The 144,179-nt window shown below is 44.4% G+C and overlaps 1 protein-coding gene across 1 annotated transcript; it reads right to left on the bottom strand.

The window, feature by feature from the left end:
- Positions 1–29,490: 29,490 nt before the first annotated feature.
- BRINP1 (BMP/retinoic acid inducible neural specific 1) lies at positions 29,491–116,868 on the bottom strand. The gene is made up of 8 exons (XM_075170419.1): positions 116,349–116,868; positions 88,537–88,804; positions 56,419–56,609; positions 51,056–51,225; positions 49,639–49,744; positions 42,728–42,964; positions 37,144–37,366; positions 29,491–30,726 (listed from the first exon to the last, which is right to left on the bottom strand). Exons 2-8 carry the CDS (start codon positions 88,752–88,754, stop codon positions 29,586–29,588), a joined length of 2,286 nt encoding a protein of 761 aa, XP_075026520.1. The 5' UTR covers positions 88,755–88,804; positions 116,349–116,868; the 3' UTR covers positions 29,491–29,585.
- Positions 116,869–144,179: the final 27,311 nt, after the last annotated feature.

Here is a 144,179-nt window from a genome sequence, read left to right as displayed (position 1 = left end):
AAACAATTTATGTGATGCTGATATTTTTCAGCTGATTTTTTTTTATTTTGGTAGAAACCAAATACTTCTTTGCAAATATTTTTATTGAAAATCCCTAGCAATTTCCCACAATTCAATGAAATCAGTTCGATTCCTCAAATGGTCTAAAATCCATGAAAACCAGCATCCTGAATCTGTGTCCAAGGGAAATATGTATACATTTTGTTATGTTTGGATCTTCCTTGCTTGTGTCCCTGTGCCCCCTCTGATTTCTGCTGTTCCCACAGGTGATTGAGCACTATTATAATTTTGGGTGCTCCCCATTTGAGTGTCCTGGCTGCTTGTGGCATCCTGTAGACAGTGACCTGGAGGAGTGCAGGAAAATGGGAGAAGAGGAAGGATGTCTTCTGAGGAGCATCATTTCAGATCCGTGCCAAACTTTTGTGACCACCCAGCCTTAAAATGGCATTTGTCTCCCATTTCCCTATCCCCGGACAACTATTAAGAGCAGTCATATTCATTGCTAGCAGGTTGTCACTCATCTTTCCAGCCTATATATACTGATATACCTGTGACAAACACAGGAGATCTTCAGATGCAGCTGCAGATCCTGGACCATTTGAGATGTTTCCAACAGGCTCCTTTTATTATGTCTACAACCTTACTTTGCTACCAAAAGCCAACCAACCATGAAACAGCTGGTTCAGCCACATGGAATTGAACACATCTCAATCTCTTTATTTTCCCCTGTGGTTGTATTTCAGACTGAGTTTTGATGAGCCTTAGGGATATGTGCCCTTGTATGATCCAAAGTTAATAAAATAACAATAAGATCCTGAAAGTCCTAATAGGATAATATATGGTGAGAAAAAGGTACTGGGGAAAAAAAAGAAGCAAGAGACAATATGAAGAAAAGGTGAGGGGGAAAAGGGAAAAAAAGAAAGAAGAAAAGGAGGAGGAGCAAAAAGGAAAAAAATTAATGCAAAAAAAAAATAGGGGAAAGGATAAAAGGAAAAAGTGCAGATGAAGGAGACAACATGGAGAAGATGAATGGGTGGGCTGAAGGAAGGCAAAGGAAGGGGAAAGCTGAGTAAGGAGTGATGAAAGAACTCCAAAGTGATCGGTTTTGCAGGTGCATCTCAGCAGGTTGCCTCTGATCGGCTCTCTCAGGGACACAGCATGTTACCTGGACTAATTTATAAAGGAAATGAAAAGGAAATGGACTTGTTATAATGAACACCATTAATTCACCTCTTCAGACTTCACTGTTTGAACAGAGAGTATCAAACTACTCAATTGTCATTTGTCTATTCCATTCTTCTCTGTTGCCTGTTGGAAATGACTGGTGAGCACATACGCCCCCGAATGGCTGCACAGCCACTAATTAGCATATATATTGTTTGTCCTGGTACAAATTTATAGCAAACAGCAATATTTTACACTCCAGTAAAGTTAATAAATGAGGCTTTAGGCTATAAAAATTTCATGTTCTTTTGTGCAAAGGTCAATTATAAATAGTTAAGCACATATTCATCCAAAAGCTCTGGGCTTCAACACTGGAAGAATAAAATATATTTTGGTCAGTCTGTTTGCCAGCTGGACAAATGCCTCATACAGCCTCTGAGACACCTCTCCAAAAGACCGCTCAGTTGTAGAGTGCTCTTGGCTGTGAGATGACTGATGCCCCATTTTAGCTTAGAGGAGGAAGATGCTCTCAAGTGTTGGAGGTACAATAGGATCGCACTGGGCCAGGCTAGGGGAGACTTTAAAGATTGGAGCTGTCTTCTCTGAGAAGGAGTTCTGGGGTTAGAAAATCAGATGCATTCACTCAACAAGTCCAACAATGCTACAAAGGACAAAAACATAGGAAGAAGCTAAAACTAAGGAATACGAAAGCCCTTCCTCATTTTCAAAATAGAAGGAAATCTGGGTTTAAAGATATCTTTTATTTGCATTATGGGAACATGTAGGAGCCACATTGTGCTCAACACTATAAATATATGAAAGAGAGGTGACCTATGTTTTAAAGGGCATCATTTGCATATGAGTGATGGAAGGAGATGGTTGGCAGTTATACGCATTATTACTAATACTTTTCCTTTCTAATATAGTTGCAACAGTAAGACTATATGCTATTATATGAGGTCACGTGAACATATGAAGATAGGCATACCTCCTCAAGACTGAGACCTTGTAAGGTAGGGGATCAATGATATATAGATACATCATCTTTCTAGTGCAGGGGGAGAGGAAAAGCATTGATCTTTCCTGCAACAGCCTTCTTGAGAATGGAAGCATTAAATCATAGAATTTTTTTGAGGGAAGCTGGTCTGTGACAATGTGACAAGGTAATTCAGTCGGAGAACATTGGCGATTACAGGATAGACTAGACTGAATATAGGATGCAGGAGGCTAGTTACTGGAAAGAGACACTGTGAGCAAGAGCATCTGAAGACTTGACACTGCAGGAGGTTGGGAACGGAGAAGGCTGGAGCCCAGCATGGAGGAAGCAGTGTTAAACAGTCGTCCAGCATTTGTCATCAGTATTAACCTGGTAACCAGGCAACTGAGAGATAGGTAAGAAGCTCACTGCATCATCCAGAGTGAAGGGATGTGTTTGGAAGGGATGAGAAAGGGCTTAAGAGCTCTGTGATTCGTGGCATCAGCAACCCATCATCAGGGGCTGTCAGGTTGGCAACTCAGGGGACAGACACAGACTTCATAGGGTAGATCAAGGGTGAAGCAGGAAAGCATGGAAATGAAGGGAAGAAATCAGCACAGATGGGGGCTGCACTGAAGATCCTAAACTTCAATTTTTGCCATCGCTGGCTCTGAGCAATTCCTGCAGTTGTCCCAAATGCAGTTTTTCACTTTGGTTTTATGCTTTCCCTCTCCCTCTCCAGGGTTGTGCATCCAGTGTGTCTCTGTGGAGCTTCATTCTCAACTACGGATCATATTCAGGCACACATGTCATCCCTCCACTGCCCAGAGACCGTCAGACACCACCAACTCCAACAAAGGGAAGAGGAGCCACTGAACTATAGTGAACTTCCCCACAGCAGCAGGTGGGGATGGAGGAAGAAAGTTATTGAAATAGACCGTTGACATCCTGAGATTGGCACGTCTGCAGATAGGAGTGAGGAGACCCCCAAGGTGGAGTGATTTCATACAGGGAATACTTTGAAGTTCCTATACAAGAAGGAGAAGTTTGGCAGGGAACAGAAAGCTGTGTAGAGGATAGATAAAATCAGGAATGCTTGGCACATGGAGAGATGCAGAAAGGTTTTGGGACAAAGGAAGGGGTATGGAGAAGAGGTAGGAGGAAGGGGGAGGTACATCATGCCACTGGAAGGGTGGTTAACGCTCTGCATGCATCCAGAAAGGAGAACTCAGCAGTCAAAGCTTGACTTTCCCACTCGCCCTGCTTGTTGCTGGGAGAACTAGGAAGCTGGCCATGTGAACAGAGGGTGTGCAGAGTTACCAGTTCTCAGCTCTCTGTGAGGAGGAGCAGTGAGGAGGCACCCTAGACACCACAAACTTCTGTAGTGGGCTCAACGGTAAAGTTGACTGAAGCTAAACTATTTCCATCATAATAGCCTGTGAGTTCATTTCCCCGCATTTCCACCGGATCCATTTTTTCTGCTTGACATTAAGGGAGCTCTGCAGCAGCAGGCAATCCAGCAGCGAGCAGTAACAGGATTGGAAAGGAGAAGCAGTCACCCAAGGTCAGCAGAAGCCTTTGGCTCCTAGTGCCAGGGTGGCTCAGCAAAGGTCACCACAGATGGGCAGAGACCTCTGTTTTGCAAAAGACTGGTTAGCATATGAGAGAGGCCAGGCCTGAGCTGGGCCAGTCAGGGGGGTTTCAGAGGTGCATCTGGCACCCAGAAAGAGATGCTGACGTCTGCACTTGGTCAGGAGACAAAACTCAGCAAAGAAGACAATCCAGCTGTGACTGTCATGTTGGCTTTGCTTCATTTACAGCACCTGTTAATTACACAAGGTTCGTGTTGGGAACAGCTGGCAAAGTCCCTCCTTCTGTCCTGCTTCTGCATGAGCTGGTTTGGTTGTGTTGTTCTCAGGATTTCAGTCCCAGGTCCTGGAGGAATTTATCGGATCATTTGTCTCAAAGGTGGCCCAAATCAGACCCAGGAGGTTCTTGTCTTTGTGTGTCCAGGCACCAGTTCTCATTCTGGTTCTAGTTAGGTAACTTCCCAATTTTAAATTGAGAAATTTTCACAATTTCTTTTCATCTCAAACCATAAAGGTTGACAAAAGAGGTGGGGAGGAGGGGAAAAAGCATCTCTTCTGCTTGGATATTTTCAGGGCCCCTGTATTCTTCAAATTGCAGGGACTCCTAGAGCCAAATAATTTCAGATCTCGCTGCTGTAAACCTAGATCCTCCATATTGTACATAGGTGAGGATTTTTGCCTTTTAAACTTGTGGAATTACTAGAGTCAGAATGGAAAAAGCTTCTGAAGTTTAAGATACGGAACTTCTGTTAGTCCCTCAAATTCAAGGGAGATTATATTTGTTAGGCAGTGGTATATTTGTGACTGGAGAGCTCACTTTCAGAAAATGTTTACACAGATGATTTCAGATACAACTCCTGGGATTTTAAAGCATTTAAATAAAGCTTTAAATAAAGACTTTGAATACAGCCTGGATCTCATCGTATAAGAGCGAAGACTTGCATTCACCCATCTATGAACAAAATCTGGTCTGAAGGTCCTGTGCACAAGCAAAAATGACAAGTCTTGTGACAGCACACCACCTTCACAAGGGAAGTTAGCAGAGGTCCTGCCAACCTGGAGTTCAAACAAAGTGAGCAGAAATATGTCTGCAACAATCCAGGCAAAATGGGTATCGTAACATCTTGCATTAAGATGAGATTTGGATGAGGGTGGCCACTGGTTGAGAAGAAAACAGCCACAGGAGTGTCCTTTTGTGAGACAAAGCCACTTTCCGTGGTCCCCAGTTTCAGCTGATGTGTCTTTTAAACTTGCCACTGATGGTGTGGGTCAAACCCCTCTCCTGGTATCGCAGAAATCACCTGGTTTCCAAAATACTGAGTGCTGGACACTGTAGCAAGGGCAGATAAGAGAGGCATCAGCCCTGCTACCCTGAAGGCAGGAGGAGATGTTAGAGGAGGGCACACCTGTACTAGAGCACACCCAACTCTGCTGCTGCTATTTCCACCTTGGAAGTGGGGCTGCAGGTCCACGCAGGGTGCTGGAAGGAGCCTGAGGAGTGTGAGAGAGGGTGTCCTGTGATCCACATCATCTCCTGTAGCTCTAGCTGCAGTGATCTGAGGGGTTGATAGATACAAGTTAGTTGTCCACTCTCTCACCTGGATATATTAACCCCCCAGGAGTTCAAAAACTCATATAGATTCAGAAATTTGGAAGCTCAGGCTGGTCTCATCAAAGCTTTCAATGTTATTATCTCTACTAGTCAGAGGTAGATTCCAAACACCCTCAGGAATTCACCTTTAATAAACAGTTGTGGGGCGAGGGGGTGGATAGCATCCAGCAAGGCCCCTGTTATTATATTTTCCCCTTGTTCAGTACCGCTCTCACTCAAATATTCTGAGCCGTAGGGGGCTGCTGGTCGTGATGGGGATCTTATTGCAATTCATTTCTCATCCAAATTAAAATCAGCGCATTCAGTTCACCTTGCTGTGCTGACTGAGTGCTTTTGCTGGAGCAGAGTAAGGCCAGTGGTCCTTGGCAGTGACAAAGATGGGAGGTGGACACTGGAGACTCGCCACCTGAGAAGATAAACGATCACTGAGCTATTGCAAAATTAAAGCTAGCCCAAATTACCCCCTCCTGTTTCCACTGAAGTCAATAGTCAAGCTTGGAAAGCAGCAAGATTGCCTTCAGACCACAGCCTTGTGAGGATGTGATGCAGCAAGTGTCATCTACATCTGGAGAAGGCTGAAGCAGAAAAAAATACTAGTCCTATAACAATATGCAATAGGTACAGGCACCTGAATGCCACAGCTAGGCTGGGCCCCGAGATGTTGGTCAAACCACTTCTCTCCTGGCAACAACCATCCTCTGAGACTTGGGTCTGCTCCAGGTCTCCCCTCAGGCTCTGCTGTCCCCCTCTCCAGCGTGCTGTACGAGAAGCAATAACCACATCCAGATGTCTGCCACAGCCACAGGTCCCTTTTAGCATATGACAGTGGCAGCTTAAGGCAGTTTCCTTGTTGTAGCAGGGTTTGGCATCTCCAAGCAAGGCGAGGAGATGCGGGTGGAAGCCAGGCTGATAAAGCCCTGATCTGAGTCATTTGAGTGACTTGCAGAATTCATTTGACTAAATAGCTGAAGGGGATTGAGTAGTTGTTCTTGGGCTTATTCCCAAATCTTCTATTGCCATCAGTAACAGAGGAACACGGCCTCGGCATCTTCGGTGGGAAAGAGTCAGTAGTGCGGCTCATCTTCGCTGCTGTTCAGAAATCTAAATTACAAATGCTTCCCTTTGAAATCTCCTTTCACTTGGGAGTAGAGGCATGGGCTCCAGGGTTTATTTTATGTTTTACTGTTTTATTCCCATTCTTCCTTTCTTGTCTTCAAAAGGTGCTTCTCACAATGCAGAGGGAGGATCTATTTCTTAGTTTAAGAGGGAAAAAAGTAAATGTGGAACAATGCTTGACAAAATAAGCCTATAAGGGAAAATCTTCCAGCAGTTTTGCTTTTTATTGCAAGTTATTATATACACCCCCTGCTCTGACATTATTTTATAATCTAAAATACTGCCACGCAATAAAAAAATTTAAATACAAATATATTATTACCTCTTTGCCTGGCTTAATGGTGGACACCTTGGGTAGGTTTACCCGCAAGGTATAAGCAGCTGGTGTCCCTGTTGCCTTCGACAGCTGCTCTTGCCCCCTGCTCTGACGCTGTCGCCTCATTTCTGTATGCTGCAGCACCTATTTACTTGGCCAAGAGCCGGGACCCTCCCAACTGAGGGAGGAATTTGAGCCTATGAAGCTACTTATTGTCATATATATACAACCTCTGACATCAATTTCATTTCTTATTTTTGTTGACCCATTTCGCTCTTCTGAAGTCAATTTTCAAAGCCTGTTAGGGGCAGGTGTGCTCCCATGTCCTTGTTAAATGGCCACACTCTTCAGAGATCCCAAAGAACACAACCGAGCAGCATCACTTTACGTCCAGGGCTCAAACTCCTGGCGTCGGCTGCTGCACACCTCTTCCCTGGAGCTCCAGCCTTGGAGACAGACAGAGAAAAGCTGTGAGAGCAGAGAGGAGGGAGAAGGACTGGAACAGACTCAAGAAAAGGGAATGAAAATAAGACAATAGCAGGAGAATGTGATTTGCCATGACAGATCAAGATGGAAAAAAGTAAGACAGCAGAACAGGAGGATAAGATGGTGTTAACATAAAAAGGGCAGTGGGGGGAGATGAGGTGGAAGAGCAAAGGTTTGTGGGAAGAAAGGAGAAAAGAAAGAAGAGAAAAAGAAAGAAAATAGTTGAAAAATGAGTCTGAGGAAGACAAAGAAAGAAGGAAAATTATAGCAGAAAGAGTTTGTACTTATTCCTTCTGGAGCTGCTGGGTCCAGTTTGTGGATAAGCATTCTGGGACCGTGTTTTAGAGGCTTTTCTCACTCCATACATGAATGTCAACCCTTTGGGCTGTCCCTGTTGATGGTGGCCTGGTAAGAGGACACTGCAACAAGAACAGAGTGGTCCCCGCCAAAGAGATGCATTTCTTCCAAGGATGGGCTCCTCTTTCCCAGGGCAAGCCAGGAGATTGCTCTGAGCATGCAGGAGAGTCATCTTAGGCTTTTCTACACTGTCAATAACACTCCTGCCTCAGTTTTCATGTACTAGCTTGCGGTAGCTATTTTTATGTTACAGACATTGTGTATGTATATCACAAATAAAACAAAAATGTAGTTGATGAGGCAGCAGGGATGGAGGGAGAGTCTTTATAAATTTTTAGCTAAATTCGCCATTATTACCCTATTACTGAGGCAAAACTCTCTTAGGAAGCTTCTGAGGGAAGCACATCAACCTATTTCACTGTCTTTTAGCAGAATTGGGTCTGTGGGTACAGCCGTTCTTGGGCCTGAGAGCCCAAAGCCAGCTAGGGCTGGGCGGAGACTACAGCCTTCTCCTGCTTCCTCACTTGAAATCACTGCCTGCCACCCCTGGAAACTGCTGAAATATGCTCTCCACACCTCCTCTGAGCTCCCCCCTGTCAGAAGCCTCTTTGGGTTTCCAATGTAACTCCTCCAGGGACAGTGTGCCTGGAAGGAAGGAACATAAGCTTACTAAATGAGTCTCTTAATCACTGTTGTTTTAGTCCTAAAAAACCCAGCCAAAACAATGGTGTATTTTCTGCAGACAAATGGAAGTCCAGAAGTGAATTCTCCCTTCATCTGATCACATCCCTCCTGAGAAGTCTTGCTTGGTGAGCTGATTATAGTTTTTTTTTATAAAGCATATTTCCTTTGATATTTTTCATATTCAGCAAGGTGAAAATGCTAGTCGAATATGGTTTATTTCTGTCCTGAGAGAAAAATAATGCGTATACCATGCTTTGAAACCTCCTTGACTAAACATACCCACAGCGTGCTCAGGAGGATCCAAGCCCAGAACATGTCCTGATACACCAGGCTATAACCTGCTACCAGTTTGGACCAAGACTGAGAGGGCTTTTGCCTGTCACCAGTGGTGGGTGCAGACTGAGACTGAAGAGCAGTAGAGACTCACGTTTCCAGTTCACTACTGGTGCAGCCATACTCATGATGGCATTAGTGTTGCCCCTAGCTCCCAGTTGGTCAAAATTATGGTGGACCCAATATGAAGTATCACAGTTAGATGAACCTGAACGGATAAAGTCCAGTCTACTCTCCATGTTAAGCTATCATAACACATTCAGGGTCCAGGGGGCAGAAGTAACCCAATCTTTCTACTCACTATGAAGCTCACAGGATTTAATTATGTTCAGGTTTGGCCTCGTGATCCTATGCACCCCTTCTGAGTGAACTTAGATTTATTGTGGTTCTCCTGGGATTGTGGACAAACAACTGGTATAGATATTTTCTCCTTGCTTAGTTGTCCAGGGGTGAGTCTCACCATGAGGAAATAGGTCTGCCTAGGAGAAAGTGATCTTTGAAGAAAAGGCTGAAATGAAATAACAGAAACTCAGCAGCTGCGGTGACATTACCTGCATGCCGCGCATGAGAAGGAAAGGTATGGACTGAAAGCTGATCCCTACCTTTCATCCATGCAGTGTGCTTCCTACATCTGGGGAAGGTTATCCCAGATCTGTGATAATGCCGAGAACTCCCGCCATCCTCTGCTTCCTCCCCCAGCTGGATTAAAATTGTACATTCAGAAAGCAAGCCGACATGGATTCTGTTTAATAAATTCTGTTTGAAAGCTGGAAGGAGGTTTGCAGCCAGCAGAGGAGGGAAGCTCTGGAACAGCCTTCAGCAGGAGGAGTGGGTGGCGAGCAGCAGCCTGACTAGTTTTATGATGAAGCTTGATCAGTCTACGAGTGGGATTATGTGGTGCGGTTGCCTGAGATAGCAGGGGACTGGATACAATGACCTTTGAGATCTCTTTCCATCGTGTGTTCTTCAACTGCAATGAAGTCACGGGATATAATAGACATAGTTCAATATTTTTCATGGAAACTACTTTAATTTACACCAGCTGAGAATCTGCCCTAATGTGGCCAAAGTCAAGGCTGGCAACCTTTAATCCTTGTAATATGTGATAACACTTCAGTCTTCTCTGCCCACACCTGGCTTCCTGATAATGCCAATGATGTCTTTATTCTGCAATGTCTTTTTCTATGGCAAAGATGTTAGCAATGGCCTATCTGGTGACCACATTCAAATATATATTTTTCCTTTTGTCTGGCAATAAAAGATACCTCGAAAGAGCAAGGATGATGGTGAGAGTGTCAGGTGGGGTCACAAGGCACAGGCGTTCCACAAAAGAGAACAAAATAACAATGAGAAAATACCTCAAAACACTTTCCAGAAATAACAGCCTAATTAATACAGCTTTTGTTTGCTTAGTGGCTGAACCTCCTTTTCCTATGCTTGGGAATGACTACTGGGGAATATTAGAGGGAACTCAACTTTGTTTCTAAGCTTTACCCCTAACAACCTGCTTTGATAGAGAAATGTGTGTGAAAGCAGGGGGACAGATACACAGCATGTGAACTCTGAGTTGTGTCAGAACTAGCCAGTGCAACATGAACATGGGATACAGAGTACTAACAATGTACTGCCTTTTTTTTATATATAAATATCTCTCTCTCTCTCTCACAGAGAGACAGTGTGCCCCCAATCAAAGTGCTAGATGGACTACAAACACAGAATAAAAAATGAAACCTGCAGAAGCTTACAATTCAAGTAAGTTACGACACAGAAAAATAATTCCAGGAAAAAATATTTGGCAAATAAATCCAAAGAATTAATGATCTCAGTAGTAGGAGGATAACTCACAGAAAGGCAAAATGAGTCTAATAAATTAGAAAGAAGCAAAATTAGCCTAATAAACCTTTGGCTAGAAGTTAATCATTGCAGTGCACAGGTACAATGTAACTTCCCTCTGGGTGACCCCGAGCATGGAGAATGACTCAGTGTGGATGTACTGGTCTGGACATGTCAGAGTTGGGGAGGAAAGTGGGAAGCGAGGGTCTGTTCCACTCCTTTATGAAACTCTCGCAACCCATTGCTCATCAGATAACAGATGTCTCAGTGTGTACCCAGTCCATTCCTGATAGGAGACAAACACCGGGTTTGTAGATCTAGCTGTTAAGCTTTGTGAGACTTCCAGCTTTCCAGGGCTTTTTTCCCAGTTTCTGTGGTCAGCCAAAATGGCATCTGTCGTGCTCTCTAGTGTTTCTTTAGAGTTATTCAGAGATCTGCTGTGCATGCAGATCTCTGGACTCATCCTTATGCATTTGAGGATACCAAAAGAAGCATCTACTTTTATAACCCCATAAAATAAATTTGTCCAAGCTGCACAGGAAAGCAAGCCCAGTTGCACATTTTTTGGATGAAATGACCCTACAGGCAACAAAGTTCATGGTTTCTCTTAGTGCCCCATATTACTGAGAAGCACCTCTACGTTTGACATGGGAATGGCATCGAGAGGTCCCTCCATCTGCCCCTGTGAAGGGGCAGATTAGAATAGGGAACATGCCGGGTCAGGACTCGCAGCCCCAAACTATAGCCGCGGAGTAGGGAATGATGTCCCCAGACAGTCTTGCTCTTGCCAGCACGCACAATAGTGTTTTCTGTGCATCCCCACTGCTAGTGAGGAAAGACTTGAAGTGCTGTCTAAAACTCCACTTTTAAGAAACCTCAGCAGCTGCCCAAGGACACTAGTTCGCTTAATTGCTGTATCAGTACATTCAAAGATACTCGCTATCTCACTATCGGCCCTAGCGAAACATGTATTATCCATTTGTCCTTGAAACCAGCCATCCCCTTGCGAAGTGATTGAAGGAGTCTTGTGCCGGATGAACCGTGCACATCTTTTTTTCTCCTGCTCCCCCCAAAAGATATCATCCCCCCTGCCTTCCTACTAGTCACGACAGAGCTTCTTCCTTGCAATTTATTATGTTTGCACTCATTTGTTCTCCTTCAGTCAGTCTTTGAGACACTGCATCCAGTGACCTCTGGCAAAGGAATGGGAATAGCACACGCTTTTATCCTGGCGCTAGGCAGCAGCAGTGACAAATTGGTTTACTTTTCTGTCTGACACTGGGGGTTGTGAGTAGGGAAAGGGGGTTTTATTAGCCTGGACGTACTTATGCATCTGAAAGATGCTTTGTAATTTCTTCTCTCTGATGTTATTTATAATATATATTTGGGCTTGTCTATTATCTGGGAATGCAGAAAGTTTTGCCCGAATGGATGGAACCTTCTGGTGGGAAATAAACTTGTTATCACGATATGCTGGGATTTTTTTTTTTTTTAAACAGCTAAATATACATGTTCTGTTGTGTATGGATGTATTCAGCTATGCTAGGAAAAGGAACAGCAGACGCATCCACAACCACACTTTCCAGCACGAAAATATCCAGCCGTTTACCAGTGGAAAGAGATTAGGAGGTGTGCACAGCCACAAACACTTCTCAAAGCCTGTGGGAACATTTTGGAAGGAAAGTACTTTTCCCACTTCGCTCCTCCTAAACTGAGCAGAAATAGCCCAGCAGATGGGGGACTCTGGGTGATTCTTGAAAGTGCAAAGTGATAATAGCGATGATTTTGGTTTCACTATTTTGTGTTCTGTTAGCACCCCTCCTGCCCCGCAGCGCACGTACCCCCATGGGCACATCCACCTTTGGGGGTGCCCAGCAGAATGGCACAGGAACTAAGGCAATGGAGATAACTTGTGGGGAATTCAAAATGCTGACCCCTTTTGCAAAGCCCGTAAGACCTCCTGATGAAAAGCAGTCTCTAGCAGGTGGATATTGTTGCCTTTATTATAGTCCTCATTGATTTAAAAATCAAGGAGAGGTTATAACACTTGAGGACTTTTCCGTAAGAGCATAACCATTTCTAAAAGGACACTTGTATATTCGACTATCCGTCTTCCATTCTGGCTGTGCTAGTTGCTGTTGTTCTGAGGGTGGTTCGTGCAACATACTGTTCATTTCAGTTTAGTGCACTATCAGATTTCACTGTTCCCATGTTGCTGCTATGTCCTGACCTCAAAGGGACGATCTCAATGCAGCCTCCTCAGAAAACTGCATTTGTGTTCCCTCCTCCACTTTCTTTTTTTGTGGCTGATGTTATCTTGTGTTATCTTAATTACATGCTTTAAGGATGCCTGCTGCACAGATCATTGATGGAGTTTGATGTTTGTTAATATCACGTTGCATGATGAAAATCTGGTACATTAAGACCTTGGTGTCTTTCCAAATTATTCTGAAGATATAAAAAATTTAATAAGCAACCCACTTTAACTAATACAGACTAATAGGTTGAGAAGGGAGGGGGTGAGTTTGGGAAGATGTTTATTTGAAGGGTTGTAAGTAAAATGATTTAAAGAGCCCTTGATCAGGATTTGCTATTCAAGGTCAGGATTTAGTGTCAAAATTAGGGTTAGTACTGGTGGGAACAGTAGATGTCAATTTGTGGTCAAATCAAGTCAACCTTCACACTTGTATTTAATTTTTCCCCAACCAGCAATTTGTCTTTAAATGTGAACACTTAGCTAAATCAGGTGCAGATGGTTGTTTTTATCAAATGAATGCTGTTTTATCACTTTAAAAGCTTTTGTTTTTAGTCAAGTGAAGGAAGTGGGCAGCACTCCCTTGTTTTTGAAAGAAGAAGAGCATATGCTTTTTAATTTGAAATGTAGCACTAATAGCATTATCCCCAGGGGGATAGACTGTGCTATTGTGGATTGTGGATAATGCATTTATGCTCAAATATCCTTTATTCCCTCCTGAGTGAAAGAATTTAACAGCATATTGTATTACCATGCCATGGAGAATATAGTTTACTCTAAGAGTGAATTTTTTTACCGTATCAACTCTGGTTTTGTTTTTGTTTTGTTAATTTTTAGGGAAATTCTTGATGAATTTGCAATGTTCTTATAACACTGTGTTGAAAAAAACCTCTCAACCTACCACGAACAATGAAAAAATACTGTTGAGGGGAGATCTGAAGATAATGTAGACAAGAGCCAGAGATAGTTTCAAAAATAGCTTTACTGACACATCCTTTTTTTGCATTTCTCAGTCTCTGCTCTCTTCTCACCAGAAGCTGGTGCTCATGCTGCAATGGTGCCAAGCTGGGGATGCAGCGAAATGGAGAGAAGCAGGCCTGAGACAAGCAAACTCAGTCCATTTGTGACTTTCTGTAGCAAACTCCTTTCCCCAGGGCTGTAAGACAAATGGTTTAATAACCCAGAATGCTGTGCTCTTTGCTTCAGCAAAGTTGACTCTCTGCATTCAGCCTTATTCACAGGTATCTCCAACAACCTCCTGGGAAAATGCTGAACAAACGGAGATCACGGCTTGGAGGCCCGGGGCTGGCCTTGCATTGTTTGCTTTTTATTGTAAGGCTTATCTTGCTGTGTCATATGGTTAAAAACTGGAGCCTTGCCTCCAAGATAGCAGTGGGAAGGCAAGAAATGCTTGTGCGCATTTGTCTTCGGGTCAGTTTTATAAATGAATGTACTGATGCAGCCCTCAACAAAAATGCAAGGGGGAAACTATGAGCAAGAGAGAGCAAGAACAAGTCCTAACTTCTTTCCCATCATGTGATTTTCTGGAAATGAAAAGTTTGAACGCTGCTCTCATGCTTTCTCGACAGAGAACTGGCTGTGCTCCAATAATCGTGTGAAGTGCTGGACTGGGTACTTCTACTCCGAGACAGCGAGCATGGCCATAGCTAGCCTAGCTGGAGGTACATTTGGAAAATGAAACCAGGTCTGGTACTCAGTTCCCATCTGCCCCAGGATCTTGGGATATCCTGGTAGTGTCAGGGACAGTAAGTGAAGCCTGTTAGAGATATTGAAGTAGAATCAGGTGACTAAGGATGAGAAGTTCAACGGAAAGAAGGCACCACAGTCCAAGGGGTGGAATCCAAGTCGGGTGGCAAAGGAGAGGGAAGAGGTTTTTGAAATCAAGCTGGACTCTGAGTGCTCACCCACTACTTAGTAGCAGGAAACACAAAAAGAATTCCTGTTGTCTCCCGGGAGAATTCAGCTGAAGCCACAGCTTGAACCTGAGCTGACTCACTGATGGGCAGCAATTATTTCAGACCCGTTTAGGACAAGACAGGAGGTCCATCCTGCAGCTCCACTTGCAGGATCATGGAGCAACAGTGGTTTGGTGTTCATCACAGTGCTTTATTGTGAAGCATGGTAATATCTGTGTCTTCTTCAACAAAGCGAGGATTACTCTTATCCAGTTTTAGCCATGTAAAAGTTTAGATGTCTAAGCCAGAGATCTAGCCCTCCTCTACAGGCTGTGAAGAGAAAGGGAGGCATCTCCAGAGAATGAGTCACTTCTTCCTATGTACAGTGTCTAAAGTGGGTGGGATGACTCATCCTCCAAAGGTAACAGTCTCTCTTTCTGTGGATTAAATGACTAGTTTCAACTGAAAGCCTAACTTTTTGGTGGCAGAAATTAGCCATCTTCATTGTTACCCGCATTTGCCTCAAGTTATTTTCAAAATTCAGAGAAAGTTAAGAAGGTTTACTTCTCAGAAGATGGTCCCTTCAAAGGACCATTTTGTGCTTTCTTCTGGGATCTGCACATCTTTGTCCTTCAAAAATGGTGCTGAAATGGTTTGCTCAAGTTTCATGGAGTCAGAGAAACTAAAGCCCATTGGAAACATAAAGAGAAGTCACTTGACCCATCCCCAATCCACAGGCAGAAAGCTGCAGTTAAGTTTTGTTGTCCTTAATGTTTCCTCCTTTCAACAATATCTTCCAAGAGTCAGAAAGAAAATTTCAGTTGTCTTCAATGGGCTTTCATCCAAGCCTGTGGAGAGAGCAATAGAGAAAATTCAGTTGCAGTGGCAAATCAACAGAGGGGAAAGGTAATGACATGAGAGAGCTAAAAGACGTAATGGTGGCAGCGGGGAGAGAAGGAAACAAAGAGAGGTGCTTTAAAGATTGAGCAGTGGAGGAACACGGAGGCAATGCTCAGTGGAGAGGAGGTCTGGGCAGGGGGAGAGGGACAAACTGATATGCCTCTCTCCAACGCTGCAGCATCACTTCCATTTGAAAATGCCTAACTGCTCTTCAGTTTAATCATTGCTGCACTTTTGGGTATAAGATGAATAATTAAGCCTGGGAGTAGAATACAGCAAGTGTTAATAGGGCAGAAGGTACTGCGAAGTCCTTATAAAAAGCTGTGCTTGCAGCACACGCTGCAATCTGCGTCCCCAATCATGAAGTGAGGAGCATGAAAGTACTAAATTTAATGAAGTGCATCTGTATCCATTCTGCTGGACATTTTTTCCCCTGCATTTGATACTACTGCTTGCTAAATAATACCCCACCTCTAGCAAAGGATGAACAATGTAATTCTAAATCGGCCTTCCAAATCAAACCAGGACAGACATCCCGCACATCCCTTCCTTCCATGCCTACACCTGCGGACTCCCGCAAGCAGAGTCTTCTCCCTTATGTAAGTTAATGTTTAAAGAAAATACCTGGTGGCTTAAAGAGACGATTCAGTCTGAAGTGGCAGTGTTATGGAGTTCATCCTCTTTGATGAGTTCAAGATTGCTTCCTGTTGCTGTCAGAAGACCAAAAATGAAGAAATAAATGCCCACTTCAAACCATGAGAGGCAATAATTAAACAATGTCCGAGAAGACACTGGGCCAGCTGCACTGCCCAGGCACCTTGCAGTGCTGGCTCATGCACACAGCAAGAGAAGGCACAGCAAGGAAAAGCTGAAACCGCAATAAGATGCAGCCGTTAATCCATGTACGATGCAAGTTATTGCGGTTTGCTGCTCTGTCTACTGTTTTCCCCTCAATCTGAAGTGTCTCTCTTTCCCTGAGCACACTTCTTCCTCAGACTGTGGACCACCAGGACAACAAAGCAGTAGCTGAAAGGAGAGCAGTTCATATTTGAATCACCCAAAACGTATGCAGGGACAGTGTGCGAGGCGTGCTGTTCAGTCCTGTGAGAGATCAGACTGAGTGTCACAATAAACAGCAAATGCAAAGCTCCTCTTTTAAGGCTTCAGTTTTTGCATCACCCAATTAAACAGAGTTATATAAACTAATCAAATTAGGCTGGGAAGGAAGAAAGACCGATTGTTATTTCTAAATACTTGGGAGATGTTTGGGAATGGGAGGTCGTAAAGGTAAAGAGGGAGGTCAATAAATAGAAAGGAGGAAATTATTTTTAACCGTTGCAGATAAGGTATTTTTAGAGCAATCACCTGAAAGCTCCCTGAACTACACAGAACGATAAGCACTGCTCAACACAGCAGCAGTAATGGGAGCTGAGCTGCAGCCTGGCTCAGACCCATGTTCTCTTGCTTCTTTCATGTGAGTTTTCAGTGTAATTTTTTTTTTTCTTTTCCTTTTTCCCCCACCTCCTGTCCTTTCTGCTATCACTGAGGGTACCTCAGAGAGTCTGGCTCTCGTATGGACATTTGAGGAGGTTTTCAGTTGTTGCTAAAAGTGGGTATTTTTCCCCCTCTTTGGTTTGTTTTTCATCCTTTTCTTTTTGACCGGTCTCCTCTCACCTCCACACTAAGTGGAAGAGATGAAGAGCCAAGCCTCCACAGGCAAGCGTGTGTGAAAAGAAACCAGAGGCTGACTTCCAAAAGGGCTGGAGGACCTTGGCGCCAGGTGATACACCTCTGGCTGAAGCATCATCGAGGGATGCCAGGGGTGCTGGGGGCAAGGGTGCTGCCGGAGGAGCATTGCCCCCATCCATCAGTCCTATGCAACGCATCTCCACGCTGGAGGCAGCAGACACAGGCAGAGCTGCGGGGGGAGTCCGTGTGTGTGCGTCTGTGGTGGGAGAGAGGGACATCGCTGGATTTTTAATTTTACTTTTGGCCCTTTTTGTACACTATCCCACACAGTTTCACCAATTATCTATATCACACTTTGTCAGCAAGGAGACAGGATCAGCACCTTCATTTTTCATAGTCTGGACACTGGTCCGGGCAAATCTAGGTGAAGGAAAACACCTTTGAATCAGGATAAACTTAGAACAGGCCTCCCACAAACATTCCCCACTAATGCTGCAGACAAAAGCATGGGATGCACTGACCATACTGTGTAGAAAACATTTTTTTGATCTCTACTCTTCTTAGAAGGGGCCAGATCTTCAAGGTGATTCAGCATAAATCAGGCTGTGCCATAATGTGGAAGCTGTGAATTTAAAACAAATGTTTTCAAAGGTGAGGGAAGATGTCTGAGTGTCTTCCTCAATCTGAATTAGTATTTTTCCCTCCTGGATGCCAAGCTTTTGAATGTGTCAGTATGTTGATATGTTGCCACAATCTGGGGAAAACAACTGTTTTGGAGCCATCTTGTCTGCTATCTTAAGTTGATCGTCTTACTGCATCTTCCTGGCCACTCCACTGAAAATGATGGTGCCTCTGTCTTCACGGTGTTCCAGAGCAAGGACAACGAGAAGGGATTTTTCTTTCTTCCAAGGATCAAAGCAAAACATAGAAGAGCCAAATGATAAATATTTGACTTTGAAACATGAAAAAGAAGAGGAAGAGCGGCAACAAGGGAATAAATCTCTTGGGATGTCCTGCAGTCTGAAAGTACATTTTGTATTGCTAAGATGTGGATGCAGTGTGTAAAGATGTGGGTTTTACAAGAAAATAGAATCAGCCAGGAGACCTCTGGGAAATCACAGAATGTGTGTACGCTTTATGGTTTGTATAAAATTAAATGATCTTTTTTTCTTAGAGATATTGATCCTTGTTCTTTTATTATTATTATTATTATTATTTATTTTTTCCACTCTTATTTCATTGTCCATATCCCTGTTTTTCAGGTCCCTTGTTTGAATTGGTCCTATTTATTTGAAACATGTTGATAACTCTCATCTCTTCTCTCTTTTGCTCTCAATAATTATAGGTCTCCTAGGAAAGCTGGCCTTCAGTAGAAATTTTATAAAGGTTTTGAAAGATTTTATTAGAAAAGATTTGGATCCTGCACAATTATCATCAGTTCTGAAAGGTGCTTTGCCCACCTCCTCCAGTGGAAGTGCTATTGATCATCTCACAAAAGGCAGGCATGTACTTACAGAAAGAAAAGTTGAGGTCTGGTTGCCTTTTCAACATCAGTGATGAAATTGCATCTAATGTTCACCTCAGTCACCTTAACTCCACTGGTCTGCACTAATTAAGGCGGAGCAAGCCGTGCCGCTTAATAAAGAACACTGTAATTCAGCTTGTGCTGGCCAGTGATTGCAACAAGAGGAAAAACCCAATAACTGATTCAAAAGATGAGCTTTGATTAACAGAAATATCTGGGGCTTTTGTTCACTGATTGTACAGCACACACTGTAAAACCCTGCCACTATCAATGGCTTAGATGTAAGACTCAAAATACCTTCTCTCCCTTTTCAGTTGGGCTCTAACTTGTAAAGTCGTGCTTTAAAATATTGCAGATGATCATCATAATTCTGCCTTCTATTTTGCAAAACCACTGTTCTACTTGGCCGTATGTGCCACCGTCTTGCTCCAAGGTCCTATACCCAGGGCAATCGCATCCCACACAATAGCTGACTTCTTTTGGAGCAATCACCTTGTTCTCTAAGTTAACACTAGTGTAATTTACAGAATATTTTGCTCCTGGGTCTATTTTAGATACCCATATGTATACCAAGTTTGGTTCTTTATGCAGGACAGTTCTTCACCACTATCAGAACAGACTTTACTCCTTCACATCACTACCAGCCATCTTCAAGACATGTCCTGCAGTAAGCAACATGTCCTCTGTGCCGTGCTAGCAGGGCTGCAACACAACTCCTTTGCTACCTCCACCACTTTGAGGTGAAAATATACACACAAAATAATTTCCTGGGGCAGTGGGAAGCCCCCCCCACAAGGGCAAGAGCCAATTTGGGTGCTGTGTGATGTCTTGCCATCATGGCTGATTCCCTCTACAGAGCATTAGCCATGGAAGGTGTGATGGACACCAACTTTTGCAGACTGGCCTGAAGATCAGGGTGGGGGTTGTAAGCACATGGAGCAAACCCACGGGCTTCTGACACCCCAACCCTCTCTGGATCAGCACATTATACAGCTGTGTAGGCAGGAGACAGAGCAATCAGGGATCACTCCGTCCTCCAAGGCCTCTCAGGAGCAGTAAGAAAGGTGTACATGTACTCAGAGAGGCCAACTTTTCACACCACATTAGCCCAGATGTGGTGAACTTCACCTCTCATAACCAGCTCTGCTGATAGAGCTGTCCAATTTTTTTTTCCCCAGCTGAACAGTTTTCTCTCACAGAAATGCAAATTCAGCAAAATATAATTTTTGTTGACATTTTTAATGGGAAATTATTGAAACACTTCATTTCCATTTTAGCATTTGGCCAGTTCTGTCTCATCTGGCATGAAGTAATCAAAATCCAGCAGAGAAGCCCTTGCCTCTTTCAATCATTTACCAGAGTTCCCCTTCAAGAAGGTTGTCCTGAGGTTCCTGAGCTGAAATATGATGGGGTGTTGCCTTTCACCCTAAACTTTGAGAATGGCACTTTCCGTTTACCTTTAGAACTTTCCTCCTCAGAATGAAAATATGGTTCCAGAAAGCTGCATTTCTAGGGAGGAAAGGTGTCTTGCACCAGCTGAATCATAGAAAGGATGGTTTGACTCAAGGCTTTTAAAGAATTAACAGTTGCCACAACAGGACTCCCTCTTAAGCAGCCAAGGCGGTGCAGAGAGGAGTTGGTACAGGGAGCCCTGCGTGGTTTAGGCTTTTTATAGTGACAGATTTCTTTGCATAATGCATTTTGGGTGAAGCTTCAGGTTTATTTTGTACTTACCTGATGTCAGAAAAGTATATATTAAGTCTTCAAAAAAAAAAAAAAAAGGAAGGTTTTTTAATCAGCTTATTACAGCTTTCATGTATAATAAAGCAGTTATATGGCAGTAACCTGGAATCCTACAGGAGTTTGTTGTAAAGAGACAGATTCAGGTCAGAGCTGTTAATGAACAGCCAGATTGACGTGTGATGCATAATGATGGAAGAAATGGCATTAGTGTTTTACAGGAGAGTGCAGAAAGGTAGGATATGCCGTTAGAACAACTGGGTACCCTGGAGTTTAATACCTTACCTCTGGCCAACACCTGATATTTCAGAGAAATTAGAGCTATTCTACAACTGGTGAATAAAGTAGTCACACGGTAGGCATGTGGTTTTGGCTCCTTATCTCCCTTCTCCCTGGCAACAAACCCTAAATTTCCCAGTTGACACTTGCTGCTGTAGGTACAGACTTTGAAGACCACTGACATGGGCTGGGTATGACCAGAGCAGTGATGCAAGAGACCCATTTTTTTTCTTCCTTTGTTTCTGCCACTGACTAACTATGTGACCACAGGCAACTCTTTCAACATCTACTTCTGCCTTCTTTCTTGTTTTAAACAAATACTTTTTGGAGCACGAGTTTCTCTGTCCGTGTCATCTAGTTGGCTTTTATTCTATTTCTTCTTCTAAATTTGCTGGTCTTTATTTTCATTAACTGGATTCTATAATAAATGCACAAGTAATGCTGACTTGAAGGAAATGCTGCTCACCCTATAAAGAATATCAGAGAGGTAAAAAACCACTTTGAAAATGGGAAAATATGCAGAGTGGCAAAAGCAATGGCTCCTGTTCAACACTTCCTGGGAAGAGAGGGCAGCAAAAAACCACCCTAAAAACCAGATGAAGGACTGGTCCACCTTTATGGGACTGACCCTTGAAAACCCACTGGGAACTTCAGCTGGTGCCACATGCATCTTCCTCTTAATTAGTGCTCTTCTGGGAAGCTTCTTGAAACCAGATCTGCTTTTTCTAATGTCTCAGTAAAATGCCAGCTACTTTGGGGTCTTGGTGCATGACTGAGGTCCCCCGGTGCTACATCAGAGATATTAATTCTCATTAAGAAGTGATGCAGTGGGTGTTCATCTGGACACGCGTTGTGCACTTCACTGGCTGCTCCGGATGCAATGTAAGTGTTCGTCTTGGTCTAAAAGGCTCTGTGAATGCTCCACCACAGCGGCCTAGGCTTACTGAACCCAACCCAGCCACTGAGATTAAAAAAGTAATTCAAGCTAGCAAGTTGTTTTTTGATCTTGGGACTCCTGGGCCTTTACAGCCCTGAGATCTGGGATTCCTCCAGAGCTCAACACACGTTACCAGTTATTGAGAACTCTGAATTCGAGCCAAAAAATATATGGGCATGATCTTAACTTATAGTTTTGAACAGTCCCTTTGACTTTCATGCATCTGCCCGCACACATGCAGGCACTCAGTATTGCAATCTGTCATGCTCAGCACCTTGCAGGACTGAGCCCTTCACTAATCCTTCTAAACCCAAGTCTATTGACTTTCAAAGCAACCCACAAGGGTTTCTTATCTGCATTTCCTGAACAAGCTGCTTGCTTAGGCTGAGCCTTTTTGCATTAGTCTTCAACCAGAGTTGATTTTGAGCAATAAACATGATTAGATTTTCATATCAAGAGAGACTGAAACTATGGAGATAGTTCCCAAGTATCCTGGAGTAAGTCAGGAGTGAACTCCCTTCATTGAGTAGCTTGTAAAAACACAAAAAGATCAGAATTAGTGCCTAAATTCAACTCAGCCAACATCCAGGTTTTGCTTTCTCATCCTGCAATGAATCTTAACAGAACCCTGAGTCTAAATGTCTTAGGGAAGTTTGAAAATCAGATCGCAGTAGTTAGATGCATGACATTTGTATAACATGATCCTGTCATCACATTGCAGAACAAGATTCAGTCCTAAACTACACCACAGCCCAACTCAGAGGGAGATGCTGCATGCTGTCAAGAACCTGCCCCAGGAAACAGACTGAAATAAGGATTTTAGAATAGAAATTTTCTATTATGGGCTTCTCTTTGCACCAAAACCAGGCAAAGGCAGTTCTTTCAGGCTTGACCTAAGCATTTGGGATGTCACAAGTCTGAAACAAAATCCACATCGTGGTAGCACATCATTATTCGTCTTTCGCAAGGTCACTATCAATGCATGTGAGTGGGACCCTGTTCAAGGAGATCTGTGAGCATCTTGGAAAATCATCCCAGTTGAACTTCGTTTTCATATTTAGAGAAATCTTTTTTCTAGACAACATAACTGACAGTATTAAAAACAGGGGTAGCTCAGATACTCAAAAAATAGTGTCCATCCCACATGTTTCAATCAGAAAATCTTGACTTTAAATTTCTCTTTTTTAGACCTCCTTTAAAATTTCAGTCAAAACAATTCAGTTAGACATTTTCTACTGGAAGCTGTTGTGTTGTTAAAAACTAAGCCATTTCACAGCAATTTATCATTACTGACAAAAGCATCCCTAATAAACAGAATGGGTCGCTGTGCTTTTCCCATTTCATTTTGCTTCTTTGTTCAGTTCAATTTGGTTGACTTTTTCAGTGGCATTAAAATATTATTTTAAGCTGCACTTACATGATGTGTGTTACATCTAATATCTAATGGGCTGCTTTTGTTCATTACTGAGCCAAAACTGAAAAGAGGAGATGATGAGAGACAGGATGTGTTTGGGGAGTGAAAGGAGTCCTCCCTGAGTGGTGAGGTCAGTAATCCAATTTCTTTTGTGCCTGCCTATATCTGTTCAGGGTCACTTAACCAGATCTTGCTCCTCCACAGGTTCTACTGCCGTGATTATTTTTTCTAGCAATACCTTTTGTAGTTCTCCTGGGGAGGGACCCATGGCCTGTTTTTTCTAGGTCTCTACACAAGGTCAAATTTCCTTCTTGTCTGAAAAGCAAGTACTGGAGGCCAACATGAACCACCCAGTGATTGCACTGCTGTACAGATAAACACTGAAGATGGGGACACAAGATGGTGTACTGGGGCTGTTCCTGTAGAGGTCTTTAATAGCACTGAACGCCATCACGATGTTTAGCTAGCTACAAGCCATCTCACGTGTCCTGCTAAGCTTAATCCAGCTCAGACTAGAAAGATACTCCTGTTGTGAGACCACTCTCACCACGGTCTCTGGTGGTGTATTTGTCGGTATTTATCTGAGAAGCCGCAGAGTTGGTAGGCTGGGGACTACCACTGCTCACCTGCTTCATGTGGTCAGGATTCATGTGGACACTCTTGTATGTGAGAAGGTTTGTTTTGCCTATCCAAAGGGCATAGACTGGTACCATTTTTCATTGAACAATGTATTTGTACAAAGAACACACCTTTTGTCAGTTGAAAATTCAGGAGGAAGGACTGAAATTTCCAACAAGGTTTTTATATAGCTTTTTAGTCCTCACTGTTTTCCATATTTATTTAATTTGCAGAAGAATAATAATCCTGATGACATTAAGAGAAGGCAGTTTTAGATTATGGAAAAAAAGACTACTGGAAGAAGTCGCAAAGAAAATGTGAGGGGGTGTTAATTGATATGTGGATTAGAAAACGTACCTTGGACAAGAAGGTGTATAATCTGACTGGGTGCAGCAGGTCTAGTGTATCATTTTAAACTTTCCAGGGGAGAAAGAGCATGGAAATGTCTCCCTCATGACCCCTTCTGCCTTTCCCCTAACACACACCAATGACCACCCTCCTCTGTCTCTCCTTTCAGACAAGAAACTGCAGCACCTAATCCTTGTGCCATCTTTTCCTTTCAACGAGCACCAGGGTAGATTCATCAAGGAAAGTGCTTTAGCTGGAGACAGGAGCACACCGTTTGGATTGCCACTCAGCATTTCTCCTTCAGCGCCGGGAGCTGAGCAGCCAGGCTGGGGATCTTGCTACACCCTGGCGCAGGGGATGCCATCTGCCGAATGTCCTCCCGGGTGGTGTTTGAGCAAGTGGGCTAAAAAGAACATCCTGTACACGGCAGCTGAAGTCCATCACAGCTGTCACAGGAACATATGCACACAGCCTGGGCTGGAGGTGGATTCTGGCTCTGGAGGGAGGCTGGGCAAGTGGCCAATAAGCCTCTCTTACTTGCCCATGTTTCCCTTTGGGGAAAGGGATTCCTGGCTTAGCATGGCCGGAGATGGCTCTGGGGAGCAGGACGGCACCAGGGAGCATTGGCATTCATTCATCCCAGGTGCAGCCCATCCAAGAAGATGCTGACTCCATTAATTGAGTTTGCCAGGGCCTTGTGGCCAGTCTTGATTTCTTTGAGGTCACTGGCATAAGTCCTATCGGCTCAAAAAGCAGCAGATCTCTTGTGTTCTTTTATGCAAGAGCAAATAGGCTTCCTGGGAAGGGGGGAATAAGAAGGGAAATTGTCTCCATCTTTTGTTTACTTCCCTGCCTTCTGCCCTTGTCACCCCCTCCCCCTTACTTGTCCACCCACTTCTCATGCCTCCAAGGGGACATTTCTGCTCCAGGACGTGGTTGTTCTTGGAGCTGTGGAGGGGTCACTGGGTCTGACTGGGATGTCACTGGGGCTGTGCCCTTTGCCTCTGAGGAGGGCAAAGCTGCTGAGGTCCAGATTCTTCCTGATGATTTCATGTGATAGCTAATTAATGGCCTCCCCACGTTTCCATGGCAACTCCATGCTGTGCTCTTAGCCCTGATCCAAATGGGCATTCTGTACACTTCTGAAGCCATAGCATCAGCATATTAATAAGACTTGCTGACGTCCTTTGCTTTCTGCCACATCGGCTGGTGAGTCTAAATTTGAATAACTTAAAAAAAGCACATTTCTTAGTAAGCTCCCAGTGCATTTTCTCATGTGACTTGAAGCAATTGATCCCAGAAGTCTTCTGCGTTTGAAGGGAAGAAGCAGTAGATTCTGCTCTACCTGCTGCTTTTTGCCATGCTTTGCCTTTGGGACACCTGGCATCTAGCTTTTCTTTTTTTCTCTGGATTATTTGAAAGCTCCAGCTTTCATGCAGTCCCTAATTTAATTGCAGCAAGGGGCAAGTATCTGCCATGATGTGGCAGGACCATCTCTGTATTAGCTGAGCTGGACAATCTTATGGATTGCTCCCTAACTCCTTCTTGTACAGAAGAAGGAAGCTGAGTTTCATTCTTGTACAGTCCGAGAATGGTTACTCATATTTCAAAGTATGAATGTCCCTTTTATCATTAAACTCTATAACAATACCTACTGATAGGTTTCACAGTTTAGTGGATCTGGTTTTATGGGTGAAAGGATTCTCTGGGCCCCACCTAAGTCTCCTCTATTAATTACCTTCCATTCTAGTCATTGTCTTGTAAAACATCTTTTTCTGACCAAGCAGAGGACTTGGGCATAATTTCCTCAGAAGCCCATTAACACCACTGTAGCACTGGTGTGGCATCTCTAGAGGGATCTGAACTACTTTCTCTTATCGAGACAGAGGTATGCCAGATGTCTCCACATCTCCTATTGCCTGCAGAAAAAAATACCCTAAAACAAACCTGTGGGATCTGGTTCTGGATCTGGCTGTCACAGGCTGTCCCTATACTTAGGAAAGGGTTTATGGGACCGAGCAGTGGAAGCAGAGCATGTGCCCTGTTTGTGGCAGACATTTCTTTTCTAGCATCAAAAGCAGTATGTAGCATGGTCCAGGCCACATTTGATTGGGTTGTTTGGTTTTGTTTTCCCTTTTTCTCTCTGACATAAACTTTGAGCCCAAAATGGTGGCTGAGCTGCCAAATAGCTTCATTTTCCCCTATCCTGAACGACAAGGGAATTTATTCTTGACATTTTGGCTTCTTTCCATCACAAAATTTCATCTAGCTATGTTGCAACATGGTTCCAGGTTGTCGTGTTGACGTGCCACCATACCCTGGCGCCATGTTGCACCATCAGGTACTCCCAAGGTAAGTTCCATATGCTGACACCATATCTATGCCAAACTTCCTTCCATCTCCCTACGCTGGTTTTCTATGCTCCAGCTTCACCGCTCCCAGCCATGGTGGAAACCCCAGCTCACGGTAGACAATGCCTCTCTAACTCCATGGCTGTCTACCATTGCTTGGGTCTGAACTGGACAGCAGTGATTTAATGTTCTGTTGGCGCCCAATGTCTTGCTTAAGGTTTGCAGTGTTGCCCCCCTTGCTGAAGCCTAGTAGTACTGGGGGCTGATCATCCCAAGGCATCATCAAAGATACATGAGAGCAATTAATTTGATCCCTAACAGTCCCACAAATACGGGGCAAGATTTAGCTAATGTGTTGCTAGTTACCCACGAGATCTGAGATTTAATTGCAACTTCTTTGGCTTCTAGTCACGAGAGCTGGATACTTATCTCATAGGAAAGCAATTTATCAAATTAATTTCACTTTGTATTAGCACGTTCACTATTCCCAGCCATGAACAAATCCCATTATTGAATGCAGACTGCATCTCAGGCTATAGGTTGCTCGTAAGCAGTATTCAGTATTTTTAGAGCAATAACTATAGTTCTTTTCAGCGTCAGCTCTTTGGGTCATACATGTAAATTAAACAGTACATTTCTATTCCCTGCTTGGATGGATGTAACTGTCAGGAACATTATTTCCACTCATAATTATAAATTTGACATTCATTTCCCATGAATACTCTCTACTATTTACTTAAAACTAACTTCCACGCATACTATTGCTGGTGAATTTTCTCTTATCAGAAAGCTGACGCAGGAATGTCACAACTATAGAGAAATCTCTTTGAATGGTGGGGTCCGTAAGCATGAACCTCTACTACACAAAGCAAAGACCAATCAAATGAAAAACAAACAAATGAACAAACAGGGGGAAATAGGCAACCTTGCAACCTCTGGACTGACCAGTAGAGACAGAAAGAGATCTCAATGCAAGTTAGAGAAAACACAAAGTTACTACCAACGGAAATCGATGGATGTTCCTAGGATCATCTTTGTTGTTTAATTCACCCAGCTCTTCTTCAGATGCACGCACTTCCCCACCGTTTGGTAGACAGACAGGGACTGATGTGTGCTTTTGTGACTAGGACTCCTTTTTGTTTTCTTACTAACTACCCAGATAGTTCCTCTTATGCCCTCAATTGCTAGTTCAGTAGGAGAGTTCAGTGAATGTATATTTTCCTTAAGGTATCTAATTCCTTCTCAGTTTGGATGAGCATCAACCAAACCCACACAAATTAAACTAAACCTGAAGCCAAGCTTAATTGTCTAAGTCCCTGGTGTCACATGAATAACACCACAATGCATTTAATTCTTTCCAGAAGAACAGATGTTATTCTCAGAATCTGAGCGAAATTCTCCAAATAAGAAGGTCAAAATTTCTACAAGACTATTTTGAACTCGATTAAATCAACACGTTAAATCTCGAGCCAGACCTAAATCTTGGACTTTGGATCAGGACTGCTGATCCCTCCTGCTCAGGTCTGGTTTTCCCCAGGATACTCCTCCAGTTCTAGAAGCCAGCAGGATCAGAGATTTATTTCTCCCTTTTAGGAGGGCAGAAATTCTAGTCTCTCACCTGCACTTCTCTCAATCAACTTCAACTAAAAAACAGTGAGGTTAAGAGAAACACCCACTACTCACCTCCCACTGTGTTCTGGCTTCATCACCCAGCTCAGTTGATCCTACAATTCATACGCTCCATTCAATATATTATTTTTTTTAAATCCAAACACACATGAACACACACTCCACAAAATTTTACCCACCTTTTAGTTATTGTAGAGGGGTTTTTTTTGATAACTCAACCCTTTTTAATTTGGCTTTATTCTTGCAAATTCAGGGTAGATTTGGTTGTTGTGCTGTTCCCTCCCACCCCTCCCTTTTACTACTTATGTGGATATTTTAATAAGATTTTCTCGTCTTTTTTTTTTGTGGACAAAGAAAGTGTAAGTGAAACAAGGATATTATTCACAGCCACAGAAACATAAGAAAGTAAAAGGGATTTTTTCCTTCCCCAAAGAACAAAAATGGCATGTGTACACTTCAGTGTCTCCAGGTTTCCTTGGAAATGTATTTTCTTGCATTGTGCTTTGGTTTTTGAGGTGATGAGGGTTTCCCAGTGTTATTGGAAAACCCAGAACCTGAGGCAAAAAGCCAAACTCAAGTTTGCCTTTAAGTCTAGGTCTATCAAAGTGGTGTATGATTTTGGCTTTCTCTGTTTTAGGGACTCTGTTGAAGTACCTTAAAGACGAGTGACTCTGAAGATTTACAGGTGCTGATCCTCAAGGGGTTAAGCTCTGACACCACTGAAGGCAACAGCAGTCTGTTCAGCAAAGTAGCCAAAGGGACCCAACATGTCCCATTCTTCAGCAAGTGCTGAGACTCTACCTCTGGTGAAAAGTCTTCCAGGATGGAAATCCCAAAGTGAAAACACCTGAGACCTGCACCCACCCTCCACCTCTTATGTGTCTTCTCACCAATGAGGCATTAGTTTTACTCTCAAAGGACTGCCATCACCTTCTGTCCTCCAGCAAAGCTGAGCACAGGCTGCGTGAATAACTCAACGTAAAGCTGGCATAAATCTCAACAGAAGAAATATCTTTTATCTTTAACCATTTACTCCCACTATAGGAATAATGGCAGTTCTTTTACATTTACATATAACTCTTGTTTGTTTGCTTTGATTTTTTTTTTTGTCTCTTTGTCTTGGCACCTGCATAGCAGAAAACTTTACAGTTCATTACAGAAGTTTGCCCCTCTCTTGGCTCCTCCCTTTATTTACTCTGCTGCCCCTGAGGACTAGCAAGCAACACCCCCAAGGTCAAGAGAGAGTAAGGTGTTACCCTTTTATGACGGATTATAGAAATAACAAACATGCCTGACAGTTTTATACAGCTGCTAGAACGGGTTTAGTTTTCAACAAATGAAGAATTTCCTCTTTTTTTTCTCTTTTGTATATTAATTACATTTTACAAATCTTGGGTTTCCCCCTTTCTTTACTTTCCCCCCACTTTTCTTTCTTTTTACTTTTTTCTCTTTTTTTTTTCTCTTTTATTTTTTTACAGCAAAAGGATCGATCACCAATATGTCCACTGAAAAGTCCGGGTTAGCAGAGTTTGGCTGTCATCTGGTCTGACTGTTTGAGGATCTCGGTGTTGTACAGGTCTAGAGCGTGGTTCACACGGATGATCTCGCTGTTGGTGAGTTTCAGGCGGTGCTTGAGCATACAAGAGAACAGATCCAGCTGGGGCTTCCCTGGGGCCACGGGAGGTGCCAGTCTATTGATTCGGTCCCGAATATCCAGCAGCAAGAGCATGACAGAGGAGGAAGAATAGAACTGCCCGCCTTGCGTGTACGACTGGTTGACCTGCTGCACAGCACTGCGCAGTAGGTCAGCATTAAAACGCAGGCTGTAGCCATACACCTGCACATCCGAGATCTTGATGTAGAACTGACGCTTGGTGGGGTCAGAAAGGTCCACGGGCCCTTGGCCAGTCTCATTACGCAGCAGGGAGGGCAGCCGAGTCCGGCTGCGTAGGTAGATGTGGACGGTCTCGAAAAAGGTTTTCCACCGGTTGCCCAGTAGCAGGGTCCAGTTGTAGCACTGGCTGTTTTGGAGGCGGATTTTCTCCCAGCGCGGGTAGCCGTACTCCCCAAAGGGCATGTTCCAGCCCTCAGAGTGACTCCCGCTGAACGGGTTGACGTAGACAAAGAACATAGGGTCCAGGCTGCTGTTGCGCATCTGGCAGATTCGCATGGAGATCCCGATCACCATGTGGATGAAGTCCATCCGGTTCTTGTTGCTCTTCAAGGTGAGGGACATGCGTTTGCGCCACCTGGGGTCGAAGAAGGTGTCCAGGCGGATCTCGTTGCTGATGAACGTGGTGTGCACATACAGGCGAGAGTCCATTTTCTGCAGCAGGTACTTCAGCTCTAGGTCCTGGAAGTCCAAGTCCGTCTCAAAGCTGATGAACTGCTCGCTCCGCTCTGAGTCTACGTTCTGAGGCTCGCAGCGACCCCGGTAAAGCTTATAGCCCTTGTTGCATGAGCCGCAGAGAGAGATGTTGGCAAGGCTGCACATAGCACAGCTGTTGTTGCCCCCGATGATGCAGGGGATGGGGCGCTGGCACAGGCTGGTGCCACCATGGCAAACACAGCTCCGTTGGCTTTCCAGAAAGGTCCCCCAGAACCCATTCTCGTTGCAATAGAGCAAGGACTGGACCCGAGTAAGCCATTCCTGTATTGTCCTGCAGGTAGGAAGAAGAAAGTATTAACATTGTAGAGCCTCACAGTGTCTTTGGGGTTGTCATTTTACTGGAGCCACAGTGTTTTCAGGGATATATCTAAGGCAGAGCTCTCAGAACATTGATGCCCTGCCATGGCATCTGGGAGTTATTCCTGTCTATTTTGAGACTGAATCTTTCATCTGCTGTTTACTCCTTTGGTGGAGAACAAAAGCCCTCTAAGAAATAGTTAGGACTGATCATCTGAAGTATCTCTATTCACACTGTTCTAGGAGCTGAGACTGGCACAGTCTCCCACCAACAATCCCATCAGTGCCACAGTGGCAAAGTTCAACCATGGGAACGGAGCTGATAAGGCCATGCCAGCGGCTGAGGTGCTATCGGACATTGCAGGTCAGCATAACTTCTGGGTTAGCAGGAGAAAACTCCTTTCCATGTCATTAGCAATTCCCCCCACTCTCCAAAACCAGACCTGTAACGGGATGAGGCAAAGCCAGTAGTAACCTCTGCTTATGGTGCAGAGCTCAAGAACAGCAGAAAAGAGGGTGGAAGTCAGGGAGCATAAAGACAGAGCTGCTAGAACAGCTTCTCCTTTAAAAAAACCTGCTGCTAATTAACCTCCTCTCACAGCCTCCCCCCTTAACAAGCAGCCACACTTGCCCGTTCCCAAGCCCCACCACTCCCATAATTGCTATATCAGCACCCTCACCTCCAAGTCCTGCAGCCCTGGAATGACTCCTAATAAATGACACCGTAACCCACGTTTGCTTTTTGTATAACCCACTTGCAATGTTGCCTTGCTGCCCCCTCTTCCCCCTCCCCACCACCCCGGGAAATCTCAGCACAGCGACTCCTTTCTCAGCAGCCTTCAGCAGAATGCCTTGTTCAGCCGCCTGCTGCCTCCCCTCCGCCTTCCCCCCAGCTAATGAATACTTCATTGTCTCCTCTGGGCAAAAAGTTCTTGGTAGCGCTGCAGCAAGAGGACTGGCTAATGACAAATTAGGATTCAGTCCCTGTAGAACAGGAGGAGTGATTATGGACAGAGGCTCTCAGAGCTGGATTAGTGAAATTCATGGCACCTGCATCGCCTGACCTCCGAATAATCATTAAGCTGTAGGCTGTATCAAAGAAGGCATTAAATGATATAGCAGCAAAGAACAGCAAGATGATTAGGGGGAGGGAGCAAGTGGAGGGATGAAAGTGTAAAACAGGAAAGCGCTAGAAGGAAAGAAATAATCAACAAGCAGAAGCAGAAAGGGTAGGGGAAGAAAGAGAGGGAAAATGTGCAGGTAAAAGGAAAAATGAGAGGGAAATGCCATGGGCAGGAGGAATAGGGTTGGAGAAAGGGCAAAACTGAAACAACAGCAACAACTGAAAGACAGGACAGGCAGGAATGAAAAGAAGCAGGAAGAAACTGAGTTAAAGTAAAAAAAATGAGACAGAGTGGGGAAAAACAAAGTGCATTAGCAGGAAAATTCTGAAGCCTTGGATATGGGAAGAGATAATTTTCACATTCCTCCTGTGGTACAGGGCTGCCAGGGTCTCTTTCCCCTATTCACAGCTAACAGGAGTTCTCCTGCTGGTGGAAAAGAGAAGGTTGGCTGGTGAGCTTGGGAGCAAGGCAGTGACCTCTATAAATATCTGCTGTAGAGGGAGGCAGTGACAGTCCTGGTCCCCAGAAGTGCACCGGGCTCCTCCTGGTTTCTAGGACAGCTCTGCTTCAGGAGGGAGGGGACAGCACAGCACAGTGACTGCAAAACACGTTGCTGACAGCAACAAGGACTCTCAAAACCATCCCCTGGGGACTGAGTCCTCCCTTCTGCTCATAGGTAAATTTTTGCTCACTTTTTCAGCAATACAAATATTTTTTACCCCGTCTGAAGCCTTGCAGTTCCTGTTTGGAAAGCCAGCCAAATGCACTTGAATTTAGCAAAGCACCCAGATTCCAAGTTTCAATCTCCCTAAGGTGCTGTGAGCCCACCTTGATTCCTCCATGCACCTCCTTGAAAGCTTCTTTCTTTGCTTCTAACCACTAATCTGAGCATGAAGCTGAGGGATGATGAGCAAGTAGAGGATGAACTAAAACCAAAGCAACCCTCCAATACACGCACACTGGCTGCCCGGGTTCATTGGCTTGGGGGAGTTGCTGAAGGGAAGCACAAGGTTCCTGCGTGCTGCCTCTTCCCATGATTGGGCTTGATGACAGTAATGAAAATCAGAGGTTGCTTTGAAGGGAGTATCTCCTGTAGCCCCAAGCTTTGTCCCTAGCTCCTGCTATCATTTCTACCAAGAGAAGGGCAGGGGGAATCCCGGTGGCACAAAGAAAATGAAGGGCTGAGGCAGCAGGCTGCTGGCAGATAGACGGTAAATGTCCAGCTCCATCAGGTACCCTCTCAGCATCCCTATCCCTGTCCGTGAGGTGCGGGGTATTTCCCTGATTTCCACAGCTCTCTCCATGGTCACATTCGTTGCTTTTTGTGGTACTGGGCTTCCAGATGAGGTAGTAATGGTGGCTTATAGGACTAAAGGTGGTTTCTGAGGTGCGTTTGATGAGGCACTCGGCACCGTCAGAGGTGTGCCTGTGTGCACGTCCTGCCGCTGCTTTTGTACAGATGCCAATAGCCTCGTACAGCTGCGTACGCAAGCGACAGCCAAACACATGCTGAGCAACCACCATGCATAGATCTCAATTCCAGCTCTGTGCAAGTGAACGTGACTCTCCCGATTTCCTTGTGCACTCGCTCGCGCACAGGATTCCCAGTGTATTTGTGCAGTGCTGACTTGATGCTTTACCCAGGTTTTATATGTTGAGAATGCCATCGAGTTAACGGGAGAAGAACTGCCAGGTTATACAACAGGGGACACCATAAAAATTAGAGTCAGATGACCATATCCTGTCTGTCTTAGGAGTGCTCTTAGAGGAAAAAAAAGGCTATCCTTCTGTCCTTCTCTTATACAAACAGTCGGCAGAGCAAAACAAGAAAGGAGTCTCATCTGATATCTTACAATCGAAACTTGTAATTTTCCTGTTCCCCAGATCAACTTTGTAGAGGAAGGATGGGAGGAGATCAAGAGGTTTTTTTTTTTTTGGAGGGGGTGTGTATATGTCTTAGCATTCAGCAAAGACACAAGTAGGACAAAAAAAAAAATGCTACCCACCATCTGCTGAAGGCAGCAATAAAGGACGTAATTAAATGAAAATGCAGAATCCAGGGCAGAGCTGGGCATCGGCTACAAACATGACAATCGGAAGTGTGATAGAGTGAGAGAGAGGAAAAGTGGTATAAATTACCCCGTTTTGTCTTGCAACTGGGACAGGATAAGAATATGCGCAGGACCATCACAGCCCTTCAGCTGACAGGAGGTAGCTTCTTAAAACACACACCCGTGATGGCTCAGACTCATGTGAATATAACCAAGAGACGTCAGGGCACAAGGAAGCTGAAAAGAGCCGCTGTCTAAAAGCTGAAAGCCAGTAGCAGAGTAGCCATTGGTTTTCATTTTAATTATTTTCGCTTTCATTAAGGAGTCATCAGTTTATCTTTCTCCCTCTTAATATCATTGCAAAAGTTATTTTGCCTGATGTTTGCTCATTCTGCCAGTTCAAAGTATAAAGTACTAGAGCATGTGAAATTAAAAAAAGGAATGTCTTCAAAGGTCACTGTCAAGCAATTTTACATTCAACTTTAATATCTTACATTCCAAACTAAAATGAAAATAATTACATGCAGGCAAAGATGTGAGTGAGAGTTATTTTGCAGTTTTCTTGCTGTTGCTCACTGGAGACATGCAGTCCCCTGGCAATGCTGGGAACTGGGAGCCAGGTAATCATGCGGAGCTGTTTCACCATTTAAAACCTATCTCGTGTGGCAAAAAAAAAAAATGTTTTGCAGGACAGTGTTGGGCTTTCAGATCAGAAGCAGAGGTCAGGTTATACAGAAAGGTGATGAATAATTTTCTTTCCTCCTGACTTGTCATCTTTCAGGATTAATCAGGTCTGGGGAGGGGAAGAGGCTGATGGGTGTCCCTTGGGGCAAAGATGCAGCTTTGCTGTAGATGGTGTCTGAGCTGATTAGAAACCCAAACCATACCAAAACAAAAACAAAACCCAAACAAACCAAACAAAAACCCACAAAAAAACCCAATCAAAAACCCGATCCAGCAGAACAGATTCTTTTTTTTTAATTGCAAGAAAAAAGGTAGGAATTTAACAAATTTTCCTTTGCAAATTCACTTTTCACTTTCCAACCAGCACTAGCTGCTGTGGAGGTACCTTTGGGCTTTCTGTATGGAACAGTGAAGTAAAAAATGCTATTTTTATTCTCAGCAGCTGTGAGAGGTATTCTTAACTAATGACAATTTGGCTGGAGCCCAGAACATGTATCTACCCCCCCGTCCTTTGGATGTTATTTATATTCTACATCCAGAGTTTCAAAATGCAACTATAGGTACTCACTCAACATTGAAGCTTTAACAACTGAGGAGTGGTTTCTTTTTTAAACCAACAAACTTGCCTGCAAAGAGGTGTTTTTTAAGCAAAAGCAGTGCAGAGCAAATAGATATATATTTTTTTTTCCTTCTTAGCTATTGCAAAAGGTCATGGAGAATCAGCCTAATTACAAAAATCCCTACTCTTTCTTTCTTTTGGAAACACCACCTCTTCCTTTCCCTGAGGACAATCAACAGCAATCCTATTTCTTTTTTACATTGCTTTTGAATATATAAAGTAGGCTAACTATTATGTGCATTAAAGAGAGAGAGCGGCTTGCTCTTAATAAAACCTTCCCATCCTTTCAAAGCCACTGGCATGCTCGATAAGCGTCTGTTGTTCTGTACAGTAACAATTAGAAAATCAGAGTGCTTCCAAGCCCTGTGAAAAGAACGATGAAATGCATACCTCTTCTGCTACACATCTGTCTACCGAGCCCCTCCCTTGCCTAGCTACAAATGTGGAATGACATAAGAAAAGAAATTATAATATGCCTGGTGGTGTTGACTTAAACAAATCAAACACATCAGTCAGTTAAAAACCCAGCTGCCATCATCCATTTCGTCCTCCTTCCCCCAGATTTTATAGTATTAGTTGGAGGCTCCCTTTCTGCGTGCCTGAATTTTTAAAATAGAAGAGAAATGCTAAAGACATATTTATCTGACTGCTTCGCAGCGACATGGTTGGCTGATATTTGCTTGCTGCTGCTTCACTTTGTTGTTGTTGTGGCACAACGAATGCCTGCACGTGCTTGTGACTCCTCCACGAGTTTGCTTCTTTATAGCAACTCAGCTAGTTGGCAGGAATGGGCCAATTTTAGGAAGTTCTCCAGACTTTTTTTCATGATCTTTTAAACTTAATAGATATTTCTCCTCATCCCTAGTAACTCCATCAAGTCTTTGTCCAGAAACATGAGATTTTTTGGTAATTAAAGAGTTGTTAAGCCCTGGAAGAGTTTCCTCAGCTGCACAGTGATGAAATGAAAACTCAGTGTGCTTAGCGGCCGGGGGGCTGGATGATAAGAGGACACAGCAGTCAATCAGTTTACTTTCTCTTGAGATTAAATATTTAGGTAATGAAGGAGGTGAAAAAACAGTTTCTTTACAAATATTAACTTGGCCTGACCCTTTCAAGGGAAGCGTGGAAGAAAAGTCACTTGGACTCATTTTTTCCTAGATTTTCAGTGTTACTTCACTCCAGACAATGTAGAAAGAAACAGCAAGAAATGTTTATTAAAATCCACGGATGCAAGTCTCCAAAAATGATTGGAAGCTAACTTAAACTCAACCATAGGTCAGGACTGAAAGGAGCCAGCAGGAAGTGACTATTGGATATCAATAATTGCCATAGCTGTAATGGAAAATCTACTCTCTCCATCTGTAATAACATTGCTAGGCTTCTGGTCAGTGCAGGTTTGCAGGTTCACTCTGCCTTTTGTAGAAGAGATGCGATGTATTCCAAGTGAAACTAAAGCTTCTCTTTCACTCTGGCTATATTCATTGAGGAGCACAACTCAAAAACGGGCTGAAGTATCTTGTACTCCATATATCCACTTTAACAGCAAACGGAGGCTTAAAGCTTGGCTGTGGTACGTGATGCAAGACCGCTTAAAAAGCGGCTTAGTCTGCTTGGCTGGCTGATGTCAGCCCTGTATTAGTCTTGTGGGACACTACAGAATCAGTGGGTGCCCTTCACCTGGGTAGGTAAGACCACACAGAAGGGATGTGAATATGCTCAGGTATGTGAAAAAAGCTTACTTACATCTCCAAAAATTTCAACCCACTCCCAGACTTCACCATTTTCACCCAAACCTCGATGTTAGCACACCCTGTATCCAAACACTTAGGCTGTTGGGTTTAGGTCCAAGCCCAGGCTCAGCTCCATCAGTCACCCATCACACCACACCCATCCCCAATGAAGGATGAAGGTACCTTTCTCTAGGCAGCTGGTGGTTAGGATTGTGCCGACACCGGACACTGAGGCCAAAGAGTTTGCGGGCAGTGCGCTGGATCTTCTGGCGCTGGGCTTCCAGGGAGCTCTGCAACAGCTTGTAGCGGTTCTGCAGATCCCAGTCGTTCCCCCAGTGCTGGTGGATGCTCCCAATGGTCAGGAAGTGGTTGCTAGGTAGCCTTTTCATGAAGGATTTAAACTCATCTGGAGCACACAAAAATGTGGAGAAATACAGAGGTTTCTGAACTATAACAAAGTTACAAAGCTTTTTATTAGCAGGATGGAGAAACAGCAATGATGTATGAGGCCATCAGTGCTCTGCTAAAGGAAGGTGATGTCCATTAACTCACTGGTCTGTCATTCTGCCCCAAGAAGCTCACTAATTCCATGGCTGTTGCTGCTCCCGTATGGGAAATGAAACCCGGAGAGTATTAGGGTGAAACAATACGGTTAATGTGTACAGGATGGAGAAAAAAGAGAGCAAATTGCCTGGAGCAGGGGATTATAGTCTAGGGGTTATGAACAAAAAGCAGGGAGTTGTAATCATTGTCAGTTAAAGAGTTCTCATTTAAATTGTTTTTCAGCTGCTCCTAAAATGCCTTTTGTTGTTGAAGTCAAATCACTTTGGTTGTGTTGTAAAAAAAAAAGGAAAAAAAAAGCCTTAAAAAATCCCCAGAGGAAGGGTTTGGGTTGTGTTAAAATGTCCTGCTTTCTCATTTTTTAAAAAGAGCATTCTGATTTTTTTTCTCATTTAACTTCATTTGAAGTTAAATGAGTTGCTTTATGTAACAATGAAAATAAAATAAAATAGTTTGCAGGGCTAAAGTCAGAATAAAATGTGTCAATTTTAGCCAAAGGAAAAAACCTAATTGATCCAAAAATATGTTGTTAAATGGTGTTTTGTGATCACTTTATTTCCATTTGATTTTGTTTGATAATGAAAAAACATTATGTAGGGTTTGTCTGAGGTTTTTTTTCATCACAAAACAGAAAATCTGATACTCTTTCCGTTTATGAGCACCCCTTTCTTCCTAACTGAGAAGTAGCGTTTGCTCAGACTGTGATTACCAGGCTGGGACATCCTCGTATGGAAAAAACAGATGGTTCCAACTTTCTCAGTAGAAAATAACCCGATTTTTGATACCAGAAAACTGTGTTTGACACACTGAGACCTTAAAAAACGTGAGGAGTGAGCCAACAAAAACCCCATAAAGTGCAATAAAGAAAAGAACAAAGCTCTGCGCCAGATCAGAACAACCCCACGCATCAATACAGGCTTGGAAACAACCAGTTAATACCAGCTGCTAGAAAGGTCCTGGGGGTTATGGTGGGCACCATACTGAAGATGGGTCAACATTGTGTTCTCACTGGAAATAACACAAGCTGCATACTGGACTAAATCCAGTAGGTTAGGGAAGTTAATTCTTCTTGGCATTACTGAGGCTGCACCTGCATTTCCCTGCCCAGCTTAAGGGACACCCAATTAAAGACGGGTGTTGAGAAACTGGGGAGGGCACAGCTGAGGGCTACCGAGATGGTCAAGGGCCTGGAGCACAAGTCCTACAAGGTCAGGTGGAGGGAGCTGCACTTGTTTAAGCTGGTGAAGGAGAGGCCAAGGGGCAATCTAATTACAGCCTACAAGTACTTAAAAGGTACTTACAAATACGAAGGAGAGAAACTCTTCTTGTTAGAGACAGATGATATAACAAGGAGTAATAGACAGTTTGCAGCTTGAGAAGTTCAAATGATTGATTGAAAAACTTCTTCACTTGGAGGTAATGCAGCACTGCAACATGCTGCCCAGAGATGTAGAAGAATCTCTCATTTTAGACTCTGCTAGACAAAACCGTGGCTGACTGATCTAGTGCTGGTGGTAGTCCTGCTTCTCGAGGCAGGTGGACTAAAGCCCTGCCATAAAGCCCACAAGTATCCAAAAAGAAATGCAGCCGTCTTTTCCTGTAAGTTATCTACGTTATTTTTCTTCCTTTCCTAATCCTTTTTTTTTTTTTAAATTCCTTCATCCTATTCTCAGAAAGAAAAGAGGACAATAGCCAAAAAAAGGGCAAAAATTGAAAGCTTGTAAAGGCTGATATCTTTTCAAAAAAAGAAATAATCTATGGAATTATTGGAGAAAATCAGACCAGATAATTTACAACCTATTCTACAAAGCTTATATACATTTGCATAACAGATTTCCTATTATTCAGCAACTTGCAGTTCATGCTTAAATGCCTAACAAAGAATATCTATGCATTAGTCAGTACCATCATTATATAGATGGTAAATGGATGTTCGTGTCCTACTCGTCACATGGTGAAACCGAGCACCTAATAAGAATAATCATCATCATTGCACTATCAAGATCCATGGGACATCTGCTTGTCTCCTTTCTTCCCCAAAGATAACTGAGAGATCTTTTTTTAAATCAGCTCTCAGGTTTTCACTCTATTTGTAATGCTGCTTTCAGTGCCCTTCTCCTCCCCAAAAATGATTCTCTCCTGTTCAGTGGTCCTCTGAAACTATCATCATGTATAATTGCTTCTGTTGACCATGCTGATTACTCCTGGTACCTTTCAGCAGTAAAAGCCTTGCATTTGCTTCCCGCCCCTTATAAATCAATTTCCTCAAAAGCCTGTTTGTGCAAAAGACCAAGCTCTTTTCCTTCTGATGATGAATGTGCTACATTTTTCATAGAGACGGGTAAGGGAGAAATTTCAGTGCTGTGTGCACATTTTGATACTGCAGCGCAACGTCGGGGGAAAAACAAATGAGCAAAATAAAAGCTGTATGGGGTTGTTTTAAAAAAAGGGGGGTGAAAAAAGAAAATACTTTCCAAAAAGAATAGTTTCTTCATTATTTATTTATATTTAACTATCCCTGGAGGCCCCAGCCAAGACCATGGCTGCATTGTGCTAAGCCTTGCACCTTTCTGGGAATAGTTCATTCTTAACCCTGAGAATTTCCAATTAACTAATAAGGCTGTTTGCATTTGGTTTTATTTTGTTTATCTGCACAGAAAATGTTGATGATGGCTAGGACTACATCTCCCATAATGCAACATGGCCCCTCTTTTTGCAGAGTCACCCAGTCCCTGCAGGCAGTCCCATGGCAATGACTCATCATCGCGGGTGGTACGGGGCAGGGGGTCCCGCCTCTGGAGAAGAATGGTGGCACCACAGCAAAATGGCCACGTCAAACATCTCTTTCAAAGATGAAACTTTCATTTTTCCAGTGCTTGTCTTTTCAGATAAAAAAATCATATTTTTATCAGAAAGCAATAGTACTGCAAAAAGACCCCTATGACTTTTAATCAAAAGGCTGTTTTAAAATCCAGAATCACAGTCCTGACACAGAATTTTTTGGCCAGCCATACTAAAACGCCAAGAATAAGGCACATGAGCAATGAAGCACAGGACTAAGAGAGAGCTCCTGAGCTGATTTAAAGCAGCATCACTGCAGCCTCCTTGACTTTGAAGATACTATCCCAAATTACACCAACTCTTGATTTGCCCTGCACGATTTTTTCAAATTGACATAGGAATCCAACACAGATCAGAAACAGAATATAGATCTTCTAGGCTATCAGCAGCTTCCTGTGCAAATGGTATTTGCTTTCAGAGCACTCGTGTGCCTTTCAGCCCGCTTTATTGGAAAAGCCTTCAGATGTCATTAGAGATTTCTTTTCTGCTGTTCATTATGAAGAAAATCCTCTAGTTATTGGGAATATTTATTAAAACAAAGAAGCAAAATACTAATATTACATTCTTTTGTGATAGCAACTTTCATCTCAAAGGATATGTTCACGCATGATGCAACAAAGTGATGAATGAGATGCAGCAGCTTTAAACGTAAAGATAATCACTCTGTCTAGCCCTGAAAAGCCTCCAGCCCTGGGTGGAACATGGCTATAGCACAGCAGAGAATTGCACTGCAATATGTCACTTTAACATGGCAAATGAAAAACACCTTCCCTGTTGAAATCTCAAGGGAAGGGAGACTGCATATAATTATCTACCACAGTCTTTGCTTAGATCAAGTGCAACAAGAATGTAACAGTAAAACAATCACTGTGGGACTGTAATTATTCTCTCTCCATAGGGCTCTCACCTTCTAAGTGTCTGGGTTAGATCCCCTGGGAATGTAAAGGGGTTTGATGAGTGGTGGCCAACGTGTGTGGCTCTTGAGCATCTTGTGTGAAGATCCTGTGCCAGAACTAGGAAAACACGTAACTAGTGGCAAAGCTGAGCTGGCAGGCACTGCCAGTAGTCCTTATTTGTGTTAGTACTGAGCTAGCAGAAGCTGCTGAAATCCACATTTCAGGTTGGCCCTGGTGTACCCACCCCATCCATGAATCTGTAGAAACTCCCAGAAAGCCATTTCAGCTGGTGACCTACTTCTGGAACTGCCCCAGCCTTGTGGCTCCCCAAAGTATATGGGGGGCTCTTGTCAAGGTGGTCATCAGCCTTGGGCCATTAACTACTACTCTGACTTTGCTCACTGAGCACCAAGTTGACAGTGTGAGTTAGACATAAGAATCTGTGCAGCAGCAGACACACCAGCAGGGTCCACATATTGAAGTATGAAGCAGTCCTCAACAGCCTGTTGAGGAAACATCATCGGCCACTTCACTTCAACCATTAAAGGGATTCAGGTGACCTTAAACACGCAGAAAGAAATTGCTGCTGGGAAGACTTCCGACGAAGAATTCTGCAATGCCTTGAATGGAGCTAGATGTTCCCTTCCTCATAGTTTTCTTTCCTAACATGGAGATCTGGACAGTTATGACAATAATCATTAAAAAAGATGTGTTGGAAAGTAACTGGCTAACACTAAGAGATGAGAGACAGCCCAGGTATAAGGAGTTCTCGATTAAGTTCTGTTTAGTGTCCATGTGGCTGCAGGATAGGCAGACCACTTGCTAAAAGAAAGCATGTAATGGCACTGATAATATTGTTCTCTTTCCTACCTCAAGCCCTTGAGAGTGATGTTGCACACCTACTATGGGTGTTACCAGCATCAGTGTGGAACAAACTCCGCTGACACCCCCAGCATCACACTGGGAGAAAGCGAAGGCAGAAGAGAAATGTTCACACCAGCAGACATCGGCACTGTAGGAGAGAGAAGTCATTTTCCCTTCTCCTCTCTATCTCAAATGAGGTGTCATCTGGCCTGTGCTCTCTCTCTGTGAATTGCCTTTCACCAAAGCAGAATAAATCATTCATGCAAATCGGAAAAGCAATTTCTGCATCATTTATATTGTGGAAGTTTCTCTGTAGAACTATTAAAGAGAGATTCTGAGCTGGTTTAGTATGAAAAATCAGATTTTTAATCAAACAAATTCTTCCATGGAAAATATCCCTTTATACATAGAATTACGTGCGGTGTGTGTTTTTGTCTGTATGTGTATAGAGAAAAAAAGGCACTCTCTCAAGACTAAGATCACGTTTTTGGGTTCAATAGCCTCTATTTTTTATCCAAACTGGAACATTATATTAAGGGAAGAAAGGATTCTTAACATGCTTTGTTTGAAACAAACCAATCGGAAAATGTGTTTTGCTCGGTTACCTGAATTCTCCAGATCTTTATAGGCTTCTGTCCAGGTCTTGGCCATGTTTGCTAGTGTGTACTCCATGATCTGGATGTCGGTGATGGGACAGTTGCACTGCGGGAACTCCTCCGCACACTGGCAGCCACACTGGCTGTTCCGGCAGATGTACTCCCCCTCGCCATTGCACATGATGTAACTCAAGGCAGACTGGACAAACTTCTCTTGCAAATACTGAGGGAAGATGATCTGGAGACCTGGCATAGAAACAAGAGGCAAGGATGTGGAAAAAAAAAAAAATAGTCATTTCAGGGGTCTGTTGTTCTTCTCAAAACCTGTTTCATTAACATCTTGGGAAAGTGGTGCTGAGGAATTAAAAACTGCTGGGATATTTCTCTCGGAGCTGCCATGAGTAAGGAAGGTGGGGTACAAATTGCATGCCTCCTGTGCCAGTGGTGAGTTAGCTGAGAGCCCATCTGCTCTATGAGACAAGGGTGACAAGTAACTTCCCCCTCCCCAACGCCCAGTGTATCCCCTTCATCCCAGTCCTGGATCCCAGTACAGTACAAAGCATCTGAATGCAAACCCTCCTTTATTCCCAGGTGCGGGGTTTTTTTATACTTTCCAACCAAGGGCTAGCTCAGAAGTGATGAGCATTATGCTGTTCTGACCTGTTTTGAGAAAGACTAAATAGGAAACTACGCACTGAAAGAGAAAAGAAGAAAGAAAAGAAAATAGAAGAAAAGGAAAATAATACAAGCAGGGATTTATAAAAGACCCTTGCAGAGTTAAGTGCCCAGCTCCCACAGTATAAATACCGGAGTTGGGTACCCGAGTCTTTTCAGCTCGCTCCCTGCTAGGAAGGCTACTTGCCAAATCCTATAAAAGTGCAAATGGATTTAGTGCCAACGATTTCAGCGGTGCCCTGAAGATTTACATTAGCCGAGAGATCTATCCCCATGTCTTTTTCTCCATAGCAAGTGTTTGTGTATCCATCCATCTGTGCAGGCATTAGTGTAGGTGTACACTTGCTCAGGTACCAGAGGACATGATAACAGTTTAAGCGTTTGCCCTGTGTACAGTGTACGTGTTCTTCGCTCCCATCCTTCTCCAGCCCCTGTCCGCGGGCTCCCTACAGATGTCCCTGAGGATTCACAGCTGTTTCCTTCGACCTGGCGAGTCCTGCTTGTCAGACTCCGTCAGCATCTGCGGTGCACGAGGCAGAGATGACAACAACTCCGAGCGAGCCTTTCGCGGGAAGCCTGGCCCGCTTCGCCTTCCTTGTAAAAGGCCCAGGGATTTCGGAGTGGCAGATAAAGGAGTTTATGGCTTGAACAGCAGTGCTGAACTCCAGTGTAATGAAGGCACACGGGTCAATTACCCATCTGTTTGTGTTTCTATTGCGCTGAATTACTGTATCCGTGGCTGACAGCTCATTGGAGTGGAATGAAAATAAGACAATAATTCAGAGGATGAGAGTGTGCAGGAAGGGCTGTGACTCCTTTCAGGAGTTCAGGCCCATCTCTGTGGTGGGTCATGTTCACCTCAGGCAAGAGAAAGGTGGCAGGCGGTGCCTCAGGGACCCCCATTGCCCTTTTGCTTTTGGTTCCACAGAGACACCTCAGCCTTGACAAGGTCCCTCTGGAAGACCAAGCCTGAGGGATCAGGAAGGTGTTGAAGGCACAGGGACCTCTGCTTCCTCTCCCCTCCTGCTACTGCCAGGGCACAGTCTCCAAGAGTACCATGGCCGGTGGCAGCAAGCTGCCCCATTGTCTGAACTAATTTGCAGTCGAGCAGGGAGCAGCGGCAGCCGGCAGGCAGGATGAACGCAGAGCAACGTTCAGCTAGAGAAGACGTTTGTGACACTTGCACAAGGAAGGATTTCAAGCCCGGCATTTGGAGACACTGTGTCTGTGTAGATCCTGCTGCCTTTTCTGCAGCGCCGCTGCAGGGAAGGGAGGGAACATGCAAGGGGCTGACCACAGTCTACAGCATCCCTGCAAACACCTCAAAATTAGTCTAAGGAGGATCAGCATTCTGAGGTCATTTTGGTCTTTTCTGAGCTTCTCGGTAAGAAGCTCAGCTTTCCTCATGTTGTCTTCAGGAAGGACTGAAGTTCAGTCTCCTTCACGGATTTATCTGAAGCAACCACCGCAGAGGAATGGTCCCTTCTCAAACTTTCACACTGACATTGGGGATGGTCCCACCTGCCAGACTCCAAGAGTTTCCTTCAGGACGGAAAGAAAGTGGAGCACTATTGGAGAACCTGAGATCTACAAAAGGGGCTTGGAGAGTCTGAAGGCTGCTGTTCTCACTGAGCTTGCAAGTTCACAGGAGAGCAGGCTGGATTTCTTGATGTGCATTGACCCTGTTTATTCATGGTCCAAGTCCCATGAATAAATCTTTCCACTCTCTGCTTCATGGAGGAGCAACCTGCCCTGGTTGCTCCTCCAACCTTTAAATACAAGGCCCAAATGCCTGCAGGCTCTTCAGCTCACCATATTTTCTCTTTGAATTTTAACTTGGATAACAGCACTGACATGCTGTCTTGATCCCAACTACAAATGATACTGGCTTTAGAGATTTTTTTCTGGAGTGGAGAGGGGTAAAAAAAGCAACTAAAATTTCAGGGAAAACACTTCCCATGGCAAGGAGCATCCGTGTGTATCTCAACACATGCAGAAACATGAATACCCTGTAATCTCCAAAACATAACATGGTCCCATCTTACACTACAGAGTGCCTCATGTGGATGCTTGCTTTTTGTCCATAAAACTCATCATTTCTAAAAAAACATTTCCAGGATAACCTTCTTTTGTAAGAAATAATCTCATGTTTAAAAGGTAAATCAGACCCCCCCGTACGCTTAGCAACAATTCAACAAAAAGCTTCTATAAATACTAAACTTCAATCAGGTAAGCAGTTCTGCTGGAATCCATGCAGTTAATTGTAGTATTTAACAAGCAGTACATATTCAAATATGTGCTTAGACCAGGAACAAGTGACACAGAAATCCAGCTACTCATCGAAACACGAGTGTGCATACACCAAATGCAAAGCCCTAACTTTAAAACTGCAAACATGCTGTAGGGATTACATGTGACTCAGAGATCTTCCAGCCAGGAATTTCCTTGTGGAAGAAATCAGTGTTAGGGTTACTGAAGTACAACCATGCCTGCTTTCACATTTGTATTTTGACATATATGTATAAATACTCACACGTTTATCATCATTCCCAGACACGGGCAGATTTATATCAAAATTTTTGGTTTTCTATTGAGCATCCTTGTGACCACATCCTAGTGAGATATTTTACAAGTATTGGGCCAGTAACATCTCACCCAGTCCTGGTACCCTCCTCCATCATTCACACGTAGTTCTGTACCATGCCCAGTGACTAAATATTGCTGAAATTGAATTGATTACAGCTGTCAGTAAAGCACAGGTGTGATTAATCATTTTTAAGGTAAGCTTTATAAACATGAGATTGTAAGAAGGCCATACTGGTTGAGACCACTGTTCTGGGTGCTTCAGTTGCCACCTTTAAAGCAGGAAAGCTGTAGTCCCAAGGACTGTAACAGCGCACCAGCCCCACAGAGCAGCTTGCAGCCAGCCATGCTAGCTGGGAAAGCCCTGCTGCCAACCACGACCTTAATAAAACATCCCAAGATGCTGTTTTGTTCTCCAAGAACTTTCTTTGAAGATTGCAAACATTAAAAAAAAAATTATTTTTAATCTTTCAGTGTTGCCTATCAATAAAGCAAGCTCATCTCAACAGCCGAGCAGGGGGACAACCTGATCTTAAAGACTGAGATACCGGACCGTTTTCATGGGGTGAACACCTCAATCCAAGCCAGGGTGCACAAGGAATGGGCTCATTCTCCACAGCAGCCTCAGGAGCTGATAATACATGCAGAAGGTAAGTTTGCTGGTGATGAGTGTTAGGGAGAATGCCTTAGTTCTGAAGGTAACTTACTGATCAGAAGGAGGAATTCTGCCACTCTGTAAAGTGTAAAGTTCCTCTTTAAAAATTAAGAGGAGCGCGGATTTGGTATAGGTTTAGGCTTAGATAACTACAGGCAGAATATGAAGTGTCTGACAAGGGAACATGTCCTTAATTGACCCAGAAAAACTGTTAGAGAGAGATGTTTGGTTCTGGACTGTGTATAAAAGGCTTCCTCCATTAAAAGAGGTAAATTTCCCCAGCTCTAAATTAGAGCTATTTGAAACATTTTCCACAGAAGAGTTTTCTGTTGAAAATGCAGTTTCATTGAAGCATTTTGTGAGAGCATGTTGACTCTAAAAACACTTTTGACAGGGAAAGGTCTAAATGTATTTTTCATACTTTCTCATTTTGTTTCACTGAAAAGCTGAAATGTTTTGTGTTGTCATTACTGCTCTGCCCATCTTGGCAAAGACTTAATATTAATTGTAATGTAAATTTTCATATTCTATTACCATATTTGACGTAACAAACCACATAATATGCAATATTTCCCATTTAATGTTGCAATGTTTAGAATAGCACAGAAGGATTTTACGTTATTGAAATAGTGCCATGTTGCAGTATTGACATATACTGTCACACTGTCCAAGAGGATATGTCTGGAATTTTAATTTCCCAAAACTTTTCAAAATATTGCTTTTTTTCACTCAAATTTTCAAATTTCAGCCTAAGACACTTTGCCAGGGAACACAAATTCCTGTTTTCCACCAGACTGCTGTAGAGCTGTTAACATCTTCCCCTCCCATGCTCTAGTTTATTCCTTTGCCAGGCAGCTCGGTGGAGGCAGACGCAGGGACGATTTCGTGCTGGTGGCAGGGACAGGAGGATACGAAGTGGAAATAAGTGCAGTCACCTGTGAGATCCTGGCCCACAACAGGTTCCCCCCAGTCCCGTGAGCGGAGGCTGCATCACCGCACAGCCCTCCCCATGCACAGGACAGGGAACTTAGCCCCAGGCAGTGCTAGGAAAAAGAGCTTCTGAGCTACTGTGATAAGCGTACCTGTATATATACCCCAGTGCAGGCATTTGACACAGATGCACATGCATGCTGGGTCCCATACTGGTTTATAAATAAATAAAAAGTGATGATTTTCTGTCCGTGTAACCACAGGTGCAGAACCAGACACCCTGCACTGTGTATGCATCCAGGTCCTCCCCTAAATCTCTAGGCTGGCTGACCATCCCGAATCCTACATGCAGGCACGAAGGTAGCTTAGCTCCGGGTCTGGCCATTGCATCTCCTAAAGGGCACGTCTTTAAAACCATGACTTTCAGGGCTGCGCGGCAGCAAGCAAGTTCAGAAACAGAAATTCTCCCTGTCACGAAGATGCTGCTCTTTTATTGAGCCAGCCTCGGAGCCAGAGTGACATGAAGGTAGTAACATGGATTTCTGTCAGCAGCTCATGCTTGGCTGCTAATCAGATCAGAGGAGACTCGGTCACGATCCATTACCTGCAGCCCTGTGACTAATTCCTAATGAGGCCTTTCAGAGCAGAGGAAGGATCCTGGGTAATTATCCCAAGAACCACACTCCAGATTAGGCGGAAAACACTCAGGTGTAGCTTTAAAGGTCACTTTGTTCTATTAGGAAGAGCTCTTACCTTCCTCCCTTTCCTTGCTGTCTCCCTCGGCTGGGGTCTGCCCTCTCTCTGGGCTGGGTTATGCCATGAAGCTCCACGAAACCCACGTGTAGTTGACCCCTGAGGTCCTCTGTCTGTCCCACCAGAAATCACCACCTTATATGCTTTCTCTCTCCTAAATTTTCCCTCTTCCTCCACCTCCTTCCCCCTCCCAGGAATCTTGCTTTTTCTCTTCTCTTGTAGGATCAGATAGCCAATAGAGATCTATTGATTTACCTACTTACCAGTTTGTCTGCCTATAAACCAAGCTGTCTGCTTATTTAGCCGTTTACCTAGTTACCTCATGTGTCATCCTTGGGTTTTCATTACCAGCAGCCATCCTCACAGTATATAAAAAGCCTCAAATTGTTTATTGTTAATTAGGTAAGAACCAGAACTCACTGATTTAGATAATCACCGGAATAGTGAAAACAACCTGCCTATTATTTTTAAAGGCAAATAATAACAACAATAATAATAGATCCACAACATGACTCGGTAAATGAAACCCACTTTCTGTGAAACCAAGATTAAAACAGCACTTGCCAAATTATACTCAAAGCAGAAGATGTAATGTAGCCCATTCATCTGAAAAATTAAAATTTGTGCAAGTACAAGGATTCCAGAAATAAAACCATCTGGGCAAATGAGCAATTAAATCCCACATTTCCTTATTTTGTCAAAAACCTGGGAATAACCTTAGTAAATTACATGCCCAGTGAATTTCCTCCTTCTACTCAAGTTGACTTCTTGCTAACCAGCATGTATTTATTTATTAATTCAGTCATGACCTCTATCTGTTGACTTCTGGACTAGCTCCCCAACTGGGACTGAAGCCATGGCTTCTAGCATCCAAATAAAACCTCTGTGACTTTTCCCAAGGATTACGGTCATTAGAGACTCCCAAAAGCTGATCTGCAAACCTCTTACGCAAATCAGCAATTTGGGAGGGACAAAGAGACATGGACAGAATGCCCCTTCAATATTAATGGAAAAGGTCACATTTATTTATATCGGTGTATGTATAATACACAGAAGTCCATCAAAATTCAATGGCAGGGGGCACCCAGACACTTCACTGGGGTCCAGTCTGCAGTTCCTTGCGCCCTTAGCTCAGTCCCTGTCAAGCCCTGGCTCTGCTGTGCTGAGCATCACATGAAACCACCAGCCCTGCCTCAGGGAACTTACAATTCACAATCACAGCAAACAGAGGAGTGGAAAATGCTAGGAAAAAGGCCACCCCTCTCTCATTTCACCCCCCCACTCCATGCCCTGTATTACCATCTCCCTCATTCCTGTGCCCTACCTTGCAGGTGGAGTTTGCTCTCAGTGCTTTGCAGAAGGACAGAACTCACAGAGTCCAGATTGTCGTAGCTGTTACAGCCCAGGGGGCCTGTCCGAGTTTCTGTTACCTGTGGAGGATGTGGAAAAGAGAGAGTGTTCCCTTTGACTGCAGCATCACATCTTCCCCAGGCAGGTTCAGACCTTGTAATGTAATGACCCCTTGCCACCAGCTGATGCAATCCAAAATGCATCTTCCCTAATTGGGAAAAAATGCCCCACACCGGACAGACACAGCTAATGTTTGGCACGCTCACAATTCACTGTATTTTTTCAGCTTGCATCTGCTTTCTTTATGGTACTGCATGTTATTCTGAGCTTGGAAATGAGATCTTGCAGATTGATGTTTCTCATAGAGGATCTCCATTGGAGAACACCAGAAGCCAGCAGAGGAATTATTCCCTGGCTTCTCTTATTGGAAAGCAAGATAAAGAGATGGATTGCCAGCCCACAATGGTGCCTAGTGCTCCCACAACATATGTGCACACCATCCTTGTGCTGAGGATAGATGGAGGCGCAGATGACCTGCCGTGCTGTTGCTGTGGTTGCTGCTGTTGGTTTCCAGCCATGGAGGAGAGCTGCCCTTCCTGAATTCACAAAGGGTGATTATCTGCTGTCACTGTTTCAATATCTCAATTCGATTTCCCATCCAGAAGGGAACAGACCCAGCCATGAGACACCACAGAACAATAACAAGAGCTGAAACCTTTCAGAAATGGCTAACAATGATGACTCCATCCACATTGCCTTCCCTGGAGTGAACTCTGCAACAATAACATCCCTCCCCAGTATAAGATGATTGCTTTCGGAGAAGGCAGCCTTTGTCTGCAGAGCCATTTTCCCTATTTTGTATGCTCTGAGCAGCTCCCCTTCCTTCCTGCTGCAACCCCCAAGCTGTCTCTCAGTCCGTTTCATTCCAGATGCCTCAGTAATGCCACACTGAGTTTTTCACCTTTTCTTGTAGTAAATTCATCTCAGAGATGTTTAGCAGTCTTACACCCAGAAGAGGAAAATACTTCTGGGCGGCACGGGGTTGCCCATTTCACAGACCTGCCTTTCCTTTCCAGCTTCCATCGCTGATCTGGATTATCTGTTCCCTCCCTCCCTTTCAGGGGTCACTGCCACACATAGTGGAAGTCTCCTATCCTACATAACCATCACACTGAATGCCCGCCTCTTTCCAGGTATTACTGGCTCTGGGGAAATCAATTCTTCAGTAAGGTCCATAAGAGAACAATTTACCCTGGGAAATCAGCACAGGAACAAAACAACTTGTAATCAAAAAAGACATCTCACTGGACCGGCAAAGTCCTGCCCCAAATCCCTACAGTACTGGTATGGACACACAATCTTCTTTCTCTTCCCAAGGCAACATACAGTACCTTGATTGCTCCGGTAGAGATCTGGATCTCATGGAGTCTCCTCATGGTGCCATCACGGTCTACAAAGTAGGAGGAAGCAAGCTGGTGCAGTGCTTCAACGCTCTGGGTAGCGTTTCCTGACTTTCTGTCGAGGCGGCTTTTGTCCATGTACATGGTCAAGGCCTCCTCTCCTGCAGCAGAAAGAAAAGGAGATTTCAGTAAGGCCCGAGAGGCTGCCATGTAGGGTCATCTTAACAGGAACACGTGTTGTCACATGTTGCATCTAAAGAAAGAAAAGTCCGACACCTAAAGCACTCTTAAATGAACCCAGCCTTCCTCAGCAGTACTAGAACCCCAGTGCAGTATATATGAGCCTCCTTCTCCATTCAGCCAGAAAGGCCAGGTCCACCACACTTGTAGATCAGCTCCACTGAATTGAGTAGATAGCATTTTGGATGTTTATTAGCCAGCACAGCTTTACCACAACTATTAGGGTTGGTAAGGATTCAGACCATTTGTCCCACTTGAGGAACGCTTTTCTCTGTGGGCAGTGCCTCTGGAACGATGCACACCTGGCCAGAGAAGATGCCACTTTTATGCAATTCTCTCTGACCTGATTTCTAGAAGAAACAAAGGATGATTTAAGTTGCAAATACGACATAGGGACATAAGTGGGTACAGAGGACAAACAAATGTTAGTTGTACCTCTTTAGCTTCCAGTGAGCATGCAAAAGGGTAAGGGCAGGGGGCTGAGTGAAGGAAAGCAATCAGAGGAAAGAGCAAATGAGAAAGTTAAGTTAAACCATCCACCCTTTCTGCTTTTTTTCCCCTCCTCTCTTAGAGTCTCATTCAGTGAATTTATATGGAGAGTAAAAAATATTGTGCAAAATAAGGGACAACAGGTGATTTTGAGCCAGTAATCACAGAGAATCTGGGAGTGAAGCAGTTAAGACCTGATAGCACCAACATCCTAAGCATTAGCAGAAACCTGAATCCAACAAAAGATATATGAAAAGGACATGAAGCCAAGAAGTAATATTTACCTAAAAGTTCAATTTGTGCTGTATAAGCCAGATTAAAATCCAGTTCATTCTTAACATAAGGCTGGCATTATAGAAGGAGTAAAAAGGTAGAATACCATCCTGCATGCTTAACATCTGAAGTTCTGATTTTAATAAATGAAGAGAATAGATACCTAGGGTAAGAATGTGCCATTTCTACATAGCTCTCTTAATGAGAAGAATGGTACTTGTTCTGATTTGATAGATGAACTACTGATGAATACATTGCCTCTGGCAATGACAGCATGGTCAAAAAAATGCACCACCACTTTTTAGGCCAAGAAATATTTTGCTCAGCATTTTTGCCTTTTGTTTGTTTGTTTTTTTAAGAGAACAAGCACTTACTTTTCTTAAAAATTCATATTAGCTGAAATTGTTTGATTTGGCCAAATAATTTCTTTTATTCCATACATGCAACAAAACTCCCAGTAAGCCCTCCCCCTTGCTTTCCCTGGAAATTTCCCAGCTTTTATCTGGAAGCCAAATGCCTGAAAAGAAGCCAAAAAAATTTTGGCTGAAAATCAAAATATTTTTATTGGATTTCAGTTTTTCAAGCGATTGATATGTTGAGGATTGAGCCTTTGGCTTTGAGATGAAAAATGGAAATTTTTGGTGGAAAGAAGATACTTTTCATCAAAATAATTGATCAGTTGAAATCTTTCAATTGGCTTCACGGGAGCTAAGTGGAGAAGTTTGGCATGTAAAACTTTCTCTCGTTAATATTTTGTTAAAAATAACATACTATCCTTTGACCACGATCAAAGTTGTAGTAGTAACAGTATCATCATTGTTACTTCTCACAAAAACACTTTCCCTGGAAGATGACCAGCTTTGATTTCCTTTATCACCGTTAACATTATTATGCGTTAAGCAGTGTGAGGAGACCTTGGCAGGGATCAAGGCTCTGTCACATCAGGCTTTATCCACACAACAGCAGAAAGATGGTTCCTGTCCCAGAGGATTTAAAACCCCCGTATCTGATGAGACACAACAGGCGTATACAACAAACAGCCGGCAAAGCACAAGGTAATAAGATGACTGTGATTAGTGTGAGAAACAGCGGTCACCGCACACCAGATGCCTGGCTGCTGTCAATGCATTTCCAGGTTTCATCTTTGAGGTGAGTTTTACAGGGGGATTTGAAGGACGGTCAGACTTTGTGACTTTTCATGAGGCAACTTCTTTGCCACTGAAAGGACTTCTGCATAGTTAGCCAAGAGGTTTGGAGGAAGATAGGCTGGATCAGTGTGAAAGTGTTGTATTTTGAGCCAAAAGTTTTGTATCTCTCGTGTAATGGAAGTATTTATCTGCATGGAGACGCAGCAGACATAAATGATGCTTTGCCTCCTGTGAAAGGAGAGGGAAGACCTGGGGTAATTCTCCCCTTAGCTGCGATTCTCAGAGGAACCTGTGGGATCCAGGTATTGACTGTTCTTCAATTCCACCAGTAACTGGAAAAAACAGTTTTTTGTGGAAAAATATCATGCCTTCTTTTAATAGCCAAGGCACAAAAATCAGAACCTTTTCAGTCCAGACCAGTTCATTTTAGTAGAGGAATGCTGAGATTGGAGGTTCTTTGGACAGCGAGCAACCAGGAAGCGTGGGCTGAATTGCATCAGGCAATAACATCAGTTTCAGATCACCAGGACATCCACCGTTAGCTTTCGGTCCCCAGAGAACACGAAGCGGGCAATGAGTAGCTGAGACAGCTCCTAGACATCAGACAGGAGAAACCTGTGCTCTAGGGCAGTGGAGATCAGTGATTTCCCCACAAAAGCTGTCATTTTTCCTCCCTGAGGTGTTTGGACCTCTTCACTGGGAAGAAGAGGAAGAAAAAAGGAAAGTGAAGCCCAAGATATTTGATGCTTCTCCTGAGGGACAAACACTGTCCCTAGGAGCAAAGGATGCTGAGCAGAAATAACGTTGCTGGAAATCTGTGTACATGTGTGCAGACCTGGAAAAGCACAGCATCCCCATGGAGAGTGCGCATGAGAAAGCAACCCTTAGATCAAGAGAGGTTAATAGACTTTTGCTGCATTATTAAGTCTTAATTTCTCGTTTATTAAGCAGATGCTATGTTCAAAGTTGTCTTTCCTTCAGGGCTTTCCCTGCAAATTGGCTCTCAGCTCTGTGTGCTCCATCCCGGAGCATGGATGCCCTCAAAATGACCCTTCACCAATCCCTCTGTCAGAACTAAACTGGAGCAGAGCTGGGTTTTTTATTAGGTTCCAGGGGGACCTGCCTGCTCTGTAGGTTAAAAGGCACCAGAGCTGTTCCTTGTGTGGCCAGGTGTGAAAATAGCTGCTGTATTCAGGTGGGCTGGCCTGATCCATCATCAAGCCTCCTGGGTTCCATGCAACAGCTGGCATTTAAAAGCAAAACAATTTCCTGTGTGTTTGTCACTTGTTTGCAACTTAATAAGACATCAGGCTAAGTTTACAAACCACTGTAATCCAAATCAGAATTCTTGTAACTTTTCGAGGAGACCCAAGGTCTTGGGAGAGCAAGGGTGCCAGGACATGTCTGCTGTTATATCCCAGTGGTCTTGTTTAGCCCACAAAGTGTGTCCTCCTTGCACAATGTATGCTGAGCTTCATCTACATTTTTTCTGGGACTGCCATTGCCAAGATAAATCCTTCTTTTCTCCCCCACCATTGCTCACCGTGCTCTGGGCTAATGGAGCCTTTAGCACTCCTCTCCAATACCAGTTCTCGTTACAAGTCCCTACATATTTAAAATTGTTGTGTTGTAAAATCAGGAGAAGAAACAAGCCACTGTGAATAATTCACAACCTCACCCAGGCAAAATTAAAAATATATTTTACCAGCAAAGGTCTTTCTTATTTTGAATTTCCACAGATGTGAGTGGCAAGAAGAAAAAGGCATATCAATGGAAAGAAAAGTAACCCCACAAAAAAGCCTCTCAACACTTTACTGGATTCTTACTTGGCTGGCTTGGGCTTTGCAAAATATGGTCCTGAAAAGTGATTTCCTCAATAAAAAGGAGTTATCTTTACAGACTTCATTAAGGCCTGATGCAGGCAGTCACTCGTACTCTTCAGTGCATGGAAACCTTTTTTCTTTCATATTTCTTGCTGATGGAGCAGACTGTTTGAATGCCTGGGCTGGAAGAGCAGCCTGAGGTTCTTTGAAGGACATTTGCCACATGAGAGGCCATTTGACTTCAATGGATCCACGCCAATTTACCTACCACCCAGTTTGTGCATGAATCATATGCACACATCTAATCTCATCTACGTCTCATCCGAGTGTCTGCAGAATGCTTTGGGAACAGACAGATGGCCAGAAATTCCTCAAAGTTCACTACAAACTTCACAATGTGGCAAGGCTGGAGGTCAGATACATTAGAAGAAGCAACAGCAACAAACTCTGTACTAAAATTAAGACCCTTTTACCACCGCAGAATCCCTCTGACATAGTAGTTCTCAAAAGAAAGGTGTTTAAATGCACACCCCAAAGGGGTAAAGAGTGGTAAAAATAGTACAAGAGGGGAAAAAAAAATCAGCAGCAAATATCAAGAGGAGTTGCTGATTTTCACCCCTCCTGTTTTCAATACTCAGTACTTGAATTGTCTATGCAGCACCAAGAGCAGTGCATGCACATGGATTAATGGCCCTACAGTACTCTCTCTTATGTCATCACCGACATACTCCGCTTGCACACGTAAGCCTCTCTGCAGTCCTTGCCCTTGCATATACATTTTGAATTTTACTTAACTGTTGTTTTTTTTCAAAAGTCCACTTCATGTTACTGCTTTCACTTATGTGTTCAGCACAGGCCTTTCTGGCCATCTCTTCCCCTGCTGCACATGCTCCCTGCCCAACTCCCTGAGCTCCCTTTTGCTGGAGCTCTTTAAAATTCCTCCAGTTCCAGCAAAAAAAGGATGTTTTTTCCCTCCTGCATTGGTTTCATTCTGAAAAAAAGAGGGATCAACACACACTATTGTCAAATTAAGGACAGGGGCACAGGAATGACAGACAGGCTCCCCGGCTAAATGAAGCATGTTTATCTTGACACACACCAGTACACACACGCGGCTGTCGGAGGAGCACAGGTGCACACACGTCACAGATGCTGAACTCGCGCGCATTGCGCTGTGAATTCATTTGCAAAGGCTATTCGTACTCTGGGGATTTTCAAACCATCTGACGATGAGATGGGCTTTGGCTGGCGGAGCTGCAGCCTGGCTCCATGCTACCAGCCAGCCTCCACCAACACGGCCAAGGTTTGCAGGTGCTGTCCGGTGCCTTCACCACCCCACCACTGACACCCACGTAAGAAAAGAGCCCAGGTTGCCACCTACCTCCCAGGGTGGCAGAGATGAGGATGTGGGTGCCGTACTTTTTGATGATGGTATCAATGAACTGCTGCGTGGTGGGTCTCCTGCCCAGGAGGCGGATGCTCCTCTGAAACTCAGGCATCAGGGGCAGTGGATTGTGGAGCAGGTCCCTCCGCTCGATGGCTGTGTTCCTCACCTTCCAACGGGCAAACTCCCTATGCGACAACACAGGAACACAACAGGGGTGAGGCTTTGAGTCCAGAGGGGCAAGGAGAGCCACCAAGGGCAGGGAAGGAAGATGGCGAAGGGGACAATCCTGTTGGACACCCCCACATGGATACACACGTGAGGCCACAAGGCTAGACAGAAGGGGCGGGGGAGGAGAAGAGGAAAAGCAAGACATTACTGCACAATAACAACATACTTTGAGGATCAGGGTCTGGGCTGATGAAGAGGTCTCAGAGTCTCCAGAGATGTCTGGCAGAGGACTGCATTTCCCTAGAAAGAAAGCAGCCTGGTCCTTTCACCCCCACACACTTTGGGGTCTTACACTTCTCCATAAAGCAAAAAAGTCTGGTTCCTGTCAGCAAAAGAGCTGGTCAGTTAGATGTAGATTCAGACCAGTCTGATCATTGCTATGTCCCCATGTCCACAAGTCTTCCTTGTAGCTACTGCTTTTGCAAAGTAAGGCTGAAGGAAACACACTTCCTCCAGACATCTTAATCTTTCAGCACCAGGGAGTACAGCAAAAGATCATTTTGAAAAACAATATGCTTGATAAACCATCTAAAAGGATCGATTCAGATATAAGCAGAGGCCAGGATGAAAATGGAGGTTTTGCTTGTTTTTCTTTTTTTTTTTAAAAAAAAACCCTATAAAGTGATTTTCAAATCCCTTCCTTTAAACTGATAGCAACTGGGAAAAAAATAAAGTTAATGTTTGCAAAAGCAGCGCTTTATTGCAGGTATCCATTTTGAAACAACACAGAGGGAAATGCCTAGAGAAAACCTTGCACACCTGCAATCTAAAATGCAAAACTCTGAAATACATCACCAGCTGAGCACCTAAAAGATGAGAAACCTATTAATGTCCTTTGAAAAATATTGAGCAAGGCCTTCTTAAAAGGAAAGGTTTTTATTTATAATCACTCTCCTACAACACACCTGTACTATCTTAAGCCATGTCCCAGATAATCAAGTCACAGGCTTCTCTGTCACTTTTCATTCACTTATTCCTGTAACTCAGGTTTAAGACAAAAATTTCATTTAAATAATAGGAATGACAATACCTGGCACTGACGCGGCACTTTCTATCAATGTGTGTCAACTAGCACCGGCAATCCCACTTTGCTTGTAGAGAACCTGACATGCAGGCAGATTTAGGAGATGCTGTAAGTCAGTATCACAAACCAGATTTTTTTTTCCCCAGGTTGATTCTACACCCAGTCCACTTTATGTGTGTAGGGTTATTTTACTTAATGCAATTATGCATGTATTTATTTTGATTGCACCCCATCACAATGCCCCAGGGTGCCTAACAGCAGTTGCATTGATTAAAATAGCAAAGTGCCAGCTTTTACTTCAAAATATCTCCTTACACCTGAGCTAATGCCCCCTCTGTAGCTCCTAGGCTTTCACACAAGTAAAAACGCCAAAAAAAAACACCCCTTTTACCACATCCTAAGAGTCATTAATGTCAAACCTTGAAATCCACAAAACCAGTCTTTCCTAGAAAAACCTCTGTCAAAAGGCCAAAAAAACCCCAAATCCAACCCAAACCCCCATAGACTAGGATCTTAATACCAGGAGTGGAGAAAACAGACCATTGGCTCTAAAGTTGTCTGCAGATAACAAGAGCATTACCAATGTCTATGTATTCACTGTATGGAGCAGAATATAGCTTTTACACTATTCTTGGACAGCAGAGGAAAAGTCCAATACTTAGTATCTGTGGAAAAGATACATTTAGGGGTCCCACGGTGGCTTTTAGTGATAGGTAGAACCTTAAAAGTAAAGACAAATAGCTTTTCTGACACTAAAGAGAGGTTGCTCTAATCATTCATGATCAGAGTGGTGATCCCAAACCCAGCTATACAAGGAAATCTCCTTTGCATGAAGAAAGGATCGGTCCCTTCAGGATACAGGAGTTACACTGTACGGGACAAAGCAGATCTGGATGCTAAAAGGCAGGCAAGGTTTTATAATAAAGATTCCCATGTTCCTATCATAAAGATCATAACCAGTAAGGGTAAGAAAAATGCCATCTGTGCTTCCTCTCCAAAGAGACAATTATTGCTTCCTGTAAAACTCAAGCACACTTTTGCTCTCAGATTACTGCTTCCTGCAAGCATTATCGATAAAGTCAGGAGGGACTAGAGCCCTCCAGAGCCAGCACGTTTTCAGAAAGGGCTGAGGGAATGCTTCATGTTCCCAGACAAAGTACAGAGAGTTTGCTTTTGTTACTGTCAAGTTATCTATTCCAAAGCAAAGACCATGGAGTCAAAGCGTGCAACTGTTCAAGTAGGGTCCTGTTGATACATCAACACCCACACCCTTGGAGTGCCTCCATTCAGTGTGTGGGGATGGACAGGGCAAACAGTTACAGTTAGGACCACGCACTGGAAAGCGGTGGGCAATAAAGATGGGAAAGGTAGGAACAGAGAATGAGAATTTGGTAAAGTGTGTTCAAAGTGAAAGTGGGTTCATTTTTTACATCAGGTCCAACATCATCTCATGACACCACTGGCAGGAGGCAAAAGGAGAAGTTTAAAAGAAATCCTTGCCATATCTTCAACCTTGCCTGCTGCCAAGGGACAATTCCAGTCACCATTCAGGCAAGCCCTTAGTAGAATCCACATCTAAAACACCACGGTGAAGGAAACTTTTTCCACTCAGTTCTTATGCATGTCATCCCTCGCCAGGGCTTCCCACTCCTAGGGCATATCACTGAGGTGAAAGCCCCGTCCTATTATACTCTCCAAAAGCTTGAATGTGTGGCTTTCATAGCTGATGAGAAAAGCTGAGCAAATACGTTATGATGAATAATTTATGCAACTAACTTAGATGTTTATCTTCTGCTCATAGAATATCCATGAGCCAGTTGCAATTTCCTTTAATTTATGCATTATTTGAATTTACTTAGTGACATTTTTCAAGCTTTTTTTTTTAAGGTTTTGCATAGTATTTGGCTGTATTCTCTGTGTGCTGTTGATTGATTCGGATTGGTCAAGCAAACTATATGGTATTGTTAAGCTTACTGATTAATGACCACAATTACATATTAAACTTGGCTTCCCCAGTTCCAGAATATTTTACATTGAAAACAACCCTCTAAATACTAGCAGTCTTCCACGCAACCTATAGAACTCTGTGCTGTAAGATGCACCCGAGGCCAAGATTATGTTACAATTTTGGAAAATAGACTTAACATTAGTGGATATGGCTAGTGAAATAACTTAGAATTTTTGAGGTGATAAAAAAAGATATTTGCAGGGAACAGTATAGCTCTGGCCTTAGGAAATGATCCAACCTGTAACTCCTGAAGTCTGTGAAGAAACACCTCCAAGAACAGGTTTTCTATTAGCTTTCAATGCTAGACTTAGTTGCATTTTCTGCAGAAGCAGCTACTATTGGCCATGACTGAATCCATGGCACCAGGCTAGGTAAGCGTACTCTCATCTGTTTGTCACCACGGAATCCTTGTATCTGTGACTCTTTGGAGGATCTACCAAGGCCTTGGATTCATGAATGATGTGTGCAACAGGACGCTGAAATCTTTCCTCCCAGAAACCATTCCCAGATGCCATTTCACTGATCATTGCTTCTCAGAACCACCAGTGACACCACAGTCTCAATGCCATTGCCTGGAAAGCACAGGTGAGGCCTCTACAGGTCTCAAGGCACTTTATAAAAGAGAAATATTGCACTGTTGCTTGCTCATTTTCCAGGTGAAGGAGTTGCAAAGACTTGAGTAGGATTATGATGGCACCCCATGGTACAGTTAGGATTAGTACAGGGTCTCCTGACCCTCAGGGGAAATCCCTAGCACGGACCTGAACTTCTGCCAGTGGGGAAGCTTTTAAGGGCTTTGGAAAGATGACAAACCTCTTAACAAGGAGGAGGAAGAGTCTGTATCCCTGATGCAGAGACAGGATAAGGAGAAACTATGACCTAACGTCTGAGTAGTGGGGGAGAGGCACTTGTTTATGCTCTAATGTCTCGCCAGCGTAGACAGCCCGTGCTAATGTGGAGCATACCCAGGAAAACGCCTGCCAGGTCAGCAGAGGGGAGTCTGCTCTCTAATGTCTGGTGAAAGCACTGAAGAGCCTACTCTTCTGGTGGCTGGAAGGGGTAGGAAGTGCTAATGCCCAAAGGCGGAAGGGAGGTGAGAGGAAATAGAGGGATGAAGTGCTGCCTCAGGCAGGCCGATACGCATATTTCAGGCCTTCCTCCCTGTCACAGTAAAGGGATACATTTTACTTGTATACAGCTATATCTGAGAAAAAATACTTGCCCCTTCAGAGTTTGCATTAATAAGCTCGCCATCAAGGCCATGCATGTCAGAGACAGGAATGTCTCAGTGCTCATTAGGACTATGACCGCTCCAGGGAAACAGAAAAAAGGGGGGAAAAAATGCTGAAGAGGGAGGAAAAGTCAAAAGCCTGGTATAAGCACATCACCCAGACCCCCACTGCACCAGCAGAGCGCCTAGGAGAATCCAAGGGCATAAGCATCTCTACCCAGGGAGAGAAGTCTGAAAGAGAGAGGCCGTCGGAGCAAATTAAATTCCCCATCTTCAAATGGCTAAGACAACCAAAGGACGTAAGTGAAGAAACAAGTTCAGTACGGACCTCGAGGGCTGGCGCTTGAAACCAACAAGAAATTAAATGCATTAAACAATGATCGAGACAGAGTCTGTTTGAAAAAGGAAAAAAAGCAGAGCAGGAAGACACTGAACAAAGCCTGTTACTGTCATGCTAACTAGAGCACCCCAACACCTCCTGCTGCTGGATATATTGCCTTCAGGGCAGTTAGTGCATCCCACTCACAGTCCACACGCAAACACGACCAGCCCCACCACACCCTGGGAACTGGGCAAGGAGAAGGCACCAGCTCCCTTCTGTTCAGCAGTTCTTTATCTTTTTTGTAGATCATAGCTCAAAAGCCATCAACTGCTCCCATGGGTGATGAGCAGACAGAGCCTTTCCGAAGGCAACACCCTCTTCAGTAACAGCAAGATACAAACATTGCTTAATGTCTTCTACCTGGCATATTGCACACATTATTGACTCTCTGATGTCAGTAGGATCCCCAGTCAGAGACAGAGAACTCCTAGCGCCTTCTTGCCCTCTTGGATTTTGGTGTATATACAATGGCATCTGCCTAGACATGTCTCTGCCCCTTGTTTTCATCCAAGCACCTCACAATCATTAAGACAGACATTTTTGGACACCCCTATGTATGTTGCAGACAAGTGTTATCGGCTGTTTGAATCAGTGTGAACCAAAACAGACAGATTTTAAGCCTTACCCAGGTAAAAAACAAGTTTTGTGTTACCATCAGGAACTTAGCCCAAGTCCTCCAGAATCCTCTCACATGCTCCTACAACAGAGCTGTTGGTTTGGGGGTTTTGTTTTGTCTTTCCTTTTCTCAGCCTAATTGCCCCAGTCATGGGCTGCACAAAGTAATAGTTATCTTCAGTCCTCAGGGTGATACCTCTCCGAGGTTACTGTGAGCCCTTGACTCTGCAAACAATGCCATGGGGGCAGGATACGAGCATGACAACAGCTATAATGCTTATCTTTTACTGCCAGATCTGGCTTAATGTGAGTATGTACGGGGTATCTGTGATTATCATGGGGTCAGTGATGTTTTATTTCTAGTCCGTGCTCTCAAAATGCCAGACAGCCCCAGGCTCAGCAGTGCAATATTCCTTTAGCAGTTTCCTCTGCAGCTTGGCCTCTTCTCTATCTAGGCCAGCATGAAGAAGTCAGCCTTCAGAGCTGAGCTTTTCAAAGGACCTGCAAGAATTAGTTTCCTGTGAGGGTTTGGCACTCTTCCCCCCTAATCTATTTAAGAAAACTCCAGTCCGTAGATTCAAACTAGTTCCAAATTAGACAGAGGATGAAGCTCTGCTGTAAGAAAGAAAAAACACCCCAAAAATCTAATTCCAGAGAAGTATGAAAAAGAAATCACTTAAGATGAAAGCCTGACAGCATTTTGCATAACAACCAGGCAAGCAGACAGGCTGACATATGACAGCTGGCAGGTGAATAAGATAAATAAATTGACTATTGATCTATTGATAAATGCTTTGCTGTCTGCAGCAGTTTTATTCCTATAGAGGCATTTACCTGGGTAAGACTAAACCCAAGGAGAAGACCATAAGTGTTTGCATCATTCAACAGAATCATACGGCAGAAATAAAACAGCACTGTTGGACAACTTACTCCTTCACCTGTCTCCACAGGACAACGGAAGAATCTTCCACTGTTTTTTCCTTGGTCTATACTTTGGCCATGTGCTTGGTGTTGGCTGAGGTGTCTGAAACCTCAACTAGTTCCCCTTTTCTGGGCAATCATTTCAGCCTGTTGGATTTTTCTGTACAGAGTTTTGTTTTCATCTCTCTGGTATTTTTCTTAAAAATATTAAGTTGTTCCAGGGTTGAAAACTTGGAGGTTTTTTTTTTGTAGAAGGAGAGGGAGGTAAATAATAGGTCCAGAACAACATGAAGTTTGCAAGAAGCAAAAAGAAAGAAAATGACTTAGAAGTTAGGTGGATTTCATATGACCTTGAAAATGCCTTGGTAAACAGATTGTTCCAGCACTGAATTAAAAACCAATCAGACAGACATGACTGAGTCTTGTGTTCTTTCTTAGGATGGGACTACACTTGGGTCTTTTAGGAGGCAACATATAATTGTTGGGTGCTGAAAAGATCGATTTGTTTAAAAAAAAAGATGACGCTGGAATAAATTTATTACTAGAGAGTCAAAGTAGAGTGATTCAGCATAGGTAAGCACAAGTTAAAAGATAGTAATGACCAAATTTAATGACCTAAGTTTGCTTATTAAATTTGATCGTGGCCAGGATGCGGCTATGATTCCTAGCTCTGACTTCAAATCTAAACATAGCTACCATTGCGATCAGACAATCACAAGCAAACATGGCAGAGTAGGTTACTACCCCTTCAACTGAATGGGGTGACCTCCAAGTTACATGTTTATGCACTCTCAGATAACATATAGTAACTTCTAAACTTCATCTATTGATCTGTTCCCATATTTCACCTGAGTCAGCTGCTACAATTCCCTTTCATCACACCCATCAGGTTACACTGCAAACTGCTTGTGGGACATTTATTCCACTCAACTTGCCCCATAAAGTTCTTTGTGCAGATTTCACTGCAAACAGCATACACCTCGGGCACTAGAGATACCCTTTCCAACACCAGCCTACTTAAGCCTTGTCCACCCTGGAGACTGGCTTGTAAGTAGTTCCCATTCCTGTTAGCACCATTTCAGCTGTTTTCAGCATTGGGCTGACGGCGCTTCTTCTAAGCCACTACAATTTACATAGTGGTTGATACTAGCTGCTAGAAGGCGGAGTGACATCTCCATAAGAGCTCCCAGCATTGTTAGCACCGCTGCAGCTTGACAAACATTATCAACAATAGGAAATGTTCTGTTGCTGTTTTCTTCCTAAAAGGTTACCTAAACCAGACATGGTTTATTAAGCTACTGAGGAAGCTAATCTAATAGGCTGCAGGGCCCTGTGCTCCAAGCACTGGAATGGACAATAGAGACACCCATTCCTTCGCTGTGAATTATGATAAAAATCACAAGAGATGCAGCCAGAACAATTCTCCACTAAAATACCTGAGGTAGCCTAGAGAAACTCATCTATGAAACAGGCATTCTGAGTTCTACAGTTACGATTACAACAACACTGATGCTATTTTTCACAGCATGGTCTCCTGGATTTATGTTTCTATGGGTTTGACCTAGAATTCAGGATCAAGCAGATCCTGGGAAGTCAAAAAGCTGTCAAGAAGATGCTTTCAAAGAACCAGACTTTTGAAGCAACAGATGGAAACATGTGAGTCATTGAAGGAATTTTAGTCTTGAGGAAACCTGGGTTTCCTCATTGGAACAAATCGGTACAATTTGAGGTTCTCTTCTCCACACTTCTTCCAATTCCTTTCTTATATGCTCCTTTGCTCAACACATGATCCTTGTCCAGAGAGCTGATGGCATACTTCAGCCAATTAGACTTAGCCAACAGGTTGGAAGGGAAGCTAAGACACAGGATGGTGAGACAATTAGCTAAGGCTGTATAGGAGCATGGGGCAGAGACAGGAAAGGGCCCCAGATTGTTCAGTCTTGGGCTGTAGCAACTGAAAAAAAAACCACCCAAGAACAAAAAAGCCCCCGACCTTTTCACATTGAAGTGTTTGTTTGGACTCTAGTAGGTTAGATGATTGAACTCTTGATGAAGTCCCTCCTCATATGGCTAAATAGTACATGGAAGTATTTAACTCTGTTACTTTTGAAAGCAACTTTGAAATGGAAGACAAAGAGACAGATTTTAGTTTATAGAGCAGATAACAAATCACCCAGGGGAAGATTGGCCAACACTAAGTTACAGTGAGCACTCTTCACCCCATGGAGCCCCTCAGCAAGCTACACGTGCCTTGCCCCAAAATTCACCATCTAGACTGGGTCACAATTGCCTACCAGTGTTCGTATGAGCACAACAGCATGAATGAAAGACTGTAACAAGAACATAGTTTGGAACAAGCCATTTCATTAAATTGCACTTGCTTCATTTCCTGAAGATATAGGTGTGTGGACTACAGGGTTTTTTTCCTAATTTTAGCTGTAGCAAGCTGATAGCCTCAGACTGTGACACCACAGCCCCAAGCTTTGCTCTTTACTTATCATGATTCACAGTTAGCTCAGATGAAAAAACTGTGAGAAACGTGAACTTGAACCTTAATTTCTCATGCTACAGGCTAGGGTACCTGGCTACTGCACTACTGGCAACGTAAGCACAACTTTTGTCAATACTGGGAAAGTAAGTATCAGAAATTTAGCGTTGATTGGCCTTTTTCTCAAAAAGCACAAAATTTTCTCCAACGCAGCATGCAACCATGTTTCAAAACTTGAACTGTTGTTAGAAAATGGAGCCATCACCCTCCTCTGGTCAGTTGTGCTACTCACTTGGCAAAGGCTCAAATTCACCATGTCAGGAGGAAAAAAAAAAAGTGATGTTTAAATACAAAGCCCCCCCCGGCTCCTACACCCAGCTGTGTCCTCAAGGCAGTCCTGGCAGAGCCACCTGGGCACAGCTACTACTCTTGCAGGCTCAGCAAGAGCAGGCAGTGATGGGAAAGCTGTCCCCTCTTGCCCACCCCCTCGCCCCTGAGTCATTCTCAGCTGATGGAGACGCTAGCGATCATGTAAGGTGGGTGCTGGTGGGCAGCTTGGATGCCTAAAGACAGCAGTTGGCAAAGCCACCTGTTTACATCAGGGATCTCTTGCCGCAAGCCAGTTGAGGGGCTTTTGTCCAGGTTAAATGAAGTGAAGGGGTTCCATACCCTTCCCTGCCCAGGAATATCCTTCATACGGAAGAGCCTGCTCCAGGCTGCATGTACAGAATATGTAGGGAAATCATGACTTGCAGAGAGGCAACAGGACAGACAGACCAATTGCTCTCTGCTCCTAAAGGCATACCCAGATCCAACACATGGTCACCAGCCTCAGAATAAGCCAGGAGATGTGATGAGGACTGGCATCCTTCATTACCCGAGCCATTGCAAGGGATCTTGCAGAAAGTATTCGTGAGTACATGGAGGAGGTATGAGAGTACGAGCAAACAAAATCTGTTTTGTTATTGTAAAATAAGACCACCTTCCCCTTCCACACTGATCCTTGCTACTTTATTCCTACAGCATTGTGACATTATTTCCTCCAAGTTGGTTTAGGAGAAAAGAGTGGTTCCTCCTCACAGTTCCTCAGGACACCCGTTTCTGTGCCTTCACCCCAAGAGCTGTGGCTCAATATTCCTTTGGTTTTCAAGCTCTGCTGTTACATTCAGGCCACTTGCCAAGGGCTGCTATTTTAACGATGACATCCAGCAAGCAGGCATATACATGGTGGCTATATACAGAGACAGTCCCCTCTCACCGTAGGATTCAGATAGTATCTGGGCCTGAAATTACTAGCAAAAGGCATAAGGTGAGAGGTGAAGGGCTAAAAAAATTAGGCTGCAGAGTATAGCGGCAGCAAAATTCAAGCCATCCATAATCAGAGACATTTGTGCTTTATTCAAGATAAAAAAAACCACCTGTTCCAAAAAGCCTGTGACATTTCAGAATTACAGTAAAATTGAAGAAGTTTTCTCTAGGAAAAAGGTGACCCATTTCCTCAGACTACATCCCTCTTTAGCAAAAAAACTGAACACAAGCAGAGAGAAAGCCTTGAACATTCCCTGGTTGCTCCAAAATCTCATTTCAACAAAAATCAGTTTTGATGTATTTAATTTTCATTCCTAGTCATGCCATTTCAAACTCAGACATGTTTTGATGGAGGAAATAAAAAGACTATAATAAAATAAAAATTCACAAAGTCTTGAAGAAAGGCAATCTTTTTGCATTCTGCGAAGTGGCCTGCAATAAAAAGACAACCATGCTTTTCATGCAACATGTCATAAAGGAAAAGCTTTATTTTCATCCTGTCCTATCCAGGGAACAGGCAGTAGTGAACACAAATACTTTTGTTTTCTGGCATCTGTTTGTGAAACTTTGAAGCACTTGGTTATTCAGGCACATGCTTAGCAATTTCCCAATTGTGAGTCATGTTTCCTTTAGCTGTTATTTGTGATACATGGATCTCAAAGCACTTTTAAACAAATGTGTCACTCTAGACAGAGAAGCTAAGACAGCAAGAGATAAACAACTTTTCCAAGGAAGAGATCTAGCATACAGCACAGCCACGAACAAAATTAACCCAGACCTGGAGCCAGGACAAAGCATTTCACCAGCAAGGACTAAAGTAGATAGAATCATAGAATCATTTAGGTTGGAAAAGACCCTTAAGATCATCGAGTGCAACCTTTAACATAACACTATCAGGTAGAGGGGGGGTCATGGCCAAACGTGCTGCTCCAGGCAGCTGCCCATCTTGCCTGTGCCAACAAACACTCCTGCCCGGGGCCCTTGCTGCCTGCTCAGGGCTCAGTTCAGCAGCGTGCACTGCTTCCCACATGGTACTCAGTAATGCTAAGGGTAGCAGTGGCAACGTGCAAACACAACCCCAATCAGCCACAGAGCAGAGAAGCAGAGGCAAAAGTACCTGTCTTAAAATCACTGCACATAAATTCCCAAATCCCAGCCCTTCGGGGAGGACACAAGAGCCATGTGCTTCAAGACATGGAGGGAGCTGGAGTCATACCACAAGGAGGGTGTTGGACCTGTTCTATAGCAAGAGTGAGAGGGATCAAATGCACACCTGTGGCATTCATCTTCTGCAAAGTAATAGGGCCCCAAAGGCTGTGACATCAATCTAATGAAATGCAAACCACTTCCTGCAGGAAGGTTATGTTGATTGCTGACTCTGTTGTGTTCAAATCAAAGAAGAACATGCCAGATGGTCTGGGAGAGAAGGTTGAAGACCTCCAAGGCCTCCAGCAATGCTAGTCTGTACCACTTCAGGTTGTGCCTGTCTGAATTCCTGCAATTTTATGAATATACCATAGCCAGATGATACAGGAGACTATTTTAGTGTGAAAAGGACCACCAGAGTGCTTCCTTAGCTCACTGAGCTTCAAGCACACCTAAAATAGCTGAGAGGGGTTGTTATATGCATGCTGCGGGCATAAAATCTGCAACATGGTGGAGGGAGGGAGTTCAGTGAAAGGGCAGTACGTGCAAACTGCTAACTGCCCCGCAAGGCACACAGAGCCACGTAAGCACCTGCCCACATGAATCGCTTAATTCAGCTACAAAGCAAAAGCCACTCACGTGCTAAGGTCCAGATGCAAAATTCAGGTCCTGGAGAAGTTAAGAGCAAAACCTCCTTGACTTCAGCATCCAGCCCCATGTGCAAAGGCAGTCCCAAGGCCCAGCAGGTCTCTGGGCTGTAAGCATCAAAATTCAGGGTTTGGGATAGAGGGCTGGAGCTGAGCCCTGCTGCTAAGCAAAGGGCACTATCCCCTTCCCTGAACCCAGGGCTCTCTCCTGCAGGGTACGATAAAGTCAGCTGCAAAGATTTATAGCCTCACCATTCAAGGTCTATTTAGGGGGAAAGAGAAGTCAGCTGTGTGGGGAGGGTTGGGTTTTTGGTGGTGGTTTTTTTGTTGTTGTTGGTTTTTTTTTTTTTGCGAGGGGGGGTGGTGTTTGGGGTTTTTTTGAGGGGGAGGTTTTTTTTTTTTTAAGTTTAGCAGGGAGTGAAATACATGGTGAAGGTCGTTGTTCTTTAGTAAGGGCTTTTATGTCTTATATTTTCATTTTGGTTTGGCAGATATTTGCTTTGTGCTTTTATTGTGGCTCAGGAATCCTTTGCTGAGTCTGGGTGGGAGCTTCTATGGGCTTGGTTCTTCCCCTTTTACCTGTGCTGCTTTCTTCCATGATAGGCTTTTTTGTTTGTGCTAAGTTAAAGTCAGGATCTCTCTGAGGCAAGGTACTGGAAACTTAGTCTGGAGGGATCAGACGCCACAGAAAAGCTAAGGAGAAGACCTCCCCTCATGGCTGTTTCGGGGGGTGAGGACTGGGCAAAGTAAAAGCATCAGCTCCTATGCAAGCTAAACCCACGCATATGGCTGAATAAGGGATTATGTGCTATTCTGAGCCTCTGCTCAGAAATAATGAACTGGACCCCAGAATTTTGAAGCACATGCATATGTAGATATCTATCTACTGAACAAAACAACAATATCTGCAATGCTTTGTTATTTGCCTTCTGGGTTTTGAGATTTAACGACTCATATTTTCTGGCTTTTCTCTGCAATCCTAAAAGACATCCTATTCTTATTTTTTAAATGGAAGTTGTGAGTTATACAATAATATGACTCAAGCTTGGAGTACTTAAAGACGACAGGAAAAAAGCTAGTATGAATCCCCCAACTCTTACAAATACCGGAGAAAAAAAATAATATCTGTGCAGTCTGGTAGAGAGCTGGTCCCAATGTTTCCTGCTACTGACTGGAAACCTCACAACCCCCGTGCCCGAGCAGATGTCAGGAAAAGTGGGGACAGGGCAAAGTCTGCCTCCTTGCCACGGGCTAGGTTGTTATCCCCTGGGGTACAGCCCTACCCTCTCCTGGGCGAGGGTAAACTGCCAGATGAGCTGAGCTGCTGCTCAGGCCAGCAGGATGCTTTTTAGCACTCCCCTCCATGCCGAGGCACTCAGTTTTCTTCTTTCGGCTGCTCTTTCATGGAGTTGCTTCCCCTCCTCATGCTTCCCAGCCCTCCTTTCTTTTTTTCTCTCCCCCAGCTGTTGCATTGTGCTGAGCAGTACAGATTTAGGGTCCTACAGACCATATTCTTGTGGCAGGATGTAGAACCCTGGTGTAAACTTCAACTTGTTCAGGGCAGGGGCTGTTGCAAACCTGATGGGGGGGAGGGAGGCGTCCTAAAACTGCCTACAGTGGGAGGAATCAATTATAGGGCCCTGTGTAAGAGCATCACCCAGAGGCCTCCACAATAAATGCATGTTTATCTCACTCAAATATTGTCTCTGCAGCAGACCTGTTTGTCCCTGCTCCTTGTACTGTTACTTACAAAGCCCAGCTGCTGGCAAATTTGCTGATCTCCGGATATAAGAAGCAGCGACTCCATACTAAGGTGTTTTTTTGCAGCTCTGATATTGCTCCTGTTTTAACTTACTCCCAACAGAAGATGTACTGGATATTCCCACTTCCCTGAGCCTCATGCCCCTGCCTGCCCGTCTCCCCTTGCCCCACTTATCCCGGTGTTTGGAAGGGCAGGTGGTGGCTGTATTTAAAGCCTCAATTTTCCTGGGCACTGAACCGTTACAAGCAGCGCACTCATCAGCAGTGCTGAGTTTCACTGACTGATTGTTTTCTGATTCTGTTTGACATTTTATCCTGGCTGCATAGAAAACTTATTATAAAATCATGTTTGTGTTCCATAGATTATATCTGTGGCTCACTGTGGCGGGAGTACGAAGCATGACAGACGAGTCGGAGGTGCATGGCTGATGAAAGCCCCTGCCAAGGTGACAGGGGCCAAACTGCAGTGCAGTCACCATGTTTGCAGAGATGAAAATAGGAGCCCCTTGATCAGCCCCAGGTTATCCTGGGGGTAGTTTAGCTGTTGCAATTCTCCTGACCAGATCCGTGCCATACGCCACGAATAAATCTTCTAAACACAGATTAGTTTTATATTAGATGACTGCATCAGTCCCTGCTGCTATTAAAAATCTGTTAGTCTTTCCCCCGGATAGCCCCAGGCTAGAGCCTGCCATCCAGTCGCACCTGTATCAAGTCCAACAGCCTGTGGTAGAACTAGAGAGAATTATTATTTAGGTTTTCAGTTGTTGCTCGGGTTCTGGGAGCAGCCAAGGCCTGGGAGATGCAGTCTGTAAAGAGACCACCTGTACTGTCCTAGAGGTTTAGGACTGTAATTCTTCAAATGGCAAAATGCTGTGCCTGGCAGAGTGGGAGATGGGAAACTGTGACCCTGGAGGGTCTTTTTAGTCCCATGTTCCTTGGGATGCTAATTCCAGATGCTAAAGCCTTTCTGTCCTTCCACCATCTTCCATGTGAGCCAAAAAAATGGTGTCCTGCAAGATCAGGTAGGCACAGCAGCAGCAGAAGAGACACTCTGCGTTGCATATGCCACAAAAATAAAGCCAACCCTTTTCTAACCGTGCTTTTTCCATCTTCCTCCTAGCTACATTTCCTGAATGCCTCCCAGCAATGCACAGAGCAGTATGACTGGGAGCTGACTGGTGGCATCCAACATTCCTTCCCTTGGCCTCTCTCCTGGGCAGAGCTAAAAATGTGGACTAGCATTTTGTCGACTGCTTGACACAAACGTTCCCAAAACAGGAAAGGTGTCCACAGGAAAAGGTCAAGTAAAAAACAAAGTACCACCTCTAGAGAAACAACTAGACCTGGCTTGTTGGAGAGGTGGAAAAACGTTATAGCCTCCCTCTCTCCAGAGTTGTTTCTGGTCTCTAAAACGTGCATTTCAGGAGGGGGCTTCTCTATTTCCCCCATGCCTGTGTACAGACAGATCTGCCAGATTCTCCTGCCCACTTCCACTGCTCGTCCAAGAGCAAGCGGTCCCCCCTCCTTCACACGTTGCGGATGCTGGTGGTGCAAGAGGCTTCACGTCAGCAGGGCTGGCCATCTGGAACAACCTTCGTGTATCTCTCCATCTCATCGACTCTGTTCCATTTCAGTCTCAGCTGAAATTGTATCTTTTTTCTCTCCTCCCTTGCCTGTGACTCTCTTATTTTCTCCCTCATACTGTCTCTGCTGCTATTTATGATTTATTCTCTGTAACCGTCCTATTTAATGCTGCAAGATGGTTGGGAAGATGGTTTCTACAATGTTGTAGAAAGCAAAGGGGTCCTGTCATTTACCCATCACAATGGAGCTGACTGAACACATCCCAGCGTTGTGGGAGATGGAAATCTCACACCAGCACCCTGGACTCTCTGCTGCCCAATACAGTCAGGAGCATAGTGTGAAATGGCCACAATGCCTTGGAGAAACGGTCAAGGAGATGCTTACGGGGACTTCTGGCTAAAGCAAACAGCCTTCAGGATCAGACCAAGGTCTCGTCTCCTTGCAGATGCCCTTGCAGGGCATCACCTTACTCCAAAAGGACAGAATGCCCTTTCCTGGAGGAGCAGCTTGGGATGTTACACATGCCACCGTTCAGTCTTCATCCAGGGTGGAGCATGCTCTCGAGAGCCCGTGGGTCCTCCAGCCTCACCATTTCTGGAAACCCTGCGATCTGCAGGAGTCAGATCAGCAAAACACGATGACTCTGTGAGGATTCTTCCTACATTGGGATTTTTTATCACGCCAGCGCCACGCTGCAGCTGGTTCTGGGAAGGCCTCTGCCCACACACTAAATAAATTCTGGTGCGGTGCGCTGCTTCTCTATGGAAACCGTACCCTGCATTTCTCTCTATAGGATTTTTCTCATTTCAGGCTCCATAATAAATTAACGAGAAGATGTTTTCGTTACACCAAGCATAGGAGAGACTCTTTTCTGTACTCGATTAATCTTTAGTGATCTATATTAAATATTTATCTGAAGAAACGAGGCCTGTATTGCAGCAACATTTTCTATTATGAGACTTTATCATATCAAAAGATATTTTCCTGGCGCTGACTCCTTCATATATACCTAGCCAGAATTTCCGATGGAAGGGCACTCTTTTTTTTTTTCTTTCTCTCCCAGTGACCTTTTCCTTCCATAACAAGCTGCTGATATGTTAGAATTTACTGGGTTATAAACATTTTTTATCGAGTAGGAGGAAGCTGGGTGATTTGACATCAGCTTCCCTAATAAAACCCAGGGGAGAGGATGTGATGTTTGACACCAATAAAGGCATGGAAGAAGCTGCAGCCTTCTGGGATGCTGATCACGAATGACGAGGGGAGTCAGCGAGTGTCGGTCACGTAGCTTCACTCTGCTAAGGCACTTTTGGAAGGAGGCCAGCTTGCTGGCATGGGCGAGGGAGCCAGGAGGGACCTGGTAAAGGGCTCCTCTGTTCTTTCCCAGCGTTACCAAAATTGTGTGATCTATCACATGGAGCAGTGAGCTGAGATCCCTAAGACCTCTTTTCCTGCAACTGGGAGGTGGAGAGACACTAAACAGTTGAGATATCTAAGAAGGGACAAGGACCTTGGTGTTGGGTTCAGGCACTGGTCCTACAAGAACACGGAGAACTCAGATCATAGTTTGATCTTGAATCAGTGGTTGAATTTACTACCTGAGACAGACCTGGCATTGGCTATAGATAAATAGAATTATAATTATTTTTATTGACGTAGTGTCAAAAAGAAACCCAGGCACAGGACTCTGCTTGTGCTGCCAGGTGCTGAACAACAATGCAGCAAAAAAGATGGTGCGAGTTCACCAAGAGCTCACAACCTAATACGTCTCTGCCTCCCAAGGGAGCGGTGATTTAAACTGGTCAATAACTAACTCATTCCACAAAAGCCTGAATAAATCATCTGATGACTAGATATACACACATTATAAATGTTTAGTTCTGATAATATATGACTGAGCTGTTATTTTGATAAATAGCTAGTGAATAATATATTTGATGAACTGCATATTTTACTAATGATTAATTTATTCGTTCGAAACAAACAAACAAAACCCATCCTTTTCCTCAGCTATCATAAGGAACCCCAAGTAATGGCTGCAAAGAACTTTGAGATCCCTGGATGAGCTGCATCTGTTATTCCTCCTTTTATCATTGTGTATTTCTAGTGATTTATTACCAGGGATAATAAATCCATGGCTTACGTTATGGATGGCCTCATTTAAGATTGTGACAGATCCTGTTCAAAAGCTCCTGATTTCATTATGCCCACTAAAATCTACAGGAATTTGGCACTTAGGCAGTTAAGTACCCACACAAAGTGTTTAAATACCTCTTCTAAGTCTGGGCCAAGCTTATCTGAAACATCATTGGCGGCTTCTGACTGGAGACAGAAGTGTTGTGGTTGGGGATAGTTTCGGTAGGGCAAGTTACTACAAGATGGTGGTCTATAAGATTTAGTTGAGGATTGCCCTGGCTGTAGTTCCTTCTCTCCCTCACTCTTAATCCCATTCAGAAATATCATTTCTGTGAGTTCACAGAGAAGATAAAGGACCAAAGAGCAAGAGCGCTCCCTCAGAGCTTTTCTGCAAAGGCGGACTGATTGATTACAGATTGGACGCTGCTCTAACTTCCTTTCCTAAATGAAAAATTGAGAGCTCTTAAAAATTGAATAAAATATGCCATTCTAAGAAGGATTTCCACTGGCATGAGCACAATAGGAGGTACTAGTGAGTTGCTCAATATTTCTGTGTGCACTGGCTAATCCTTTACGACTCAGTCCCTTTGCACTGTCCCCGTGGCACCTGATGATAACTCATCTGTAATTGGTAAGGGCTTCAGTTTTGTGTCTCCAGACAAAGCTTAAATCGCTCACGTTTGGGAGAGCTCTGACTCCAGTTGCAGCTGGAGCTGTCCAGGAGATTATTCCTTTTTGTAGCCACTTTCAGAGCTGCAGAATCTGGCTTTGTTCCATGCTGGAAGAATCTGGAACAGCTTGTAATGTTTTCATTAGACAGAATTTTGTGAAAATAGCTCATTTCTTAGATCTCTTCTCTTTCACCATAGTCACTAGTGACCAGAGAGGCCGGAACTTCAAAAATATGTTGAATCCAATTTATCAGCCTGAAACACTATACTACTAACAAAATAAAGCATTTTCACAAAACCTTACTTTGGAGAAAACATTTTTCTATCTCACTGAGATAATTTTATTACACCTAAAATGCAAAGACTTTGCCATCCTGTCATTTGCCTTCCACCACCCTTGTAGAACTACCCCAGATCTGCTCCCCTTTTGGAGCACGATCCCCACCGCTATGAGTGAAAATCCCACCCCAGTGGTACAAACATTTGCAAGACTCTGACAGAGAGATGAGCTACTTCTATACCAGCTAGCAGACAGCAGCTGTGCATATAAAGTCTTTACCTTCAGATGCTCACCCACAATTGGAGACAATCACCAATGGAGTTCATATGTTCAAGTGGGGAGATAAAGCACTGTCTTTTTTAAAAGACGTGATGCAAATATCTCAGTCCCCAGGGGTGAAAACAATAAACTTATTTTTATGACTCTTCTGCAGAAGAAAATTAAGTCCAAAAATCAGTTAGCAATTATCCTGTAAGCTTATTATATAGTAGCATTCAGCCTCTTCCACAGTTTTGGTTCCTCCTTTTTGTTATATGCTAGAAGAGCTGGTAGGACTTTTTCTGTCCTCTATTATAGAGCCATTTCACAGGAAAGTATGCTCAGATTTCCTTTAATCCACCATAAGCCATGCAAGATGCTTCAGCCACCCCAATATGTGCATGCACCTCAAACATCAATGCTCATGTCTGCACAGAGGCAGGTGTGAGGCTCTGGAACAGCTACAAGCATGATAGCTCTGCTACCTCCCTACCTCTTCAGAGTGCGTGACTTAAACTGAATGTCAACAGCCTGCATAAGCATGTATGTGGAAGGCAAGCCCACCACTTAAGGGTGACCGTGGCAATCTCCCTTCATCTTATCACAGGACCATCCCTGTCTTGGTGCATGTGCAAGTATTTCAGGAATAAAGTGCCCCTGGGTGGTGCATATACCTCATAGAAACATTGGAACAAGTTGTTTCAACATCCGAAGGCTTTTCTCCCCTTTCAGATCAATTAAGTTCATCTGAGATTATCAAACAATTAGCAAAAAGTCAGTTCTGACATTGCTAACTTATTCACACATGTCTGTTCGGTGTGCAATCTTGTGGTAGGATGGAAGACTCGAGAATATATTTCTCTTTGGGTTTGTGATGCTATTGCTCTGTGGCTTGTTTTCCCTGCTTATGCATGCTGACGAGATTTACTATTATGAATTGCCCCACAAAACCACCTTCAAACTCAAATTTAATAACCTAAGTATTATGAAGATCAATATTATGGCTATTCTCATTCATATGATTAGCACTAATATGATTTTGGGAAATATTTATGCTGCAGTAGTGACTAGAGACCTGGATTAAGAGGAGATCCTCAGCATCTATACAGAAGAAAAGACACCATCCTCTCCAGCTGTGTACTGAAGTGCAATACTCAATCTCTGAGTCTCCACGGGTTTGGATATTTTATGTAAGTTATCTAATAAGATAACAAACCAGCCTTACAATCCCTACAGCCATATTGCTAACTGTTTGAAAATCATGAGTCAGGCTCCAAAAAAGAATTAAGAGATTGGTTTTAAAATTCATGAGACTTTTAAAATCTGATAAACTTCAGGGTTTTTTTTTCTTCTTCTTTTTTGTCTTCTGCTTTCTGAGTATGTAGGAGTCGTATTATCAAGTTTTCCTCTGCAATTATGAGGGCCATAAACTTACTTTAAAAATTGAGTTGAGACTCTTACATAATCACAGGACTCTAAAAGTGTGGGCTTTGAAGAGACACTAAATAGCCTTGAGATACAGTTCTTCACGTGACTCGGCAACACTCGCCTGCTGAATTGGTACGGCACAGATTTCAAATATCAAATACTCCCAAGAAAAAGTCGGGAGTCTTCTACGGGTGGGAGGGCGGAATCTGAGACTTTCATAGTCTGTGCATGAATGGGGGTAAGGGGAGGAAAACAAGGGGAAGGAAGATAAAATGCAAGGAGAAAATATTAGTCTGGTGGGGACTATTCATTTAGTTTTAACCAGAGATGAAGCTAACAACCTTCTTTTCTTGTTCCTGTCTCTCCTGCTTGCTCTTAACTGCAACACGCAGTTCTCCCTGTGTACCAAGCTCTCGTATTAGCCTTACCCAGGCTGTGTGCTTGCACTCCCCAGGGAGAGCCCCAGACATTTGGAGGGGAGTAAAAAGTAATGTTCTTTCTGGGTTTTTGCTCAAGAGCTGGAAGCTAACACTGAAATAGGTAATGCTGAACACTCAATAGGCAGGTTTTCCTTTGCTGAGAGGGGAAGAATCAGTATGAAAGAAAGGGGAGGAAAAGCAAAATGAGGTTGGGCAGGGATGCACGGATAATGAAAACACCTTTGCCCTCCCGACATAATGCTCAGTTTCACCTCGTCCTTTCTTCCACCTCCAGGTAGCTGTGGGGAGGCAGTCTCCCTCACTGGTCAGCGTTTGCTTCCTCATCCAAGCTGAATCCCCTGAGTGCACGGTGATGGTCAGCTACCGACATCAGTGCTTAAACCCAGTCCGTGCTCCAGCAGACCTGCCAGTGCTGTCGGTCCAGGAAACCTTTGCAGCTTGCAAAGAGGCACTTTTATTGCAGAAGTGACAAGATCTCTAGACACATCAGCAGGGGGATCAGTGTCAGGATGATTGTAAGAGCTATCTCTAAGTCAATCAGAGCCCAGAGACAGGTCCCAGTTATAAGTTATAGGGGAACAGCTCTTTCACCGGCCTTTCGTCATACTCATTTATGGGAATGAGAGGCTGTTGCAATATCGGGCATATTTGAACCTCCAGACCCTGGTGTGCTGGCTGAGAGCATAGTCATCAAATAAGGTTCTTCTTCCATGAACCTTGCCAAAGGTGTATCCCTGGGAGATGGAGAGGCTTCTCCTCAACTGGTCTCTAAAATGTCTATTTGCTCCCTGCCCTTGCTAAAACTGATGGCAGGAGAAAGCACAGCATGGGCGTTGAAGGCTTGCATGCCATATAGGCATAATAAAGAAGCCCCTTCAATTTGGGCTAAGGTTTTTCTGGGCAAAAAACCTCCTGCCATAATCCTGGAGTAGAGAATTTCCATGTTGCTTCTTAAAAAGTGCAGTGCACCCTCGGCACAATTCAGCCTGCGGGAACACAGTGGCAGTTAGCTGGCTCTTGCCACCTCCAGACGATGGCTGTGCACAGGCAAAGGCTGTGTTAGTGTAAAATTTGGCCCTGCAAGGCTGCGTGAGAGCCGTGTACAGCAAGGGAGGGCATCTTGGTGTAATTCTGCCGTAGCACAGCTTTTATGGAAACTCCCTTTTCTCCAAGCAAGTGCTTTCATTGCAAGCAGAAGCACAAGCAGGCCTGACCTGATTGGGAATTTGATGTAATGGCTTCTTCTCCCGGCTGCTTACCCCTCTGCTGGGAGCCGTCTGCACATTAAAGCAGATGTTGGTTGCACTCGGGTCATGTTTCCGAGCTTTCTTTTGCAGCCATAAGGGCTAGAGACACTTCCCTCCCTCCCCACACTCGTTTCTTAATTAAAGCTTAAATTCTGATGTCGTCACATGACTGTACGAGCAGAGCCCCAGGCAGGCATTTAGTGCTCTGTGTTGTCAGCGGGACTTTGATTTAGAAGCATAGCAGATACTTTAGAGAATCCCATCCCTCCGCTACGCCCCAGCCTGGCCCTGCTCGCAGCTGCCGGTGTCAGAGCTCAAGGCTTGCCTTTCAGGGCAGGTGCTGGAGCAGGTCGGAGGCTTTCCCACGCCGCAGAGTGTGGGGATGATGGGGAGGATCTCCGTCCTGTTGAAACAGAGTGGTTGGAGAGCCAGGCAGCCGCGAGGAGTCTGGCAGGGAGGGAGGAGGAGGCAGCACCTGCCTGCAGCCTGCGCTGCAGAGTGCCTCCAGCCCAGACAGCTCGACGAACGCGAATACCGCTGTGACCTGCAGCTCCCGTCTCTACCCCTCTCCTCCCCTCCCTCTCGGCATTTCTCACCTGATGGGATGTATTTAACCAGCAAAAATGCGTCCCTGCTGAAGGGAACCTCATTGCAGTAAATCCTTCGTGGTCACTGTGTCAGTGGTGGAAGGCTGCAAAGCGCTGCGGATGTGAAATTGGGTCTGATCACCCGAGACACAGAGCTTCCAGGCTTGGTCACCAGCAAACAGCATCCCTAGTGCACAGACCTGGCAGCCTAAATACTGCCTTCACCCCGCTCCCCAGGAGCAGACCAGGTACCTGCCCAGGGCTCTGCAGGGGAAGCCAAGGCTGCACCAAGCCGCCTGAGTGCTGCGTCAGCTCCTTCCCCGGGCGCGTGTGCTGCGGCACACGGAGGAACCTCCGGCTCCGCACAGGCATCTTTGATTTCACGCTGCCTGGAGAGGAGATCCTGGCACAAAGGGCTGACCCAAACCCTTCTCCCTCCCTGCTGCAGGTAAAACTGATTCCTGGGTTTCTTTTCAGATGTGTCCTTGGGTTCTGGACCTGAGCTTAGTAGTTTAAGAAACCAGCCTGGATGGCTCCAACTGCCCCGGTGGGACGCATCTTGTTCCATTTACAGAGGCTGGTGGGTGGCAATCAGCAAAAAAGAAAGGAAAAAAAATATTTTCTGGAACCCAAGGGAAACATTAGAGGGATCCAGAAATAGAAAAACCCCTATAATAGGTACAGTCATGCCATCTCCCAGTGCTACTGGTGCCAGAACAAAATTATTCCATGCATCTAACAGGATGACTTTTTTTTTTCAAATGTAACAGCTTCTCTGCTGAAATAAGCATCTGCCTGATTTAAAAGCAGAATTAATAATCTGCTCACAAAAAAAAAAAAAAAAGAGTGAAGGCTTCTCCTTGGCTTGTTAGCCTTTAAAATATGCTCCCAAGCCACTGGACCATAGTCTGCTGGTCTGAAGAAACCCGAGATGAATGTGCAGAGTCATTGCTGGCGCAGCACGCTGGGGAGCAGCCTTGGGAGGCCTGCTGGGCAAAGCCCTCCACTTTTCATGCAGAGGGGAAAAGATCCCCCCCACCAAGTAAGGTCTCAGAGGGGACTCTGTAGACAGCTCCCTGCTAAGCCAGCAGGATGCAGATCTCTGGAAAGGTTCAGTGACTAAAAATATTTGTCTGTGCTGCTTCTGGGATTCATTGGGAGCACGGTTAAAATATTTCATTCTGGATTCAGAACGGGAATTTTTGTGCTTGAGCATGCAACTCTGCAGAACTGTGCCGATCCAGCTAAGAGCTTACCCGGGTCAGCAGGCAGGGCAACCAGTTAGTGATATGCCTTTCTAGGCAAACAGCTCACGGGCAGGCTTTTCTCCAGAGGAACTGGCGTGTCCTAACCACAAGCGCCCTACCAGCATATGAACTTATCAACTGCATCGCTTCTGCGCCATTCCCTATAGCCTGGGCGTGCGCCGCCACGTTGAGATGAGGGTCTGCCCTTCCCCAAACCTTGGCCAGATGTTCTGTTCTCAGCAGCTCTGAGCATATCAAAGGCTGGTGCCATTTATCCTTCCATTTGCCCTCTGCTCTCAAGAATATCAAAGAGAAGGAGAGGTGCCTCCTTCTGTCAAGTCCTGCAGCTGCCAGTTTGCAAGCCCTCTCCACCTGAATCCAAACGCAGCCAGAGATCTGCTCCTCCAGCCCCAAAGAGGGCCAAGCTCCTTGTCTGCTCAGCCCAGCACCCCCAGGACTAAGCGCTGTACAGCTCAGCCCGAACCATTCCCTGCCATCCCCCACTCCTGCTTTTATTCTGCTTATGCAAATATATTAAAAGCTTCCCATACGCAGGGAGACGCATTATGCAGGGAATGTAACAACACTGGTCCCTGAAGTGCATGAAAAATGAAGGTTGTGGCTAAAGGAGAGGCTACGTGATGGTTTACGCCCATCACTGAATGGCTCATGTTTGCCAAGCTGCTGTGTTAGATCTAGTGAGACAGGAATGTAAATTGTGGCTCTCTTGTAAAGTTGCATAAACTTGTAGTAATGTCATTTTTAGATTAACATTTACATTGAAGAGAACACTAGAAGGCTTCATTGTTTACATGCACTATGGAAATAGATTTAAATTTTTGGTTTACACACATTTATTTACAAGGCATTTACTGATTACAAACCAATGTACATCACTCGTTTACATGCATAATGTAAACTATGGAGATTTCGTATTTTTTGCCATGCAATGCTGTACAGATTTCCATTGCTCATTCCACACAGAGGCAAGAACCTCCTTTCATCTCAGCTCCCTCTGTCCTTCAATTGCTGCGCTGCCTCTCCTAAAAAAGCCTTGCCTCTGACTGGAAAACATAAAAGTTGATGTCCCCTTTAAACAGCTAGCATAAAAATCTAATAGGAAAACCTTGTCAGCAGAACTTCAGCATAACTAAAAAACCCAAAGCAAAGATTAAAAAGCCTAACAGTGCCTATCAATTTGTACCAGTGCAAAGCATCACCTTAATGCTGTTTGAGAAGAACCTTCACGGTGCTTTTTTGGATGCTTCAGGCATCCAAACAACTGGAACAGGACTGAAAACTTGCTAGGATATGTGTGTGAGAGAGGAACTATGACCGCACCCGTGTTGTACAGTTTGTCTCAGACAGTAGCACCCAGATATCAGCATCCACCTTATTTTTGAACGAGCATGAGCCTTCCCACAGCAAAGCTGCAATCCTACTGTTCGTCCTGGCTGTGCCTCCCTTGCCCAGCACTGCTGGGGAATTTTTTTTGTTTTCCTTTATCCTAAGATGCTAAAAGCTGAACCCAAGGGAAGACAAAGCTGAACCCTGGGGAATTTTAAGATTTGAGAGGCTCAGAGTGAACAATAAGGACAGCCAGTCTTTTTTTTTTTTTTTTTCTCCTTCCCAAGGACATAAAAACTACTTGCAATTTCAACATAAATTGAATGAGCAAGTTGAAGAGCAAACAGCTAAACAAAATACACTCAAAATCAAAATGTTTCCCTTTTGACATTTTTTAAGTGGCATTGGTTGACTTTGTGTTTTGAGATGAACTTTTATGCCTTAAAAATTGAAAAAAAAATTTTTTTTTCACTGGATTAATAAAATGAAAAAAAAGCAAAGCTTAAACCTTTCACTGAGCCTAAAATGAAATGTTTTGATTTTTTCATTTTACTGAAAAGTTGAACAAACATCCATTTCAGATCAACCCATTTTTAATGTTATTTTTGTTCCATACAACCAGTGAACCACAAAATCAATTATTTGTACAGCTTTAGTGACCAGTAGATTAAATTCAATGCAATAGAGAGACAGCAAAAGGAGTCAATGAGGAGTGGAGAGATGGGAGAAAAAGAATGGACTGAAAAAATGGTGGAAGCAGCTCTAATAGATCTTGTCTCTGCCAAAACTTAGCACGCATGTTCACAACCACTTTAATACAACTTTAATCCACATTGCTGCCGAAAACAGCAGTCTCACCAGTCCCCTTAGTCCTTCATCCTCCATCCTTCTGCCTCCATCCACACTGTCCTATCCCTTTACTATCACCTGACCACACAATAATGAGACCAGAAAAGTGATCTGGTTGAAAATTAACTTTTTTTTCTTTTTTTTTTCCCTTGCAAAATTACTTTTCTGCCAGATCAGTTCTTCAGTTGTGGAAATCGGAGGTTTGCATGAAACCTGCCTGGAAGGTTTGGTGAAAAGGCAAAACTTCCATAATAGAAGCTGCTAAAAACAATCATAAAAACCTCACATTCACTAGCCAGATTGTCCAAGACCAGTGCCCGAATGCAGGAGTTGCATTCTGCTTTCGCTCAGAAATAATAAAAGCTCATAATGCTCCCAGACAGACAGCCAGGGCAAGCAGCCTTATAAACTGCAGTGCTGTGCGTGCAGGTCCTGGGGCAATGCTGGATATGCTAGAACAGATTCTCCAGCCAATAAATTGGTGAATTTTCCTTGAAGTCAACAGCTTCACATATTTATGTCACAGAAAATCTGGGTCATTGTTTTTAATTTGTGGTGCCATAGAACTTTGAAAGTTTTGTGAGACCAGATTCTTTTTCTCCTGTCTTTATGCTTAAGGGAAAATTTAAGCAGCAGAACAGTATATGCATTTCTAAGTCAATTGTAGCCCGTGCTACGTCCACAGCAAAGATCCTCGTTTCATGATAATTCTCTTCCTCTTTGCTCAGGGAATGACACATTTAGAGAGCACGTAGCTGCTCAGATTTGTGGGTTTGCTAGGACTAAATAAAAATCTCTAGTGTGGCCAAATGCATTCAGTAGTGCAAATCCCTTTATGAGCACCCAGTTTAGTGTCCACTCTGAATCGGAGAAACAGGGAAATCACAGAAACGCTGGTTAGATGGGACCCTGGGGGTCCCTAATCCAACCTCCCACTTGAAGCAGGGCTATCACCAGCTCTTGAGCACATCAGCTGTGGCCCTTGTCCAGCCAAGCCTTGAAAACCACCAAGGATGGAGATACCCCTCACCTCTCCATTGACCTGTCCCAGGCCTGTCCCACCCTCCTGATGAAACAATTTTTTTGGGGGGGGAAAAAAACCCGAACAGCTTTTTTTCCCCAGGCACCATCCCAACCAATTTATATCTAGCTTGTGCAGCCAGTTACTCACAACCTTTACTGTCTCAGGAGCTGTATTTCCTTTTTATATATCCAGGGACCTTACTGTAACGAGCGTACATAAGCAACCAGTTTTGTCCTGTCACTCTGCAGGAGAAGGGACGGGACAGGACTGGCTGGTTTGTTGTCACATTCCCCATTAAGTTTTGAATCTGTTGGTGCATTTTAACCAGACTTGGCAGAGGTCTCAGGAGAATTCTGTATTTGCAGGTTTCATGGAATTAGGCAGCCTCTAAATGGTCCCGCTGCAGAAGAAGTTGCAAGGCGAGCAGATCTGCCTTTTATACCCCAGGGTTTCCCTGATCTCTTACACAGAAAGCCAGATCTCCCTGTTCTTACTGTCATTTCAGAAAATGGAATTAAACTCCCACACGTGGAAAATCCACATTTCTTCTTGTACATGCACATTCCCCTTCCAGCCCCGTGTGATCATTCACTTTATATTGCTGTCGTCCCTTACGTCCAAACGTCTTGCAGCATTTAATTAAGTCTGCCCAGAAACACAGAGCAGACAAATGCTGTCATCTCCCATTCTTGGGGGGGTGGGGAGGGAACCGAGGCACAGAGAAGTGAGCTCACCCACAGCCACACCATGAGCCCGGGGCAAAAATATAAATACTGCCTGCATTACCTCCTCGCCAGTCTAACCGTGAGTCCCTCTTTCCAAGGTGGTGTGTCCTGTCCCTGCTTTGCTGTAGGAAAACTGGCAGTGGCAGCCTGTTTACCTGGCTGGACAAGACCATTTCACCGCTTCCCTCTTTGCCTCCCATGTCTCACCTCTGGCATTGAACAATAAAGCCTCGTTTTTTTCTAGAAAAAAATCATTTTTCTAGAACTTGCTTAAACTGTGCAGCATCATTAGTGAAATGCCTCTGTTTCAGTGCTTCTGCCTGGCTATTTGCATAGTGTATTCAAGTGCTCAGTCTACTGTTTCTTTTGCTTTGCCTTATAGCTAAATAATCAGTTTCTGGGAGAAGAAAAAAGGACAACATAACAACATACTTCAAAGAAGTGGACTGAAGCTGTTAACCACTGTCTTGTGGTAACAGGAATGTTTTCTGGTCTGAGCAGTGCCCTAGTCCCAAAGCCAAGCTGAGCTTCATCTGTTTTCCAGCCTTCGTGTGGTACCTAGTACCCAAGGCTCTCATGACTAGGAACAACACGGATAGTGATAATGAATATTCAGACATCCCACAAACCACTCTCAGCATCTGCCATCCTATCTGCATTAGCATCAGAGTGCACAGATAATGATCAAAGCAGCGTTTTCCTGCCAGAGGCCCCCCCTAAACCAGCCTTATTAGTATGAATCGGTGCTGATTAATGTGCTTCCTTAATGCAATTGTATCTACCCCTACTGACCGTGATTTAATAGAAAACATCTCCCCTTTTGCTTGCCTTCCTACTAATATTGCATGCAAGGCGCAAACCTTGACTGAGGGTACCAGGAGAATCAGTGGTTCAAGTTTTGCGAGAAAGAGGCCTAAAATCTGCTAAAATGCAACACACAGAAGGAGGGAATGAGCCTTTGGAGACTGTAACAGCGAGCTGCCTTCCTGTGCTAGGATGGTAGATTGGGATTCAGGCATCCTATGAGGAGATATCAGCAGCTATGCTGTTCTACAGCGATTCTGTTTATGCAGTGTATAAAATAGCCTTGCTCACTAAAACAGGCCCTTTGCTGGCTGCTGACAGACTTCTGGACCTCAGCTATGATGGAAGGAGGAGTTTGTTGCATGTTTTAGTTTGGTGCTGCTTCCTTTTTAACATCACCTGTAAAAATGAGAAAATGCTGCGTTTTGCCTTATGCTGCTGGGTAGCACCGCCTTTATCTCTGTGGGTTTTCAATGTAAATGACACGGTCCTAATGCGCTGTGTCCACGCTCCCGCACAGCGAGACACTGGGGAAATCACCACTAAACAGGCGACAGTGTTTCAATTAGGGACGGGTGAGGTCCTCTCGCCTGATTTCACATCCACTCCAAATCCTTGGTTGCTGTGGCTGGCTTGAGGTCTGCCTTAGGAGAAGAGCAAGTGGTCAGGTCAAACCTCATTCAACAATATCACAAGTGCCCCAAGGAACTGTCTGACTGAGCGACAAAAAACAAACCAGCCAACCAAAAAAAGTATGGGAGAAAAGGAACGTCGAAAGAGAAGACTACACAGAAAATTCCCATGCTCCAAATCAGCTGCTTTGCTAAGGAAAGGAGCGATACCCTTAATGTAGAATATGTGCCTCCCTTGGGCGAGTCTACTGCAAAGAGCAATTGAGAGACATCATTTGGGAGGAAAGAGGCTTCTATGTTGAATTAAACAGTTGACAAAATCCCCACAGCTTTACAGATTCTCGAAGTCAATTTAAGGAGCCCACAAAATGAGATTTTACCCCTGTGGGTTTCAGTAAAATGATATGTTCTGGAGGGTGTGTGTGCTCAGAGTCCAGCTCTTAACTGCTAGAATTGGCTGTGGCTCCACTAATTCGCTATAACTAGACTGATTTTGACACTCCCTAAAAAATGCGTGGGCCCAATTTTTAAGTGACCAGTTCTGCCAACAGGGCCAGATATTAAAACCAAACAACCCTCCAACATCTAACCAGCCTCCTACCTAATGGCTCCATCCGCCCTGCTGAAGCACATGAGGTTTTCCCCTCCTCCTCAGCTGACCGCAGTTGGAGCAAAAATTAGTCCCAGAGAGTGTGTTTCCAAAGCGCTCAACTCCCAGCAACCCAAACCATGACACACGGCTTGATTTCCCCAAGCCCTCAGAGATCTCTTTCAGCTTAGTGCATGGTATTTGGCCATGAGATGCATCCCTAGGTGCCCTCGCAGTCTGCCCACGTCTCTCTGAACTCTCTACCTAACTATATTCACCGGACTCTGTCTCACCTCTGGTTTCTTTTGTGAATAATGACTTCTCCAGCATCGTGACCAGCTGCAAGACCCCTCTCAGACACCCCCACACCCCCACGAGCCTCCTGTGCATGCAGAATGCTGCTGCCCATTTCCTCCCGTGTTGGAAGAAGGAGGACATTGTTCTCCCCACGCTAGAAGTGTCTTTCTTAAGTGCTTTGGCAATATCCATCAAAGATCCATGGAGAAAAACAGATCCCTTTCCACTTCTCATATATAGAGTTAATCCCGAACCAAGATAAGCCTTCAAATTCTTAGCAGTCTCCCACAGACCAAAGAGGAAATTGTTCCTCACCATTTAGCAGATAAAATTAGCAATCGCAGGCTTCACATACAAGCAAGATTTTAGCTCCTTTATAAAGGTTGGGACAGCAAAGCCGTGGCACAGGCTGCCTGCTCTGGGTGTGAATTTCCCGTCATGGGAAACCTTTCAGGAGAGGCTGCCCACAAACCCCTGTCAGATGTGACACAGGTATGTCTGAGTCTGCCTTGGGGAAGAGGCGTGGGTTAAATGACCTCTCAAGGTCCTTCCAGACCCGTTTCTCTATGATTCTTAGAGACAGGATCCCAGACTTGATGGACCTCTGGCCTGACCTACAGTGACAGTTCTTAGATGTGTCTGAACACATACATTGCATGCATTTCTCTCCCACTACAGCCCCTGCAGACTGCTGCGGTAGCATTCAGGGCTGAATAGCTCTTTAGCAAAGGGCAGAGCCACTGCCAGGGGCATCGCGTGGGGCAGAGATTTGCAGTCTCGATCAGAGTGAATGTTGTCAGGCAGAGAGCTGGGGATATCCACAAGCAGGAAGAAAGTCTTTTTGAAAAAGGCATATCTTCTCTGCTCCTCTGTGCAAGCAAAGACGGTGAGATGTCCTTAGTGGAAGAGTGGCAGCATAATTTCTAGTTTTTGGGGCTGTCTTCCCCCCTGAGCTGTTTTGAATGAAGAGGACAAGCCAGGACAATATATTCAACCCATGCTAACCTGCCCTTGCTCTGCGGGCTGGTGCGAGGGGAGGGGATCCTGCACTCCCCGGAGGCCGTGGGACAGGCACAACTCATTTTTCTTCCTCACACATAGATGATGTCTCGCACGTCGCTATTACTCTGCAAGTGCTTTTGGCTCTCTGCCCATGGGAGAACACTACCTGCACACATGTGGTTTCCCGGCTCCCCCCATCCCCCAGTCATCGTGTATGTGTTATCCGCGTGCGTGTTGCCAGTAGGCTATTCACTAGTACTTTCCTACCTACTAGTTTACATGGTTGTGTTTGCAAGTGGTTTTCTGAAACACAACAGGACTGTATAATTATGTAAATGTGCACATGTCTATGAGAGTTTTGCAGTCTCTTTGGGTTTTAGCGCAAATCTCATGATACTTGCTGGCTTATTCCCTTTCACTCCAAAGCGCTTGCTGTTTTAATAGGAGGTTCATATGAGCATCCCAGCTTTTCTTGTTAAAATGAAAAAAGAAAAGTGTGTTTCTGGATATCACATCTGGCAAGAAGAGCTTGAAACAGGCAACAACAGAGGCTTCAAAATGTAGAAGGCAAAGGAAAATCCAAATTCTGCCTATTCTCTGTAGTTTTTTAATTGGAAGACTTTTAAACCAAGTCCTGGTTTAAAACAGTTCTGGGGGCAAGTCCAACTCATACATGGAGATAATCTGCAAAGGTCTGTGGTAGGCAGCACACAGCTAAGGCTCATGCACAGCAGTGTGAGAACTGCCGGACTGATGTGTGTCTTGACACCTTTCTGTCTGTTCTTGCCCATGTGAACCTTATGCTATTGGCAGTTCACGTGTAGGGGTTTGGTACAGAGGCTTGGTCTGCCCATAGGTACGCTGATTTGAAAAACATGCTCGTGAACCTGCCTATGAACTTATTTGTCGCTGCAAATGAAGTACACCCAGACCCTTGGTCCCTTTTTGTCTCAGTCTCTGTTGTGCACATTGCCGTGATACTGCAGTGCCTTCATCTCACTATCAGAGCATTACATCTGAGTCTTTGAAGCAATTTGCATTGCCAGCTGAGGACCATGAAGAACCAAAGAAGTGTTTCCAGGTGGAATGGGAACAATGATGCGTCCTCCCACCGACTACGAACCTTGAGCCCACGGGAGCTGTCTGAGTTCCCACCGCCTAATAACTTAGCCAAGCTACAGGTGCTGTAGGAAACCAACGTACCTGTATATTTTATATCTGGTTGTAAATCCTTGACGATGTCTTTCCACAAAGGATAAGTAGCTCCGCGAGTGGTGGAAAGGCCCCCTGTCTGAAATAAGCCAATCAAATTCCTTGGAGACATGTTGGTTGGTAGCAGCTGGGTCCTGGTGGGAGGGCTGTACTAGTATATGGTCCCATATAAACAGGAGGTAGAGGAACTCAACAAGCCTCCAGTTCATGCTTTTCTGTCTGCCTTTTTCCTCTCATTCTTGCTCCATTCTGTGGAGTCCTGTTGAAAAAGAGAGGGAAGAGGAGGAAGGAAAGAGAGAGAGAGAAATGGAGGGGAGGAGAGGGAGGAGGGAGAGAAAGAGAGAGTTTAAAAATGGGAAATGTTTTGATCCTTTGACAACTGTCTCTCAGGGTGAAAATAGACATGAAAAATCAAGTTTTAAAAGACTTCAGTCTGCCTGTGTTACAGCTTAGAGTATTTGGCAGTGTTTTATTCATGTACCTAAGTGGTGTCTTTAACCTCCTGAGCATATATCACCTTTGAAATAATCAGGTCCTGACCTGAGACATCCTCACCCCAGCTTTTCCATCCTTTCCCTCATGAAGTTCTCCGCAGTGCCGCAAAGGCGAGTGAAGGCTGGGCGCAGAAGGTGGCCGCACCCTAGGCTACAATTACGCCGTTATTGTCCCTTTAATGCTGTGCCAGAGAAACGTGTCTTCTGCTTTCATGTCTCTCTGATGATCTGTAATCCATACTCCATGCAACCTGAGCAATCTATAAAGACCCAGCTCTTACTTTAAAGTGTTGCCAAAAAAGAAATAAAACAAAATAATTACCCAGGCTTCAGTGATGAGCACAGGCGGACACACGGACACACACACACACGGGGACACACATGACTATGAAATCCTGCCAAACTTTGAAAGATAAAAATCACTTCAACCTGCTCTCCTGCCTGGGTGTTTGGGAGGTGTGTGTCTGGTGGAGGGGGAGAGGGTCTGTTGCTATTTCGATTACAGTAGGACCTCGAGGCTCTTCCCAAGATCAAGGCTCTGCGGGGCGACATACTGAACATGCATATTCAGTGTTGGAGATTTACTAGGGAGCTTAAGGGGATGCTTCACACCACCTGGTGCAGGGCACGCTGTCGCTCACATGATGGGAGAGTGGCTCTCCCGCTGCACCCCCCATCAAACGATGGCTGCGGACAGCCCTGCTACGAGCCAGCTCCTCTCCCCGATGTGTTTAACGGCTAAACAGACAAGACATATGATGAGTGGGAAGGGAAACAGAGGGGTGAAATGCCTTGCCAAAGGTTACGCAGCAAGCCACAGATACAGCTGGAAGAGAGCCCTCTCCTCCTGACTCCCATTTCCAGCATTTCAGCCATTAGATCATCCACCTCCGCAGCCAGGCTGTTGGCGTGATGCCCCTCTCTGAACGAAGCTGTGTGCTCCATTGGTGGAAGGTGAGCCGCTTTCTTAGCTGGCACCCTGCTTCTGGTGTGGACCCCCTCCCCTTCTGCTCCTTAACCACAACACGGCTGCAACAGCAGCCCAGCGTGTTGGGTTGTGCTTCTCATCGCTGGGAGTTGCTGATGCTGCTCTGAAAAAGACCTCTCCATACGCAGGACGTGTTCCTCCTCCTGCCCACCTCCTGTCCATCTGGCTGCCTTGATGAGTTTTGTGGGGGATGTGCCAACACGGAGGGCATGCCCGGGTAGGCAGAGCGATCTTGAGGCTGCATCCCCTGCTCTGGGAGCACAAACCTGGCCAAAAGTTGTCCTCAGGACAGGCGATACCCACCTATGCCTGCGGAATATAGTGCAGAGAGACTGTAGCTGCTCTTTAAAGCAGGAGAAATTAGGCTATGCAGAGCTCTGCTACAGTGAGATCTAGTGTCAGGCTTATTTGTACGTCTCCAGAAACCCTTCTGGTTTTGAGTCTGAGTCCACCAAAAGCACTCTGAATGTCTGTAATTCCTACAGAGAAAAGGTTTTGCTGAGAGTGTAGGAGAGGCCGAACCGAGGTGTGCTAGGGGTGCCATGCACATTTGCGGCACTGCGTGTGAACGTGAGGCCTTGGCTGGTGTGAGCAGCACAGTATAGACCAGAGGGCATCAGCATTTGCAGCCGGCGTGGCCACCTCCTCAGCTCCAGGAGCTTTCAGGGGGAGCACGGCAAAGCTGCAGCCCATGGCAGCGAGCGTGCATGGCTTCTGCGCGGGCGGACTGAACCCGGGAGTGCGACGGGGAGCACAAGTGCCGAGTGTGTGTGCGCGCCGGAGTGTGTGGGAGTCTGCACGTGTGCACAGCATGTGTTTGTGGAGCTGCAGTGAGCTCAGAAGCACTTGACAAAACGGAGTTGTATAAGTCTGGTTAAAAATGACAGTCAGCTGTTGTATTACACGAAGAAATGAAAAAAATTAAGTATGGGAAAGTCAACGAATGTTTGCTTTTTCTGTTGGGCACATATAAACTTCTTTCCAATTGCAGATAGAATATTACTGTTATTAAACCTAATGGTACCTGTAGCTCCTGACTGAGGAGGTTGTTCCTGTTCTGGACGCATGTGTTTAATATTATTCTTCACCACTGACTCCTACTTCACCCCTAGATGTGGCAGTTCTCGGTGCTTTAGTCCCTCGCCTCTCAGAAAGGTGTGTTTCTACTTTACCTTACAAAACTTGGGGTTTGGGGAGTTTCTAGCCCCACATTGAGGGGAATACAGTATATTCCAAGTGGGCTACAATACAGCTCTGCTTCCACTTGCAGTGGTCGTGAACCCGAGGTGATTACTGGGAAATGCTCCCAGCTACATCCCACCCTCAGCATTTCCAAATTCCAGTTCAGGAGTTTATTTCTCCTGCTTCTGCATCCAGGCTGCTTCTCTGCCTTGCTGCTCTTTGCAGATCTACACCGTCCCATCACAGTAAGCAGCTGCAAACTCAGCACATTTGCCATTAGATGGGTATGCAGATTTGCTGCTGATAACTATCAGTTGTTCTGTACACATTGTCCAAACTCGCTTGGTTGTCTGTTCATTAAATTCATCCGTAACTACTTCCTTCATCAGCCAGCCTGGATCAGTTTTCCTTTAAACATTTCACTTTCTATTGAACTTCTGTTGCAAAGAGAGGAAGGGAACTTTTACATACCAAAGCGGAGTGACAGCTCACCTCCAGTTCCCAGCACAGTGCAAGTGCCAAAAGAAATGGGTTTCAGAGAAATCCCAGTGTGTCCTCCCACATGCGAGCACTGTACATTGGGGAAATATCAGCTTATAAAACAGAGGAGATATTCACTAATTCCCCCCACGCACCTCTTCATCCTCTCTTCCTTTCCTTTTACGTCAAAGTGAGAGTCAGGATGATTAGAGTTGTGATGGCTCTTAACCAAGGGTTAAGACATGGGGAGAACATGCCTTGAGATCACTAGAAGAAATGGACACATCTCCAGGCTGGTAGCTGGCTGTAAGTACCAGTGCTGAGAGCAGGGAATGGTGCCTGAGGCCATGGAAGATGGTAGAGTGCAATTGGGTAGACAACTATCACACCATCAACTTTAATTTTTTAGTAGTATCGTTTTCCCCCCTGTAGCTGCTGTAGAGATGTTGTTTTGCATTAAAGATTAATACACACCACGGGGCTGGTCCCCATGGAAGTTATAAAGCTTACTAAAGTGGGATTATTTTGTGTCTAAGGCAATATTGTGAGGTGCATTCAATTTATCTCCTAACAAGTTTGAATCTGAAATTACTTTGTTAGGTGTCTTTATGGAGGTCCACTGATGTAAAACATGTTCTGGGGATTTTGCAAAAGGGACAGGGGAAGAAGGGGCAGGGAGGCGATGTCTCCAAGTATATAGCCCTTGGGTGGGAGACCCCAGACTAACTAAAAGCTAAATCTGGCACAGAAGCAATCTCTGCACTAAAGGGGAGGCTTGGGGAAGTCAGACACTGGGTTTTGACCCAGGAATCCAGCATTCCTCTCAATTCTGCCCCAGACACCCTCTGTGATATTGGGCAGTGCCCTTACATGCTTTTTTGCCTCACTTTCCAATTATCAGCATGGAGACGCAATAGTATTTGATGACTACTTGGACCATGAACTTGTTGGAGAGGCCATCATCTGGTATAGCACCTAGCAAAACGCAGTCCTGCTGCCCACATGGCTCACTGGGTGTTCCTGCCCTGTAAGCAAGGAATGACAACCATCTCAAGGTGTCAGCAAGCTTCGTAATGCAGCAGTTAAAAAAATCCAAGCTGCAAAGCCCATTTCCACTCAGGAGCACTACAGAGCAATGCAGTGATCTGGGTCCTTCTGATTCATGTCAACAAACATGATCATGCAATTGTCACATCTGTTAATAAACACGATGGGTGAGTGAGCTAGGACATAGGCTAGAGTTCACAGTAAATAAGTACTGGGAGAAGAAAATATTAGAGGTACTGATTCTGAGCCACGTTACAATCTGTTTCCAGCATTGTCCCTCCTGAAGGCACATCCATCAGTGCAAACGGAGATTTCTGTTACAACCCCTTTTAGTTTGTTAGATGGTTTAAGATGGTCTTATTCTAAGCTGAATTCAGCCTGGAACATTAAATGTTCTTTGTCTTATGACTCTTCAGGATTCTTGGAGAAAAAATAGGCAAGTACTTTCTGTAAAGTGCAAGTTGTATTTGAATGTACACTTAATTTCATTGTGATTGATATCTGTGTGTTAATTATATTCTATTTTAGGCAATACCTTTGCTGTCACAAGGCAGCGCCTTTTATCCAAGGAGTTCAAATTGAATTAGAGACATTAATTAAAGCTCTCAGCACTCTAGTAAGGCAGGCAAGTGCTGATACTCCCATTGTTTCTTGAAATAAGAAGAAAGGAATAAAGCTGGGTGTCTACTTAGCCACTTAAAAGGTAATTTTTATACAGCGGGGTAGCTCAGAATGATAGATTTTGCACAAAATGATATTGCAAGGTCTGTTTCATATGAGGGAGGCTGCGTAGCCCCAGATCACTGCTATAAACGGGCAGGCAGAATGCAGGAGCTCTGACGCTCCATCGCTTGCTGTAAACATTCCACCACTCCTCTGGCTCCTGGGATTTTCTACCTTTCTTCTAACCCCTGTACCTTTCATTTATCCCTTCTATTAGATTCAAATTGATCTTGCACACATCCCTTCTGTTTTCTCATGCTCATTGTTGTAAACTCTTTCCATCAGAAATGCAGACTCAGGAAAGAGAAATTACTGAACACATTATTTGCAGTAAAGAAATAAGTCCCCTATCTCCTTAAGCTTCATGCACCAATAATTCTTTCTTGTGTCCCACATTTGGTTCTTGGCAGGTTGAGAGAGGTTCTGCCTGCTGCCATTTACCAGAGGGAAGAGGCTAACAATTGCTATTTGTATCTGAAACACTTCTGTTCTGCAGCAACTTCACACGCTGCTTTAGGATGCGGATAAATTAGTAACAGACTAAAGTGTCGAGGGAGAGATGAAACAGCTTATGTTAGTTTAGAGCTCGACCCTGTAAAGTGACGAACGTCTGACCTCATTTCAGCAAACTGCTTAAGTGTATCCGTAATTTTAAGTATGGGAGACACTCTCCTAGATTTTTTTCATCTATCCCTGCTTTAAGTTAACTGTACACTCACATTCCTGCTAGACAGGTAACTACTGCCCCACACCTTCAGAATTTAACTGGTGTTAAGTTGCTGAGTGTAACTGGAGCAGTAACGTTTATGTCCTGCACCTAATCCAGAGATGGCTCATGGAAGCGCTGGAAGGCTGTTACTGCCCGTGAAGCAGCTTTAGCTGTCCTCTGGAAACACTGGCCAGCAATCCAACCAAGCTGAGGACATCTTTCCTGTGTCAGGACCAGGGGAAAACAGGGAACATGGATGGAAAGGGATGGGGAATCCAATCTGTTGGAGTTTTTTAAGTCATATGAACTTCTGTGGATAAACCTGAGCCCTGGGAACACAGAATTTGGCCATTTCTGCCCTAGATATCTTTATAGCTCAAACTACAGAGGCTGATACCTGACTAGACTCAGGGATGGAGCTGCAATTCAGCAGTGGCTCTGACTTTCTGGATGACTGTGGCATGTAACATCCTAAAATCCCAAATGATTGCAAAGCTATTTCTTTATGGAACTGGGATTTCTCCATTTCAGGCAGTGATGAGTGAATCCCTCCCCAAACCTTGGTAATTCTGCACTGATCAGTGTCTAAATTTGCACTTATTCTTTAACCATTTCAGTTTAAAATATGCATGAGTGGTTAGACCTGAGGGTTATTCATCAGCTGAAACATTTTTGGCTGAGGAAAGGCAAGGAGGGAGGATGAGAAATACCTCTCCAAAAATACCAACACAGTCCACAAATTCACTTCACTTTTGCCAAATTGTTCATGCTGAAAAAAATAATGATCGGGAGATGTCAGCATTTTGATTGTGAGAGCATTAAGGGGAAACATTTCCAAATCTCCATTTGAAACTACTAGAGCTTTTTCTTTTTCTCCTTTTGATTTGTCTTTCTAGCCTCTTAAGAGACAACAGTGATAAAAATATTTCTTTTGACCCCAAATGACTTAGAGGAGAAAAGGTTTTTTTCTTTTCAGTTTGTCAACACTTTGCTTACAACTTGTCAGAATATTCAGTGAACCAAAAACACCCTAAAAATCCTTTGTTATTAATGCAGTTCAACCAGCAGCCTAAAGGGAGCAGGTTTTGTGCAGAAACTAATTACTCCCTGCCTATAGCGAGGTGAGAATCACACTGGTAACAACTAGGTACCTGTTTTCAGCTTGTTTGTCCCCGCACTTCAGCTAATTATAAACTACTGGTGTTATTATGATGAGGATGAGAGGTTGTTTGAAACTGAAGAACTGTGGCAGGCGTGCAACCTCCATCAAGTCACAACATCAGGTGGTGCTGGACAGAGGGAATTAAACTCCGTTACTCCTCGTCATAAATCTACTAGCCAAGGTGCCAAAGCCACCGCTCTGAAATCCAGGATCCACGGACACTTGGTTCAGGGCTCTACTTAGAAAGGGGCTCCACCTAACAGTGCTCAGTAGATTGGGAGCTGAATTAAAAGGACCTTCTGCGTGTGCACCCAGATATGTGGTGAAGTCACATTTTGAAGACAGTCCGGCCGAACGGTATCGTGCTAGGTGCTGTACAAACAGAAACCAGAAAGGCAGTCCATGCCCCAAAAAGCTTACAATCTAATTAGAAGACCAAGGACACCAGATGGCCAGGGACAGATGGGGGAACGCAAGGGAACAGTGAGATAATACCGCTCAGCGGGCTGCGGAGCAGTGGTGTCAGCACACCAGCAGCCCTACTGTTGGCAAGATTTTGATAGCTATTGTCATAAATGAGAGTTATAAATAGGGAGGCTGGATAATGAGCTAGCTTTGTAGATGTTTGTGAGGAACTCCTCTCATTTGTGAAGTGGCAGAGATAGAATGAATATAGATGGTAATAATAATGATAAATTGCCCTTTTCTGAGCTGCTTATTAAAAAAAAAATATGGTGGGTTGTGAGCAGTGATTTCTATTAAACACTGCCCTGAACTTGAAATTATTCCTACTATTATTAAATTATTGTCCAAGCTAGTCCACTTCCCCATAATTTCATTCTAAGTTACACAAAAATGCAGCTCTGTCTTCTGTCTTCCTCAGTATTTATACACCTCATATCAAAGTCCAGTAATCTCATAAGTATTAATAGGTTTTTATCCTTGCAGTAGCTTTAGGAGATCAGGAAATTCTGTTTTTCCCATTCTGCAGAATGGGAATTGAGACACGGGGTAGATTAATGGCTTGTCCCAGATCATTTTATAACTGCTTCAGGAATTCAACCCAAATCTCTTAAGTCTCAGCTCAATGCTACGTCTCCTTGCAGTACCCTTCCTACGCACCTTCATGCTACTATTCCAGAATTAGCTAAGACTTGCCACAGAGCTGCTTTGAATTTTTTTGGATTGCTCATTTTATGTCAGAAAAATGCCAATTCATCAGAGGCAAAACACTTTGTAGAAATTTGTTGATTTAAGGGAAAAAAAAGCATTTTGATAAAGTCAGCTTTTCTTTGGAACAGAATGTGTCAAGTGTTCTGTTTGGAAAGGATCGGTTCAAGATTGTGTTTTGTTTTTCATTACATGTTGAGTAATATACATTAAAAATCAAAATGAAGTGTTTTCTTAAACAGTATGTTTTGACTGAGCCAAAATAGATTTTGTAATTTATGCATAAAAGGAAATATCCAAATTTAATACTTTTCTTGCATTTTGGAACAAAAAATACCTGCAAACCACACCCAATTAACTGAACAAAAATCATACTATTCCCTACAATTTTTACTGGAAATTTGAGAAGAAGAGAAATCTGAAAACTGAGTTCAAAGAGGCCTGTGTCAGGGTCCGGAAACCGCGGTTTTTGCTTCTGTGTGTCAGTCTTGCCTTTCTAATATATTCCAATGCAACAATTTGGACCTGTAAGCAGAAAGCTTGAAGGAAAAAAAATCGATTCCAAAACTGCCCTGAAGAGCAATAATGTAATGTTCAATCCAAAAGGTCAACTGTTATCCCACACCTGACATTCTTTGCAATATTTTTGTTGTTCTGAAGTTCATTCCTGGGCAGGGACTTGAGCACCACAGCCACATGGACTGATCCCGCTCCATAGGTTTTGGGAAATGCAAGCTAACACTGCTTATTTTGGTATGCTAAGAAGCTGAGTTTACCTAATGATCCTTGCAAATGACATATCATCCTGTTTTTCTTGCCCCACAGAAAGGAGCTTAGCTCTTGACCTGGGTCTTTTGTGTTCCTCAGCCCTTACTGGAGGAGCAGAAGGGGTTAAAATCCACAGGCCATTGCTTCTCCTGGTTCAGCTCCTGCTGCTTGGATAATGACAGCCCTGCCTGCCAGGATGAAAAGCACCATTTAACTCAGCGCTTCCTATGGGCACCAGGTTCTGCCACCATTCACACTGGATGAAGCCAAAGGAACCAGGGGCAGCTGAAGAGAGGAGGGAAAAAGGACCCCGAGTTGTTGGCGGCTGCAAATTCTGGCCCCGGGCAGATCCGCCTCTTTTATCACACTGAGCAGATGAAGAATTTGCTGTGGCCATAAAAATCAACCCGTGCATTTAGCCGCACCGGCTCCTGCAGCCACAGCCTCAGACCCTTGTGCAACAGTCCTGCCAGGCCACGGCAGAGACGAGGTGAGACCTCTCAAGGACGGCATGGCTCAGACTTCTGCGGAGGAACAGAGCTGTAGCCAGAACCAGGGTGAGGATAACTGGTCACTGATGTGGGCCTTCATACCCCTGCAGCTACCTGATGGATACTGCCCAGTGACTGAGAGGTGTGTTAAACAAATCGCTGATTTAAGTATTTAGGACAGATTCCTTTAGTGCGTAGGACACTGGTCTGAGGTTGAAAACACTCAGGTTCAGCTCCTTCTACTGCCCTGCCGCCCCATATAGGGAAAGTTATGTGCACATTAATGCACAGGAGCTTAAATTCAGGCTAGAAATGTGAGCTAGAATGTGTAATAGCCCCAAATAACACCATTTTATTGGCAGCTTCTGAAACAGAAGCCAGAAATCTTGAGTTTAGGTCTCCTGCTGTAAGCATGCATCTACGCAGGCTCTGCGGTTGCAGGTTGTGCTGGAAGGTCTATTGAAGTCAATGAGCCTTGGGTTGGATCTCATTGTGAAAAGATAATCAAATATCATATTAAATCTTCATTCGGAACAGCATATTAAATTAGAAGCTCAAATTAACCTGAAACTGCATTTATATAATGAGAAGATTTAAAATCTGCGTATCATGAAGGTGGGAGAACTCCTAGCCAAAGCCATTCTCACCAGCCTTGAATCCCGGAGCCAATCTACCTGCAGCGCTGCATTTCTGCCTCTTCCCTAAACCCTAACCCTGGGATTTCCACTGAGGCCGAAGGATGTGTGGAAAATAAAGCCGCCTCATACTTCCCAGTATTAATCTGTCAAACACAGAGGGCTGTTTAGCTAGACCCCAACCGATGCCAAGAACTGAAATATCCCAGAGGATATTGAGAATCCACACTGGCATCTCACGGGCACAAATAGCCTCTTCCGTCTGTGCACCAATCCTGCAACGCAGATTCGCTCAAAACTGAAGGAACTCAGTCCTTGCTAGGATTAAAGTCCAAAACCACTTAGATCTGAGCATCTCAAACATTAAAGCAGTTTGGTACCCAAGTTTAAGGCCACCTCTAGCTGTGAATTTTATTTATTTCCTTCTTTGAGACTGTTCTGCTCTGTGCTAAATCCATCTTCTGACCACCTGGAGCGTTTGAGAGTCTTGGCTGTGGTGCTTGTCTGTTTAGATAGACTGTAAGTAGAGCTGGTCAAAAAATTTTGACAGAACAGTTTTTAGTAGGAAAACGCAGTTCTCTTGAAATCGAAACGTTGCATGGGAACATGTCAATTTTCACAAACTTTTTTATGTTTAAAGTGTCAAAACAAATCATTTTGATTTTCTCTCTTCATTTCAGTTATACTGGAGTGTTTTATTTTGAGGAGATAAACACATGATTTTTATGTTGTTTCAATTAATTTGCTTTGACATTTTAAAATATTTTGTATTGTATTGATATATGTTTAAAATATACTATATATTGCATAGAATATTTGATGGTGTTTTATTTATTATATGTGTTATCGTTATACAATGCTAAATATTTCCCATGGCATTTTAGTGCTTCAGCACCACAGAAACAGAAGCTATTGATGGTCTCAAATTATTATTGCTTTTAAATTTTTAGGCCATAGGAGTTTTGTGGGAGCATGGTTCTCATTCAGAGTGGAGCTTAAAAAAAACAACCACAAATCAAAAGGCGAGAATTTCCCAAGGAAATAACATGTCCATTTTCCAAGCAGCTCTGTCAGCTCAATGACTGCATAGCACAGCTCCGGTCCCCTCTGCACAAAACCAACTTGTCTGCTTGTTAAAAAAAAGAAAAAAAGAAAGAAAATGCAGATTTTCCCAGAGTGGAATTTGCATGTAACATTTTCATGAGCATCAGGGATTTAAAAGTCTGAATACCATTGACCTCCTGGGGCCTTTGGCTTCCAAACCATTTATGTACTTTTAAAAGATATATTCCATCTCTTTCTTGGAAGTCTACCTGGTAATTTTTTTTTCTTCTTTTAAACCATATTTTTGCTCCTCCATACATAGGAGAGGGGAATTGCTACCCATGAATTTGCAGCATCAAGTCTGTGTAGGTGGTGGTAAAAGCGGGTTGAAAAAAAGGGCAAGGCGAGTGGCAAAAGGGAAGGAGAGAACGGCGGCGTGGAGCAGAGCCTGTAATGAGGCAACTCTATTGATTCTTCATTTCATGGATGAAAATGTCCCCAACAGCTCCTGTGCATTCACTGCAGTTCGATAAGAGATTGAGGGCAGCGGGTCTCGGTACCGAGGGCTGCGCGCTGTAGTGCTGCCAGCGCCTGTTTGCGGGGCTGAGCGGCGAGAGGACGGAGAGTCCATTTTAAACGTACGTGCAGAGAACATCATCTGCGAAGGCAGGGCCGTAATACAAGGCTGTGCGTGATGGTGGTCGGAGCAGGAGACAGAGCATGCCTATGCATGACCACCCTCGTTTCCCTTCTCCTCCCTTTCACCAGGCTAAAAGGAAGTTTAAATTGGTAGTAAGGGTGCTCCTTCCCATTGCAAGGCTGCCAGCACCCCTCGGAGAGAGGGGTTAGTCCCGACTGCCACGTGGGCTTCGCAGGGGCGAGCATGGTGTTTTGTGCAATGGGAATAAAAAGGAGAAGCATCCCCAGTCTTTGGAGGTTTATTTAAAGTAGCAGGGGGCTTTTCTGTCTGCTTTTTCTCTTAAAGGGACATGCCTCTATCACCAGGCACTGCAGTTTGAAATCTGAATTCCCCCACGCAGCTGCTCCGAGTGCCCCTCTGCATGCAGATTCGCCTGGTTATCTACTCTTGCTCCAGCTGGCCTGTCACTACAGATTACAGCTTTTTGCTAATAGGGAGTACTGCTGTAGTCGGAGACTTCCATGAAAAGCTGATGTTTCCACCTCCCCGCCCCACAAATGGCTCCATCCCAGCCGACATTTCTGTACGCGTGGCCTCATCTCTGGGGTGGGAAAGGAGCAAAGTGCCTTAATTTGTTTCTGTGTTAGGCAACCACGGAACAAGTTGAAGGCAGAAAAAGATGTTTGAGGATGATAGATTTTGCAAACTGTGGATTAGTTACTTGAAAGTTGATCTTATCCCTTGTCATCAGCACATCCGTAATATTGTAGCCCCATCCCCGTCAGCAACAGTGCAACTGAGCGCTGAATTACCCCCTGGAAGAGTCCTCGAGGGAAATGCTTCATTACTCCAAGCCACACTGTGGAGTCTCTTTGGAAAGGAGGAATGCTCCTGCGAGGAGAGATTGCCCATCCATGCCAGACACTGCAAATCATTAGCCCTTCATTGCCAGAGGATATGAAGGCTGCTGACAGATCGAAAAGAGTTGGCGTGGACACTTGACCTTTCTCCATTGCCAGGAGGAAATCACTGACCAGGAAGAATAGCACATGCTCTACTAGGCTCTACAAAGGGAGGGAAGAGGGTCTGGAAGAATTCAGAGCTATTTGTAAAACAAACACTGTTGCTTCAGCACAACCTGTGCAGTTGGCCAGCATTGCCATCACTGGTGGGCATGCTGAAGGGGTGAATTCCAGTTTGGCTTGTGCCAGGCGCCATCACAACTCCTCCTGCTCCAAAGGGGACATTCAGAACAAGGATCTGCCCAGAAGGCTTTCTTGTGGATGCTGAAAGATTCACACCTTTGCGGGCTGGGAACAGGACAGGAGATGCTAAACTGTAGTTTACAGTTTCATTGGCAGAGTGTCCTGCCAAAGGGAGAGAGCAGTCCCCTCCACCAGCAGGCACACAGCTGACTTCTGCTAGATTTTCCCCACTGCTTGATAGATCCCACATGCCTCTGCCGCCTCCCAAAGTGACTCTGTCTGAAAGCAATCCAGAGCAGGCATCACATTTACTTCTTCAACAGCCTGACTCCCAGAAAGATCCCGTGCAATCAGCTGGCCAAATCCAAATCTGAAAAACACCTCCATCAGTGGTCATGATTAATTAATTCTACTTCGACATTCCCCAGGGCACCACCAGCTCATCAGAGCTGCCGGAGAAAGAGACATTGCTGTGGAAAAGGAATAAACGGACTTTCCTCAACTGCAGCCATGGAATTAGATAATAAATAGCTAGCTAGATAAATAATTTTCTGTGAGTGTTAAATCAAATGCAGAACAGGAATACAACTAGCTGGCTTATCCCTGTGAAATCAAAGGTGTTTGGAAGGAGTTTCCAAAGAAAGAAGGGTATTTAGAGTCTACTGTGCTCATGAAGACATAGCCTGAAGTTATCTATCATGTCTAATGTGTCTGTTTACAATGACAGACAGCTATTCTTGGACATTTTATTCTTGGTATAATATTCTTGGACCAAAGCAGCTCAAGGAAGCTTCCTCCTCATTTACATCTATGTTTTCCCCCTCCTCCTGCCTGGATTGCAGGCTAGACAACATCCCATGGCATCAACACGGTTTCCCTCCACCAGCTGTTGTGAGCTTGGGCTGTGTTCCTCAGAGAGCTCTAGGTAAGAGCCCAAAGTACAGATTGTTCAGCCACTTCTCCTATCTGACCCTTAAATGCCTCTCCCCCCTAAACCCATACGCTCTATCCAGATTTGTCTATTAACCATGCAACAGAGGCTCCAATGACAAAAATGTTATTCCGCAGGACTTGAGGAAATCGGCAGGAGTTCCAGCAGCATCCCGGATTCAGGTACTGCCCCTGTGATGTGCATTGTACCAAGCAGATGGTGGTCTAATCCCTGCCAGCACGCAACGCCCGGTGCGCAGAGAGCACCCCTAACCCCTGTCTGATTGAATATGCGTATTCGCATCTGATTTTACTCGAGCACTAGAAGTTCCTGTGCACAAACTCATCCAGATGAATCAAGTGCGAGACACCCAGGTTTGAGGTCCTGTCACAGCAAAGAGGAGAAATCTGCTGGTTCCCCTTTGCCCACACATCTCCCAGTCCTGTCAGTCTTTGCTCTCCTGAGGATATAGGGACCTGAGGATACAGGACCACTTTTCAGAAACCCTTATGCCCTTCTCCTTAGACGTTCGGTTTGGACCCTGCTCCCATCGCACTGAGGGTTTCCGAGCCTGCAGCTGGGTCCTCTGCCTTCCTGCACACCTTCACCCGGAGTCCGAAATGAGTTCAGATCACTCCCTTCCCTCTCTCTTTGCTACTCTTCTCCTTCACCCACCTTGCTCCTTCTTTATCCATCGCAGCGGGCACAGCCAAGACACATTATTAACACTTACCACTTCGTTAGTAATCTTCTACAGGAGGAGCAGAGGAGGAGAAAAGAGGAAAGCGTGCAAAAATGGAGAGGAAGGAAAGTCGAATTAAAGGAAGAGTACAAAAAATTGAAGGTGTGAATGAGAAAGTGCAGGAGTAGAAGTAGTATGAGAAAAATCTAATGGGTGAGAAAGAGATTTATAATTAATCTGCAGTCTAGTGAGAGGGCAGGGGAATGGAAGTCAAGACTGCAGGCTTCCCTATACGCTTCTGCTACTGATTTACTCTGTGACTTCAGACAAATCTTTTTCTTTTCTCCTTTTATCTCCCACCGCTCTGTACCCTTTGAGTATATGTTATTTGAGGTATGAATTGTCTTTAACTGTGTGTAGCATAAAAGAAACTGCCATCATAGGCACTAAAGATGCGAGACATTATTTTTAACACATACTAAAATTAGGCACAAAAAAGTGCTTGGGGATTGACTGACAATGTTTATTAATTCAGATTGAATCCATTAGATAGTTAGTGTCAAAAAATCAGAAGGGAAAAATTTAAAATAATCAAAGCACATGACTGCATTATTTCTTAACTTAAATGCTTCATATTGAAATGTTTATGAAGTGGATCTAAAAGGAAATGAAAAAAAAAGAAAAACAAACAAAAGTGAAATAATACAATTGTGAAAAAAATTTCTGCAAAATTTAAAGCTTTGAAGTGATTTTCTATTCTCCTTTCCTTCTAGTCCCACATATAAAAAAAGTCTTTTCATTCTTCCCCCCACCCCAATTATGTTTGAATTTCTAAAATTAATTTTTTCCCTTCATTTTTTGTTTCAGAAGCAAACTGAAAAAAAAACCAAAACCAAACCCACTTTATTCAGCTATCCCTACTAGGAATTACAATAACTGTCTGTCAGATCTTCATAACAACATGAGGGATCTCAGCAAGGCTGAGTTTCTGTGAATTTCTTAAGCTGACGACTTTCACAGTCCTTTGCTCTCTTCTAGTCTAAACCTGCATTCAACAGAGAACTTAAAGTAAAATAATTAGATTTACAGAAAAATAAACAAACAAATCCTTGTATCAAAAATGAGAGAAAAGTTCCCAGGAAATAACCTGAGAGAGACTGGATTTACTTTTTTCCATTAGGAATTGCCATTTACTGCTGTTTTATTTTAAGACAGTCACAGCATCCCTTTTTCCCCTCTATTTCTCTGAATTCTTTCTTTTTGCTTCTCTTGGGTCTCCTTTTTTTTTTTTAAGCACCACTATCTCTAACGTGTAACCAAATAGGCATGAGGTCCCTACAGAAAACTGGAACGTGTGATGTCCAAGTGCATCTGACATTAAGCAAAAAAAGAAAGCAATCGGCCATCCCTGATTCAAACACCGAAGTGGGCTCCGAATGAGATACAGACACGCAGGGATGGGAACATCATGTACCGGGGATCCTGCTCCTCAGGCGCCGTCTGGCATCCGTTTCTGTGTCTGATCTCTCAAGCATAGGACCCTGCTCACAGCCACCCACTGGCAATCTCAGTCCCAGCGGTATTTAAGGAAACATCACCTGCTTAGCTTCCTGCATCCAGTGGATTTAAAGAAAATTAGGTACATATATAGGAGTTAGGTATCTAAATATCTCTGGGTGTTTCTACATTGTCAAAGAACTTGGCTCCTGGGTTCCTCAGCCATAGACACTGCATTTGTATTTGTTTTTGGGGTTTCCTCAGGAGGAAACAAGCTTCCATTAAGAAGAAACCTAGTTCTGGGTATATTTTGTTTTATTAACATCAGTTGTGGGCAATATGAACAAGCACAAACCCTCCGACAGCTTATTGTCATCTTCCATAGTCCTTCAGCACTGTCCCAGAAGACACTGCATGCTCAAGCACTCTACAAGTGCACATGGGACATGCAAAATGCATCCTGAGCATCTTACTGCAAAAATACTGCAATATTGAGCTGGAAATCGGTCCTCATATCCTTTCAAGAGCCTGGAATTTTAAAATTACACATAAAAATAAAATCCAGAGTATCTCAGCTCTCCTGTTGATTTTCCCCAGCTCCAAATCTTATTTATAGAGGTCTGCAGACAAGCAAGGGCAGCAGAGTGTGTATTTGTCCCCAGCCCTTCTGTCCACCTCTATTATGGCCCCCGAGGGAGGGTCATGCCCCCAGCACCAAAGCGGTGTCCCTGTTATCTGAGACACGAAGGGTTTGGGGACTGTACTTCACCGATCTCAAGGCTCTACGGAAGAGCTCCCTTGGGGGACCAGCAGTGAGGAAAAAATGCCACGGACAAAATTTCTGTCTTCAAACTTGAAAACAAACAAAGTAATGAGAAACACTGCAGGAGAATCCACTGGTAGGAAGGACTTATCAGCCTCTTATGCTCTTCTTTTTAATGTAAGCAGCTTTATCATTAATTGCTATTTACTGCAAATGCTGAAGTTGGTAAAAAGACTAATACGTTGCACTGAAACAGCAGTCTTGATTCAGGCTTCTTAAAGAACAATGCACATACGTGTGTGTGTGTGTATATGTGTGTGTATGCCCGCATGTGTGCACATGCACGCTTGCGCACTTCATTGTGCATGTTGTGCAAGTAAAAGCCCCATATCTGTGTGCAAGGGAGGGAAAGAGATACAGTTAGCATATTCTTCCCTTATATATTCCAGTAAAAGGCCAACTTCATTACTGGTCTCAGGCAATGAGAAGAGAAATTAATTCAGACCAGACTTCTAAACGTCGAGCCATTTTGCTGGGGTGGAGGGGAGTTAGATGCAAACCAGCGCTGCTTTTGCCCAGCACTGGAAATGTAAAGACTCAGTACTGCTGAATATCAGTCTTTGGGAGGCTACATTTTCTGAGGACGCCGATTGCTGAATTCTTAAAAAAATCCAGATTTTTCCTCATGCCAAACTTGGAGCCGAGTTCCCTGAGTGGTTCACATACACTGTGTGAGCTGCAGGGCTCAGATCCACAGCACTGACTGTAAGAAATTCAGCTCCTCTGCATGAAAACACATGCATTTAAAAAGCTCTTCTGAAAGATATCAGCCTAAGTGACCTGCCCAAGGTCATATATAACATGTTGATGACAACATCGGGATTGAACTGTCTTGCTACAGTGCTGCTTTATCCACACAGTGCTGTTGCATCCCAAAACAGCCGCTGCTCCCGGTCCGCTGCTACCTTCCACTCCTTATCGCAGTCTCCTTAGAGACACATCTGTCCTGTGCTCCGTAAACCATAATATACCTGTAGTCTTTTATTCACTATCCGTCACCATGCAGTTTTATTACAGATCCCTGAATTATCCAGCCTAGTCTACAATCTGCTTATTCCTGCCAGCCATTCTGCCTTTCGACCCTCACCTCACCTTTCAGCCTTGTCAGTGTTTTAAGTCTTCCAGGTACTTGAAATGCAGGGACAATTCTGATTCCTTGGGGAAAATCCAGAGAATTGCATTGAGGCCAGTTTGCTGCTCTCTCGCTCTCTCTCTTTTTAAAATGCAGATGGTTGGAAATCAGAAACTAGCACTGGTCTCTGCAGTCACATTTGAACCAATCCTTCAAGAATACTAACTCACAACTGCCATTTTAAAGCTCTGATCCCCATTCTTGCCATCTATAAAATTTTATTCCCCTCCCTTCTCTGCTCTTTTCATCAGAAATCAATCTTCCAATAATGCAGGTAAACTGCAATCCTACCTCATAGCTATTTTTTTTGCATGCATCTTTCTCATGCATTTTGCAGAACGAAAGCTCCCTTGTCCATCCTCCCCCTTCCAGCCAAGCCTATAAGCACAGTAATCATCACAGCTACACAACACCTCATCGGCAGATTTGCACTTGCCCGTCACATCTCTCTCTTGTTTGCAATTCAGGAATCAAAGGAATTATTCATCCCTATGTGGCAATCTGTCTCAGCATTCACACACTTGCCTTGCCAGCGAACTTTGTGTTCCTACCTGCCAGGTCTCCTCTCCTCCCTCCCAGCCCCAGTCATGCATCTCTCCCAGAGCTTTACTCCATCTAGAGTATACGTTTTCTTCACAGCCATCAGCTTTTCATCCTTCCCACCTTTCTCAAGGAAACGCAGTTTTATTACCTGTCTTAGCCCCAGTGCGGCTGGTTGTGGAAGAGCAGTCTCCTCTTTGCTCACCTGGTGATGCTTTCAGCCACTGGACAAGTGGCCCTCAGAAAGTTTCACCTGCCGACGCTGAACACCCCTGTTTGTTTGTATACGACAGCCTGTTCTCTCTTCACCCGAACGTCTGTCTACGGCAACAGGAAAAAAATGGCTGATATGAGAGGAAGAGTATGGAGAAAGGCAAGTTCCTCTTTCCTGCCACCAATATGGTCCCACTGATGGTGGAAGACCGTGGGCATGATGCAGGACTGTGCCCAGCACATGGCAGACAGGGTGGACCTCAATCTGGGGGGGGATCTTGGGACCCTCTGGTGCCTGGGGCTGTGGCACTGGAGAGACAACGTGGGGAGAGGAGATGGGATCTAATGGGCTCCATAGCTGATCTCTCTCCACTCTGCCATCCTACCAGGCTTGTTCGGTTAAATCTCTAGACGCACTCAGGCATTTATCTCTGCCGCAGCCTTCCTGCATAAGCTTGGGCAAATTCTTTAAGGTGACATTTTACAAACACCTTGGAGGCTGATTTACCAAGTGTTCAGCATATTCCACTGCGATATTTAAGGCCTTGTTTTCTATAATGTTCCGTTACCTTGCCACCGACTACTTTCAAAATCTGTCAAGGCCAAGCCCGAGCTCCTATTCCTGCAAACTGAAATGCTTCCACTGGCTCTAACAGGATTTGAATTGATCCGCAAGCCTCGTGCTGCACTTCGTCTGGTACAGAGCAGAGGTGGCCGCATTCCCTGTCCCTTTTCCTCCTCCTCTGTCTGGATGCAGGCCCCCGAGGACAGGGAGCTTGCATCCGTACAGTACCCAGCACTGGGAGACTCCAGGCTCATCTGAGCTCTGCACCATCCTGCAGATAAAGTGGTGATAGAGGAAACGGGAATGTGCAGCTCAGGGTCATTGCTGCCGCTTATAACCACCCATTTTATGTCCTACTTCAATATCTACTGTAATCAGTGAAATTACTTTTGTGGGAGTTGACACAGAAGACGAGATTGTTGGATTGATATTCTGTCTGGCATTGATGAAAACCTTTTTATAATACCTTAATCCAGCACCCACAGAAGCAATTTGCTAATCTCTTGCTGACTTAGCTTCTAGCGGGATCGACCATATCCAGTCATATTACCTGGCCAGCCATATTATGTTCTTTCTATGCAGAGAGAAAATGTCCTTCCTGACCCCTGAAGATGGTCAGCTTTTGCTTTGAAGCATGAGATCTGATTGTCCTAGATTGCAGAGCTGCAAATGCTATTAATTGCTACAAAGTTATGTAGCCTTTTACATTTCAAATCCATCCAGACTTTCATCTCAACGACATCCTGCAGCAGGGAATTGTGTAGCTTCACTATACACTGAAGAAAGGACTATTTCCTTTTAATTTGCTTTAAAAGTTGTGCCCTTTAATTTTGATGTGTCCCCTTGTTCTTGTATCATCAAAGCCTTAAAATGTTTCTGATCACTTTTCATTCTAACCTTCATATACTTTTGTACTGGAACCCAAATGTCCCTTCTTACTCCTAGCTTTCCCAGACTAAATAAACTACTATTTCCAGGCTTTCCTTATTTAACTTGTTCATATTTGTAAAGCAATTTAAAATATATTAATATGGTTCAATTATAACATCACTTCTATTTTCTATCCTTCCTTTTAATGTCTCAAGTATCCATCTAACTTGCCATCAATCTCCATTGATTCTCCCTCTGATGATATGTTAATCTTTATAATATCCCAGGGAATATTTCTTCTGTCTTCCTGACCAGCATTTTGGAACAAAGAAGCTGAACTCCGATGGATCATAAACATGATTGACTCTGCACTCAGCGTGTGTATGAATTTGCTGTTGCTTAGACTTTGATCCTGGAAACAGGTTTCGCTATGTCCATGGGACTGTAATTAAAAATGTGTCTATGTGATTCAGATTGCAGGATCAGGCCCTTTGCAGTCATGATTGCACTGGGTCAGTGACACTTGAACACGCGTTTGAAAGCAAGCCTATATTGGGTATTCTTTGAGCAATATCTAAGCACTCGATTACATCCCCTGTGGAAGTGGGGTCTGCATTTAGACAAGGCGTATGAATTGAAGTCTATCCAGTCACAAATAGGGCAGAGATGCACAATGAGAAGTGGTTATTCCTCATCCTATAGGAAGTTGGAGACAATCAAGGAAATTATGTGGTACCAGATCTAAAATGTCCCCCCAAAAATACTTTTGCACACAACTCGTAACTAATTCCATTACTGCAGAATGTTATGAAAACCAAAAGCATAGAAGGGCTCAATAAAGAAATAGCCGTACCCACAAGGGCTAGGCTTCCTGGTGACACTGCACATGGCGGTCCTGAGACAACTGCTGATTTTGCACGTCCCCAAGCAGCTGAAAGGTTATCCCAGGACTGATAGCACTCATCCATGCCTTTCTGATCCTTTCAGTGCCCTACTCTTTTGGTTAGACCACTTTTCAGTTTTTCCCAGACTCAACAAGGCTCAATCCAGCTCCATCACCAAAACATATCACCCCTTCCTCCATGTCACTAGCAAATACCCCAAGCAACACATCCAGTTCCAATCACTGTATTTAGCATTAACTTTTCTTCCCCAAGAAGCAGATAAGAGGATTGATACACATGTATCTCTAAATGCACAAAAAGGATTTTATCAAAATTCTTACGAGAACTCAAATTACTGCTATTAGGTTACTTTAAGTCAGCACTATATAAATATTGTGGGAGAATCCTAACTGTTGGCTTTTCCCTGGCTGATTAGATTTATCTGTTCGCTGGCTTAAAATATGGTACAGCAACCCACCATCATTTTCAAATACTTTATAGTTCTCTTTTAGGAGAGTGGAAATGGCAGATAAACATATTATCAGCATTCTCAGGCATAAAACAGCGAAGCCTGGTGTTGTTTTGCAGAAGCAACTCCGAATTTGGATGACATGACATAAGCAATTCTAGAAATAGCTGCTGGTCTTAAGGCTACATTGCATGTATCCTTGTTGCTGCTTTTTTATCTCCCCTCACAATTTTAACACAAACATTATGCTGTCTTTGTTAGTTCTTTCCTTTGATTTTCTCAGTGTTTCTCAAGCATTCTTCAGTTTCACCTTGTACCTCCTAAGCTCTTCCTGCTCCCTCAAAACACACCTTTGATTTTGACTGCAAATCTCTCCCGGCACAGAGCAGTGCAAGAAATGCCTGGAATAACTCTGGCATCCTCATATTCTAGGCAAGGAGGTGGTCTGAGCCAGGAGGGACCCATAGCCACATATGTACCCCAGCATATGTCTAAGGGCTTCACTTACCCGCTCACCATCTGTACCTGCTTGAAAAGCAGTCACATGCTGAAAGCAGCCAGGCTGCTCCGGCACTCGTAGCCTGCCTCGCTGTTGTTTATTCCACTGATCCCAGAAGTCCAGCTAAACATTCACACTTACTCATCCTGATTCTCCTGCCTGCCCTGAATCGTCAGCCTCCTCCCTAGGGTCACGGTTCGTTTCCTTCCATCCTTCCTTGGCTAGTTTTAGTTTCTTTGTACTTTTCTAATTATTGCTGTGAACTATTGAACAAACTTCTTTCATTTATTCTTTTGGTCCTGGCAGCCACACCTGGAATGTACTGCTGGCACAAAGCAATGGTTTTAAAGCTCGCCCTGCCCGTCTTCCACCCTGCTTAGCAAGTCAGCATCCACAGCTGCAAGGATAAATTACCACAAAGGTCTCCAATGTTAGCAATGTATCTGACAACCTCATACACAGCTCCAGCAGGGTGAAGAGACGGCTAAATGGGATCAGTTGTGCCGACTCAGGACTTCTGGCCAAAACTGCATCCAAAATCGTGATGGACACAGCAGAGCCTAGAGCACAGGCCAGGTTCTAAATCATGCTCTAAATCAAACCCTAAGAAAGAGATCCTCACTCACATCAAGCCAGTTAACTCCCCTGGCTTCGACAGGCTGTGGTGATTTACAGCAAGCGGTTCCAAGCTTTTCACAGGTACTCGCTGTACAAAGTGTTTCACCTGTAATATGCATAGATATAAAAGTCCAGGCTATGAGAACACCTGTTGTAAGGCTCCAGGCTTTATCTTCTATAAACACCAGGTGAAAGAGCACACTTTCTATAAGGATAGCCATAAGACAGGTCCCAAGCATGAAAAGGCTGCAAGAACCAGAGCTACCCTGCTGGAAATCAGGCAGTACAGGAGAATGGACGAGAGTGCAAGAGCTCCCTCTGCTCCTATATTCTGTTTTGATTTCCAACAAAAAGCCCTGGAGCAAATTGTTTTTTCTGGAGCTTCTCTTATGTGTGAGAACCTCCCATAGCTTGGTTTGCAAGCTTTTCTGTCATTGCTTGGTACGTGTCAGCCCAGAGCTGGCTTCATTGTAATTTGTGAACCTCTGGGAGGAAAGATGTCACTGTGATGGCAACACTCCTTTGAGCAGTGCCCACTGCTAACACACAGACAGAATTTATTCTAGGGCTTGAAAGCCATACTGGTGCTCCTGGCACCTGAGTTTCTACCTCTGCCCAGCATTTCTATCACCAATATAAACAGTGAACAACAACAGTGTGTGTCTGGCAAAGGCTGTTCACTCTATCCTCCTCTGGAGGCCACCATTTGAAGCTGTTTGAGATTATTTGCTCCTATCCGTCGCTGCTGCTCTGACTTACTGTTATTTCTACTGCCAGTGTAAGAGGTGACCCATCAGCAGTGCAACTAGTTGTTTTTCTGAAACAGGAGCAGGCAATCGTGTGTATGAGAGTTCAAGCATTGGGGAATGCTATGTCAACACCTAGAGACGTGCCATCACCAGAGCCGCAGGGGCGTTGGTGCCGCCATGGGTACCGCTCTCACCCAGCATTGAACTCCAAACGGGCCTGTCAGCAGACACAGCAACAGCGCTGTGCATAGCTAAGCTCTGTCAGCTGCGCCTTGTAGGCAACAATAAAATGGATGTAGAGCACATGACTTCAGAAGAACAAATAGCAAAAATAAATAAGCGTCTTTCTCTCTCTCCTGTGATGCTGCTTGCAGGTCCTGCCTCAAGGCTGCAAGAAAACAGCTCACTGAGCAGGGAGCTGCAAAGGTTTAGACATGTTATATTAAACTCCCCAACCCAACCACAGAGGGAATCCTGGGCCTGACTCCTAGCTCCTTTCAAAATGATATGTTTATGCCCAATTTATGCCACCTTCACTTAGGATGTGATCCAGCATCCCTGAAGTAAACCTGAGTCCTTCAATTATCTTCAGCTCAGCCTAAATCAGCTGCTCATCTGATTTCTGCTCTTTCTCCCGTTCCTCCCTCCCACTAGTCCTAGCACTTTTTCTTCCCTGAAACAGTACAGCTTAGCCCATCAAGTCAGCAACAGCTACCCTACGCCTACACTCAAACCCTGGTAAATGTCACCGCATTTGTCTAGTCCAGCTCTGCCCATGTTTGACTCTCTCCACACAGAAGAACCCAGTAGATATATCCAGTTTCCTTCCCCAGGCCTCTCTGCTTGATAATGTTTCCCTTTTCCATACTGATTACGAGCCGCAGCCTGCTGCAGCCCTGTCCAGCCGAGCTCCGGTCCCAGCAGGTCGGCTGGACGTGGCAGTGCAGAGGCACAGTGAGCAGGGAAAAACCTCCCCTGGCATCCGAGAACACTCTGGGGTATCGCAGATAGCTGGGGGGAGATGCTCTGCCCTGACTCAACTCAGCACCGTTTGGTAAAACTCAGCATCCTGCCCCAGGCGGCAGCCATCTTCCAGGCAAGAGGAAGAACCGCAGGATCAGACCGTGGTCCATGGGTTTATTTAGAAGCCAGATCTCTCTGTGCATGGATATTCTCCCTTTCTGGAAGCTGCTCTGTGTGGCCTGGAAGGAAATGGGCCAAGGTCCTTACGGTTGTTAAAAATCTCGTGATACTTTTGCAAGAGGGATGGTGTAAATCAAACCACAGGGCACAAGCTACCTAACTCCGGGTAATTTATATTCTGCTTCACTAAGTTCATCTCTGCACTTTCAATGCATGAAGTGATTTTTCACTTCCCCTGTAGTATTTGCTGGCACGGAAAAGCTGCTGGGCTCTGTCCCAGAAGTAGCTGCATTTCATCACCGGGTAAAAGATTCCTGCATGTACCGGGCCAGATCCTCAGCAGAGCTCCCGTACGCACCAGCGGGTTTGCAGCGGGAAAGGATCCGGCCCAAACCCATTCAGCTGCACCTGGGCTCCTTGGAGAAGAGAGCCCTGTTGTTATTTATCGTTCACCCCCCTCCCGCCCCCGTATTATTATTAGCGCTTGGCTCCAGCTCCGCGGGGCCGGGGCGGGCGGGGGAGGCGGGTCAGCCCCGCCGCTCCGCTCCGCGCCGCTCCGCGCCCCGCCGCTGCGTGGAGCCACAGCGCCCCCTCCTGGGCCACGGCGGCGCCGCCCGCCCCGCGGCCGCGGAGGGGCTCCGCGCTGGCGCAGCGGGGCGCGGAGCTGCGCGGCGGCGGAGGGGGCCCCTCCCTGGTTTGCCACCTACCAACGTCATGCCTCGGGGTGCTTTTGGGGCTCTTCACCCTCAGTTCTGATCTTTAGCGGTTTTTTTTTTTTAATTATTTTTCCCTGCCTTCTTAACGTCTCTGCATCAGCTGTAAATACCGTGTGGAGAGAGAGCCCCGGGTAAACTCCAGAAATCCACATCCGTTTCTGGAGGTGGGCAGGGAGATGGGTACGGATGCGCCGGTTCTCGACCGGAGTCGGTTTCTGCAGTGCTTTCCTGGGCAACTGGGACTCCTGCCTGAGCAAAGGCGGAAGGATTTGGCTTTGAACTATTCCTGCTACACAGACAGCAATCATTACTGTCTGCTGGCAGACCCATTCCCATGTAGAGTTTAGCATCAGCCTTACACGTACTTCCAATGTAGTAAGCACTGGAGGTGAGGAGGGAACTCAGAGACCCGCTCCGTCATCTCTTCTGGGACACCTTTTACCTATAGCAAGCCAATTCACCATACGTTCCTCCTCTCCAAAGTTTTAACATGGACTTTAGTCGGCCTCATTTTATTCCTGCTCTTGGAGGGTTGCACTGTCTCCTCACTAGGCCCTATGGAAAGAGGGGAAGGGGAGGAAGGTCAGAGGGGGATGTTGATTAAATACAGCTACCTCCAGTGACATCATCTCCCCTGCGCATGCCATGCCGTCTGTGATCGAAGGGGCTTGCAAAGGCACGGGAGTATTTGTGCCCTAAGGATGGGAAGGTTTTGCTCTGAACCGGGGTAAGGCTGAAGCGGAGCCTTGCATCGTGTGTGTTTTAGCTACAGGTGCATATGTGGTTTTGCTCACATACACATTCACACACAGAAAAAAGCAACGTAACTCTAGCAGAGCACTTCCCATACTCACAGACTCCAGCTCTTGATCAGAGAAGGCATGATGGGTATGGGCTTGCCACTGCTCCCCCCAGCCATTCCCCTCGTCCCCTGTCTGCTGCTTGTCTGCCTTTCCAGTAGTGAAATCATTACTGAGTCCTGGGAACACGCAAAGAGCAGTAAAACAAACGTAGGCACACAAAATGTAGCGAGCTTTTTCTGCTGAGTCGCAAAGGGCTTTGGAGTCAGACAAACCCCAAATCAATGCCTGGAACTAACTACAAGGGAGAAGACTACGCTGGAGGAACAAACCACCTCCTGAGAGATCTGCAAAGAAGACAGCGTGTGTATGGCCATGTGAATGTCTGAACGTTTGATTCACATAATGAGAATATCAGTGCCGTTATTTCTGCTCGTTACGGTGTGTGTTCATGTGTAGATCAGGTCTGTGTGTCTGAGTGCGGGGGAACTGCGGGGCTGCATAGCTTGAATAGGCACTTGCATCCATGTGAGAGCAAGACCAAGATGCTGTATTTAAGCATGGGGTGGACTGTGCGAGTTGGACAGCATGTGTTTTGCGTGCTTAGCATGTACATGCACGCGAGGGAGACCACGACTGCTTGTCTATGTGGTGTGTGGGAGGGAGAGAGCCCGGGTTTGTCTGTCTGTCACTCACAAGCAGATCTGATCAATCTTTTTCCTTTATAAGGAAAAAAAAAATCCTTTCATATTTCTTACACCAAAGCCTCATCTCCTCTTTACTCACTACCTCCTCCCCTTACCATCCCCCAAATACTTCTCTACAACTCTTGGGAAAGCAGCTTTACTGCCATTAATGAATTATTATTATGCACCCAGATGAGCAGCCAGAGTAAAGCATGAAGGACCCTTCTGTCCTACCTAGAGCAGATGTCAATCACAAGGCTAAATTCATACACGAAGGCTGCCAGCATTTCATCTGCCGTTTGTTTCTCTCCACGAAGAGGATACTGCACCTAAGAAGCGACACCCCCTCCCCTTCCCCACTCCCAAGTAAAAGCACAGGGGGACTTTCCAAGCCAAAACACACACACACCCCTACAGCCCTCCTCTCTTTGGGTCATCGTTGGGTCTTTAGACCCAGGCTGTGCTGGACCTCGGGGATGATGTAATGGCGTGAGATGCCCTCTGTCCCCCTGTTCCCCACGGGGTGGAAAAGGCAAAGTTATGCTCCACCACCAGCCTCGCAAGCAGCTCTGAGAGCCGAACCGGGGAAAACCAATCTCCTGTGCTGTGGGATGCAGCCCCCCTGCCATCGCTGCCCTCCCCCGGCTCTGCCGTTGTCTCCCAGTCCCCACTAGAAGTAGAGGCAATCAGCCTAGTGTGGGATTCAAGGCGACAGACTTTCCTTTTCCTCCGCGATTTGCTTGTCACTTGCGAAAACGGAGCAGTGGATTAAGTGGAGATGACACCACTCCCCTGGGGACGGTCCCCCCCCCCCGGGATTTATCGATACTCCGGAATACAGATGGAGCCTGGCTACCTCCCACCCCCACCTCCACCCCCGGCTCGCCGCCAGCCCAGCCGAGTCGGGGGCTGAACCCCTATTGCCGGGCATCCTCCAGGGGCTGCGTCTTTCCCCAGTAGGAACCAGTATTCCCATTCTTCCCAGTACCGGCGAACCTCGGTCCCACGCTCACCACACACACGCACACACAATCGCTAACCGGGCTGCAGGACTTCTGCCATCCAGCCCCCCCCCGAATCCCCCGTAACTCCGTGCTGGGGTGCAACGCAGCCGCAAGCGTGTGCGCGGCGGGGGGCGGAGAGGTGCGCGGGGCGCGTTACACAACGCGGCCGAGGCAGGACGGGGGAGCCCGGCCGGCGCCCGCAGCCGGGGCCGGGGCATGGCTGCAGCCGCAGCGCTCGCCTTACCTGATGCTAATGTCCCTCTCTGGCGGAGATCTGGTCGCCCGTGGGTTTTATTCGGCTCGGTAGGAACTTATGGGAGAGCTTCTCTGTCCAGCTCGCATACTGGGTGCTGGGCTGATAATGCAGGCGTGAAAATCCTGGGGCTCTAGCAGTCCTTTTCATGCTCAGACAGAAAATCCCCTTCCTTGATCCAGATCGCGGGCATTAAGGGCAGAGGCAAAAAAAAAAAAATCCTTTTTCCCCCTCTCTTTCTTTTTCTTTTTCTTTTTCCTTGCTTTTCCCCCCCCCACCTTCCCTTATTCCTGTGCCCCCCCTCTCTTCTGCTGCTCAGTTCGTAGCCATCGGGGGAAGGAGCAGAGGCAGCAGGGAGAATGGAGAGGGGGTTAGAAATAAAAATGAAAAGGGCTCCAGGAGGGAAGCGAGAGGCTGGGCTTGCCACCGGGGGAGGGGCTTGGAGCGGTCTGGAGAGGATGAATGGGGAAGAGGAAAGCAGGGAGGAGCCCCAGCCTGGCCATTTTATTCTAAGAAGTGTTTTGTACATAATTAGGGAAGGGGGAGGGGCAGGGGGAAAAGGAGGGACTTAAGCTCCGGCCAGACGGAGCCTGGGCCGTGGGAAGGGAGGATGAGACCGGGAAGGGCCGCTGGACGGGGCTGTGGGGGGATCTAAACTTGTCTGCCCCTCGGATCTGGGGAGGAGGCTGCAGAGGGACTGGTTGCCATTCCAGGCAGGCCCCATCCATCTAATATATATTTTTTTCCTCCCCCCCCGCCTATTTTCTCCTCACCGGAGCCAGGCAGCACGGGGCTCGATCCGCCGAGCAGGGAGCTGCTGGGGGGTGGGGGGAGCCGGCTGTCCCCCAGCCTGACTCCCCACTGGGAGGTTCCCATCTCCCCCAGGGGAGCGGGGGGAAGGGGCCGCTCACCCCGGCCCCGCCGTGCGGGCGCGGTTCAGCACCGCGGACAGCGCCGGCCCGGCGGGCGGTGGCGGGGCTCGGCGGGCCCGGGCCGCGGCGGCTGCCCCCCGCCGGTGCCTCCGCTGGCTCAGCCCTGCCTCCACGGGCAGCCACACGCTATGGAGCCGAGCCGAACCGCCCCGGGAGGCAGCGGGCAGCGCTGCCAGCACCCCCCGGCCCGGCGGGGTCCGCCCGGTAGGGCGGGCGAAAGTCCCACCGCTGGGCTCGGGGAAGGTTTGGGCTGGGGAATGGATGCATGCCCTCAAGGGCATGACCCACCCAGACAAATCTCAGCAGCTCAGCAAAGGCAACCCAGCGTAGGAAGAGCATTTAGCAATTCCTGCCATTGTGTGAGGTTTCCAGCCAGGGACCCCTCTGACAAGTAAGTCGTTAGCTGTGCTGTGCTGACTGAAGGAAAAAAATTCAGCCACCTTGTGCAGGGTATACGGGGCAGGGAGGGCAACGGGAGTCGCCCTCCTTCCATCCCCCTTCTCTGGCCTGCAAGGACACACTGTCCTTCTCTCACCCATCCCCTGTGGCTACAGAACATTGTCTTAAGCTAAATCTTCAGCAAATCTTTCCTAAGCAGAATTAGAAGCTGTTTGGTTAAACTCCAAGCTGTTCCGATAGGGCTGAAGCTTAGCTTATCTCAGTTACTGTGTACCCAAAGCTCCTGAGTTTTACTTTTTTCCAAGTGACTGTTCAGCCGCAAAGCACACTTCCCGGTAAGCCACCCCTGATTCTGTCACATTGGCTCAAATAAAAGGCTAAAATGATTCTCACAGGTTCCCCTGGTACAAGGCCACAGAGGAATAGCTTACACCACGGCAGAGAAGATTGAGGGATCAAGTCTTATACAGAACATATAAACAACTGCAAAGCACTTGTTTAAACAAATAAATGGTGTTTGGGGTTATCACTAGTGTGTTCTTTCATTGGTGCTCTTGGCATTTACCAGAAATGGAAGAGGAATCCTCCTGTCCTACATGAGGTGGTTTGAAATTAAAGCAAAGGCTCCATGAACAAGCACTGTAGTCACATGGGATTTACCAATTCAATTAATGCAACAATACTGAGTGTCTTTCCTCATTACATCTCGGAAGGCTATAGTGTGATTGGGTCTAGCAGGACCTGGTACCACCTAGCCTGATATTTCATATTCCTGTGGAGAGGGAGTGAGACAAAACAGGTGAGATGATACTCTTCAGGCACCCAAAGGTCTCACAGACCTAGAGAACAGCTCAAATATTCTGTACAAAGTAACACCTTTTTCCAGAAAGTCAGAGTCAACAAACGCTTGGGACCAATGTTCTGCCTGGAATAAGAATTGCTATCAATATCATAAGAATATAATAAGAGGAAAACATGAAACAAAGCGAAGAGGGTAGTTTTGCTCATCATTTTCCTGTCCCAGAATGTTTTCTTTCTTTCCCCCCCAATTCATATATACACTATTGCTGCCTCTTTCCCAAAAGCTTTTACTGTATCAAAAGAGGATTATTTGGTGCATTGAGTATTCAACATGTTCTCTTACAGTATTGTTGTGTTCAATGAGCTTTGCTCATCTGAATGGACACTCACTGCATAGTCCACTGGTTTAATTTGCTGCTTTGGAAACCTAAGCAGGTTACAGCATATTTAGCTATGTGTCTGTTCTTATGTGTCAAAGATAAGGTTTCTGGATGCCATTTTTAAAAACAAAATTATTTCACTTCAGTAGCTTTCTCTTTTCAGTGGTCTCTTCTTTTTAGTCTTGGATATTTCAACTCACCTTCTCCCTGCAATGAACAAAGCCTGGATCTTCACCCCAAATCAGCAAAGCTCCATTGAACAAGAATTTCTATTTCTTCTTCCAGTAAGGACTTTTTTTGAGCTGTTAACAATTTTAGCATGTCCAATCCTCACTTTTTTTTTTTTGCCTCTTTCAACAGTTGTTTTAAAAGCAATGTTTAGATTTTTTTTAAACTATAATATTCTTCCCATGAAGAAAATAGAAACAAGGGAGTATATGAAGGAGAACAGAAATTCACAACACACGTGGTGTAAAAAGATAGTCTCCCATTTGCAAGCACTAGGCAAAAAAAAAAAATTATGGTGGTGGCGAGGATGGGGAAACAGTAATTTGGACTGTCTGTTAGAAATTTAGGAAAACATCACATGAAACTGAGAGATCTAGAAAACAGAGAGAAGTGTCCATGTCATTCACATAATAGCTGCCACAAAAATGAGCAGATGGGTTTCCACTGTGTGCTCCAAGTGGGTTGTGGGTGTGGGTTAACTACAGTATTCAATTAAACACTGCACAGCCACTCGCTCACTCCCCCCACTCCAGTGGGATAGGGGAAGAGGAAAGGATGAGTAAAAGCAAGAAAACCTGGGGGTCGAGAGAAAAATCGTTAATAACTGAAGGAGCAGTAGAAGATGAGAAAAAGAAAACAAAACAAAACAAGTGATGCAAAGGCAATCTCACTCACCACGTCCTATGGATAGACCAATACCCAGGTGGTTCCCAAGCAAAAGATGGCTAACGTAACTAAAATCACCTTTTCCCCCTTTTTATTGCTGAGCATGATGTTATATGGCATGGAATATGTCTTTGGTTAGCTCAGGTCATCCACCCGGTTGTGTCCCCTCCCAACCTCTTGCGCACCCCCCAATCTATGTCCCGACGGAGCAGAGTGAGAAACAGAGAAGGCCTTGATGCTGTGCAAACGCTGCTCAGCAATAGCTAAAACATCGGCGTGTTAACAGCATTTTTTTGGTCACAAATCTAAAACACAGAACCGTACGAGCTGCTATAAAGGAAATTAATGCTATCCCAGACAGGCCAGTACAAAGTGCCATTTTCTAGTGCAAAAGGAGCTGTATGTGCCAACTGCATACTGTGAATACTTCGTTTCTATTTGTGATTCTACAGCAAAAACTCACTTCAGAGTCCCATGAGCTGGTGAAGACAATCAGACCCTACTCTGAATTCTTCTTATGCTATCGGCAAGCTTTTCCTTTCCACACACCCTGTTGTGTTGCCCTCCTTGAGGATGCAGAATGTATTCTTGTCAAGGTTTTGCAGACTTCATTGTTTATTACAGGCTAAAAATGGATTAAACTTGCTTTGTGAGCACTGTACGGATATTCTGGTCCTCTCCCAGTTTCCTGTGAAAAGTATTTCCTCTTTCTCCTCTGCAAACAATATCACAGTAAGTAGTGATCTTATTTAGTCTGTGCTTTGAATTGGTTGCAGAGATATCCAACTCCTAAGCACCAACCATATTCATTTGCTGTTGGTATCCCTTAACATGTGGGTGGGTGTCTCCCTGTTCACAAAGCAGGATGGGTGCCATGAAGAGCTGTGGGGCCAGTCAAATACCAGGCTGTTTTGATGGACAGTGGGAAGTCTGGAGTGGGCTCAAGGGTCAAGGCTAAGAGGCAAGGAGCTAGCAGAGACTGTTTCCACCATCCCCAATGCAGAATTAAAGGTTTACAGTCAAGGCTTGAGCACGGGTTGGGGGGAAGGCTGGAACCTCCTGCCAAGCTAAGAAAAAATGTTGGCAGGTCCCAGCAGAGTGGAAAAAAACTGTTGGGAATTTTTTTTTTTCTTAAAGGAGTTTCTGATAGCCGGTTCCTCTGCATTAAACTGAATCATCCTCAGTGCAGCTCTAGAAGTCTGAAAGACTCTGAAACTCACTAACCCTTCCAGGTAGGTGCTTCTCCATCTTTGTTCTGCTCCTAAATTAACATATCCCAAATTTATCTTTTGAGATAAATCTCTTTCCAGCATCAAACTAACAAAGGAAGAAATGCCACAGCTTCAAAATTGAACTTCAGCTGTCCTAGGCACTTACCTTTCAGGATACTTGTTCTGAGCACTGTGAGGTTCTGGGGGTTGCAGAACGAGATTTTGAATCTCCTGAGATCTAGCTTTCTGATTAGCTTTTTTAGTATTTTTCCTACTGGTCTTGGGTAGGAAGCAGATGTCTTGTGAAAAAGAAATAATAGTGGTTTGTCTCTCATTGAAGATTAAAATAAGCAGTGGCCACTATAAGGTCAGTTCTAGGAAAATGTAGTGGGCAGAAATAACAGTGAGAACTGATTGTTTCCCAGCTGTCATTGATATGAAGGTTCCTGGCCAAGGCTAACTGATGCAAAATTAATGATTTGACCCATTGAATTCATGGGGAATTAGAACGGGCCAAGTATTCGGCTTCAGGTATTTCTCTAAATATTCTCTCCAGTTAACAGAAAGGGGTAATTTTAACTCTACAGGTGTAATCTTCCTGTTGTCTTAGACACTATCTTTGACATGGGATGAATTTCATTCTGGAATTAGCGTGCTCTGTGTGACTCTAAAGGGAACCAAATCAGCAGCTTAGACTGAATTCCTAAATTTTAGAGGGATGAAGCTAGAGGAGCTGAATACTTTCCTCTAGAGCTTGCTGAGTTGCACGGAAGAGCAAGCAAATGAACCCATATCTGCTGATTTTCCCATCTTACTCACAAATCTATCCTCTTTATTAGCAGTCTTTCATATTCACTATTGTTACTATTGTCTGGTACCAAGTACAAGTCATCAGTATTCATCACCTGCAGCTGAGTTTCCTTCTGAACTTGAACTAAGGCTTTCAAAAGGGAACTACTCGTAACTCCCAACCCATCATGAGCTGTACACTGCACAGAAGGCTTCAAGCCTCACTCTGCCTCTATCTGCAATCACTCAGCACTTCAGACCACTCAAAAAAATGTTGGTAGATGAAACCCATGTACAGTCAAATGCAGGGACTAGAACGTACAATTGAGCTTTTTTTCCTTATTCCTCACTCCAACATATCTATGTTCTTGCATCTGTTTCATATCTCTCAGAGCCCCAAAAATGTTCATTGCAGAGGAGATGGCAAAGCAAGAGGCACTGACCTCTCTCGATGTTTATGATGCAGGCATGAGAAAGAGATATCTTAGCTTAATTAACAGGGGAGGAAGTGGACAGCCGCTGTCATCCGTAGTCTTTCTAAGCTAATTCTGAAGTATGTCAATGAGAGTTAGAGGGTCAGTTCTTCTTTTCTGATTTACCCAAGAGAAGCCAGTGCACATCTAGCAGGGCTGTGCTAAGGTTGTACGATCGGATATTAGTACAGAATAACGGTACCACCCACAGCACAAAATCAAGTCATAACATGTATAAACATCCGACTGCATGACTGTTAAATTGATGCTGATATATTGTAACTGTATGAGCAATTTTTTTCAGCTTCTGGAAGGGATGGAACAAGACTGTTTCATCTTTGTCTTTTTATCTCTGGATTATAAATAATGACTAAGCCACCTGGCTATCTGCCACACAACAAAGGGGGTAAATTCCATTTTCTGGAGCCCAAGGATCTGTATCACCAGGGCAGGGAGTCCAGCACTTTACAACAGATTCATGCAACCAAATTGCACTTTTTCATCAACAGTAGTCTAGGTCAGAATGGACTATCACCATTATCTTTGCACAAACCAATATACCTGGCAAGTATTGAATATAGGAAGAGAAGTAAGAAGTAATTTTTATTTTTTTCCCCTGGCTATCATTTATTATTTATTTGGGAGAAAATTTGAATTTGAATCACTAAGGAATGACATGTTTTAGAGCATGCTGCTACTCTGAGATAACTGCACTTTGCCTCAGGTATGCAGCGAGTCACAAGGTTGATAGCTGGTGCATACCAGCACCCTGAGAAGTGGGGTTATTGTTACCATACAGCAACCACATGCCTTGAGCAGGATTATTTCTCATATACAATATGGACTTTTCATGTTGTTAAGAAAAAGTTGATGCGATCGATTTTCAGGAACTATGTTGAAAGGCATACGCTTAAGTGCTTTACAAAACCTCTCTGCATCAACGCAGCCTCTCAAGCTATTCTGGTCAGTGGTCAGAGCAGGAAAGGACAAATCAAAATATTCAGGAATCTGTTTCCAGAAACATAGCCAAGTAAACCAAGAACCTGTCCCCTGTCCAGGTGTCTAGGAGCAAGATCTTATTGTGTAGCACGAAACACAGCTGCCAGACTGTTTAGATGTAGCTTTTATGCCACAGTTTCCCAAGCAGCATGTTAAAGAGTGTGTATAAAAACTCCACCTTGTTTATTTTATTTGGATGCTTCCCAAAGCAAAGACTGCTACTTACTCTGTGTATGCACAGCTCTCCCTGAGCAGTCCTGAACTCAGCTGCTACCTTTCCCTGCTAATGGTAATATTACTAACAATGAACTTTGCCTACGTGCTGCTTCACCTCCTGCTGGCCAGACATGCTCTGGTACCAGCACGTTCCAGCTTTCCATACAAACACTTCGTTCACTGCATTTCTTCAGGAATGGGTTGAACGTTAGGCCGAAATTCAGTCTGAGGGATCCTTCAGGTTCTTATTTCCTACCTTTTCTCCTCTTGGTATCCATTTGTCCATGGCAGCTCTGAACCGGCCCAGATGTCTCCACTAGAGCACCGTCATCCCCAATGTCCCAGTGCTGTTACAGTAGATTCATACCCCAGGTTGAGTCTTTAGAGCCGACACTGTTTTTTGGTTGCCAGCAATGAATTCTGCACACAGACACTCAAGGTAACTTAAAGGGCTATGGCTGTCAAGCGCTTCTTTATGTAGTGTTCAATTCCTGTTTTCAAGCTTTTCTTTTGCTTGTGACACCTTCTCCAGAAATAAACATTTCTTTCCCTGCTAGTTTTAGATCATTTCCCTCCAAGCCTGTCAGCATTTAACTCTTCCCATGTTTCTTGAAGAAAATCACCCTGTTCACCTCTGGAGGGAATGATCTATTGCATAAAACATGCAGGACCAACTCGGACACCTGGGTTCTATTTTTGGCTCTGCTGCTGGATGGCCACATAAGCTCAAGGGGATCACTTTACTCTTCTTCGCTGCTGCTTCCATCTGTGTAATATAAGTGAAAACACACCAATCTAATGCTTTCGTCTTGTTGGGATTATTGTTGTTTGTATAACTTTCACCTAGAAACCAGAACTGAGCTACCCACCCAGATGGGTTGATACCTCGACCTGCTGGCCATACTTTTTGTCTACGCAGCAGCATGAAGGCACAATGGTAGCAACACATTAAGGTATTTGTGGGAAATGTTAGTACTGAGAGCATCATGGCTTGCACCTACATCTCCACTCCTGCAGTTACCCACACTAGCAAGACTAAGCCATCACAGGAATGCTAACACACTCTACCAAAGCCTCATTTGGCTTTGTAGATCATCCTGAGGGAAGTTACAAGGCTTGCCTCACAGACCTCAGTATCGCAACAGGTGAAATCAAAAGGAAGCTGTAGTCACCCTGTTGTTCACCCTGTCGTTTATGAGAGGGATGTAGAAAGAGTATGTTTTACACAAAACCAGAGGCACAACTGGAACAAACACAGATATTCCAAGCCTTAGTTAAATGTCTTTAATCTCCAAATCATCCATCCTTACCCATGCGCTGACAAAAACCACTATATAGGGGCAAAGTCATTATTTTTATTCTCTTTCTTTTCTTGCTGCTTCACCAATAGTCGATCAATATCGTCATTAAAGCTCTGAGAATAGGTTCAGTTGGTTAATCTGCACCTTGAGTACAACACAGAGAGAAAGGAAAACAAAAACCCCTCAATCATGTAGTTCTTCCACAGCCATCACCAGTCCCTTTGTTTGGAAAAAGGGGTGCATCCATGGATGTCTCTCTCACAAACGACAAGGCACACGGGCTTGGGTTTTCAATAGGCATTTGGAGCCTAGGAGATATTTCTCACCAGTGACAATTTGTAGGTAGGTCAGATTTAGAGGATGAACTGACTGAGGTATCCTTTAAATAGCTGGCTTATTGTACACTTAGTGTATTCCTTTAACAGGCTTATGCTATCATTAAGTCTTCTACGGAAGAAGGGAGCCATTGTGCCAGTGTAACACAGACCTAATTAGCTTTGCTGAGGATTTATTTAACAGGTTTATTCTAACAAGTTTATTCTTTAAACGTCTGATAACTGATTTGTTATAACTCTTTCTAATGAGTCTCTGTCTTCCTCTGTTGGATTTAATTCTTTTTGCTCTGCTCAGTAAGATTTTGCATCTACATAGAAGGCTGATTGTACTGTGTTTAGGCTTGATAAGCTTTATTCTTATAGCGGATATTCATTTCAGTGTACTGAAGTAGGTGGATGTACCTATATTCATGTGAATAGGAATGTGTGGAAGAAGAGACTTTTTTGTATTGCTTTTCAGTACGGTGCCTTTCATCCCAGTGAGGCCCAAGCAGTCTTACAAATATCACGTTCAAATTCTGCTTGCTGAAAGGAGACACACTTATTGATTTCAAGTGGGTTTCTAATCAGACCCATAGACAAAGCTCCCAATTGGTGCACTCGCCAACGAAATGGTAGGTGGAGAATTGTGTACAAGATAACCCCAAATATGGTGTGATCCTGCTTATATATCCACAGCACTCTGAGGTTCCCTTGGGTGACAGCATGAGATGCTCCCTCGACTTTTAGAAGTGCAATATGTTAGGACGTAGGGTTGTTCTGACCTTGAAGCTGAAGGTGAGATAGATTCAAATCCTCTGACTGGGCAAAGTATGCTATTACAGCCTCTTTTCCTGAGAAAGGGTAGTATATATCAGAATGTGCATAGATGCACACTTAGCTGCTCAGCTCCAAACACCTCTATTCTGAAGATACTTAACAAACATAAATTTAGCTTCACTCTAATGAGACACTGTTTCTATATTACTTCTGCAGATGAGGAAACTCAAACAAGAGCTGTCAAAACATTAATCAGAATTGCCCCATGGATCACTGGAATAGATTTTAGCTTTCCCAGCCCAGTTCTGTAATCTCAGGCTTTGTGTTCTCCACACAGAAAGAAACATCAGCTTGTTATAGACTAAAAGAAGAGAAAAAAGTGCCTATGTTTAGGCCAAAATATATTATAATTCTTCAGACTCAAATAATAGGAATGATAATTAATAATACATAATTTGATTAATATTTGACCATTATTTATGTATTATACATAACTATAACTAGGAAATATGGTTAATGAGTTTTGACCCACATTGTTATACTACATATCACTTGATTCAGATCTTAGTGGACAGACAAACCCCTCTTTCGATGAGCTTATTCACAGTCACATTCAACTAGGATGTGTCTCAGCTACAGAGAGCACCATGAAATTGATGTCTGGTGGCAGAATTTTGTGTCATCTTTAGAATGTTGTTTTGCGCAACAGAGAGAAAAGAAGGTTCAGGGACAAGCCAACACTTTTGCCTCTTAGAAGCTGTGAATCTGCTGTAAGAATGAAGTAACGTCTCTGCGGAAAGGGAGGAGGGATTATAGGTGTATGTCTGTGTGCACACAGGGAGACAGAAAGCCTCAATCTTCTAGATTTATTTCATAACACATTTAGGATAAGGTGGAAATATTCTTATCATTTTTATAGATGAGAACCTGACAGACTGAGGGGACTTATCCGTAAAGTAACATGGAAAAAATGTGCCCAGACAGCAAATTTAACTGTTGCTTCCAAAATAGCAAGCCTGTTTCCTAACCCCTGGATCAACCTTCTTCTAATGGAAGCTTTCAGTCCATAGTGCCTCCAAACCCACGACTTCATATCATCAGAAATAAGTGAAGAATTAACTAACATGGCTTTGTGTATAAAGGAAGTCCAGAGGCCCTGGAGACAACTGGTTGTTCCCATTTTCACCGCCTCAGCTCTACCAGTGTTTCTTTTGAGGGTCTGCTAGCAAAGGTTTTACAATTTAAGGGAAAAGGAAAAATCCAAAATTATTCTCCACTAAAATTTTACTAAAGAGTTCTCAACATGGAGGGAAATATTTCCACCACATGATAATATATCTGCTTCCTGCTATTAAAGATAAACTTTTCCACCCCTTGCAGTCTAAATGGGGAAACATCTCTAATAACAGAGGGCTCCGAGAGCAATCCATCAAAAACATGGTTTCACCAAACAGGCCATATTCACAGGAGACAAAATGTTCCTTCTCAGCACTTGTTATAAACATCAAACCAACCAATACCTACAGAATAGAGATGGATGTACATTCCCTGATGAAATGGTTTTTCATTCAAAAATGTCAGTCTTTTGACACCAAACTTCGCAGGGAAAAGGTTTTTGTTCAACAAAACTTCTCAGTCATGGGATTTTAGTTACAGTAAAAACAAAGAGAAAGGAACTTTCAGTCTGGCACCACAGGGTGTGCAGATGAGTCCAGGAGGTCAGAGTCTGGGGCCCTGACTTGGCTCTTACTCAGTCCTCACATGATCTCCCTGGGCTGGCATTGAGGAATGATCATGTTTTACTTCTGGAGCACATCCATAACTACAGTCATAGCCCCTTCCCTTGCAGATAACATATTACAGAAGTAACTTGAAACAGGACAAGGAGAGGGGCTCTGAGGACAATAGTCCCACCCCATCATCACCAGCTCACTCAGTGCTCTCCAGTTCTGTGACTCAGCTGTGATAAAATAATTTCAGTTTTAGCAAAAGCCTGACCTTAGTTAGTAACAGTACTCATTGTGCAGAGACTGTTGACTGAGGATTTGTTTTAACATTTCTGTTTAAGAGGGAAACCTCATCCCCATGGATCTCCAGTTTGACTTGTAGTCTATAAGTATAAATCTCTACCATTAAAAAAAGAAGTCCCTTCCACCACTATGGCTCCCCAAAGGTCACCCTTTATTTCCATCCCTCCACCTGCAGTTTTGTGTGACGGCAGGACAGTGCCTTTGAGTAGTAAGTGATGACCGATGAGCTCACCTCCATAGGCTTAGATTTTATCTATCCATGGCAGCAAAGCCAGCTTCTACCAATCAGCTTCTGTTCTGTTTGCAGGGATAATAAAAAAAGATATACCTTCACTCCCCACCAGTTTAACACAGTTGTTTAATACAGTAATTCTGTGAGAATGTGCATGTTGTGAATGACTTACTGTTATTACATGCATTTAGGGCAGCCTGAAGATTCAAAAACAGAGATAAAAGTGCTATTATCCAAAGGACCCCTTTGCCCACAACAATGTTTATGAAAATCATTTTGTTCTCTTGCAATTTGATTTTCCATTTTATTAAACTGTAAAGCATTTTAAAAGGAGAGTGGAAATACATTTGCTTGCTAGAGCCACCTCAATCAGATCAGGAGAGGGCATGGGATAACCTCTCCAATTTCTCTATTGCCTCCTGACAAGAACCATGGTCTTGGAAATAAAGCAATGGGACTTAACTGGTACGGTTATTTTCTGCCAACTGGTGGTAGGGTACCAGAGAGGCTTAGAAACCAGGCTGTGAAGGTGGAGAACTACTCTGGCAGGTGTTTGAACACAGGTACCAATTTCAATTATCACAACTGCACCACTTGAGCAACCCCCAGCATGACTTTGAACAGCTACCCTCACTTCTACAAAGCAGGGGACTGGGAAAAACTCCTTTCTCCCACTTTTTTTTTCCCCCACCTCTATTTCAGAGAGGGGCTTTTATTATGGTCTGAGCTGTCATTATAAGCTCCATATATATGGAGCTTCAGCTTACTGAAGCTCCATAATGTCAAAGCTTTGTCTATTTGCTTCATTCTGATTACATGAGAATTGCTTCCTTCATTTGGCAAAAAAGAAATACTGTATTCATACCTCCTTACACCAGTAGAAAAAAAAATACAAATCTTAGCAAAAGAGAGGGCATGTTCCACCACTCCAAATTCCTTTGTTACTGTTGACTTTAAAAGCCTTGTATTCTTAGGTCATTATTGTTACCTTGGAGAAGAGACTCTTCATTTTACAATATCCTGGATTCCAAAAGCTCTTCTGACTATTCAGACATGAAGCTTCTTAGACCAGGTATGTCTCTACTTATGTGTCTGAACATCCCCTAGTACAACAGAGCCCCAATCTTTGCAAGAATTCTGAATTGCTTTCATATTGCAGTTGATGGTAATGTTTTCCTGATTTTTTCACTGGAGTAATTTCATCAGTTGCTACGTGAAACAAGAAGAATGTTCCTAAGGCTTCTTAATGGGTGTTCTTTCTGCCTTTTGAAGGTTAGTCAGAGCAGGCAAAAACCTCAGTTCACCCCACCTGGCTTATTGGATCTTGTCAAGCTGACCAGCTTTGGAAGGCTGAGGTGTGCAGGAATGCTTACAAAAGTGTAGAAGTAACATTTTGCCATTATTCTTTTAATTAATGATTTGTGAATGCTGGACCCCAACTTCTGCATAATTTCTCTGACCACTGCACTTCCAGTGACAGAGCAAAGGAGTTGAAAGGGAAATGCCATGTATTTAGATTAGAAAACAGTATAGACAGCTAGAAAATACTATATTCTGCTAGAAAAAGAATGGTCATATAGCAGGTCTGTTCAGACTTCAGAAGGGAAAGCTCCAGGAGAAAATCCATGCATTGACACCAGTTCCATGTTGCTCAGTACTGATAAGATCAAGCGTTTAAAAAATTATAACACTTTTCTCTACAATCTGTGGAAGGTGCTTTCTGTAAAATGCAAAACTAACTTAAACAAAAAAGGATATTTTATTTGGCTTCTATTTTCTGATCCTTCAGAATGATCACAAAAGATACTTTTCTGCTATGATAACTTGATTCTTAAAGTAAGTAGCTAAAGGATGAACTATCCAAATTATAATATGACACCTGGATCTGGTTCTTTCAGAAAGTAATTGATACGATGAGATTTATAATAACCTGGTTAAAATTATATCAGTGCACATTACTGATGAAGTCCTTTTTTCTATATTTTTGTCAGGATGCCTTTTGATAAACCTTGCACTTTTGATAATTTCGTAAATTATACAAATTCTCAGATTTTCCCTTGCAGATGTTCCATCCTCCTTTCTGACTCCATTCTTGGGCTCCAGCAAACACTGCTGAATATTCCCAGGGGTTGCCTCATTTCAGAGATGGTGGCTTCCTTTTCTGTAAAGTTTGTTGAAGGTCCTTTAAGAATTACTGTCACAAGATAAACTTTGCACTGCTTTCTTGGGGATATGGAATTGCCAACATCCAGAGATCTTTAATGACTTTAAAATGTTGCCAGAGACTCCTTTTGTGATATGCAAACCTTTCACGCAGAGCCAAATCCAAGTGAGTATCTTCATAACATCAATATGTTCACAATCCTATATCATTTCAGTAGTGGGTGAGCAAATTTGTGCTCCTTGAATTAAAACACCACAAAAGGACAGGAGGACCTGTCAGGTAAGAAACAAGGCATCCGATAGTAAAGGTTGTCCTCCCACTTGTGGGATTAACCCCTGTCCCAGCAAGCTGCACAGTTCCTGGAGAGACCCCTCCCACAGAGCTAGATGTAGAAGAACAATCCAGCTCAACAGGCTTTTCTACCCACTGTATTTTCTAAGTGTTGATTAGATTCTGCAATCACAGATCAATTGATAATTTCATAAAACTAAGTGAATGGTTGTCAACACTGTAATCAGCCCAGTATGATGGGTACACATTGACCTTCAATCCTCTGCCCAGGAGCCTGTGTCAAAGATAAAATGCCTCTTTGCAATGCCTCTCCCTCCCACACTCCCCAGGCTATTGCTCTTTATGGACTGAGTAAGTTTTTGTTTAATTGGTTACAGCAAACAGAGAAATGAATAATAACAATACTCAGCCTGCCTCTAGTGACTCCCAGGTGGCTGCAGTGAGGAGGCTTTGCTCTACAGGTGGCCCTCAGGAAAAGTTTGTAAGTCTGCTACAAGGGAAAGCACACACAGACTTTTAGCTCACAACTGAAGACTGTATTTTTCTGTGCCTCAGTAATGGGACTGAAATAAGAATCATGGGAAAGAGTTTCTCCATGACTTTTCCACCCATACTCTGGAGCTGGCTGTCCTTTCTTCTCCAGTTCCTCTGTGTGCACTGTGAACCCATGACATAGACACAAGGCTACTTCCCTTCTCTATTCTTCCTCTTTTCCCATCCCATCCCCCTGGACCTATGCCCATCCTTGATTGAGTATCAATATTAGCCAAGACATGGGAAGTGAGGCAGAGAAGTAAATTACTAACAGCCACTCAAAACCTGACCTGAAGTCTTTGGAAAGCATCAGTGTATTTCTTATCTGTTTCCATTTGCTTACCATTTCACTCCAAATAAATGCAGTGATTCCTACTTACTCATGTTTCTATGTATGCCTCCCCATTTTTTTTTTTTCCCCACAAGCAGTTTGTTATTCTTAGAGCTTGGTGAAGAATTTACAAGCCATATATAAACTCTTTTGCTGCTGCCAGAGTATTCCATGAACAGATTTTAATTTTCTGAAACATCTTTATGTGCAAAACCATTAGTATCACAACCCAGACTCCTCTTCTAACAGATGCTCAGAAATGTTCACAAGCTGATCATTACTGTGCAGCAATTGGTCACTTAAATCACAAGGTCCTGTCGAACCTATTTCCATATTAGATGTTGGCTCCCAAACACTTGCAACTAGAGGCTCATAGAAAGTTTATGCAAGTCCTCACGCAACATTGCATTCAGTAAAACATGACTGTTCAGCTTCACATAGCCCAGAAGTGAACACAAAGAGAACTGGCTACTTAGAAATTCCAGCTGAGGTTCCCAGGAACCTTGTGTTGAACAACTGTTCCACAATTGCCTCACTACACTGCTCTCTAATCATGAAAAAATATAAGCCTTTTTGACTTTGGCATAAACATGGTGTGAAGTGTGAAATTAACCCATGTTGTACATCATTTGGAATGATCAGTCACATGCAGAGTCTAAATAATTAGCAAAATAATTAATAACCTGCTAAATAATTAGCACACATAATTAGGTATGGACAAAAATGAGAGCCTAAGTACGTGTGCTCCTTGTGTTTGGGTTGTAGTGAACAAGATCGAAATGTAAACCTGTGTTTTAAGCCTATCATTGCATAACCTGGCTGCTGTGGCTTTGGGGTAACGGTCGTAACGATGTAATGTGCATCTTGATATTCTTCAGATAAAATGACATGTCTTTCTTCTGCCATCCCTTGTCAATTAATATCGGGGGCAATTTCCTCTAACGGCTTTTTATAGCATCTCTGTCCCCAACAACTTCTTCAGAAGAGGTAGGATTTACTGTTCTTTAAACCCACCTCCAGAAACCAATGGTGGGCACCCAGGATCCCACACCTCTAGAACCACACAGAATATTCAGGCCTGTATTTCCCTAGCTGAGTTGTCTTTCTCTGGATGCATCATCATTCAAGCTACTTTGAGTGACACTTTTCACCTTAAGGTTGTGTGGGAGAGGACAGAGGAAGAGTTGTTGTTACTAGATGACCTGGGACTTTCTACAGCAGGAAGGAACGTACTCCCTGAAGAAAATCTTTGTTTGACTTCCTTCCACTTCTGAGAGAGTTGCACAAGAAAACATTCATTCACCAAAATCAGAGGAAGCTGTTCATCTCCCTGAACAAGACCAGCAGTACTAGCTATGCAACTTAAAGCCATAAGAATCCAGAGGCCTTCTTCAAAAAGTCAGTGGATGGCCACCTGGTAGAAGGACATTTGGTATACATGCCTCACCTCGAAAATTGCCGTGGACAAACAGGAGCCTTGCACGATTCCTTCAAGCCTTCCAATGAACCATTCATCACTGGAGGCATGGCAGCAGACTAAGCTAAGTGGCACAATAAGCAAATCCCGTCTCTCTCTCCGGGGTGATCTGTGCAGTTTCCAGCGCACAGGCATATCTCCATCTGCGGTTGTGCTGAGCCAGGCCTCCCCTGGGCGGGTGTGGGGAGGGAAGCTTTGGCTGCATTTTTTCCCCCTGAGGCTGATGTGATATATTAGGTGCAGGTGACACTTGGGTCAAGTGAGCACCTGTTCTCCTGAGGCCTCAGGGGAGTCTTACTAACATGGGAAGAATTTATTTTAACAGCTAGAAATGGGGGGAGCTTATCACAGTACATTCTCTCCCTGGGAGTTGTAAACTGCTGGAATTCACTTCTCCCCTTTGGGATGCTGCAAAGAAAAGAGGAAAGGTCTCTCTACAAGGGCAGGAGGAAGGGCTTTATACTATAAAGCTGGTCTCTGTGTTAGCTTTTAATTTGGATTGCAATAGTCAACAGATATCCTTGGTCTGCTAACATAACAACCCCATCTCTCCAGAACAGAAGCTGGAGTACAGGGCTGAGCCCATTTTATTTTGTCCAGAGGGTTTGCGAGTTTTGTTAAGACAAGGGATGACTTCCATACAAAGACCTTTTGGAAAGCAGGGGCTAAAACCGTAGTCTATGCATATACATATTGAACATCTCATCAGTACATTTGCCTGCTGCAAGATTAAAATAAAGGGTTGTTATTCTTGGCAGGTAATTGAAAAGGTGAACCCCTTTACCTGTTTTATCTGAGCCTACTAAGTCAGGATCTCTACACCATTGCCTACCCAGTCAGTCAAGAAAAAATACTCCACATTATATGGAGAGGTCTGGGAAAGAGCCCTACAGGTCATCAGTCTGGGTTCTAAGGGCAGCTGTGGCCTGTGTTTGTGACCAGCTGATGGTGTTTTATTAGTTCATGTAAAATGAATTATTTGTCTTAGCCCAGCTTCCAGTGACTGGACATGTAGAGCACAAACCCAGCCTGGGGTTAGCATCCTTATAAAAAGTGACAGTTCTAGGCTTAAGTAGTCCTGGAGATGGGAGAAGTGTGTTGGACATAAGTCCCAGGGAGGAGGGTATAATGGTGTATTTGGTCGCATCAGAACACTGCATAGAATTTCTGATCTCTTTATAGGAAGAGGGAACAGGGAAAAGGGAAGCAAGGGAGGGGGAAATTAACTCCCCCCCACTTGTCTTTAAAATGTTGATTCTAGCTCTAGTTTGAAAATTACTTTCTTTTGAAATTTCCTTTAATGTTGTTGTCTTACTCAGAATAGTTTTAATGGTTAAAAAAACCCAAAATGCAATACTTTCTCTGACCCTAAATGGAAGTAATTTTGTTGTTCTTGTTTGGTTTTTTGTTTTTCAATTTGCCAAAAAAGCTGTTATTCACCAGCCCTGCTGGAATCACTGCTCTTCTCTCACTCCTAGTGCTGGTACTACTGGCATCAATTCAGCAGATGAACAGAGGATTTCAGTCTTCTAAAGCTGCCAATCCTGCACCTTTCAAAAATGCCAACTGCACTTTCTATGATAGCAACAAATTACTGTGCTAGTGCCAGCGAAGCCTGCAAGCCCACGGACAGAGCCAGAAGCAGAATTCAGGGTGAGAAGCCTGAGCAGCTCCATGGAAATCAATCATGTACATCTTGTTTTCCACAGGGGTCAGTTGAACACATCCCAGTCTCTCCTGATCCCTAGATGTAAGCACGAACTACAAAAACAGCTCTTCCTCCTCAACAAGAGAATTCAGGATTTGGCCAAAGGACTTTGCTAAACAGGAGACTGGCTTATCCAGCTATTAAAGAAAGCTTGCAGCAGCATGCCCCTCCTCTGGGTGCTCAAAGAGAGGGAGAGGGAAGGAGCAATGTTTCTCACAGTGTGACTTCTGCCAGACGAACCTCTGCCTTTCTTGCCAAGTGTGTCCAGTTCAAAGGAGCAGCACCTTTATGTCACCTCTGAGCTGCTGTTTCTGCAGCAGAGTGCCACTCTCTTGAAAATGGCTGGCTTCCACTATGGAAAACAAATCACTTCCAGTGACAGAGACTCCTCCAGGAAGAGCCACTGTAAACAGAAGACTTTCTATCCCTGGGATTCCTTCACAGGCCAACCAGCACCGGTCATCCTATCTCACATGCTCCTGACTGGTCAGAAAAAACCAAATCCCTACACCCCCCCCAAAGACTTCCCTCAAAGCCATGTGATCCCCCCACACACCCGTGCACACACCCAACCATTCCATTGATGGTGAGAAGGGATAGCTGTGGTAATTAAAAGGTAGCAAAGCTCCTCGTCTGCATGAATAGGGGACAAGTCAATACAGTTCAATCTGCTGCTGAATTGACTACAATCAATTTCTCTTTCTGCCCGTCCAAGGCTGCAGCTGTAAAGTACTCACAATCTGATCAATGGTGACCTTGAGAGCAATGAAGAGAGACAAAGCCATGCTGCAAACAGGGAGGGATGGAGAGGGGCCTTCAGAGAAGCAGAAATGAAAGGGAAGGTGGAGCTTAACCTTCTTCTAGAGCAAGGCAGAAGTGCAGTTTGGACAGCTGGTGTCAGCCAGCAGGAGCGTGCCACATGTGGGCATGTGTCCTGTTCCATCAGCCCTCCAGAAAGAGCAGCAATCATCCATCCCACTGGTTGGCTGCGTCATGAGGAAGAGGGGGATTAACCAAGGAGTAAGATGGTTCTTGCCCAAAAGATTTTAGAATTTATACCGATGAGATATTACCACTCCCTATCTACCATCTCCATCCTGCAGGGAAATCCAGGGTGAGGAAATACTCAAAAGCAGGCAGTGCCAGGCATCCAAGCATCTCTGCTTGGCTTTAGGATGAGCCTGTCCACCTCAAGTAGCTCCTGCAAAGTTGTCCAAAGAAATAAAACTAGATTGTGTCTTAGCATATATCTCTCTCCCTCCCTCCCTCCCTCTCCCCTGACCAGCTCCAACCCAATCCAATCACCAGTAATGAATTAATAATTAATCAATCACTACCTGATTTCATTTTCAGCTTGCAAGATGAGAAAAAAGAAATGAGATCTTAAAATAATACTCTGCAATGGGTTGTGTCTGTCTCTGGCAAATGCAATTTAACTGCCTTAATGAAATGCTAATTGGTAGAAAATATATATAAAAACCATCCTGAATACTACTCTAATTAAATTTCCTTTTACCAGATCTACAAGGCAAAATGCTCAGTGCAGAAAGAACAGTAAACAGACTCAAAGGCTGTCCTTTTCACGACGGGGTAAAATTACAAAGAACTGCACAAGGGTTTGTTGGGAATAACACCATTGTTGTTCCTAATTGTGTGTGTGTGTTGTGCGTGAATGATGTTTATAAAGAGCTGCCTGCTCCTTTGCTGATGGACTGGAGGCGCTGATCCGACAATTAAAGCATCGTCTCAGTAATAGCCATAAATAAACAGGCAGCATTAGAACAGACTTGCAATAAAGATGATATTAAAAGCAGAACAAAATGAGAGCCAGCACTGAATGGGAAAGGGTGAAGTGTAAGTCACATTGATCTGCTCTGTCTTTCTTGCTGAGGATAAGGAAACAATGAAATGTCCTTACTGTGGACCCCCAATACCCAGCAAAGCTGTTACAAAGGAAGAGAAGGACAGGTCTCTAACAAGAGGTGATAGGTTTGTAAATGGCTTTGAGTCAGAAAAAGTAAAAAAAAGGGAGTAAAGTAGACACAACCACAGCTGATTAGAAATTTTCCATGGGGACTTGTACAGGGAAGCATTGATTTGTCAAAATCCCACCTTCTTGCAGGCCAAGGTCAGTTCTGACCCATCTTCTACAATTCATAAAAGTTTTGAATTGCCAGAAGTGTGGCACTGTCAAAGTGCCAAGTTCCCAATTTCAAGTTGCAATGGTTTTTCATATAGAAATTGTAGATCACTACACTAAAAGAGTTTGAGGGAAAAAAACCCCACCAGACTCAAAATACTCAATTACAAATACAAAATACCAGCTGACCTGACACAGTTACTGGCCACTCCCCACAAATTACTGACCTGGGAACATTTCTGAAGTTACATCTTCAGCCTCTTTTGGAGGGGAAAAAGTACTGATGCTCTGAAAACTCCCCTGAGCTGAGAGAGCAGTGTCCTCTCCATAATGGACATGCTTCAGCACAAACTCATCCTTGACATTGCCAGCAGCAAAGCATTGCCTACCTCTCTTACGTAGCATCAGCTTTCTCAAGGAAGACACTAGCAATATTGGGAGCTTGAGTCCAGTGGTCCACACAGAGAGAAGGTTTCACAGGCTCTATCAGTATTACTATCTTTAAACCCAGCTTGTCAGCACAGCAACTTCCTAGAGACTTTAAATGCCTTTGCAAATAGCCTTTCCAGCTGGGTATAATTACCTTAATTAAAACCCCACCTCATCCTTCTGGCTGGAAAGGTTCATGTAATCGCTGTGTTTGTCTTAATGATCTCGTTAGCAGCAGGCTGAGAAAGTCCTTCAGCTCCACTGCTGGTGGGCTGAGACCTGAATACTTATCATGGGGGAAGTCACACAGGTGTCTCTGCTCCTCTGGTGGGGTGGGGTGGGTATCTGGGCTGAGGTCTCAAGGGGAGGGATGGGTGACAGAGGTTTCTTTGTGTTCTCTTCTCTGTAAGCACCACTAATTTCTGGCTACTTCTTTCCTTGATGCGATAGGAACCTCCCAAACCTCCAAAGACTGGGCTTGGGTGTGTCCTGATGTCATGCCAAGACAAAGGGATATCTTGGCTATTGTCTATGCCTGGCTGAGGGACAGATAGCGAGATAGCAATGGCCATATAGTAGCAGAAAATATCTTTGCTACATGGTCTAGAGTGGCCAGGGATGTGTCTTCACCTCTGGCCTAAATACAGCAATTCAGCTTTGTCTTTGCTTCCCAAGGAGCACCTTATGGTTCATAGAAAGCAGAGAATAACCACTTTTGATATGCATCCTACTTACCTTCTGCCATTTCCCATGGCAATGTCTATGCAAAGCTAACCACTCTCTTCTTCCAAACGTTGTTAGCAGCCTCATGAAGTCCAGAAATAGGTTCGATCATTTCTATTTGCTCTGTGTTAACTAATGTGACTCCTGGGCAGCAGATTATTCTGCTCCCCACTCCCTAATCCTTGTTCCACTGTTGGAGAAAATTTAATAGTCAAGCAGAAAGGGTACCTGGCTTTTTGGATTGTAGGCTGTTAGGAGCTAAAATGAGGTAGCATGTGGCTTGAGTGGGTCTGGAAGACAAGACCCTGGCTGCTTCTCCCTCCTTACTGGGTGTGCAGACACCAGCACTGCTTCTTTTTCCTTGCTGCCATGAAAATTGCCTTATTGAATTTTTAAATAAACTGTGCTGGTTGGAATATCTAAAGAGCCTTTGCACAGACCCTGACGGGATTTTTTTTTTTAAATTAAAAATCTTGGCCTCAGGCGAAATGGAAATGTCTTCAGATTTGCAATCAGTGCTCATGTAAAATATCTGAAATGCAGTTTATAAACTGGTGATTTGATGGGATTTGTTCCTGGGGGCCGTAATGAATGGATTTGTGGAATCTCAGAGCCCAGGACGGTCCAACACAAATTGCTACCAATGACCATTACAAGGCACGAGGGGAGAATGGGAAAGAACAAGAAAAGAGCAATCCAGTTCTAATCGCTGAGTTGCTCACGGGATTCACGTTGTCCTCTCCTTCCAACCTCCTCCTCATCTTTGTGTTTAACCCAGCAAGATGTCCAGTTTGTGCCAAGGGGAACACCTTAAAAACAATTGTTCCCAAGTGGGAAACTTCTACGAGCCCCAAGACCAGCCATCCTTGTGCACCATCCACCTGATGGAGACGGGAAATTAATATCTTAATTCTTGCTGCTAAAGGCTGACTGGGAACTGTCACAAAGAACCTGCTGAGGAGAAAAAGGCTTGAACTTTGTCCTGAAGCAGCTCTCCCCACTCACTGAGCTGGGCCATCTGATTAGCTAAGGCCAAGGGGAAATCCTCCTAAAGGAAGACCTGGAGAAGGAGGGAAAGTAGTGAGAAAAATACCTTGCATGCTCTTTCTTCTCTCAAGGATACAACTCCAATGACCTTAGCTAAGGATTAAATAGATGACCAAGTCACTAATGTGCTTGGGTTAAATAGGGAGAGAATACTAAAGGAAGGAGCCAGTGAGTTAAGGCTGGGGACTGCATGTTGAACAGAAGAGGGAAGAGGTGTCTGGAGAGATGCAGTGAGGCCAGAGCTGTGTGTAGGAGAAGCGGCTGATTGAGGTAATTTGCTGAGGCCTCATCCAGAGCATGCAAAGGCAAGTGGTGCAGAGATTCATCAGTCATTGCTAATGCAAGGCTAATGCAAGCTGGGAAAGCCATACATCATTGTGCAGAGCTGGGTCAGAATCAGATGCTTCAGGGATATTAGCTCTGGACTGGAGCCCCATGACTGCAGCTCTTCCTCCTCTGCACCTCCACACCAGTGTCATTTGTCTCTTTATCCTGGTGGGACCATCTCACCTGGAACAAGCATGGAGGGAACATTCACTTTCCCCATGGGTCACATAGGTCCCAAGTCCTGAAGCTCTTGGGAATCGCACCATGCTACAAACAACGTGTTGCCCTCACAGCCTTGTAATTCATACACAGATATGTTCTGAACACATTACCTTATTTTTTTCTCAATGTGGCTAATCCAAAGGTACCACTGATCTCTCCCAGACCACACTAGTTCAGTGCCAACCTTCTTTCCTCATCCCACCATGTTATGATGATTTTACATATCACCTTATGACACATCGCAGCATCCAGCAGGATGTGTGCTAGGAACCACGCAGAAGGAATGCATCACACCTGAAACCAAGGCGAGCAAAAGTGGAGAAAGTAGGTAAAAGTGCCTGTTGGAGCTGGTAGAGTCTGCATGCATATCTCAAAAGGTTTGCAGCCTCAAGGTGTAGTCATTTCTTTACAGCTGAGTTCGCCTAAGGCTGATGCTGCATCATTGAGATGGAGAAGAAGGAACAGTCTCATAGGCAGATTGTGCAATGCCTGTGAGGTCAAAAGTATACGAGCTGCTGGGGTATCAGAGCTAAGCTGTAGGGCAGGGAGAGGAATGTGCTGTTGGGTTGAGAAGTTGCACACTGCTCTGGGAAAGGGGACAGGTCGGTGCAGAGCCGGGCTCCACAGTTTGGGGCAGGCCTGAGAAACATTGTTTTTGCTCTGCCTTTCCCCCCAAATGGTAAATGATTCTTATCCATCATTATTATGTCACTGTGCATGGAAATGGCCTAAGGGCTCTGCAGAGGTCAGCGGGCTGATCCATAAAAAGGCACCCAAAGATGAGCTGACTTCTTTCACACAGAAAAGGAGTGGGTGAGATCTTTAAATCTCTGGAGTCAGAAACAGTTTGGAGTCTTGGTAGCCTGAAACTGCAGTTTTCAGTATCCATCATTCTTCTAAATGCTTCGCAGGTTCTGTTTGATGTGACTGTCTCAGGACTCTCTCAACTCTAACTGAAAATTCATTGAAAAATTGTTAAAATGAAGATAGGGTTTTATGTTCTTCACTCAAAAATTTCAGAGTGGGGGGTGGTGATGGAAACCGTCCAAAGGATATCTCCTGTGCAATACGGCACATGACAGTTCGCAATGTCTTTCTCATTTTGTAGCTTAGCAAATTACAGGATCGAAGGACTTTTTGTTTGCTTTGTCAATACATGACAAAATGAAAGAAAAAGGTTTGTACCCTACTGAAAGAGAAAGTTTCACTTGACCAAAAGAGATTCGTTTTATATATTTATTTTACTCATTTTGACTTTGCAGAGGACTTGACATTTTAGTTTTGCAACTTGCTTCAGGATATGAACATTTTTCAAACTTACAAAAATGTTCGCAGACAGATAACCCAGTACATTTTCTACGACACTAGAAAATCTAGGCTCTTTCTGTTGCCTTATATCTCCCAAAAATGTTGTGACAAACTGGCAAAAGGTCCCTACAAGCCTTTTACCACTGCGTCTCGAAGCCTCTTTTGCTCTGGCTAAAGTGCTTGTGCAGTGGCCTGCTGTGGGAGCATGCGACTAGCTTCATCTCACATGCCAAGTGGTATTTCAGGGCAATTTAATGCCTCTCTATGACATGGCCTTAGGAAATATTTGTCTCTTGGTTGAATCCAGAAACAGGTTGTGTCTGATGGGCAACCCAGTGGCAAAATCCCTTGTGACTCATTTAAAGATACCGTAAATGGAAGAATCCCTTTACCTCGTGATAAAATTACCTTAAAGCCTCAACATCATTCACAACTGCAGAAGATCCCATGACCCTGTGGCTGCAGGACCATCCCAAAGTTCAACCCCATGAGATGCTGAATGGCAGACACCTCTCTGACTTCCATGAGAAGTGAAGGTACCCAGCACCAGCCTGGATAGGACCTTTTCTGGAGAGAGGAAGAGAGGAAAGGTAAATACACGTGTGAGAGAGAGAGAGTGCAAATGAAAGGGAGAGCTATTGGAGGGCTTCATCATTCCCCTGTCTAGAAGATATTTCTCCATTGACTCCATTTAAAGTCAGCCTCAGGCTTGTGGGCTTGGAGAGCTTTTAGCAGATGAAAGAACTCACTCATCAGGCAGAGGTTTTTTGATTATTTTTTTCCCTCCCCGGCTCTCACAGGTCTGTTTTAATGCCATTTCAGCAATTGTTGAAAACTGTCAGATGCCTTTGACAGATCAGTACTTTACCGTGGAATTTGCATGGCCTGTTAGCCAATCAAAATGCAAATTGGGGATACATTTAAAACACAAGCCCCTAATTTGTCTTCGAAACGCTGCTGGAAAGTCATGAAAGCAATTTAGCTGTTCCTGGGACTGCACCTTGTCTTCAGTCTCAGTTCTGGCAAAGCTGCTGGTTTTTGCCGGGCGGGAATGTGTGTGCGTGTAAGTGTGTGTGCATGTGTGTGTATGCTACAGGCGTTGTTTCCAAGCTGCGAGTATAAATCTTCCTCTCTGACTGAGTGAGATTTATAGCTCAGCCACAGGGCTCCTGGCACCTCCCCGCGCAGCATCTCTCTTTCAGATCAGGGCAAGCTCGGGGATGGGGTGTGGGAAGAGGGACGGAGGCTCAGGCTCTTCTTCTGCCCTGCTTCCCTCCTCTTCCTTTTCCAGATGGCATTAGGGTTTGGTGACAGAGCGGAGGCTTGCGCCAACAGCTCACACTGCGGCAATAATGAGAGCCATTTAATGAAGGTTGAGTCAACAAAAACATGCTTCCGTTTCAACAAATAAACACTTTTATTCCCCCTCCTTGTTTTTCCCACTTTCTGCTAAGGGAAATTGCCAGATCAACATCCCAACAGATGAGCATCTTTGATTTATCTTCAGAATAGGTGCAGTCGGCATCGTGGTGACGCAAGCCGTTGTGTCGCTGGCTGATCCTGTCCCTCAGCCTGGGAAAGCGAGCCTGCCTCTTAGCACTTGCTCCCAGTCAGAGGGTTATCCATCCCAGTCTGAGAACCCAGTCTGAGCCTGCTTAACTGGTTTGCTTTATTTTTCTAGTAGAAAACTTTTTTTTTCCCACTCCTCTTAAACTTTCTGAAAGAAAAAGTCTACTTTGTCTGAAAAGAATATATTTTCCCTGAAATACCCCTTCCCCCCATAATAATCCTCCAGTTCTGATTTAAAGCCATCTTGCAAAGGTGGTGTGAGGGGTTTTGTTTTTAATGAGAACTTGAAATGCTGTACATAAGACAAAAAGCCTGACCAGCCCATTCTTTAGCTGGAAATGACATTGTTTCATGCAGACTCATGCATGAAAATTTACCTATATTTTTTTTTAAATGGGTCTGGGGGAAAAAGGTCCTGTCATCTGTTATCTACCCGTGGAATTATCTATTTATATCAGTTGTACTGAACCCACTGGCATCCCATTATGAACCATTTCTTACCCCCAGAGGCCCAGACCTGGGATTCTGCAGATTCTGCCGCACAGGACATTTCCTGGCATTAGTAAAAGCACAAAGGTGAAGCTGGAAATGACCTTCCAGTGGACTGAGTTCACTCCAAAGAAAGTTCTTTCACACTTATCAGATTTGGTTAATAACATGAAATGGGCAAACCTTTACTGCAAGATTATTTGGAACGATTTTTAAGTGTTCCTCCTCTGCAAATGGTTAGTTTTACATTCCCCACCTTCCTTTAACGCCTGGATTCTTCCTTTCCCTGCAGTCTGCCTCTTGTCTGGCTCACTGAGGCAGCCAGATGGTGTAATTTGCAGGTACCTCCACAGCACTTACTTGTCTGACATGCCTGAACTGATTGAAACATGCACAGAAACATTTGAAACCTCATTGAAGGGGTCTGGATAAAGTCCTGGAATGTGATAGATCTGGGAGACAGACCAGGTACATTCAGCCCTGAAGACTGCACAGCACAAAAATCCAGGGGAAAGAGTTTGTGCATGCACGTCTGCACAAGGAGATGAGATTGCGTGTGTGCGATTACTGTAGATCTTTACGGGATTACTTTCCAGTAAATAAATATAGTATGGTGGCTCATGCAGTGTGTCTCGCTGCATTTGTATGTGGGTGTGTGTACTAGTAAGTATACATGACTCCCCACATTCTTCTGTGTCTCCATGCTATGTCTGTGTGTTTGATGTATATACATTTCCTATAGAAATATCCGGTTGATGCAGCAGGTATAGCAGGACATGTCTGGCATTCATAGACCATGCTTGTTTTTGAAGCCAGTGTGCCTGCAGAGAGCATGTAAGCAGCAAAAAACAGAGGCCCATGTGTGTAGAGGAGGCTTCTGATTGCACGTACACCACTGTTTACCACACACAGCCTATGGGTAACTGTAGGGAGCCGAGCTGTACGACTGATGACTGAAATACCCGATGTTGGCTAGTTCCTCCAGTTTGAAGACAGGCACTCTTCAAGAAAAGACACGTTTCAGCCCTCTCAGAGAGTACACACAGGTTGCCCGTGGGAGAAAGGTGACTCGTGCACCTTGAGGTCAACAGCATTTAAATACTGTTGCTCAACAATTTCACCATTTCCCTTTCACCTTCGTGCCCTCAGTGACATCTGGGCACCATGGAAGTGTGTGGAGGGAGGTCTGAGTAGAAAATGCACCTCTACCAATGAAGGTTTGAAAATATTTTCTCTCTTCTTGTGCTTCTCCTGCTTCTTTCTTTAGGAGTATGTTGTCAGGTGTCACACAACTCTGGTAAAGGGCTCAGTG

This window comes from Calonectris borealis, chromosome 21 (genome assembly GCF_964195595.1).
Source record: "Calonectris borealis chromosome 21, bCalBor7.hap1.2, whole genome shotgun sequence".
In the NCBI taxonomy this organism is placed as follows: domain Eukaryota; kingdom Metazoa; phylum Chordata; class Aves; order Procellariiformes; family Procellariidae; genus Calonectris; species Calonectris borealis.
The sequence above is the reverse complement of the archived record's forward strand: the minus strand, read 5'-3'. Positions and strand labels throughout refer to the sequence as shown.

Excerpts from the sequence above, each read along its gene's own strand:
- BRINP1 (XM_075170419.1), bottom strand. The coding sequence starts at position 88,754 with ATGAACTGGAGGCTTGTTGAGTTCCTCTACCTCCTGTTTATATGGGAC. Across the intron at positions 56,610-88,536 it reads ACCAGATATAAAATATACAG|GGAGTTTGCCCGTTGGAAGG; the intron begins GTACGTTGGTTT and ends GTTGTCGCATAG. Across the intron at positions 42,965-49,638 it reads GAGCAAACTCCACCTGCAAG|GTCTCCAGATCATCTTCCCT; the intron begins GTAGGGCACAGG and ends TTTCTATGCCAG.